This window comes from Cavia porcellus, unplaced genomic scaffold (genome assembly GCF_034190915.1).
Source record: "Cavia porcellus strain 051 isolate PalLab524CR breed Dunkin Hartley unplaced genomic scaffold, mCavPor4.1 scaffold_32, whole genome shotgun sequence".
Taxonomy (NCBI): Eukaryota; Metazoa; Chordata; class Mammalia; order Rodentia; family Caviidae; genus Cavia; species Cavia porcellus.
This window is the reverse complement of record NW_026947515.1, coordinates 12823210-12967388: the sequence shown is the minus strand read 5'-3', so window position 1 is coordinate 12967388 and position 144179 is coordinate 12823210. Positions and strand designations below refer to the sequence as shown.

General features: G+C 36.7%; 1 protein-coding gene and 2 long non-coding RNA genes across 7 annotated transcripts; all 3 read right to left on the bottom strand.

Moving 5' to 3' along the window:
- Window positions 1-27254: 27254 nt before the first annotated feature.
- On the bottom strand, window positions 27255-33837 carry LOC101788661 (uncharacterized). Its single transcript, XR_010045334.1, has 3 exons — window positions 33730-33837; window positions 27661-27779; window positions 27255-27529 (listed from the first exon to the last, which is right to left on the bottom strand). It is a non-coding gene; the product is annotated as an uncharacterized LOC101788661 (long non-coding RNA).
- Window positions 33838-58430: 24593 nt separating this feature from the next.
- On the bottom strand, window positions 58431-68312 carry LOC111755521 (uncharacterized). Its single transcript, XR_002790075.2, has 4 exons — window positions 68164-68312; window positions 64879-64996; window positions 64045-64144; window positions 58431-61786 (listed from the first exon to the last, which is right to left on the bottom strand). It is a non-coding gene; the product is annotated as an uncharacterized LOC111755521 (long non-coding RNA).
- Window positions 68313-74410: 6098 nt separating this feature from the next.
- Abca9 (ATP binding cassette subfamily A member 9) lies at window positions 74411-132830 on the bottom strand. Of its 5 annotated transcripts, XM_023563085.2 has the most exons (41): window positions 132720-132830; window positions 131258-131315; window positions 130032-130196; window positions 129224-129325; window positions 126887-127094; window positions 124753-124917; window positions 124117-124220; window positions 123194-123420; window positions 120657-120798; window positions 119863-120048; window positions 118792-118939; window positions 117868-118036; window positions 115022-115080; window positions 114401-114511; window positions 113737-113912; window positions 113427-113546; window positions 113080-113218; window positions 112508-112598; window positions 111021-111160; window positions 108879-108998; window positions 107778-107988; window positions 105382-105548; window positions 104602-104735; window positions 103344-103481; window positions 99460-99567; window positions 95532-95705; window positions 95247-95360; window positions 91353-91472; window positions 89270-89338; window positions 88097-88188; window positions 86819-86939; window positions 85977-86094; window positions 85008-85099; window positions 82506-82666; window positions 81667-81742; window positions 81501-81595; window positions 80670-80789; window positions 80378-80518; window positions 77603-77682; window positions 75433-75488; window positions 74411-75302 (listed from the first exon to the last, which is right to left on the bottom strand). In XM_023563085.2, the coding sequence occupies exons 3-41, from the start codon at window positions 130032-130034 to the stop codon at window positions 75204-75206; spliced, it is 4896 nt and encodes a 1631-aa protein (XP_023418853.1). In that variant the 5' UTR covers window positions 130035-130196; window positions 131258-131315; window positions 132720-132830; the 3' UTR covers window positions 74411-75203. The 5 variants fall into 5 exon arrangements, with proteins under 5 accessions (XP_023418853.1, XP_003465281.2, XP_063098661.1 ...); XM_003465233.4 differs by lacking the exon at window positions 132720-132830 and having other exon boundaries at window positions 131258-131538; XM_063242591.1 differs by lacking the exon at window positions 132720-132830 and having other exon boundaries at window positions 126887-127069; window positions 131258-131537.
- Window positions 132831-144179: the final 11349 nt, after the last annotated feature.

Genomic DNA, 144179 nt, shown 5'->3' with positions numbered 1-144179 from the left:
ATAGCACGAAATAAGGGGTGAAGTTATGTGCATAGATTTGGAATTATAATCGGTCCACACTCAGCTTATAACCAGATCTGTGACAATATTTGATATATGGACAAAAGAGTGCTTTCATTAATAAGACCAAGGAAATGCAGCTTTTATTGTGTTATAGTTTGGATGGGAATAACCCCAAAAGGCTCGTACGGTGAAGGCTCAGTCCCTAGTTAGTGGTGATGTTGGGAAGCATGGAAACTGTAGGCTGCGAAACCCAGCTGGAGGAAGTGGGTCACTGGGTCCGTGTCTGAAAGGTGCATCTTATTCTAGCCCTCTGCAGTCTCTCTCTCCTTTTGCTTGCTGATGACCTTGAGATCAGTAACCTTCTCCATTATGTGCTCTGCTGCCTCACCTCAAATCATCACTATGAAGCCAAGTGAATGTGGACTGAAGCTCCTAAAACTGACAGCTACAATAAATCTGTCTTTCCTTAAGTTGTTTAGCTAATCTATTTTGCCTCAGTCCTTGGATGGTGGCTAATACAAATTCTGATTTATTTTGTAATGATTAAAATCTGAATTATAGTGTAACTCATATCTGTTACATCCTAATTTAATTGGTAAAAGTAGCCTGATTTTAACTACATCTATGAAAATGCACATGTCAGTGATCAAACTGAATTAGAGGAGACGGAAGAGGACTGAATTGGAACCTGCTGAAGAGTTCTTTTGATGGAAGACAACGGGCTAGAGGAGGAGGAATGAACTTAGTTAATAATCAGTTAAAGCGTTGATTTGGTCTAATGCTACCTTTTATAAACTTCAGAGTTTCACTGATGGGTGGAGGCAAAGAAATCAAACTTGTGCAAAACCATGAACAATGTATTTTTTTTCTGAAATGTTCATTAGATTAAAATGTTTTTTTAAATTAACAATCAACAAAATTCTTCTCAGATCAAAGTAAATCAGATAGATCAGATGGTAAATATTTTAGGCTTTGTGGGCCACATACAGTCTTTGTTGCATGTCATTTTCTGTTTCATTACTGTTATTGTCTGTTCAGCCACTTTTTCAAAAGGTAAAAATATTCCTAAGTTTTTGGCTATACAAAACTAGATCCTATAGTTTACGTACACTGCATCAAAGCAACATTTTCTGTTCATTAAATGATATCAATATTTAGGGCTTTGAGGCTGGTCCTTTTGTTTCTTCTGTTTTATATAATCTGAAAATCATGCAGGAAAATTAACTATAGTTAAGTGACTTATAATTAAAGAAGCTTGGCCAAAATCCACGTAGGTGGATGGTATAAAGGAATGTAATTTTTCTCTGAGACTGAGAGAACTCTGTGCTGGGAGTCTGATATGAACTTCTGACCAAGATAACAGTAATATGAACATGATAGTGTCTTATGATGTGCTTTGTAGATCTGTAAACTCTGTGTATGGTATCCAGTGTGGCTGGTCTGCATTAGGGAGGTTTTAGGTTTTATAGACCAGCTTAACTACATGAGGAGTTGAGTACAGAAGGTATTTCGGGGAACTTTAACCCACACTTTCTTCATGTTGAGTCTTTTTTTTTTTTTTTTGACACTTTTCTTACATGTTTTTTGCAGTATTTCATGTAAACAAGAAATACATTCTGTGTAATTTTTTTTTTTTTGTCTTTTTCGTTTTTATCGGTACCAGGGATCGAACTCACGACTGCCTGCTTGCAAGGCAGGTGCTTATGCCGCTGAGCTAAGTCCCCAGCCTCCATTCTGTGTAATTTTAAAAGCTCCCTCAGGAACTAGCTATTCTAAAGAGTCTCAGTGCTTGCTTGTGCATTCATTCTGCTTTTCATCCTGATCTCCATTAAAGGTTATATAAGGTCCAGAGAGTGTTTTAAAATAGGCGAACCTCTGCTATCCTTTCAGCTCCCCAGCTTGTTTTGTGAGGTCACCTCTAAAGTGAGATTAACTGTGAGTATAGCTCAGTGCTAGAGCTTTTGTGCCACGTGTGGGAGACCTATGCTCAGTCTCCAGCACTGGAAAACCTAAAAATTATCAGAGGAGAATCTTCTTAACTTTTGGATAAGCACAATTTTTTAAAAAGGATAAAACAGGAGTGACCATAAATTCTCTTCATTAAAAGGAGCAATTAAAAAAATCAACTCAAAAACCACAAAGTAAAAGGAGACATTTGCAGCATGTATCCGTTGTAGCTTTATTCAACAAAGCACTTACATTCACAGTGCCTCCATAAATGAACCTCCATAAATTTCCATAAGCAAAAAGCGTATAACATAAATTTTTAAAAATATGGCTAAGATAACTCAATTGTTATGTAATTCAAAAGTATCCAAATTGTGAGTCATCTCCTGAAATCATTTTTAATACTGTTATTTATCAGCAAAATGTGAATTAAAATAACAGTGAGAAAGCCTGACCGTCACATCTGTGATATTATTCAAGTAGGTGATAATACTGAATCCTTTGAATTTTCACAAACTAATAATATGCCTGTAAATTTATACTATTACCTCATATAAACATTTGAGAGATCTACTGCAAGTGAACAAATACCTACTCTATAATCTAACAGTCAGATGCTTAAGTATAGATACAACAGAAATGTTCTACTTAGTTCTACTTAGTTCTACTGTGGTGATTAATTTTACAGGTTAATTGGGTGAAGGGATATCCAGCTCACAAAACATAGTGTAGGGATGTATCGAGGATGGTTCAGGAAGAGATTATTATTTAAATCAGTAGATGAAGTAAGGGTGATCATCATCGTTACACGTGGGCAACATCCAGTTCATTGAGGGTCTGAATGAAAGAAAAAGGGGAAACTTACAAATTCGCCCTCTGCTGAAACTGGAATATCCATTCCTGCTCCTGGACTTCAGCATCTGGTTCTTGGGCATTAGACTTTAGCTGGAATTTATGGTTTGCTCCCTTGTTCTCAGGCCTTCAGAGTTGGACTGGACCAACTGTACTGGCTTCTCTTGGCATATCGCAAGCTATGGGTTTCATTATCCCATTTAGTTGCATAAACCGATCCACATAATAAATCTCTATTATATTTCTTATCTGTCTACTATCTGATACCTATCTTTTTTCTCCTATTGCTTGTTTCTTTAGAGAACTCTGACAAATACTACACCAAAAATGAGTAAAGAGATGATTATAGCAGATATTGTGGCTTGTGTCTAATAAATGTTTCCCCAAATCCTCTTGTATTCATAAATGGGGCATTTGGGAGGTGGCTGGCTTATGGGTGTGAGATATTGGGATTAAGGTTGTAAATCGGTTTAGAAGTTCTGGGTGTGGCTCATGGATGCCTTACTCAGAGTCTGGGTGGTACTGAAAGGTATGAAAGGGAAAGATGGAAGGCAGGCACGGACTGCTCCTCTTCTGTGATGATCCTGGGCAATGCTGTGCTGCCTTGGAGCCACTTGACTATGGAAGGAAACCTCTACAAGCTGTGAACTGAAATAGACCTTTCCTCCTTTAACTTGTGGGTGCTCGATATTCTGTCCCAACAATGAGAAAAGTAATTCAGACAGAAACTTTATTTGTAACATCCAGAATGAATAAATAAATTGCACTTAAGTATTGTTTCCAGGTGGAGAAAATTTTGGGACCACACAACATTGAAGTTGTGGCACAGGTACTGCTGGATGCTTTCAGCCAGCTTTACAGTGAAAATCAGGGTAAAATAAGCAGAGAAAAAAGATTAAAAAACTTAGAGTCCAGCCAGAAAACACACACACATTAAATTGCACCCAGGGCCAATGTGGAAGAGATAAGAGCTATGAGAAAGAAGTTAAATACTTTTCACCAGGACAATGGAAATGATGACTTGAGGGCATCACATGAATAGGCAAGACACATTTCAAGCTGAAGAGTAGAAGAAGTAGTCTTCTGAAAGACTTTGCTTTGGAAAGAATACTCTAGAAATCCAACTACCACAGGGGCCTTATTTACCTGAAGTTCATTTTACCGCACTTAATCATCTAGGCCAGTGGTGGCAAACCTTTTAGACCTTCAGTGATATAAACAGCTGTCTGCCACACATGTACCATAAGTTTGTAAGAATCTAAACTAAGAACTCAGAGGCCGCTGCGGCTGTGATATGAGGTGGCCCAGATACTGCTTACACTGGTAATAGACTCTAGTGTCATCTGCATGATGCTGGTTTTGCATGTGCCTAATGTAAGGGTTGTGGGTCATGGAGGCTTTTACTTATATTTCAAAGGAAGGCCTGGAAGTCTGGTAATGTTTGACAGAGGAAATAATGTGTAACGATCTGGGAATGAAGCTGAAGTTGCACTGGAGATATACGGGAGGTGGAGACTTCATGAACACGGAACTTGTGCTGAGGAAATCCACAAGAAGTAAAAAACAGAGCTCATGTGGACGCCAACTAACAAGGCTATAGTGGTAGGATATAAACCTCTTTGGAACTCATACTGGGCTACCACGTGCTTTGCATGCAAAATATTGAACTACAGAACATAAAGATTGCCCTGCTAGGTTTTGGTTTTTTCCCTATGGGTTGATTTTTTTCTATTTCCCTATTCCTTCCTTTTTGGAATATGAATGTTCACTCTATGGTAGTGTAGTTTTGGAGAATGTTAACTGCTGTTTTAATTTGATAGGAGTTCATAAATAAGAGTTTGCCTTGAGTCTCACAGGAAAATTTAGACTTAGACTTTGGAGCAATGCTGGAAATGTCCAAGTTTTGGAGATGAAATTAGTGCAATTTTGATTGTCCACAGCATAGTCACATTAAATTGTGCGGAATCATAATCTTATTATTGTTTCCATTAGGAGAATAAGTATAGTTTAAGGATCTATGTTTGGCTGTCAAGTAGACAAGGGATGTAGTTGTGAAAGTTAATGTTGATTGTCAATTTGATTGGCTTGAGATATACATTTGGGTATGTGTGTGTGAGCATGGCTTTGGGATATATCTTGTCCATGGCTTCTCTTGTAGTTCTTTGTTTCTCTGTTTCCTGGTTCTTTATTATTAGTGGCTGACCCTGGTCATTTCCTTTGACTATGATGTTTCCACATTGGAACCAGAAGATCATGGATTGCAACCTCTGAAACTATGAGCAAAAGTAAATATTTCCTCCTCTAAATTGTTTTTCCCCCTTTAGTACTTCCTGATTGTGAAAAAGCTGTCTTATTATATGCCATATATTGAGGCATTCCAAATTTTTCTATAGTTACACTTTCTTTTATCTTCACAAAACTAATATTTTATACAAATTTAGGGTTAAATGCCTTTTTACTCATAAAAGTCTTCCCTAATAGCCTGTGATCAAAATGAATCTTTTATGGACAGTACCTCTGTTGATAACATGAGATTGTGTTATATATATTATTCTGTTTCTTTGTTTTTAATTCAATAGGTATGATTACACTTCTGACTAAATTGCAACACATCAAAAATATTTGTATGTACTGTGTCTTACTGGGTACCAGGTGCTGGGGACTTGACTTCTGTTGCTATTTTTCTTTCTGGTCTCTGGTTTATTTTCTCTGCTGTCAATTTCCAGTGCTCATCCATGTTCACTGATCCCCAGAAGCAATCACTCCTTGTTTTGGTTACATTCTGTGGTTGAACATACCAGAGCTGACTTTCCCTAAAGCACTAACCTCCTATGTATGATTTTTAAGACTTTGTTTTTAGGTTATCAGTATTAAATCTTCCAAAACTCTTTCAGAACACTGAGATGGTTCTTAGTGTGATGGAAAGCAGGGGTAAGTGCTGGGTAGATTTAGTGATAGCATTTACAGAGACATCTGATTGAGTTATTAACCCTTCATATTCTCTGTATCTCTATGAGCCACACTGACTCTATTTTTCTGAACAACTAGGAATGAACACTTTTACTGTTATATGATTAAATTTTTGACTATCAGAAATTTCATTTAAATTTTAAAAAATCTAATCTGAAAACATACTTTTCTAACTTAGAGTGAAAAGTCTACAAATTCTTATTCTGAAAGTTTGATACTTTGTAAATTTGATATTACACTAAGAATTCAAAAGGATCATAGTTTTGAAATAGACTTGAGTTTTTTCCAGCCCCAAATATAAGTACCTCATTGGCCTTAATGTTTTCATATCAATGTTTTATAACATAGCTATGTTGTGATACAACCACAATCCAAGAAATGTATTATTAGGAATTGAGGGAATATGTCTGACACAAATCTGCTGAAAGTTTTAAGCTGTAAGGAGAGTAGGTGGCAGCAGGGAAAGGAGTGAAGGGCACTGTCCTTTGGACTCAGAAGTTTATTGAATTTGCTGTCTGTCTGTTGGAGTGACACCAGTCATTTATGGTTTCATGTGGAGGCCAGATCAAAAGACACTGAAATCTAGAGTAGAGAATTGCTTGGTTCCTGCAACCTCCCCACCCCAAGAGATGAACTCTGTGGTTTGGTTGTTATCTTTGCCTTTAGCAGCAGCCATGCTCCAGGGATCCCAACAGAATGTCTTAAAGAGAGAATATACTGCTTGAGTGGCCCGCTTTCCACTCAGATGCCATTGGCAAGAAGATCACATCTTGACTCTGACGTTTGCTATGAGCCTAGGTATGCCAAAAAATCTCTGAAAGGAATATACTCCTGGGGACCAGTTGGTGGGGGGAGGGTGGCATGGTGGGAGGATGGAGAAATAGAGATAAAAGTTAGAATACAGAAAGCAGAGGTCAGGTGGAGCCCTCTCTCTGAATGGAAAGAAAGGAGCTGCTCAGCCACTGAGTGGGTTTATTTATGCATTTGGCATCTTGGAGCTGGAGCAGCTTGTTCAGGTGTCTTGCCTCTGGTGCTCTTGGTTCTCAGGCCCAGCCTTGCTCCAGCCCCTCATCTGTGATGGATCTCCAGCTTCAGCTGCTCCCCACAGCAGCCTGCCTTCTTTCCCTACTTGTTTGGCCAGAGCTGAAAGAAATTTCAATAAACCAAAACTATGACCCCCTATTCCTATATACCTAGGGGATTCTAACCTTAAAAGATCAGGAGAGAAGATTAGATTGGCATAGCCTCTGATAATCTTCCCTTGCTTGTATCTCTAAGCACCTTAGATAGTGCCTTAGATAGGTAGGATATTTTACTTTTCCCTTTATTTACTCTATCATTTAATTTTTCTTTTCTTTTTAATTTAATTTTTTCTCTTCTTATTTTGTTATTTATTTTTGTTTCTATTTTGATTTATTGATCTTTTAAATTTTTATGTGTTTCTATTTTAATTTTGTAAATTTCTTTCCTTTATCTCTTTCTTTCTTTCTTTCTTTCTTTCTTTCTTTCTTTCTTTCTTTCTTTCTTTCTCTTTCTTTCTCTTTCTATCTTCTTCTACTCTACCAGTCAATCTCAGTCAGAGTTTTTTGCACCCTGGAGGCAGCTCTGCATCTGAACTGTGCTGTGAGGTCTTCTGAAAGGAATTAAATCCTGTTTTGGCTACATTCTAGTTCTGCTTGAACCAGGGTGGACATTTCTACTAAAAGAAAAGGTGAGACATAATCTCCCCGTTGCTGGCCCATCCCCAGGAAGGCATGACGAGTAGGAGGCTCCATCTTACTCCTGGGAAGAGAGCCCTACAGTAGCAGCAGAGGGCAAGAACACAATGGTTGCTGTTATCATATTTATGCAGCTCCCTTACCCTTACTGCAGACGCAGTTGGTGAGATTGTGTGGGGCTAACAATATTAAAGGTGAGTCCCACAGAGAAGGAGTTATGATTCTATTTCCTGGCCTTCCCTCAGAAGAAGCCTGAATTACATTAAACTCCAATCAAAGGACAAGAGCTTCAGATCCTTCAGTGTGATTGGAGGAACCAACATCAGTCAATATCAAGCAGCAGAGCTACTATTAACAATACCTGCGAAAATCCTTGTCTTGGTTACTTTTCTCTTATTGTGGAGACTAAATATCTGATGCCCAAAATGAAGGAAGGCCTTATTTATGTTACAGTTTTTGGGGTTTTCAGTCCATACTCAGCTGGCTCCAAGGCAAGGTGGCATGGCTGAGGGGCAGCCATTCATGGAAGCTGCAAGCAACATGAGCTAAAGGGCAAAAGGGGTAAAGTGCACCTCCTTCCCTCCCTTATATTGTATGCTGGCTACAAGCCCGTGGGTGGGCACAGCACTCACACCACCAATCCCAGTGCTAGAGAATGAACCAATCACAAACACTAGACTCAGCCTCCTCCCTGACTACATGAAGCTTTGGGAGACATTTAAACAAACCACAACAATCCCCAACTTGTGGTAGAGACTAAGACTCTCATAGTAGGAGTACATCTCAGATACTCTACTACTTAAGCATAGTTGCCTAAAGTATGAGTATACCTACTCTTACAAAACTTGTGCAGAGTGTCTTCAGCTCTAAATGGTACACCTTGTATCCAAACAGGTAACTCACAACCAAAAAGCTATAGGGAGATTATAATATGGAGTTCAGTTCGAAATAAACTCAACTGGAAAATATGTTTTTAGAAGAAAGCCATATGCCAAAAAGAAATAGTGGTGAGTACAGGCCAAAACATGCCTATCATTTATGGACCTAAAACCATTCTCTCATCAATCTTTAAGAGTCCTGGTCCTGCGTGAAGACCCTCCTCTATAACTGCCAAGCAACAGCCATAGAAGAAAGAGTATTCCACAAATTACTTCATGGATAAATCTCTAACCCAAGCACTGGTACAGAAACAGCTCAGTGTTCAAAAGTAACCTTTCACCATAGTCAAATTCATTAACTACTCATCCTTATGAGTTGTAGCTCATTGATACAATTTTAAGATGGTGGATTAAGGGAAAGGACATGTGCAATTAACACCAAGGACATGACCCAGTGTGAATTGACTCAGCATAATCTGTTTCCTAGAGGACAGTCTTCTAGGAAAGATTTATATTCTTGACCATAAAGAAAGACTGTTTTCTCTTATTCTTGGAGACTCTATGAGACTTTCTATGGGTCACCTGTCTATCATCTGAGCATACTTCTTTTCTGGCTTCAGTACTTGCATTTTCAGTATCTTTTCTGTGTGTTTTGTCCAATTCTTTGTTTGGGACACCTAGAACCTAGAAAGAAGCCTAATGGGGCCCTCTATCTGGTAACAAAGTCATCACATATAAGCAGCAGAGATATCCACCCCAAAGGGGATACAAATTTTGATGAAGAAATACAAGAAATATAAAGAAATTAGGAGGTAAGAAGTCACCTCCTAATCTATATCTCTCTAGTGCTAAAGCCAAATATAGATTGCTCTATAGCAATAAATTTCAAAGACTTTAGGATTGATGAAATTCTGGACAAAGAACACAAAAGACTGATTTTTTTAAAAAGTTCCAACGAAATCTAAGAGAATACAAATGAATGAACTAAGGAAGACAATTTAGGTTATGGATGAGCAATTCAATAAATAGGTAAGGTTTTGTAAAACAAAAGAAATATCTTGAAAATTATTAATACATCAGATGAAAATCAGTTGTTTTGGTGAAAGGCAAGTATGCATTCACAAATGTGGAGTCATTAAATGATTCTATGCATTTCACAACCACAGAAGGCAGTGATGAAAAATCCTTGATAAATTTTAGGAAATACATACAATTTAGTGGAAACAATGAGAAGAAACATTCCTGCAAAGTCAGAATAAAAGAATAAACAAAATAATGATCTCAACCAAGCCAACCACAGACAGTTGTGTAATGGAGATAATTTTTTTGTTTGGTTAACTTTCTAATTTCTCCATGTCATTCAGTGCATACTGTTTGAGACACACTGAACACAAACTTTCAACAGTCTTCTTCATTCCAATGGCTTTTTCATGGTTGGAGTTGACTTCTCTCTAGTGCTAAAGCCAGAGCATACACTGGATTCCAAAGCACATCAAAGGCCTAAGTGTGGGCTGTGACCAGGAGCTTACTTGATGCAATACTGTGTTTGATTTTGCTGCCTGTATATGTGTAGGAGACAGTTATGAGGCACTGATCATGTAGTAATAATCAATATAATGATTAAGTCCCAAGACTTTAGGTTGGTAACTCAAGAAGAGCAGAGACATTAAAAGCAAACAAAACCAAAGCAGAGAGTTAAGGTACTCTCCTGGATTTGATAGGGATCAGGCCTAGAAACCTCTAAACTATAAATAATCACCTTTCTATTTTAACTTCTAAAACAGTTGACTTTAAAATAATACCCACTGAATACATATTCAGTAAATCATTGTTTAGATAACAAATGCTACCTAGATATTCTGATATTTAAATGGTAGGATTTAAGAAATAATGGAAAATGTTCTCCACATTTTATGTATTTTTCAAAGTCTATTTTCTTCAGAAATCAAATGGTCTTTTTGTTTTAAAGGAAAACATAACCAAAAGCTAAAATTTCTACCTGTTGGTAAATCTGCTTTCCATTCCTTCAAATTAGTATTTCTTCATACAATCTAAGTATTAATAACTACAAAATGCTTTCTTAAATTTTTAAAATATTTAAAAAATATTTTTAAAATTCTTGATTGTTGTCCTGCTTTATTATATTTCATTCTTAAGTTTTGGTGTCTTAGGTAACCAGAATGGCCTGGGGAAAGAAGTAATCACCCCATCCCCACATGTCCATCAGCCATCAGGGAAGCCTCCTCAGTGCAGCCGCTTGGGTCTGGAGAAGCCAGTCTCACACCCCACCACCTGCCTAGGAAACTGGGATCAGAGGAACCCAGGTGCCTAGCCATTTTCATACAGCACAGATGAGCAGCCAATGTGGGAAGCACCTGGGAACCAGCCTGTCTGGGGAAACTCAGGAAAATGTTAAGACATAGGAGTAAAGGGTAGTCTCTGGCCTCCATCCCACACGGAGCAAGTGCAGGAGACAAGGACATGGAAGAAAGCAGAAGTCACACACCAGAAATTTCTGAGATGATGGCAAATGAAGTAAAACCAACTTTATGAGGCTGTAAAAGAAACCAGATCAGAAATAATATCTCAGATAAAAGAAGAAATGACAAACATAATAAAGGTGTTGCTGAGTGTATCTAAAGAAGATAGATAAAAAGAACATAGGAAAATGAGGGAAATATTGGATAAACAATATAGGGAAGAATTGGAATGCATAAAACAAGTCCAAAAAGTTACCAGGAAATTAAAAACTCCATTAAAAGCTGGAAAAACTGCTTGAAAGAGGCTGAAGACAGTTTCAGACCTTGAAGACAGGATTGCATGATCATGATTAGTGATCATGAAAGAAAGGTAACAAGGAACCAGGAAACAACAATTCCTGTATAACAATTCCATGTTACAACTGTAACATGGCACAATGAAATTAGTTATAGGATGTTAGCAAAAAAGAAGGAGTCAACACAAATGACATAAAAAGACTATTTGCAAAAATAATAGCTGAAAACTTTCCAAGCATGGGAACAGGACCTGACATACAGATAAGTGAAGCATATCGAACTCCAACTAGCCAAAACCAAAAATCTACACCCAAACATAATCAAAATCCCAGAAATTCAGCACAAGTACAGAGTATTAAAAGTTGTTAGAGAAAAGAAACAGATTACCTGTTTCTGAAGGAAAATGCATCAGAATCAAGACACACTTCTCAACACAATTCATCAAGTCAAAAGAGATGGGAGTGAAATATTTCAAGTCCTGAAAGAAAACAGCTTTCAATCCAGATTGATGTACTCTGCCAAACTATATTTCAGAATTAATAGAGAAATAACATACTCACATGATGAAGAATAACTGAAGGAACTCATGATCATCAAACCTCCTCTAAAAAGAGTGCTGAAGAATATTCTAGAGACAGATGAAGACGACCATGGTTTCAGGTGAGTTTAGATTTGGAACTCCATGAAAGGAGCCCTGTTCAGGAAACTGAAGTACAGTGTGGGTAAGTCCCTTCCTGGGGTAGAAAGAGCAAGTTACACTCTTAATACTTCTCAATTGTAGCAAAAGTGTTTGCAGACACATAGATATGGGACTTTTTAGTAGTTGGTGCATGTGTGTTAGTGTTCTCCACAGAAACAGATCCAAAGGATGTATCTACATCTACATCTAGTTAGATATAGAGACAGATATAGACATAGATATAAATAGATGATACAGATACATATCTGATACAGAGATACATATCTGATACATATACAGAGATAAATATTAATGTAAGAGTTAGATTAATTGCTTTAAAGGAATCAGGCTCAAGCAATTGTGGAGACTAACCATTAACCATACTGAAATATGGATGTCAAGAGAGCAGGTTTGAAATTGAGGAAAGAGTAGACTGTACATCCTTAAATTTAACTTTTGCAAGGCAACAAGATGAAGACTCACTCCTGGCTTTTAAGGTTGCAATCTTGAAAAGAATTCCATACTCTTTGGTAACCTTCCCTTTATGTTCTACAAGCTTTGAGATGATTAATGAAATCTGTTTATATCTTAGAAGGGACTCTGCTTTCTTAAAGTGTGTGCTTTAAATGTTAATCACACCTAAAAATTACCTTCACTGCAACATTAAAAACTGACCAGAAAAATAAAGTTCTATAAATAAGTCAAGTTGACACATGATATTAATAGTCAAATGGTGGGAATTTGTTCATATATTGTAATACAGCATAAGTTCAAAATATCTCCCAAAAGAAAAGATTCAGTGCAGAACTGAATATTACATTTTTCTAAAGCATCCCTTGACAAATCTCATATAAGTATAATTTACTAGGTTTTTCCTGAAAACTGTATCCATAAAGAAAAAAGCAATTGTTCATTAGGTGTTCATAAAATGTCTTAATATAAGAAAAGAGATTGCTTATATGTACTTATAAAAAGGATTTTAAGGAGAGCATTAGTTTTGTGGGAAGCATAATAAGCCTCACCTTGAAATGATGAGACCTTAAAGCACAAAACGTTCAGCTCCGTCTTGACCTAGACCAATTGGCTTTTAGGTCTGATACATGATGGAAGTGACCTTCTTCTATCCACCACGCTGAACAGGAATGGTCTACAGAGTTGTCATAGAATCTTGTCCTGGAGATAATTCATTAGGGCAAATCACTAATGAATCTCTTTGCACCCGCTCTTCATAATGCACAATGTATTGCCCACTGAGATGCAAGTGTTTTCTTTTTCAAAACACATATCTGATAACTTATCTTCCCTTTGGAACACCTTCCAGTGCTTTTATACTGAACTTACTTGAAAATGCATGGGGACCACTCCCTGTTTATCCAGGCCCTTCCTCAATATGCTGACATCATTTTTTGAAAACACTTGATTCTAACTTATGCCATTGCATACATTCTTCTCATAGCCTCTCCACTTCCCTCCCATTTCCAGATCACTGCATTCTTGTTAAGTCTGCAGCCAATTGCTATACCTCCAAGAGGCCTTTTATGATTAAATTTCTCAATACTGCCTTTGGTCTTTTTGTTGCCTGATCACAGTTTTATTTTTAGAATAGTATTTACCTCTATGAGGATTTCTCAGTGTGAATGCTATTGATATTTTGGGCTATGCAATTCTTTCATGTGTTAGAGCAGCTGGAAGGGAGTGACAAAAGTGAAATAAAGGAAGAGCTTTTCTCCAAAATAGATGACACACTAGCCCATACAACATGCTAAAGTTAATAAAAAGGAATAAAAATTACCCCTTGCATATTATCAGATAATAGTGCAATGAAATTAGAAGTCAACAGCAAAATACACCACAGAAACCATGCACACAGATGAACATCAAATACTCTCTTGAGTAATCAATGAGTGATTAATAATCAATAATCAATGAGCAGTTGAATAATCAATGAGTGAGTAATAATGCCAGTATGACATACTGGGAGCCATGGTACACAATGAAAGCAGTGCTAAGTGCAAAGTTTAGAGCTGTGAGTTCTCATATCAGAGGAAGCTCAAATAAATAACTAGTGATGTACTTCAAGGTTCTAGAGAAATGGGAACAATCCAAACCCAAAGCAGAAAAAAAGAACAGAAATTAATGCAAATGAGACTAAAAAACAGTACAAAGAATCACTGGATTGAAGAGCTGGTTCTTTGAAAGGTTAAAAAAATAGAAAAATTCCTAGCCAACATTATCAAAACAAGAAAAGGCTCAGATTTGTGCAATTTGAATTGAAAATAGTAAAATTACAAAGGATTCTGCAGAAATCTAGAGGATCATGGATAATACCTATGAGAACTTGTGAAGTTCACAACGGATAGATTGTCCGACACATGTGAACTACATGTGAAACTAAATCAAGAATATATGAAATACTGTGTAATCCAATCTCAGTCTGTGAAATTGAAGAAGAAATAATTAAAAAAAAGTAACAACTTAGAAAAGCCTAGGTCTGATGGATTCACCACCGAATTCTGTAAGAACTTTAAGATGCTCTAAGGTGGTACTCCTCAAACTCTTTAATGAAATTGAAAAGGAAGCAATACTCTCAAACTCATTTTTGGAAGCAGGCATTACTCTGACTTCAGAATCAGAAAGGACTCAACCAAAAGAGAGATCTACAAGAATCTTCTTAATGAAGATATATGCAAAAATTCTTAATGAGACAATAAAAAACAGAATTCAGCAAATCATCAGAAATCAAGTAGGATTCATTTCAGGATGCAAGGGTGATTCAATATATGTAAATTAATAAATGTAATACACCTGACAGAAGCAAGGAAAAAACCCACGTGATCCTCTCAATAGATGTAGAAACATCACCTGACAAATCCAACATCCATTCATGATAAAACCCTGAAGAAAATAGAAATATGGGGTTGGTTTCTCAATCTGATAAAAGGAATTTGTAGCAAACCAATGGCCAGCATCATATTAAAAAGAGAAAAGCTAAAAATTTTCTTTCTAAAAGGAACAAGACATCCTTATGCCCACTATCACTAATCTTGTTGATTATAGTTCTTAAAACATTAGCCAGATAAATTAGTCGAGACAAAGATAAAAAAAGTATGGATAGGAAAGAAAGAAGTTAATTACCATTATTTCCCATGACATGATCCTCCACATAGAAGACTCCAAAACCTCCACCAAAAGACCTCTATAATAATCATTTGATAATGTAGCAGGATACAAAGTCAACACTCAAAATCAACATCATTCCTATATACCAATAGCAAACTCATCGAGTGAGAAATTAGGGAAACAATATCTTCCACAACGGCATCAAGAAAAATGAGACATTTAGGAATTAACCTAATGAAGGAAGTGAAAGACCTCTACAGTGCAAACCACAGTACTCTGAAATAAGGATATGGAAGAGGCTATCAGTTGCTGCAGAGGCAGAACCAATATAATAAAAATGGTCACACTTCCAAAACTGTTACACAGACCTAATACAATCTCAATCAAAATACTAATAGCATTCTTCAAAGAAATCAAGAAAAATAATTCTAAAATTCATATGGAATAGGAAAAGACCTAAAGTAATAAGCAATTCTGGGCAATGAGGCTTAGGAAGAGACATCATGATTTTGAAATTCAAGTTATACTACAGGGATAAAAAAGTATGATATTGGAAAAAGACCAAAAACAAACACACAAACAAATAAAACAGACTCATGGATCAGTGGAACAGAATAGAGGATGTAGAGAATACTCCAGGCACACTCATTATTTATCTGATCTTCAAGATAGGGGCCACATATCTTGCTGAGGTAAGATAGCCTCTTTAAAAAAGGGTGCTCAGAAACTCATTATACATATGCCATACACTGAACCTGTACCCATATCTCTCATCATTCACTAAACTAAAATTAAAATAGATCAAAGATCTAAATATTAAATCAAAAAACACTAAATCTGCTGGATGATAAAATAGGCAAAACTCTTGAAGACATACACGGAATCTTTGTGAACAAGACCCTACTTGCACAAGAATTATTACAAAAAATTAAACGAACAGGTTCATATCAAATTAGAAATTTTCTGTACAGCACAGAAAACCACCACCAGAATGACAAGACAACCACACAGCCACTCAGACAGAGGACTAATATATAGGATATATATGGAACATTAAAAATTAGACACTGATTTTTAAAGACTCAATCCAGAAATGGGCATCTGTAATCAAGATGCTTCCCAGATGAAGTACAAATGGCCAAAAAATACAAGAAAAATGTTCATTGGCCATTCAAAAAATGCAAATTAAAAGAACACTGAGATTCCATCTTACTCCAAAAAGAAAGCATAGCAACAAGAAGTGAACCAATAACAAATGCTGTTGAGCCTGCTGAGGGAAAAGGAAGCCTTTCTACGTCGTTGGTGGAAGTCTAAACTGGTTCAGCCACCATGGAAATCAGTATAGATATTCCTCAAGAAACTATATCTAGAGTTTCCATTTGACCCAGCCTTTCCCCTTTTAGGTATCTTCCTGGAAGAATTTAGGTCTCAGTGATACATGCATACCATGTTTATAACAGCACAATCCATACCAGCTGATCTTAAAAACAGTTCATATAAGCATCAACAGGTGAATAAAGAAAATGTATTTATATAAAGCAGAATATTATTCTATGGAATATTATATTAAAGAAAGTGTATTTATAGATTAAGTAATGCACCTCAAGACCATAATCCTAGGTGAAATAAATCATACATGTAAGTTTAAATATCACATTGTTTTTCTTGTGTGAGAAATCCAAAGTATAAATAAGGATCAAGGTAGAAGACATATATTAGGAAGTGGGAAGAACTTTTGCAAATGGGAAAGGGAAAAAGAGATGAGGAAAAGGGGGAGGGAAGGAAGGGAAAAGGGGTTTTAAAAAATTAAAGGAAAAACATGGAAATAGAGCTTTTGCAAATAAAGAGTAGGAGGAGTTGGAAAGAGAGAAGATTAAGAAAAAAATATTAATGTGTGTTATATACATGTACAAATTCCCCATGATGAATGAAATCATTATGTTCTACAAACATGTACTAGTAAAAATATTTAAAATATAAAAAACTAAAAATCAAAAGATTATTAGGAATGAGAAATCCAAAGAAACAAGATGTCAAAATATTACCAGGTTCTGGGGCTTAGGGAGCCCTTTAGAGATTTTTTTTTTCTAGGTTCTTCTTGTCTTGACCAACAGACCGGTCAATTCAAGCACAAAAGATAGTGAGGTTTTACATTTATTATAGGTAAGAAAAGAAACATACTCTTCAGGGTGAGTGTTAAAAGTAGGAAAAGAAGTACAGTCTGCTAGGTGAGACAGGACTACTGTGAAAGAGAGAGAGAGCACAGTGACCCAGAGTTTACTGGTGGCCATCTTTTGTACCTCCCATTCCTTGGACTGACATCAGGTCTAAAGCACCCTACCAAAAACTCATCTGAGTTCTCATGAGAAGAACTGAAGTTAACACTTTCTGACTGGAACTGTTTATCTGCACATGTCCTGACATGCCCACTTGCTCAACTGGTTTGCCACAGCCTCATCTCCTGCCTCAAGAGAATGCTGTGGAATATTGAATCATCTAGGTGGCGTTAAAGCATCCAAAACTGATGTTAAGCATATTGGTAAAGACAGTGCTTGATTTCTGTGCATGTACTTACTCCCCAAGAATATTAATTTCACACTGTATCATGCATGCAAATTATAGACACATACATCCAGTTTTATCGCCTTGGGAAGCATGAGAAATGCCTTTCTCTGGTAATATTCAGCCTCCCAAGTAGAAGAGTGGATAATTTCAGGATGCTGGTTTGGAAGCTTGGGACAAATGTAGTGGAAAATAATAGTTTGAAACTAAAAGTCTCACCAGTCAGCAAGTTTAAGTGACTAAAACCAACCAACTAAACAAACAAACGGAGTGAAGTTAGCATGGTTTAGAGGGCAGATCAGTTATGGACTTTAGATTCTAAATTCTCTCTTGATAATGTGATTGAATGATGGAATGATTTGCTAAGAGTTTGAAAATAGTAAGAAAAGAGTCAAATGTTGAGCAAGCCGTGCCACTCAAAATATCAATGTCACAAGTGTCATTGTTGAAAAAGCTCACATATCTTATGGGACTAAAGTATCACCAAAATTATTTATTCATAATAATTCTATTTTTATTTATTAAGACCTCATAAAATTATTCTTACTTTCTCATCCAAATATTCACATAAATATAACTTTTTATAATAATTTAGAACATTTGTTTCTAAGATTTTATAATACAATGAAGCATAGACCCATCTGAAGGCATGATTTATTGGTTTGGATTGGATTCAAAGAAGGGTTTTGAAGAGACATTAAAATATTTTCTCCAATTTGCAACAAGTGTTCCGTTTTAAGAGCAATTTTAACTCCTTTTTGTTTTGAAACTGCAGTGATTATAACTCAAACATTTAAATTTATACCAGTAATAGGTAAGTTATTGTCTTGCTAGACACTTTGGGGATGATGTAGTGCAGAGAGACAACAACAAAAGATGTATGACTAGCCGAAGATAACATAGACAAACACACTGGAAGACAACATTTGCTATACCTGTAACGTTCTTATACATGCAAGTGCAGAGGCAACCAACTTGGCAGTAAAATGTTTGCTGAGTCTAATACAAGGTTAATAGTTGAACCACCTCTTAGAAAGTCGTGTATGATTTAGCAGGTGAGCCTTCTAATACAACAATAATTGCAGGTTTTTTTTTTTTTCGCATTTGACTCATTGCAAAGAAATCTTATTGTAGTATTAATACAAGTAATGTGAAATATTGTCTTTATTGTGCTGATTTGTATCTACTCATTTGTAACTCATAAACATTAAATAGAATCACTGTCAGTGTCTCTTAAAAATAATAAACTGGGCCCTATTGCTCAAGCTTTCTTAGGTTGAAGTCAGTGAATTATTTCATTAGAATCAAAGTACAGTGTGTGTGTGTGTGTGTGTGTGTGTGTGTGTGTGTGTGTGTGCATAACTGCCTTCAAATGTTCAATCAGCTGATAACAATAATGGTGATAATGACAACAAAAACTCCCCTGCACTTAAGTGCACATTTATTGTGCAGGTTTAAATGTGTTTCAGGGTTACCAGTTGGACAGGTCATAATGTATAGCAATATAGTAAATTAGAATTATGACATTTAATGCCTTAAAAAGTACTACTCTATAAGCAAAAACATACAGAATCAGAGGCATGTCTATTTTTAATATATTAATAGTATATGTGTGAGACACATGATAAATATTTTCATTGCAGGGATCTGGTAAGAGACATAGCCCATCTTGATGCTTTTTATTTCCCAGCTTTCTGTACTCCCATCTCACCCAGCCCCAGAACCCCTCCGCATTCCACAAAGTCTGTCTCCATGTCCTATTATCTACTGTTTTCCTCTTGAAATTAATTGTATGTTGGGTTTCTCCTATTAGGAAAATCATTTGATATTTTATTTGTATAAAATACATATTATAAAATGTCCATCAACTTGATCATTAAAATTCTTATTGCAAGTATTTACCTTAACATGTTTTGAATTTCCTCTAAAGAATCAGGGAATTGAGTGTGGGTTTGAACAATGAATTACAAGACACAAGGACCATGCTGCTGGGTAATCAATTGATTCTCTTTCATCTAAAGTTAATATTATATCTTTATTTTACCTAATCAAAATGATAAGAAAACATTCAATATTATGAAGTTCAGAGAAAGAAGACTAAGTAGACTCTGTATCATCCTCAGCCACAGAAGCAAATCATCATCAATGCACTTTTAATTCTGAATGAAATGGGATGTGTTTGTGGGTACATTGGCCGTGTGGTCTGGCCTAATTTCAGTCTCCGTCACTGGTCTCACTGACTGTACCCACCTGCCACACTATTAGTAGTAACACTGTGGAGTCAAGTTACAATGTGAGTGTCAAAAGCCTTCTGTTATACCTGAGGTAAGGCATATTATTGCTATAGGAAAAGCACAAACAAAAGCATATTTGGAGTGTCGCACCTCCTCCTGTTGGAGAAACTTCCACTTCCTAGAGGGATGCAGTTCCTCATCAAAATCATCCAGCTCCTGCTAGTTGGAGAGCTCCAGGAAAACCTGAAGTCAAGGGAAGGAGAAAAGGAGAGAGATGGACGTCACATGTCTTTCTGCAACTCCAAGTGAGTACAAAGCACATGTATATAACAGAATCTATTTATGTCTCTTGGACGAAATAAAATGATAGAAACTCCCCACCTGCTCCAGGGGGTACTGTGAGATGCTGTACTCCTGCAGGTCGAAGCTCGGTTTTACTGCACGGGGTGAATATACGTCAGGGGTTTATATAATTGAAATGTGTGTGGCTAAGAAAATCATTGTCTGGCACAAGTAGTAAAAAGGTAACAGTGTTAAGTCACAAAGCTTCCTAGGCTGGGCACATGGCTTGGTTTACACGCACAAACATGTTGCTTAGGTTAGGAGGGGCACAGCTGATGCCAAGCCTGCAGGAGGTTGTGTGGTTTCAGAGATTCGCTTTATGAAACAATCCCAAGTCTTCCTTCTTTGCTTCTGAGCTGTAAGTTAGCAGCCTTTGGCACAGAAACAGACTGTGAAAGTCAGAGGTTTCGAAAATAAAAGCACGAGCATCCTAAAGAGAAGACGTGTGTTTCTTTAGGAAGCAGACAGTTTCATTGGTCTTTTCTAGAAGCTACAGAGCTCTGTTCCTACCGGGCTGGATATTCTCTGGTTGACCAAGTTAGACTGGGAAGGACACTTAGGGGCTTCATAAAAGCCTAGCATATTGGTGGTGGAAATATGAACCCCCACAATGTCCCAGGTTAATAATGACACCGATTTCAATCTAAGGACCACTGTGAATGATCACACAGCCTGGAGAGCTGAGGTGCTCACTGAGGAATGGATAAAACATATATTAGGATGACCTTGGGTGCTGTCAGTAGGGCTCAGAGATGCTTCTAGAGTCAGGTGATCAGAATTTCTTCCTTAAATCAGGTAACAAGCAAGCAAAGGTATCACTTGATATCAAACAATGAAATGAAGGGACTATGCCAGCACACTGAAATTGAAAGTGAACCACCAGTGGAGATCATGGGTTATTAGAGATTATGCAGTAGGTCTATTTCTTCATCTATAGCCTTAAGTCCATGACAGGGTTGCAAGGGTTACACCTTAAAATGGTGCAGTCCATGTGTATCTACATCTAAAAAATGTAACCGCCATCACTGTATAGTGAACTTTGTGTAATTTTGTATTACCTTATGTGTCAAAAACACAACAAATTCTAAATGAAAGTGAAAAACCACCTATCATGCCCTTTCACGTACAACTATACTTAGAGAACCCATTCACCTCATTCGTTTCCTGTTTCTAGAATTCAAATTTAAATTTTAACATCAATAGCTAGCACAGTTATAGCCCTGTTTGATCGGTCATTTATATAGGTATTTTGTTTGGGAATTATCTGCTTCTGAGTCTCACTCAAACTGGTCTCTTTTATCCATTTCTAATTTGAAGAAGGCTTATGATAAAGGTTTTACATCCTCCACTGGCAGTTTATAGACCATCAGAGAAGAGTACCTGGAAGGAGAGGAAAGGCAGTTTGTCTTTGAGTTATGCAGGCTGTCACCTCTGACTGACCACGTCTGTGAAAAAATATTCTGTAGTTTTACACTTTCATCAGTAGAAGTGTTTGTCATGGTCGAAATTCCTAGAGTGAATTTATAATTTAAAAGGCAGCTGACAGGGAAGCCACATTAAGATTGAGAGCACACCGCATACCAACCTCCAGTTTAGTGTCTCAGGTTTCTTGGTAGGAATAACGTAGATTCAGTCTCGCTGGCATTTTAAATCTTGCCCTTGCATCCACCCTCAACTGGAAATTTAGGGTTTTCACATCATCAGAAAAGTTTCCAAGTACAGTAGATTCATTCTGTGCAGAGTCAACCATTCATTCACTCCCTTCCTCTCTCAGATAAAGCTGTGTTCCTCATGTGGGAAAAGCAAAAGTGTCTCTGTGAAAGCAAGAATCTTTAGGAATCAGGCACCAGCTATTCAAGATTATCTATCTATCTATCTATCTATCTATCTATCTGTCTACTTACTACTCAGAAACAATCAGAATATGATTCCATTTCAAAGGATTTACTGTCTTATTTATGGAGCAGTCAACCCTATCCATAGAGCTTATTAATTATTATGACTTTGGGAAGCAAATTTAGAAATACACTGCACAGGTTTTGTATAATCCATTGAGGACTAGACAGTTCTTGCTGTTCTGAATTATTTCTTTCATTGGTCTGATTTTTCCATGTAATTCATAATTTGTACGTCTTATATGGAAAATTCTAGGGGAAAATATCTATGACTTTTCCAAGGAGGGTGTCACCCATATACTTTTATATAAAATCAGGGTATAAACTATAAATATAGAATAAAATTAAGGGCGCCAGTCTAGTTCTGCTATCAGCAATCTCCAATCTCTGACCTCATCTGTTTTAGTGTGGTGCTTTATTGATAATGAACTTATTACATCTGCTTATTGGGCCATCATCGTGACCAACTTGGTGGCAGCAGTGAGGGAGACTCTGATACAGGCACGGAGGAAAGCAAGGGGAGAACAAAAATTCAAATTTGGATCAGAGTTTGAGCATGTGGCTCCAGGGCTGCAAAACTGGGCAGTGTCTGAGAGTAGTAGGACTCTGAGAGGAGAAGTGACCAGATGGACTCAGAAATAATTGCTCACCCCAGCCATCCCCCTACACTAAGAGTATTACGTTTACGGGACTTCTTGTGTACTGCCTGAACCCACTCACAGGGGAGTCCCTGTTACTCTCTGCCAGGGACTGTGGAAAGCATGGAATCATAGGGCTCTCTCAAAGTTACAGCTTGGAGAATGACATTCTGGGGAAGTGGCCTGCAAAAGGACTACAGGTGGAAACCCAGAGTGCTGTCTGTGTCTGGAGGTGTCTGAGATGATCAAGGTGGGAGACTGGGGACTCCTGGAGAGAAAGCAGAGGAGAACATGGGATTTGCTGTGCAGAAAAAGGAAGAGGAAGCAAAAAGGTTCTGTCAGAAGTTAGGAGATGAGGAAGCAACTTGGACACCTACAGTTGAACTCAAAATGCAATATAAATGAATGTGTGGGTGCTTTGACTTGGTGCTTTTGCAAATGCACGAGTTTTAAAATTTTATTTTCTTCTACAATTTTCTTTTATATTACCATTTTCATTTTCTCTTTCCCTTCTCTTTATCTTGTCCTCTTTATCCTGTCCTTTTATCTTTTCTCCCTTTCCTGCTCTCATCTGACATAGATATAGATATGTAGGCAGATATAGATGTATATAGAAGAAGTGGCTATGAACGTAGATATAGATGATAGAGATAAAGATATGATATCTGCAAGAATTAACTGGAGCTTTAATTTAAATAGCACGTGTCATAGCCATGTCAGGATACCCCTCACCAAAATTGTGTGCAGATGATCCAATCATAAACTAATTGCCCAAAATTAAGTTATTCTGATAATCTCACAGCTTCCCTCAGTCTTTAAGAACACCTTCTTCTCTTTGAAACACTTCTCTTGATCTTACAAATCTTCTCTCAAGTCTCATCAACACTAACTCTATGTCAAAGTATAAAAATGATTCTAACAGTGTCTGATCTCCTATTTTTCACATACTGACATTTCTTTCATTCTCTTTTTACTCACTTGTTTCTTTGATTTTCTTCTTTCTTTTTCTCCTCACTACTTTCCTCATCTTACTTGGCTGGTACTAGTTTAATTCAGTCAATAAGGGACATTATTAAAAGAATGAAGTTGGTACAGTAAGTTCTAGTGTACATGACTGGTGTATATTGAATCTGTTTACATTGTTATACCAACAGAAATTCTGTCTTTGCAAAATTGTGACCAGACCTGATTTCAATAAGTAGAGTAGTTCAAAGACATAGATAAACATCGAAGAAAGAAAGCCAAGAACACATCACTGGAAAGTAGACACTAACTAGTGACCTCCATAATAGTAACAAAATCATTCTAATTGGTACTCAACCCTCAACATACACATGTGCGCACACACACATGCACACATGCGCACACACACTCACATACACATAAAATTATGAGAAAACAAATTGATAAAATTGTTCTCAACTCCCTTAAAAGATATCCAAGGGGCATCAATGATGATGAAAAAAAAAAACCAAGTTGATACAACTAAGAAGATAATAGATTTAATAAACAAAATGGTCAGAGAGCTTAAAGAAGATACTGTTAAAAAGCTATCTCTGAGGGAGGAAAATAAAAAGAGCTCTAACGGATATAACAGCAAGTGTGTTTAGGGGTGTTAAATAGCTGACTATATTAATGTTTTTGGATCATTGAACACAGCTGTTTGCAGTCTCTCTGTTTGAATGTCTACTTTGTATTCTTTGATACTGTGATTTGAGCAACTATTTCCAAGATGATAATATGTAATCTATTAACAGGTGATTTCTTACTGTTATGTTTTTTTTTTGTAGTTCTGTATCATGTGTAACCTTACACTGCTTTGTTTTGTTTTGTGTTTTTCTCTTTTTCCTCTTAAATAAAATAAAATAAAAAAATAAAAAAAACCAAAAAGCTATCTCTGCTAACTAAAATGATTCAAAACATGAATGATCAACTCAACAAAGAGTTACAGTCCATGAAAATGTGGCAAACAGGAATATGAGAGAGAAAAATTTCTAAAGAAAGTGAGGGGAAACAAGTGAGCAATGTGAGAAAAAACTTCAGAATGAGAAGTTAGGTCTGTGCATTTTACTATATACTCAGACATATCTTTAAAAGGTACACAGGAGATCAGGAGAAAAGAATTCAGCAGCTACCAGGTGACCCAAGAAAAGGATTAACCTAAGATTAGTTGGAATTGCAGAAATGTAAGAGGGCAACACAAATGGCTTAAGGAATATTTACAGAAGTCAGCAAAAAAAAAAAAAATTTACATGTAAAGAGAAAGAATTCAACATAGAGACAAATAAGGAATGTAGAACTCCAAATAATCATAATCAGAAAAAGAGTTTTTCATGATGCTTCATAGTTAAAATTCCAGAAGTCCAACACAAAGATAGAATTTTAAAAGTTATCAGAGAAAAACAGTGCATCACTTATAAAGTGATGATTTATAAAGGTAAAGGCTTTAGAATTACAGCAGACTTTTCAAGACAAACCTCAAAGACAAACAGAATTTGAAGTGATGTGTTTCAAACACTAAAAGAAAGTTTCGGCCCAGACAAATACGTCCTGCAAAACTGTGTTTTAAACACTTTCTATGACAAAGAACATGTTAAAAAAATTCCTGACCACAAACCAGTACCTCATAGAATTCTCAAGGATACCCCAGACAGAGAATATGAAGTGAGCAAAGCCAAAGTGTCTGATAGAATGAAAAAATAAGCAAGCAAGTTGAGTGAGCAGTTAGGCAAAGGGGGAAAAATAAAGGGATAAGCAATAGGAGAAAAAGAAAAACAAAATGTCAGAATAAATCAATACCTTTAAATAATTACTCTCAATGTAAATGGTCCCAATTACCTAATCTAAAGACACAGATTGACATATTTGATTTTTAAAAATATCCATTGGTAATGTCATGTACAAGAGACACATTTGATCCAAAAATTAACTCATACACTAAAAATTAAAGGCTGAAAAATAATGCTCCATGCAACAGGAACCCAAAAGCAAGCAGGAAATAAAATTACAAATATTAACAAGGCTGCAGGGAAAGAAGTTTCCTTCTACATTGTTTCTTGGAATGTAAAGCAGTTTATCACTATGGATGTCATAGCGAGATTCTTCAATAAACTTAAAGCAGAAATTCTGTTTGACACAGCTATTCTCCCTCTAGGCATCTTCCACAAACAGTAAAAGCTGTCAGGTATATAAGAGCATAAATACATATAGCCATTATGTAGGAGCAAAAATCGTAAGAGCTAAATCTTGGAAATGGCGAATATCCATCAACTGAAGAAGGTTATAAAGAATTATAAATTTGAGTCATTTATTGAAAAATTCATGCACTTGAAATTAGGTTAAGTGAAGGAAATCAGACATAAAAGCATAAATATTACATTATTTCTCTTACACAAGAAACACAAGTATAAATAATTTAAGAACCAAAAAAATGAAAAATATTATGAAACAGGAAGATAGATCTTTTGCAAATGGGAAGAGCAGCTAAAGATGGAGGAACAAAGAAGGGAACGGAGAACAAGAAGTTAAAAACATTAAGATGTACTGTGGACGGGTACCAAATCCCCACAATGAATGTCATCATTATGGGCACTAAAATATGGGACAATTTTTAAAAAGGAGAACAACTGAATGCAAAATGTGAGCTTGCATTTGATTGGCTCTTGATGAGTTTAAATACAAAGCACATTGGTGATTTAAATGGGATTTTTTCATAACTTTATTTGAAAAGCTTATTATCTAATATTATTGTGTCATTCTTAAATTTCTTGGGCATAAAACTATCTTGCTTATATAGAATGTCCTCATTTTTAGGAGATACATGTTACCACATGGAAGAATGAAGTGTCATGGTATCTGCAATTTATCTTCAAATGGTTGAAAAATTTTAAAAATATATTCTAAATGCAATGTGTGATCCCAGATAGGATTCTGTAAATGTAAAAAGACATTAGTAGGAAAAATGGTGAAATTTGATGAACCTGTAATTTAGCTAACAGTAACATAGCTCTGTTCATTACTTAGCTTGGAAACTTGAACCAAATTTATACAAGACGTTAACAGACAAAACTGGATGAAGGGTGCACAGGGGTCTGTACTACAGAGGTGACTCTTCTGTACATTGATAACTGCTGCAACAAAGTTTGCTAAAAAAATAAAATTCACTTAGTGAGTTCCCTGTAAACAGTAGCGTGTTACCAAAGTTATTCGCTGGAATAACAGCATCTACTTTTTTTTTAATTTTGAAGAGAATAAAACCAAATAAGACAAAACAGAATAGAGTCAATCAAAACAAAAGGCTGACCATGGTACATGATTTTAAAAAAGTATGAGGAGATCTACAATGGCTACCATAATGCCTCTTCACAAAAATTATCCATACCATGAAGCGTAATAAAATTGAATGAAACAGTACAGAATAAATCCAATAAAAACAAAACAATGGAGATAATATAGGACCACCAACCAGTATCCCATACAATTCTCAGGGATACTCCAGACAGCTTCTACTTTTAAAGATCTGGATGCTGATCAGATAACAGACCAGGAGCAGAACCTGACACATTGGAAGGCCACAATACTTGTGCCATTGGCTTCTTAATCAGCCCTCTATGTATTCTGCCTCTTGAAATGTCCCACAAATACAGTATTTTTGTCTTGTTTTTTGTTTTCTTTTGTGCTAAATATATGTGGGCCCCAGTGATAGCAAAGCAAACAACTCTTAGGAAAAAGAGGATATTTGGTACCAGATCTAAAAGTGGAACAAGCCTTCCCTTTCCTGCCGAGCAGCCTGGGGGGAAGAGCCTCAGGATCTCTGCGTGGAAGGCCTCCGCGTGTGCTGGGGTCTTCACCTTTATCTCCAGCAGATCATCTTTTCCAAATTTGCTTTTCAGTTGTTGGATGAAGCCAACACATCTGGAGCAGAAGCAGGAATGAAAAGTGGACAAGTGGAAAGGGAAGCATGTCTAAAACTATGCTCAAAACTGCTCAGTTAACCTCTGTCCTGTAGCTTTGGTTCCGCAGGTGGGTCACGTGCAGGCACTCACCTCAGGTGTCCCGACACCATGATGGCCACGTGGTCACACACAGCCTTGGCCTCTGCCATGTGGTGGTCAGGAGGTCCCCCCTCTGTGTTTCTAAAGGTGGCCTGGATTGCTTTCCTATACTGTCAAGGGAATATTTAATGATTAATGGAAGTCTTCTGATTCATTTGGAAATAGTGTAAAGGAAATTTCACAAGGCACAAAAGGAGAAATAACAAATCTAGAGGAAAAAGGAATCAGCAGGGATGAGCACATGCAATTCAGTTTAGACAGGACTATGGGGAACAAGTTTTTACTTTTATTTAGTTTGTAGTGATGGAGATCAAACTCAGGGCCAAGCACTTGTTAGCCAAGAGCTGTCTCACTGTGTCACATGCTCAACGCTAAATCAAAGACTTTAACTTAAGGAGAGATGTGGGGAAAATCTTGATGGAAGGGTACATGAAGAGAAAGTTTGAGCAAAAAGATGTGTGCATGAGAAGACTTATTAAAGTGAGCAGCACTTTAGAAGTGCCAGGATCTGGGTGGCTGAGAAATAAGACAGAATATGTCTAAATGAAAGTATTCAGAACCCCCAAACTCCAAGGCCAGCTAGGTGCCCCAGCTGTGAGTCACTAGTTACCATACAAACAGAACACTTTTATACAAAACAAGGTCACACAAATAGGTTAAATACCGAAAGAGTACTAAATTCTGAAAAGCTTATTTTTTTCCTTTCTGTGACAACTGGTATAAAGTATCACAAAAAGATTTTTTGAACCAAATATTAATTCCTAATTACATGGATAATTGTTGGGAGCCGCAGCCCCGAGCCCGGTCGCCTCACTTGGCGGACGTGAGGCCTGTAGTAAAGAGTAAAGCCTGAGGTAGATTACCCCTCCCATCGAGCACGTTAGTTTCCTGCTTACCGCGTAAGCAACCCGCTCAACAATATAGTCTGCCTGGCAACTGATGATGTTAGCCAATCAGCTTGCCTTGCTCACTTTAACATGATTGGACACTGTATCCGTATATATACTGGTGCCACCCCTGGGGGGAAGAAGAAGCCCGGAAGTAGAAGCCCGAAAGGAGCCGCGGGGAGCGGACCAGAGGAGGCTTCGGCTGGGAGCGATCCCAGGGCAGGCTGTACGGAGAAGAAAAATAAAAAGAAAAGGTTGTCCACTGCCAGACTTTGTCGTGTGTCCTTCCTGCCGGCCGGGAGCGGACATCGACATTTGGAGGTCCGCACGGGGACTGATCACCCCCGAGACGTGACAGCGGACAACGCTCCAGTACAGAGCTGCGAGACAGGTGAGTTGGGGATAAGCCTGGGCTCTGGGTGGCGCGCACCTACAGGGCTTTTAGACTCCCCTCAGGCTCACGCGTAAGTGGCGGATTCCTTGGGCCTCACGCGGTGAGTAACATATTAAAAGATGGGAAACATGCTAGGTAGCAACACTAAGAGCGAGGGTGGTTGTGGAGAAAGCTCTCAAGAGCTTACAAAAGTACGCAGGGTATTTGAGCAGGCCCAGTCGGGGAGCTCCCGAGAGGGGCCCGTCAAGGGGAACAAAGATGCTAAGGAGAAGGACGGGGCTCTAGCCTCGGAGTCGTCTGACTCCGAGGACGAGGGAAAGTTGAATGGCAAGGAGGCCAAAGAGACCAGCTGTCAGGAGCCTAAGTCGCTCGATAAGGAGTCGCAGGGTTCTTTACCTTGGGGGCTGTTCCCGGAAGCGATCCCTCGCCACGAGGCGGCCGCGTGGGAGCTCCCTCCCCTTTCGCCAGAACAGGAAGTGATGCACGGGCCCCCATTTTCCGCCCAATCACGGCCGCCGTCTTATGCTCCGCCGCCGGCGGGTCGGTATTTTTACAGGCGGCTTTGGCAGGGGGGACGCTTGTCTCATGAGGTACATCCACTTGGGATAGATAGTGGCCCCTACGGGATATTTCCTGTACAAGTAGCTATGGGCCAGGGACACAATGCATGGGAGCCTTTTGAGATAAAGCAGATTAGAGAACTTAAAAATGCAGTTACAACCTTTGGGCCGACTGCGCCTTACACCATTGCCATGCTGGAGAATCTGTCTTCTGGGCCCCTCACCCCCGCGGACTGGATTCAGCTGGCAAAGGCGTGTCTGCCCTCGGGCAGTTACCTGGATTGGCGAGCCTGGTACGCAGAGTTCTCTGCAGAGCAGGCTGAGAGAAACGCCAATCGGGGAAACCGGGGGTGGAACAAGGAAATGCTTATGGGAGAAGGTCGGCACGCTGATGATCAGACTCAATTCCCCGGCGCTGTCTATGAACAAATCAATGCCATAGGGCTCCGCGCCTGGAAGCAAGTAAGTGGTGCCGGAACAGCCTCCTTGTGTCTTTCAAAAATAATTCAGGGTACCACAGAGCCATTTGTTGACTTTGTGGCCCGAATGCAAGATGCTGCCGATAAGATATTCTCTGATCCGGGAGTGGCTCGACCGCTGGTAAGGCAGCTGATTTTCGAGCAATGTACAAAGGAGTGCAAGGCAGCGATAGCTCCTCATAAGAACAAGGACCTCAACGCCTGGATTAAAATATACAGAGAGATAGGGGGGCCGCTCTCCAACTCGGGAGTGGCTGCTCTCCTGGCCGCGGCTGTACAGCAGAGGGGACCTCGCGGGTTAGAAGGGAAATGTAAGGCTAAAGGGTGTTTTGCCTGCGGGGAGCCAGGACACATTAAACGTCATTGCCCAAACAATACAGATGCTAGGCCTCGCCCTAGGAATGAAAAACCATATGTTTGTGGGCGATGCAAGAAGGGATCACACAAAGCTGAGGAGTGTAGGTCGGTCTTTGATGCTCAGGACAACCGTATTTGTGGACGAGATGCTAGAGGGCCAAAAAACGGCCAGAGGGGGCCCCCTTCACAGGCGGGCCCCCGCCCCAGAGACAGGACAGCTCAGGATGGCAGCCTTCAACAAGGGCCACCCCTGGGTCAGCAGGTGTGGACCTCAGTGTCGCCTCCAGACTTATACAGAAGGTCACCATTAGGACGGATGGCGTTAGGACCCTAAATGACATGCAAAAGCTATTGGGAGACATTAATTAGATTAGGCCATATTTACATATACCAAATTCAGATCTCAAACCTCTGTTCGACCTTCTGAAGGGAGACCCAGATATAGCCTCCCACAGGAGGCTCACTCCTGAGGCAAGAGCTGCCTTACAGAGAGTAAAAAAAGCCTTAGGTGGGGCTACCTTACACAGAATTGAACCAGGGCGACCCTTTGATGTCTGTTTGCTACAGACTAGTCTACAGCCCACAGCGGTGATTTGGCAGAAAGGACCACTACTGTGGATACACCCTAAGGTCTCACCTACAAAAGTCATAGAGCATTACCCGGAGGCAGTCGCTTCATTGGCCCTTGAAGCGCATGATAGAGCTGTCCAACATTTTGGCTCAGGACCACAAGCCATCCGAGTACCCTATACCGCCAGCCAGATCAAGACCCTGGCTGCCTGCATAGATACATGGGCCATTCTGAGATGTGTTTTCCATGGAGATATAAACAATCAATACCCTAAAGACCCTATCTTGTCATTTGTCACTCAGCACCCTATAATTTTTCCAAAGGTTACTGCCTCTGAGCCATTAGTCCCAACAACTACAATATACACAGATGGCTCCAAGACGGGGATAGGCGCCTATGTGATCCTAGGCAAGCCCCCGGTTACCATACAATTTAAACCAGATCAGCCTCAGGTGGTAAAACTGCAGATCGTTAAAATGATTCTTAAACGGTTCTCAAAACCCATTAATATTGTCTCCGATTCTAGGTATGTGGTCAATGCTATGCAAGTGCTTGAGACTGCCGGTTTAATTAGATCCACTTCCACAGTGGCTGGGCTGTTCCTGTCTATCCAGACATTGCTTCAAAACAGACACCATAAGGTCTTCACCACCCACATAAGAGCACATACATCCCTGCCAGGGCCTATGGCACAGGGGAATGCGGCTGCTGACACTGCCACTCGCCCGTTATGGATTTTTACCTTACTAACACCAATCGAGCGAGCCCGTGCCTTCCATGATAAGTTTCATGTCAATGCCAGGACACTAGCAAACCATTTCCATGTTTCCAGAGCAGATGCACGAGATATCGTGCGACTATGTGACTCCTGTGCCACATACAAACCTGCCATACCGATGGGAGTAAACCCTCGAGGTTTGATCCCTGGTGATGTTTGGCAGATGGACATCACACATATACAGGAGTTTGGGACTCTTAAATATGTTCATGTTTCCACAGACACCTGTTCTCACGTCATATTTGCAACAGCAGAAACAGGTAAAAAAGTGTCTAATGTGATCAATCATTGCCTGGCGGCTTGGGCCGCATGGGGCAAACCAAAAATATTAAAAACTGATAATGGACCAGCCTATATAGGCAAAGCCTTCAATGAGTTCTGCAAAATGATAGAGGTTCAATTAAAACATGGTATCCCATACAATCCCCAAAGTCAAGGAATCATTAAAAGGGCTCATAGAAGCCTCAAAAAAATTTTACAAAAACAAAAAGGGGGAGTAGGCCAAGGCCTGGCCCCAAAGGCACGATTATCCATGGCACTATTCACACACAATTTTTTAAATTTAAATAATGATAATTGCTCCCCAGCTGTGGAGCACTGCAACCCTTCCCCCAACCATAAAGGGTGGGTGAAGTGGAAAGATGTCCTGACAGGACAATGGATGGGCCCGGATCCAGTGGTCAGCTGGAACCGAGGCGCGGTTTGTGTTTTCCCACAGGAATCGGGACGAGAACCACTGTGGGTACCGGAGAGACTGACACGGGCAACAAAGCCCTCGACTGAAGATCAGACCTGCCCTACCGGAGATCCATCACGGACCAACCAACAAGATAAATAAAAATAGCGGTAGCCCAAAATGGACAAGAAGATCCTCAGGCATATACATGGCTCGCTCGCCTAGCCTACGACCGAGTCTAGGGACGGTGAGCTTCCCACACTCCTCCTCTAAAAAATTATGACATAGCTGGGTAGGAGAGTCAATGACGGGTAAGAGCGTACTCCCCCGGTGCGACTCAACCTAAGCCAGGCCCTACCCCATCCTGCACGTAAGCCGCTGGACTGTTAGATGCTGCCCAGGTCTAAATTTCTCTCCGAGGGGATTTCTTTACGGAGAGGAAATGAGTGCAAGCTTGTGTGCATCCAGGTTCCGTCCAGTTTGTGCCTGGCCCTAGAAAAAGGACGAGGGCCTCAGGGCCTTGACAGACCATGGGACGGCCGACCAGGGTCTAAGCCAAGGACCTACGGTGGGCCTACACATAGGGCATAAGCCTCTGCACCCAGTCCAGAAAGGGCTACGATGCACACATTCATAAAAAATAAAAAAGGGGGAGATGTTGGGAGCCGCAGCCCCGAGCCCGGTCGCCTCACTTGGCGGACGTGAGGCCTGTAGTAAAGAGTAAAGCCTGAGGTAGATTACCCCTCCCATCGAGCACGTTAGTTTCCTGCTTACCGCGTAAGCAACCTGCTCAACAATATAGTCTGCCTGGCAACTGATGATGTTAGCCAATCAGCTTGCCTTGCTCACTTTAACATGATTGGACACTGTATCCGTATATATACTGGTGCCACCCCTGGGGGGAAGAAGAAGCCCGGAAGTAGAAGCCCAAAAGGAGCCGCGGGGAGCGGACCAGAGGAGGCTTCGGCTGGGAGCGATCCCAGGGCAGGCTGTACGGAGAAGAAAAATAAAAAGAAAAGGTTGTCCACTGCCAGACTTTGTCGTGTGTCCTTCCTGCCGGCCGGGAGCGGACATCGACAGATAATATTTGCTATTCTAAAAAAAAACAGTTTGAAAGAAAGTTTTTGTTTTGTTTCTTTGGTGTGTGTTTAATAATATTAACAAAATCTAAACATCTCTCATAGTTATCAGCACTGGCAGCCCGGCTCCTCACCATATCTGCTGCTGGCCCTTGGGCTCCATCTCTCTGGAGGGCCCATCCAGAAGCACCACTGATGGGGCAAAGCACAGCTGGAAGGAGAAGGACGGTGGTTGGCACTGGCTGCTGAACACGGGGACCACACCAAACCTTTGCCTACCTTTCTCTGTATTCCCTCCGGCAGGGTCTTCAATGGCGCCTGCAGCTTGAGCGCCTTCCACCAACCTGAAGGGAACACAGCAGAGCTTCACAGTCTGCTCCACAAGGGAGGTGCAGGAGGACAGACTGAGAGAGAGAGAGAGAGAGAGAGAGAGAGAGAGAGAGAAAGAGAGAAAGAGAGAGAGAGAGGATTTGGGAACAGAATCTAGAATGCAGTTCAGGAAACACTGCTCTGATTCTGGCAACTGATTTGATCCCCCAGGGAGATACAAATTGCATCTTTTAAAACTGTAAGCACATCTCATGGTGTCCAAATAATTCTTGTGCACTCCCTACCTCGTACCTAAATTCTAAATGCATTCAGCAAGTTTGATCATCGGATATGTACTTTTATCTTCAAATGAGACAAGGGGTGGGGGAGAAACTGTGTAAGTCAGCTGAACTCCAAGTGGATCAGTACTTAGAGTTGCCCATCCTAAGCTTCAGAGACCATCATCACCCCCAGGGCAGTTGACGGTCCCTGGGTGCAGAGCAGGACAGGCATGGCTCCCTGTGTATCGTGAAATGGCCACCAGAGTGTCGGCCTTGCTCAGCCCCCTCATAGCAGCAAACACCTCCAGGTGTTCCCTCACTGTCAGGTTGGGCCACAGCACATTCTCCTGAGGACAGTACCCCAGGAACCCCAGGGGGTCAGTCTCACTGTTCCTCCCAGTCGCACCTATGGACAGATGGACAGCGGGCACTGTCAGAGCCTGCATCTGCAGCGCTCCCCTTAGTATTTCTGTGGTGCATTTCTCTTTATTAGTTCTGGCTATAAGCTAGCAAGGGAGAATGAATGCATTCAGAGGATGAACACACAGACCCAAGTGCATGCAAAGATGTCACATTAGTCCGTGTTGAAAAATGCATTTAGATGCAAATTAAAACCACAATATAATATCACCCACTACCTGTTAATAGTAGCTGTTATCAAAAAGACAGTGACCAAGATGAATTTGTACCTTTAGGCCAACAGGACTATGGACTTTTCTGGGGAGGGAACTTTATGTTTTAATTTTTAAAATTTAAGTATTCTGATTTCAAAGTGCATATTTCTCAACTAAGGACAAAGCTTTCCTTAATGGTCACATATTTCAGACACTTGAGCAAATATTGGCATTCCTTACATCAGACTGCAGAAATGTACAGCCAACCAAGGTGGAAGGCAGGTGGACTAAAATACTGATCCAAAACTGAGATATAGCTCTAAAGAAATCAATCATAAGAACCATGGAAACCAGAGTGAACTAAAAGAAAAATAAATATCTACGTTATGTTACTCTTTGAGTCAGTATATTTTCAAATTTGAGATCATGAGCAGATTTTATGAGTTTGACATCTGTTTCATAAACCAAGATAAAATCAATATTATCATTATCATTTCCTCCGAGGCTTCAGTTTCTTTGATTCAACTATGTTAAAAGTGGACATACTTCAGGATCTGATGTATAGATTAAGATGTTTTACTTTCTGTTTTAATTACAGAAAGACAAAACTAAAGTTGGAATGAGTGTCTTTAGTGACAAAACTTTAGTAAGATACAGGCAATCATTAAAGGGAAATAGTTTTGAAATCGAATGAGAACAAAAATGAAAAATTAGAGAGGACTATTTTCTTAGGTGTATAAACAAGAGAAATATAAGCATATAATGAACCTTTAAGTGACATGGGTACAAATATTATAGTACAGAGTTCAAAGATGAGATACAGGCACATGACAGACACATGTTGACTGCTTCCAAACTACTGTACTGACCCCTGAGAAGTCCTGTGCTGTCTCTTATTTTAAATAGTCATTTTCATGGTGGTCACATGACAGTTCCTAAAACTGGATCTCTGATTATATTCCTATTATAAAAGCTTTCACCTTTTCCCATAAAAAAGACAAATGCCTTCAGAATAAACTGGTGAGTATATCACTTAAGATTAGCTTTGGATCAACCTACACATCCATTGTAGCTAGGACACTTGGGTTTTGCCTTGTGTCGTATGCATATGCCACCATGTCTTTACCATTTCTTAGGGTCAGCCTGACTTGTTTTTCCTTCTTGTTTTTTTCTCACCCATTATTTTCTATTTACATCATACTTCTCTACCAATTGAAATGTTTTTCTTCTTTAGGAAATCTTCTTAGCATGCAATTTATTTTCAGAAATTAGCCTTGCACCAATGTCTGAATTTCATAGTTTTTTAAATCACTGTATAGATGTTCTACTTCAGTATAGTATCATACTGTATAAATAATTATGTGTTTATCTATTTGTCTGTAAGGACTCTTTGAAGGTAGATACTGTGGATTTTATAGCTCGTATGACTCATTAGTCTCAAAGCCTGGCACACAGGGGAAGTCAACAAATATTTGTTAAATGATAATTTATTTGGGATATTTAAAAAACACTGAAAGTTAGAAAATATGTATATAATTTATACATATTTTGCCTCCTAATTTTATGGGGGTAATTATGATCTTTATCAAAGGGTTCTTTTTTTTTTTTTTTCTTTTGTACCAAGGATCAAACACACAACCTCGTGTTTACCAGGCAAGTGCTTAAACCATTGAGTTAAATCTTTGGCTCTCAATTTGACTCTCAATTGGCTCAGATTTTAAATGAGAAACTGGAGAATGAGTTTTAAATTTTATCCCTTTTACTAATACTGTTTGTAATTTTCTGAATCTTCCTAAGGTCCTTTAGACCCCTTTTCCCTAAGAAGAATATTAAAATAATTTTCAGGTTTCCTTCAAACTTCAAATTTTATGGTTTAATAATCAATTTGAATGTTTAAAAAAGAACAAGGTAGATATGGAGAAAAAAAGCATACTTAAAATATAAGTACCCACAATTATGCCGTGCAATACCACAATGATAACCAGAAAAATAGTAGAGGTATTTTTAAGTTTGATACTAATTTATTTTATGTGTATCAAAATTGATAAAGTGTTAGCTCTTAATGTCATCATAAAAATAAACACATAGTAGAGATGCTTACAAGATAGAGGCAAAATGACCAGATGCCACTATTTTTTCTTCCACTATGAAAAATGAATGAAATCACATATGTCATGAAGAAATATAAAAAAACATACCTGGCAGGACCAACTTTGTCAGAACTTAGTACATGAGTCAAAGCTTCATGGCAAATTCTGAATCAATAAAAAGTCCATTTCAAGATGCTAGGAATTCTTTCCCATGTTCTGATTTTGCTTTTGCATCACTCCCTGACCAGCCTGGAATAGTCTAGAAGATGGCACCTTGTATTTTCAATGTAGGATGTTGGTTCAGACAGAACACAGCTAACCTTATTTTCAAATTTCTGTAAAAATTTGACCTAATCTGTTTCAGAATTATCTGAAGGACAGGTTCAAGCATCTGTTCCTGCTTCAGCTAATGTAAATTCATTCAGGGTAGAAAAGTGAGAAACATTGCTCAAGAAGAATATAAAGCTAAGAAATCTTCTGTAGCAGTCTAAAGCAAAAACAGAATAGTTGAGCCATAAAACAGATCATTCTGAGTCTATGAAAGAATTTTAAGGAGCATTTTATTGAGAAATAAGAGTGCTGAAAAGCTTCTATATGTACCAAGATATTTAGAAAGTCACACACATACTCAGGCACCATGTGTACCCATGAAAAAATATGAGAATGGGGGCTGGGGATTTGTCAGCAGCATAAAATTCTTGGTTTGCATGGCTGGCTAATCTTTAGACTTCATGCAAGCTCGCCTAGGTGTTGGAGAAGTTCCAGCACAGAGCTTATCTGTGTAGGAGAGAAGATGTTTTTTGGGGGGCAGGGGATTTAGCTCAGAGGCATAAGCACCAGTCTTGCAAGCTCGTGGTCATGAGTTAAAAAAAAAAAAAGATTTTTTGAGTCTCTGCTTCTCAAGGAAATCTCTTGCAAAAACACTAGTTGAACTTGATAAAGGAACAGAGATTTCAGTTACCACATACAACTGAGTATACAATCTGTAATGATGTTTTGGAAAAATATTCTAACCCAAAGGTGAAACAGCATGCAATAACTAAAACTAAAAAAAGTCTAAACAAAGGAGGGAACCTGTTATCTAGACTTACCATATTAGATATTCATATGTCCGTATTTTCCCCCCAAATCTAAAACAGAAATAGAAAAATGCGTCCTGTATTCAAAGGAAGAAAATAACAAAAATAGTATCTGAAGAAGTCTAGATATCGAACTTACAAAATAACAACTTTAACATAATTATATTATATGATTTCAAAAACTCTGAAGGAAAACATAGGAAAGAACTAAAGGAAATGAAACAAACTATATGTAAAAAATAAAGTACCAATAAAGAAATATAAATTATAAGAATGAACAGAAACAGAAGTTTAAGAATATATACTGAAGTTAAATATATACTGATACAAACATTTCACTGAAGATGTCATCAGTATATTTGATCTGGAAGCAAAAAACCCCAACAAACTTGAACAAAACACCTTTAAAATTGTTCAGCCTGGAGAGTAGGAGAAAAAGAAAATACAGAAAAATACATGAAGCTTAAGAGATCTGTGAAATGCCAATATATACATCTAGAAAGTTCCAGAAAAAGTAGGATGAAGAAACAATAGCTGAAACTTGTCCATAGTTCATGAAACACATGAATGTATACATGTAATAGGAACTCCAAATAGAAAAACAAAACTCTCATGCCGGAACAGCTCAGTCTCAACTCTGTATCCCAACTATTGTCATATAAAGACACAAAGAGAATCTTGAAAGTAGCAGAGGTAAAGGACTCATTATATATGATGGACCATTAATACAACTGATAGTTTCTCATCAGATATGATAGAGACCAAATGACATATTTAAAAGACTGAAAATATAACCATTTTAAGCAACAATTTTAAATTGTCATTGCCTTAAAAAAGGAAATGAGAATAGGAGGAAATACTTAATGCTTTATGCTTAATGAGCACAAAGTCTTCGCAAATTTAAATATATAGTTTTCACTTTTCACCAGTTGAACATATTTTCTAATTTTCAATGTGATTTCTTTTCTGATCTATCATTATTGAGAGTGTAGTGTTTAATATTCAGATATTTCATAATTTTCTAAGCATTTATTATTTCTCAATTTAATCACATTGGATAGAGATCATATTCTATACAATGTAAATCTTTTAGATGTTATTGCTTTAATCACTGAATTTTATCATTTTCCAATTAATTACTAATTAATTACTAATTAATTAATTAGTAATTAATAACTAATAGAAGTATATTTTAAATGATTTCTAAGGGAAAAATATTATCTTTTACATTTACCCACATAGTTATCATATTTTTGTTTGTTTGTGGTATATGGATTTGAATCATGATTCTCATGTTTGCTCAGCAAGCACTTTACCAGTGAGCTACATCTACAGTCTTTGTTTTTTATTTTTTAATTTTTCTTTATAACTTTTAGAGAGTGTCTCTTACAGTTGCCCAAGTTGGGCTCAAACCTGTGTTATTCCTGTGTTAATTAATCTCTTGGGTAGCTAAGTTTCTAAGGCTACTTCTTTGTACTCATCTGAATTTGCCATTTCCAGTGTTCTTCATTATGTATATCTCAATTTTTGTCTAGTATTATTGTCCTTCCAGCTGAAAGATTGCCTTTAATAATTTTAAAGCATATCAGCAGTTATTTCTCTTAATTTTCATTTTCATTGAATGTATTAGTTCTTTTATTTTTGAAGTATGTTTTTCTGAAGATAGATATAAGTATTTAGCTTGACGATTTTATTCTGTCAACATTTTAAGGGTATTATTTCCTTATCTTCCGCCTTATGTTCTTCTTAAAACTGTTTTATCATCGCCATTTGTATTTTTGTAATATGTCACTTTATTTTGGAGACGTGTGAGTTTTTTTATCACTAGTTTAAACAATTTGATTGTGATATGAACTTCCTGAATTTATAGTTTTCATAAAATTTTGAAAGTTGTTTTGAAATACATTTTCTGTCACTTGACTTTTGTACTTTAGGGAATTTAATTGGTATACTGATTATAACAAGGCTCTGTTTGATTTCTCAGCTCAGAATTTTTTCTCTCTGTGTTTCAATTTATATACTTTCTACAGCTATAAATAACATTAATTTATTTTTTCATCATGTGGATATTCTTTGTCTATGAAAGGCTCATCTGATTTGTTCTGATAATTTTCTTCTGTTTCTCTTCTCACATTAATTCTGAAGCAGATTAATATTTTTTTCAATGTTATTTCTGTTAATATTTTCAATATTATTTGTTTATTTTTGTTATTATTGGGTGTCTTTTTAGTTGATTTCCATGCAGTTTCTGTTTGTATTTTCTTCCTCCTTTGAATATCTAGTAATTTTTCTTGGGTTGGCTCACGTGACTTTTACATGATGGATACATAGTTTTGGATTCTTCTTTCAGAAAGTTCAGTTTTATCCTGGCAATCCACTTGCTTTAAACCTTGATTTTAAATTTTTGAGACACAATTAGAGTAAGCTATGTTATATTATAGGGCTAAATTAATCCTAATACTATGTCATACCTCTTCTGGGTTGAATCTCTTCATAAATCCTTTAATAATTGACTGGAAATCAATTATTTTCTAGTTGGGGGCTGTTTGAATTACGCACCTTATAACTATCATTCATCTTGCATTCATGGAGTTTCACTATACATAACTGGCTTAATGATACCAACAAATTCAAAGTAACCTTAATGCAGAGTTCTGTGGCTTTTTCTCTGTGTAGCTCTATCTTTTGCATGACCTTCCTGTACAAATTCCACCCATTTTGACCTCCTTGAACTCTGACTTTCTGTCTCTTCCGTTTAATAAGAACTCTGTATATTACTTAGTGTCTTTCACAAAATACTTCCAGGAAGAAAACAGATGAATGGCGAGTGAATATTGCTTGTTTTCTTCTCTGAGATATCCTACTCTGTTATCGTGCATTTTCCTAGATCTGAAAACAGATATTCTGTTTTTTAACAAAAAATGTTCTTGGTAAGAGACATAACTCATTCTAATTTCTCTACTAGCCAGAAATGAAATATTATAAACTTTTATTTATCTTTTGTCTTCATTCTTCTCTTTCTTTGTTCTTTCTTTTTATTGCTGTTACCTACAAATGTAAACACATTGTTCCATATGTGAACGTGCATACTGTCCTAAAGAAAACCTTATAATCTGCTATAATGAATTTCTAATTAATCAAATGAAATACAATTTCCATTGTTTCACATCACCTTACAGTCATCAATGCCGGTCATGGAACTATAAGGAGAAAGAAAGGACATGAAGCTGGTCCATGATATGAGGTAGGCTATATTATTAAACTGAGAGTGGATGTCATCCTGGAAATGTGGGAAGCACAAAGAATTTCAGGCATAAGTTGCAGTTAATTTTCTGGTTGCATTTCTCAAAATATAATTAGCCTGATAATCTGAAATCTTGCTTTGGTATAGTTTTGAGGTTGCCATTTCCTTTCATTCATTATCAGAGTGTATTAATGTGTTTAGTAAGATTTTTTCAAATACTTTTAAATCTGCAAAAGCAGAGCCCATTATCTGGCACAGTCGACAGTATAAGTAAGTTGTGCCACTTAGCATCAGATTCATTGTGCGACTACAGAATGATCTTGTGGAAGAAGCCTCAATTCTTGCTTACTGACTTCAGGTTCCAGGAAGAGAAACTAACAAGACTGTTGATTAATAAACCATGTACAGGGTTAGAGATTTACTCAGCAGTTTAAGTGCTTGCCTGGTAAGTGCGAAGTCATGAGTTTGATCCCCAATACAAAACAAAAACCACATATATGAAAAAAATAGTATTTAACATGACTTTTAGCAGTGCTTATTGAAAACTAAATTTATATTATCATCTTACTGAAGGAAGTTCATATCTTTGAGCACACAATAAGATGTCATACAAAACAGAAATTTAAGATTACACTGCAAAATATAAAAGTAATGTTACATATGTGGGTTGTTTTATATGGAGATATATTGATGGTATTTGTTCTTCTAGTGAAGTCTAGTGAATAGGGCATGATATATACTGCTGCCCTGACTTACTTGTTAACTTAGCAAACATGTTCTTAATGTTTACCCTATTTCTGTTCTTATCCCTAGGACAGGGCATAATATGTCTATATAAAATACATTGTCCCTTTTCCAGATATCTCATTGGTAGATTAAAACGTATTTTCAGAACTAATACAAATAGCAATTACAAATGATCCATACATTTTTTGACTCTCCATAACACAATATTCAAATCACATGAGATATGTTGTATAAAAACAAAATTTCTTATCTCATGTATGAAGACTGCTTTAGTGGCTCTGGGTAGACATACGGGTTGGGGTTATTTGAAAGAATCTGAATCATGGTTACCATGATCCCTAGCAAGTCTGCTGTTGCAGCCTCAAGTAATTCTGTTCTACTGAGTTACGAATTATGATAAAAATGATGGCAATTGCACCCACTGAATCAGATCAAATCAAGTCTAATTTTTCTTTACATTTTAAAAACTTTAATTTCCTCATATTAAAAACATATGGTTTTTAACGTTAATCAGCATTGCAAAAATGGATCTTTAAAAGTTTGAATTTTTCTTTTAGAGATAAACAACTTCTCCACACTTCCTCCTGCTGAGCACAAAGCCAACACCTCCTCCTTCCCTAGACACAAAGAACAGACAAAATACTCAAGTGCCAGCACCAGGAGGCCAGAAGCTTGTTTCCCACAGGAGAAGGAGGAGGCTGGCAGTGACAAAGCAAGTGTGGAGATCTGAACTGTATCTCTATTTTCCTCCCCTCCTCTGATCCTTATGATAAAAACCTTTGTCCAGCTGTAAGTGGAGAAAAGGTGATTTGAAGGAAATGGGCCCCTCCATCTCTGTGGGGCCAGCTTTGAAGAAATCCTTTTCTCTTTTACCCAAATGTGTGCCCTCCTTTGATTTGGCCAGCTATGAACACATGAACATGAGCATATGTGCCTAAGAGGCTGGAATGTTCTGACTACTGTGTCCGTGGTGTCATGTTCTTTGTCCTATCAGTCCCCTAAAAATATCCCACACATCTTCTTAGCTGTTTTGCATTTAGGAAAGTAAAGCTCTGTAAGTGCATTGATTTTTTTTTTAAGAGCCAGAGACCAGGAAGCATTGAAACACTGCTGTATCCTCTGGACCTCTACTCAGTCACATTCAGACCCATTAAGATTATTCTGAATGGAAAGAGCTGGAAAATCCCGACAGAGTAGAATTGTGAGATGATTCGGCTACCACCCCAGGATATGTGCTCCTGTCATTTTGAATGCTCTCTGATCCTGTAAATATTCCAAGAAGTCTATTACTAACAATACCCACAAGAACTGGGAAGCAATTCAGTCTCCTGGTATTGCATGCCAATGAAAAATGGTAAGTCTGAAATATAGCAAAGGGTTATAAGATCTGAAAGAAGAAATATAACATTACAGAGTAATGTGTGCAAACAGTGTTTTCACATACAACATTATAGTAAATGCTGAAACTGGCTAATGCATCCCTAAGTCCTCAATTTTGTTTTCATGGAAGAAGCACAAATTTTAATACTGTAACTTAACAATGTCTGCTATTTTAGTTTTGGCATATCATTAAAATTATAACAAATTCACAGAAGGCCAAATTCCTCATAAATATACAATATATTTGATTCAAAGATAAACTTTGAGCCCTCTGACCTAAGATTTCATGAGCCAGAAATAAAAGAATATTATTTTTAAATAAAACAAAACTTTCGGACTATGCATTCCATACAATTTCTGTGAAGATTATAAGAGTTCTGTAGACTCACTTCTTATTTAAAATGCACTTTAGATGATAAAAACTTTGCTGAAAACCATTGCTTATGCTAATACCATTTGAGACTGTTATTACTATAGCTATCCGTACCATTTACTAAATAACAAATAAATTGTAGTTCTTACATTCTTGTAAGGAAGTCCAGAAATTTAAGTGATATAATAGCCCAAATTCTCTCCCAAATCTCTCTCAAAATGTGAATTGTCTGCTTCTAAGCATATAAATCATTTTTAACCAGAAAAAGTATGTATGGTGGAGCAGATTGCTTCTCTGAGCCACAGTGATATTATGCCATGGTCATACTTTGGAGTAAAATCACTAACTTGATACCCACAGAACCTCTCTAGCACCTGACACTAGTAGCCCCATTGTAAGATGGTTCCTCTGTGCCATTTCTAGATCCAAAGGAATCCACTTCCAAAGCTATGTTTTGCTTCTCCAATGAGTGTATAAAATCATCATTGTTTGCTCCTTATTGGCTGTGAAATGTAAGAGGCAATTAAAAACGAAGGGAATATGTTTAGTTATGTATCAAAATGAGCCTGTACTGTCGACACCCACAACATGAAATAATATAGACTATAAAGCTGTTTGTCCACATTTATTTTGTGAACAAAAATATTTTACAGATTTGATAAATATGTTTTCATGATTTTTCATTTACTTATTTTTTTATTTATTTAAAGAGAAAAAAGAAAGGAAATAAAAAAACAAAGCAGTAACAGGGTACAAATAATACAGAATTTCAAGAAAAAATATACAGCAAGAAAGCACTAGTTAATAGGTTACACATTGTCATCTTAGAAACAGTTGTCCAAATTATAAAATTAAAGCATATAAAGTGGACATTCATACAGTGAGATTGCAGACAGTTCCGTTCAATGATCCAACAAAAGCTCAGTAATATGGTTTTCCATCCTACACACTCAAACATACATGCAGTTATATCCCTTAGACCACCTTCCTTTCCTCTCTTTTTTACAATAACAATTACACTTTTTGGGTTTTTTTACTCCCACAGTTCTTACTACTTTTTTTGAAGAGAATAAAACATAACGTGATTAAACAGAACAGAGTCGGTTAGAACAGAAGGATGCGCGTAGTACATGATGTAAAAATAGAATACCAGGTGACCAAAAATGGTTACCATTGTGCCTCTTGCTATTTTTAAAAAGAGTTGCCTATATCATCAGGTATAATAGAATTGATTAAAACAGTACAGAACAAGACTAATAAAACCTACACTGGAGACCTTACAGGACTTCAAAAGAAGATAATACGATTTCTGATTAAAAACTAATTTTTGTTAATGTTCTATATTTTTGGATTGGAATTTTCCAGATTCATATAAGTTGCCTTACCAATACCAAAATGACCATATTCTCCAGATGGCTTTAAACACACAAATTGATGAATTATTTGATTTGGAAAATCTCCTTATATTATTATTTTATAAAAGTAAATTTTGAAACATTTTATATACATCCTCTCATTTTTCAATATGAATCCATGTAATACATTTGCTCTTTGCTAACCTGTTTCAGCATTTGTCTTCCAATTTAGGATTATTTTCCTTATCTTTCAACTTCATGATATGTCTGTAAAACATGTTCATTTTTTTCTTAAAGCTTTTGTTTTCTTTCTTTTTTTTTTCTTTTGTCTTTTTCGCTTTTTACCGGTACCAGGGATCGAACTCATCATGACTGCCTGCTTGCAAGGCAGGTGCTTATGCCGCTGAGCTAAATTCCCAGCCCCCAATGCTTGTGTTTTCTAAGGAATGTTTTAACAGCGTGAAAATTTGGAAACTGACAGCAGCAGCGTTTTCACCTGCCTTATTGATGATCAGTAAGTTAGAGAGAGGGTCCCGTGGCTCTTGGTGAGGGGTGAGGAAGTACATTTGTGGAGACAGCTCTCAACAGTGGTCATCTTGATAGAATAGACTGCGAGCATTTGCTGCCAAAATATGCAGAAGTCCAACTCCAAAAACCAGTATCCTATGTAGAATAAAATTAATAGTATGCATCCACAGCTATTTTCCAGTCTTTCAAAAATGTTTATGCAGCCATGATTATCCTGTTAAAAATAGACACAAGCTATCTGCGATTCTCTCATTTCCTTCCCCTGTCCCCTGGCTAACAAGAAATGATAACCATGGGCTTAGCCTTGGTCCATTTCTCTTCTTACTCTCTGGCTATGGTTCCACCCTTGCAATTGTGGGATATGAATTCCTGACCCTAATCCCAGCTCTAGGCTCGTTTTCTGCTCTTCTGTCCTACACTGTCTTTTTCTGTATTATTAATAATACATCCGACTCAACTTGCTCTCTTGCTTTGATTTTTGTTCCTCATTCTATTCATGGAAACATGTAATTCCAGCCTCTCCAACTGGAAAACATTGTTACATTTTTCTTGTTTTCTTGCCTTTAATTCTCATTTGAAAACAGTTATCTTAAATTTGCATTATCTGGGTAATCCCAAAACTGCACTCGTTTCTACTTCCCAAGTTTGGGACATTTCTCTACTCCTTGCTTTGCTGCAGAGCTGGCATCCGTCTATTCTTCAGTCTCCTCAGTCTGTCTCACAAAGCTGTTCTAGATTATTTTTAAAGATTTCTTTGGACCTTTATTTTGTCAATCTCAAAAGCCTTAGCAATTCTAATTACCCATTTAATCAACAAGTGTTGACTAAAATATTACTATTGCCATGCTTGGTATCTGCGTGTTGAATGATACAGCACTGGGGGACTATTAGTAGTGATGGATGCTGAGCACTAATGTGACTTGAAAAAGTCTTTAAAACCAGGCTTGTTACGGCTTGTGCTGAGCTGCTTCACCCCCACCCAGTCTCCTGCAGTCATAGGTAGGGCTTTTTCAGAGTTGGCTGGATCTGGAACGTGTGATGCTAGAATTAAGGGTGTGTGACTACTAAGTTAGCCCACTGATTGTTTTGGCACCTGCCCTAAGCTGGGTAGCCTAGATAAACTATAAAAGGGGCTGAAGAAGCTGCCATTGTCACTTGTAGCTTGATACCTTTTCCCTTCTGTCTTCTGTCCATGATCCTTTTCTCCTCTGTAATGCCATCCTGCCATGCCACCCTGCCGTGGAGCCAGCTAGTTATGCACTGAAACCTCTGCAAACTGTGAGCCAAAATAAGCTTTTCCTCCTTTAACTTTGGATGTTGTGTACTTTGTCTGATCAATGAGAAAAATAACTAAGGAAAGGCTGTTTTTTCATGCACTGCTGCTGAAAGTGCCTGACCTGAGGATGGTGGGAGCATGAAGCAGCCTGCATGTGAGAGGAAGGGGATAAGGGGCAGCTTGAGGTGCTGCAGCTTGACGGCCACACAGTGGAGAACGCTGTAAGAGCCATGAATCAGTACAGCACAAGCATACATGTGTACGCACACACACACACACACACAGCCATGCTCCAACATGGCTGCTACTTCCACTGGGGAGACTTGAAGGAAAACTGATATGACTGAATTTTTTGCCTCACGCTCTCTTTGATCAATTATGAATTCAGTGTCTTAGTATAATAGCCTATAAATACCAAAACTGTTAACTGAAATAACAAGTGTGAGCAGAGTTTTAGGTGTTGAAATTGGTTTTTATCTGCTTTTTAAAACTGCTTTTCCATTATATATGTTCTAACACAGGGATTGAATGAAGTGCACTGTAGTACTTCAAGATTCATGGCGCAGTAGTGATATGCCACACTTTGAAGTGGTAGCCTAAAAGAACACAAAGCCACAACTTTGGTGGTAAGCGGAGAAAGGGAGAAGGTAAATCAGGCTGTTCATGAAATGAGCCAGCTGTTTTAGTCCAGAAATATGAAGCTCAAACGGGCAGACAAACAGGATGAGGCTGGTGCAACGTAAGATGGCGATGCTGCTGAGAAAGAGCTCACCCCACACTTCAGCTTACCTTCATTATAAAGTATTACTGTAGTAAGTGTCCACCCAGAGGAAGACCACAATGCATTTTTAAGCACATGTTGGGCTGCACTCCAACTCACGCCACACATGAACTAACCTCCATCCTGCCTGGAAACCTTCCCCTATTTTCAGGGAAAAATATATATAAATGATTTTAAACATTTCTTTGAGACTTCATGCATTGAAATCCATCCTTTGTCATCCCTCCCAATTCTCTGCCTTTCTCTGGAGTTTCCTGGGGTTGCCAGGGAACAGCCAGCTTTGTTTCTTTTTCTACAATAAATTTCCAGTTTATTTTACTGTAAAATTACTCCAAGTTTAGTTTCCAGCTAACATCTTTCCGAGCTACACTGGTCACTCTTCATTCTAAAATCCTTTCTTATTTTCTTTCCAGTTAAAGCTTTTTATGGTCATGGCCTGTTTCCATGTCCAAATCTCCATTATAGCTAAAGAAAGGACCCACATTAGCCAGTGACACTCACAGGACGAAGAGAGCTTTCCTCAAACCCTGGCAATGCACACACTTGCTGCCACCAGAGAGCCATGCCAGCCTTTGCCTTACTCAGTCTGTCAAGGGAGGAGATGATTTCTTCCATTTAGAGAAGCCTCCCTGTCTTTCCTGTCTCCTCAGCTTGTACATCTTCCTAAGTACTATTATCTGCATGTAAGCAATGCCTAATAAGTGCCATCTCAGGGGCGTCTGTTTGAACTTTTTCTAAGAGCACTCTTTGACCCAGAGACTCAAAACAATCTATGTAAATAGGAGCAGAAATTTCTGGAAAAATAATTCGTATAAGTAACAACTTGTATATAGATATTTATAACAATTCATAATACATTAAAAATAGAAACAGTTTCTAAGTATGTTTACTGTAAAAGAAATAATTATAGAAAGTAACCTGACAATAAAAGGGAAAAACTTCTGATACAGTAATGACACAGTCCAATCACAAGAAAATGAAGCTAGAGAGTTTGACATATTATTCTGCTTGTAAATGGTTCCAGAACAGGGAAATACAAACTTTGGAATAGCTAGGTTACACAGAGTCACTTGGGGCAAAGCTTAGGAAGCATATAAAGAAGGGGATGAAGAAAATCTTTTAAATCTTATTTTATGTGATTATTTAAGGGAAGTCAGATTATTCAATATGAAAAATTAGTAGATGGGCATTTTATTTTATGTAAATTACAGTTCATTAACCAAGTAATATAACTGACTCACAGTGAACTGTGAACATAAATTATCTTTTATTATGTGTTTCTACAACAATAAACTGAAATGATAGTAGAGAATCAAATCCATAAGCGTATTAGTTTTGAGCTCAGTCATACAAATTAAATAAATTTTAAATACTAAACTAGTAGAAATGTTTTTTTAAAAAAAGATTTCATTTAAAAGAGTCAAAATATAGCAACAAATGAACAAAAAAATCTACAAAGTACTGTATGATATTTAGGAATTAATTATTTAACAAAATGCATGTAAGAACTTTTTTGAAAGACAAGCATTCAAATTTTGCAGAAGGATGTAAAGAAAATAAAAAATATGGACATGCCAACCCATATTCATGAATAGGAATGCATTCATCAAAATACTGTTTTTCAGATATAATCCATAAATTCAGTGCCTAAAAATGATTGATAGTCTAGTCCTGTTCACTTCCTGGGGTTGTTGTGTCCCAACCTTGGGTCAGCTGGACAACGCCTTTGAGCAAGCAGGGTCTTAAGGACAGGCTTGTGCCTCCTTGGTGACACCTAGCCCATCTTGGATGAGCTGCTGAGCCTGGACGGTGTTGCAATGGTCACAGAATGATCTGAGTGAGTAACTAGTGTCAGGCCATCACCACCACAACTGGATGTGAGGCCAGTAGTTTCAGGAAAGAAAACAGGTAAACTCAGACAAGCTGCTTCATTTTTCTAGTCCATTCCAGAAAACTCTGGAATAAAAAGGGGAAGGAGGTTTAGAGCAATAAGTTCAAGTCCCCATAAAGGTGTTTTGAGTAGATTAGAAATGCATTTTTATTTCTCTAGCGTCTCAGGACCATCTTGAATCTAGACGCATGTGAAAAGATTAGAAGAAAAAAACCCTAAAAAGTTAATAAAGTTCTCATAAGAGAGCAAGTCTTACCTTATTTTTCTGATGAAACTATAGAATTATTTTAATTAAGAAAATAACAAGAACCATCAAAACATTGTATGTCATAAATTTACTGATCTTACTTTTAAGTGTCTAAAATACTTCTATTAAAAATATATTTCAATATATCAAAAAACAAATGTCTGTGTTTAAATGTTAGGAATCACTCTTTTATAAGTTTTCCGAGTAATTAATGATGTCATAGAAGCTCACAAAAATGATATGACATTGTTGAAGCAAAGTGTTTTCAAAATGTACACTACACAGGATACTAGACACTAAACACTGTTTATGTAATAGTTTTCTTTAATTTTATTTATCTGGCTGGTCAACATTAGATTTCCCTTCTAATTTCAGGGACACTTCATTCAGTGTTGTCATGGAAACACCATAATTCTCAATTCCCAGATCAGAACAGTTTTCAAGATCCCTATAAAGATCTAAAGAATGAACAAATATTAAAAATCACATGCGAGATAATGAAATTTTTCTAATTCTACAGGTGAAGGTCTAAAATGGAGGCTCCAGTCATATAAGTGATTTTAGGAACATTAGCTTTAAATTATTGAAAGAAAGCCAAAGACTATCCGCTTGAAATTCTATGTTCAGTGAATCTATGCCTTTTAAAAATGAAGGCAAAATAAACAGTAGGGGAAAATGAGATATTCAGGCAGGCATACGTCAACATTTAACAAAAAGTATGTTAATAGAAAAATTACATATTAGATTTTTTTCAAATTTTATACTGAGGCATGAGAAAAGATAAACTGTATCTTTGCAAGGTCAGTATCCAAAGAAAAGAATTCATAAATATACACTGGATTTTTAGGGAAATCTCTTGCCTCAAATGACACTGCTTAGGGAGTACAGTGAATGGTAAGCTGAGGGTGCTGCTTGCTACAACACTTGAGAAAAAATCAAATAAAGAATAAAAAACCTGATGGGGAAACCAAGTAGTATCTTCCAAGAGGAAGAAAAAGATTGAAAAATCAGCAATCTTAGGTTGCTTGAAATAATAGTATACTATGGATAAAAACTAAAATTTGAACACGAAAGCAAACATCTTTGCGGTTTAACAGGAGAGACAAAAACACAGCAGTAAAATATAGAAAGATACTTTGTTCAGGAGACCTCAGCTGTTAACGAGATTGTTGGCCACCCTTTCCCCACACCAGGATGACTTCAGCAATTAAGAGGAGCCTCGGTTGCCCTTCCTCTGTACCCAGAAAACCTCAACAGCTGATGGGATCATTGGCTGCCTGTTCCCTGCACCTGAAAGACCTCAGCCAACACAGACTGTCCACTTGCAGTATATTGGTGGGCTAGTGGGGGCCTCAGCAACCCCTCTTTCTCACACAGAGGACCTTGGCCACCCAGCAATGGTGCAATGATTTTCCCTCAATATAGGACCTTAGTAGGTCAATAAGAGCCTCAGTGAACTCTCCTCTGAGCTGGAGGACCTTGGCAAGCCAGCAACAATGTGAGTGAGTCCTTCTTCTATACCAAGAATGCCAGGTGGATTGACAAGAATGCTGATTAAGCCTCTCCCCATCTGGAGGAACCTAAAAGGGCTTACAAGAACCTTAGTGACACGACACAGTAGGGTACCAGCTGGGGTGCACATTACAGATAGGTGGATCTGGTGACCGGGAAGAGCCTGAAGCCACAGTAACAATAGTAGCTAAGGGTTGGCTTACATCAATATTCCTCGGCTGGTCAGTCTAGGAAGAATGCAGGACTCACCCAACAGACCCTGCAAGAAATATCCAGGTATCTGGCCTCTCCTCTATATTGTAGGACTCTGCAACTGGGTGAATGTCAGCCACACAGTAGGACCCTAAGATACGCATGATGGTTGAGACTAAAGGGATTGAAAAGACCAAAATATTAACCCAAGAGGTGAAAATGACAAAATGGAAAATCAAACTGCAATGTCAAACTCCCAGTCTATCAGGAACAAGTATTGGAGACAGAAATAGAGGACATTGGAAGTCATACCCCTGACATTTCTGTAAAGATAGCAGGTGAAATAAAGAAACAAATCCATGAGGTTATAGAGGAAATCAGATTAGAAATAATCTTTCAGTTAAAGAAACAAATGAAAAGTTTGATGAAGGAGTTGCTCAGCATAGCTAGAAAACACATAGATAAAAAAGTACAGGAACATGGGAAGATGATGGAAACCTTGAATGAACAATATACAAAAGAAATAGAATGCATGAAACAAATTCAGAGATATTCAGGAAATAAAAAATTCCATTGAAAGCTGGCAAAACTGCTTTACAAAGACTAAAGACAGACATTCAGATCTTGAAGCCAGGACCATAGTTAGTTATCATGAAAGGAAAGAACTTTTAAAATAACAAGGGATCATGAAATAACAACTCAACAGATTCAAGACAATGCAAAGAGAAACATTGTAACCTGATAGATGTCAATGAAAATGCAGGAGTCAAAGCAAATGACATTTAAAAAAAACTATTTGCAAAAGTAATTGCAGAAAACCAGTATGGGGGAAAACCTTGATTTACACATAAGTGAGGCATATAGAACCCCCAAAAGTCATAAGCAAAATACATCTAAACCCAGACACAAAATAGTCAAGATCCCAGAAGTTCAGCATACAGACAGAATACTGAAAACTGTTAGATAAAAGACACAGCTCACCCATCAAGGAAAGCGCATTAGAATCATGGCCAACTTCTCAACACAATCCCTGAAGTCAAGATGAGCTTGGGGTGAAATATTTCAAGCCCTGAAAGAAAACAACTTTCAACTCAGATCGATGAACCCTACAAAACTTTATATTCTTTCATGACAGCTGAAGAAGTTCATGTCCACCAAACCAATCCTAGAAACAGTACTGGAAGACATACTGTATAGAGACAAAAATGACCCCAGTTCCCAGAAAACTAAAAGAAAGAAACAAACAGGCAGGGCAAGCAATTAAAGGGTAAAGAAAGTAACCAAAAACAGGAAAAGAACACAACAAAGATAGCCCAGTATATATTAGTTATAACCATCAATGCAAATGACCTCAATTTACCAGTTAAAACAAACAGATTGGCAGAATGGATCAACAAACAGGATCCAACAATATGCTTCATGTGAGAAACACATCTGACTCAAAAGTAAACTCATAGACTAAAAGTCAAAGGATGGAAAACAATATTCCATGCGATAGGAACATAGAAAAAAGCAGGGATAGCTATTATTGTTTACAGACAATATGAGGTTAAACCAAAAATGATCAAAAGAGATAAAGAAGGTCACTACATACTCGTTAGGGTAAAAAATCAAGAGGAAGAGATAACAATCATAAATATATATGCACCAAACACAGACACACCCAACTATATAAGACAAATACTAATAGACATGAAAAACCAAATACTCAATAACATAGTTGTAACAGAAGACCTTACTACCCCATTATCACAAAGATAGATCTACTAGACAAAAAGTCAACAAAGAAAAAATAGAACTGAATCAAACTGTAAACAAATGGACTTACTAGATGTTTACACACTGTTCCACGCTACAGTATCAGAATACACATTCTTGTCAGCTGCACATGGGACATTCTCCAAAATAGACCACATATTAGCCCATAGAACATGATTAAGTAAACTCAAAGGTACTGAAATTATCCCATGTATATTATATGATGATAGTGCACTAAAATTAAAAATTACTGGCAAAAGAAACTGCAAAACCTATATAAACACATGAAAATTAATTAACATCCTCATAAACAACTAATGGGTTACAAATGAAATTAAAGAAGAAATTAACATTTACAATTCAGTGAAAATGCAGATACAGCATACTGGAACCTGTGGGATGCAATGAAAACAGTCATAGGAGGGAAATATAGAGCAATGAATTATTATATCAGGAAAACAGAATGAGCACAAATAAACAATCTAATGCTGCACCTCAAACTTTTAGAAAAAGAAGAGCAAGTCAAGCCCAAAGCTCATAGAAGGGAGGAAATTATAAAGATCAGAGCAGAAATTAATGCAATTGAGACTAAGAAAACAAAACAAAGAATTAATGTATCAGAGTGGGTTCTTTGAAAGATAAACAAAATTGATAAATCCCTAGATCAATATATCAAGAAAACGAAAGAAAAGTCTAAAATTCATGCAATGAGTAATAAAAAGAGTGGAATTACTACAGACCCCATGGACATTCAGATCATAAATACCTACTTTGAAAATCTTCATTCATAAAGGCTAGAAAACTCAGAGGGAATGGATAGAGGAAAGGATGTCCACCATCACCACTCCTATTCAATATAGTTCTGGAAACATTAGCCACAGCAGTTAGACAAGAGAGAGAAAAGGAATAGGGATAGGAAAGGAAGCAGTTAAATTATCATTACTTGTAGATGACATGATACTCTACATAGAATACCCCAAAAACAGACTTCTACACTTAATACGCAAATTCAGCAGTGTAGGTGGATACAAAGTCAGCACTCAAAAAACAATAGCATTGGGGCTGGGGATTTAGCTCAGTGGCATAAGCGCCTGCATGGCAAACAGGCAGTCGTGAGTTCGGTCCCCGGTACAGATAAAAAGGAAAAAGACAACAAAAACAAAAACAATAGCATACATGTACACAATAAACAAACTCACTGAGAGAGAAATTATGGAAATAATACTTTTCACAATAGCATTCAAAATGTGAAATACTTAGGAATCAACCTAATAAAGGATGTAAAATACCTATATATTGAAAACTATAGTATTCTAAAAAAAAAAAAAGAAATAGAATAAGATGTCAGAAAATGGAAAAATATGCCTTGCTCTTGGATAGGAAGAACCAACACAGATTTAATGCAATCCCAATCAAAATCCCAATCAGCATACTTCACAGTTCTCAAAAAAAAAAAAAAAAACCACAAAACATTCCTAAGATTCATTTGGAAACCAGAGACCTAGAATAGCAATAGCAATCCTGGGCAGCAAAGGCAAGGCAGGGGGTTTCACAATCTATGACTTAAAAGTATACTACAATGCTACTGTGATAAAATCAGCATGACACTGTTAAAAAAAAAAAAAAAAAAGACCTGAGGATCAATGGAACAGTTTAGAGGATGCAGACACAACTACAAAGACATTCAGACACCTTATCCTTGACAAAGGGGCTAACTAAACATGTTCAATGGGAGAAAGATAGCCTCTTTAATAAATGATGCTGGAAATACTGGCTTTCCACATGCCAAAGACTAAAACTAGATCCATGTCTATCATTAGGCACTAAAGTCAAAATGCATCAAAGATCTAAACATCAAAATAGAAGCACTAATTCCACTGGAAGACAGGTAGAAGACATAGAGTTAGGCAAAGAATTCATGAGCAAAATGCAAACTGCACAAAAAGTACTTCAAAGAATTAAGAGCTGGGATCTCATCTTATTAAAAAGTTTTGCACATCAAAAGAAATCCCAACATAGTGGGAAGAATTGGAAAGAATTTTAACCAGCTGTCCCTCAGACAAACGACTTACATCTAGAACATATAAGAACTGAAAAACATCAGGCCTCCCAAATTCTAAAATCCAATCCAAAAATGGGCATCTGAGGTTAACATGCACTACTCAGATGAAGAAATACAAATGGCACACAAATACATGAAGAAAGGTTCAACATCATTGGTCATTCGAGAAATGCAAATTAAAACAACACTGAGATTCTATCTCACTCCAGAAAGAATGGCTGCCATCAAGAAACCAACTGATGTTGGCAAGATTGTGGGGAAAAAGGAATGTTTCTCCACTGTTGATAGAAGTGTAGACTGATACAAACACTGTGGAAATCAGTGTGGAGATTTCTCAAATAAGTAGCATTGAAAGTCCCATTTAATCCAGCCATTCCCCTTCTGGGTATTTCCCCAGAAAAACTGAAGATGTCTTGCAGTAATATATGTGCACCCAAGTTTATAGCAACACAATTTGTAATAGATAAATCTTAGAAACAACCCAAACGTTCATCTGTCCTGAATGGATAAAAGTAACGTGGCTTTTTTTTGTACAAAGAAGGATGATCTTGAGGTAAATGGAGGCGACTTGAGGCCATACTCATAAGTAAAATAAATCAAACTCACAATTGTAAATATTGTATTGTCTCTTTAGTGTACTAAAACAACTGACAGAGTTATAAGACTAAAAATGTAGACTAGATAGTGATAATCCAAGGACAAGAAAGTGCTCAAAAGGAAAAGAGAAAGGGAAGAAGAGAAAAGATATATATATAGGTATACATATACATACAGTGTGTAGATACTTAACTATACTACTGATCTCTGTTAGTTCATCAGAAAGAACAGTGTGTGCCTTCATTGTTTAATTGCTTGATCATTGTTCTCAAATCTAAATCTTGTGACCTGAACAACTAATTCTAAGATAACAATATGCAATGTCTTAACTGGTGTTAATATCCTACTATTGTTTAAAAATTCTGCATTGTTTCTATTCTTTTTTCTGTTTTACTTTTTAAAATAACAATAAAAAAGAAAGTTGTCCTACTTAGACAAATATTATTGGACCATTTACAATGAGTAAGTAAAGATTTTTTTCCTTTATGTTGTACCAGTTTTTGTCAGTGGTAGGCAAAATGAAAGGTGAAAATATATCATTTAAATGCTATACACACAAAGACAAATTCAAATGTATATGCTTGAGTATATAACAAGCTACTTATTTCGTATCATTATCATAAATATACTGTCAAAACATGGGAAATTAAGTGCAATGTTGTTTTCTGAACATTTCAGTAAAGCAGGCACAATCATCCTGTATTGTTTTTCTCTCAAATCAACATGGTCAGTTAACTAAAACAAGAAATTCCTCTGCTCTCCTCCTCTCATTTATTTGCCTCTCTCCCTTTCTCCCTGTGTTTATTTATGGCCTCTTGGGGGAGAGTTCTTGTTACTTCATTTGCTTGGGAAACAAAGGCAGACCAGACAAATGTCTGTCCTTGAGCATGGACGGTACCCTAGATAACTGTAAAAATATTTACTGATCACCTAGGATGTATCAGATACTCTGAGGAAAAAAAAAATGAGGAGCTTCTATATTAGAGACACATTGATAAATTTTTGGGACAAAAAAATTATAAATATTTGATTGGATCCCTTCTCACTGTAGTCTGGCTGCCCATCCTAATCATTTTGAGAGCTATTTGAAAGCGCAGATGGCTTGGTGCTGCTCTCGAAGGATGGGATAAAAACGTCTGGGATTGAACTGATTTTGGTTTTTCCTTAAACTCCTTAAAACAACGTGAATCAAACTGGCCGACATTATAAGAAAAATACCAAATGAAATGATTCCTCATGGGTAAAGGCTGAAATAATAGAAGCATATAGTACAATGGAGACTACCAGAGACTGAGAGGCCAGAGGAGAATTGGTTAAAAGATAAAAAGTCTCAGTCAGTTGGGACGAATACTTTCATGAGATCTTAACCCATGGTGACTGTACTGAGTGGTAATGTGTCACAGTGAAAATTGCTAAGAGTATATTTTAAATCTTCTCACAACAAAAACAAAAGTAAATGAGGTAATGCATATGTTGATTAGCTTGGCTTAGCCATTCCACAGTTAAAAATGTTTGATAATTTCCTATCAGGCAGGATAAATATATACATTGTTGTTTAAATAAAAACATAAGCAAAGCTCCTGAGTGGTTCTTGTATGCAATCAAAAGTTAGAACTAGTGAGTTTTAAGTAGTTACAAATTTTTATTGTTAAGAACAAAAGTCAGGAAGCATTTAGGAATCAAATATCCTAAATATATAAAGGAGAGACAGAGGAAAAGCTAATCATACACTTAATTAAACTAAAGGACAACAACTTTATATTTCAATCCTGAGCATTTGGATTGTAAAAGAGAATAAAAGAAATAATTTTGCTGTGCTGGTGGCTATGCTCATCTCCTCCCTATTAATACCCAAATTCTTGAAATATAGGTAACATATTTGCAGAAGATAATTTACAAGAAGTGTAATTGTAAAAATAATGTCAAGTTTTATTGTGCTACTACTTACTTGGCAAAATTTTTTTCAAAATAAAATGTCAGCGCCAGATAAAAGAAACTATCAAAGAACAGCATGAAAATTGTAGCTATAATTAGATGTGGGTCACCCATTGAGTCTGCATTAGAATTCACATCAAAATCCAAGTGCAGGAGCTGAAAATTAAAAATCAACCAATAAATGAAAGGGAAATAATTCTTTCAATTCTCTTAAAATGTGGCTATAATGTAGACTGTAATTATTACCTTCTGCCAGACCATGAACATACAAAATTAAACTATTTGGCTGTTTATAGTTTCCTGTTGGAAAATAGGGACATGTCTAAACCATACTGTAATTTAGTAATAGGCACAGTAGACCTATGTTCCACATGGAGAGGGAGGACTTAGTAAATATAGGAAAATCAGAGACGATGCAATATTTAAGTCAGCACTTGCACAGAATTTTACTAAATTCGGAGTGGGGATGAAGTTTCAGAAAATGGCTGCATTAGAGCTAAAAATATTATGAAATTGCATTGTTCCTTTAAGGTCAATATAAAAACATTGGCTGGTTCATATTTCTCAAGAAAAGGAGTACTATGCAGTTAACGTCTTATAAGTGCAAGACAGTGGTGATTAACTAGTAGTCTCACTGTGTACTGGAGAGGCACAGATGGACTCTTTAGCATAAGAAAATGGGGAAAGAGAAGATATTTTAGTAATGAAAAAATACTCCTTAGACAATACTTGACTAAGATACATTATTTTTAATTTCTTTTGTGTTTTAGTTTTGAGAATTGCATCATGTAACAGTTTTGTAACATTAAGTGAAATGAGTATGGAATAAGTTAAAATTCAATTTACAATACAAATTCCATTTTGGGAGCAGATGAAACACATTGATACTGATTGTGAGTCTCCTCTTCATTTTTCTCTTGTTACTTACAAAAGAACATATTTTCTAGAAGAAAATGTCTCGTGGCTTTTCCAACTCATCTTTGTAACCCCACAAGCATTTTGTTCAGTAGAGGCAAAAGGATTCTAAATGTAAATATGGGACATTGACTACACACTGTTAAGTTTGTTTGTTTGTTTGTTTGTTTCTTTCTTTTGTACTGGGAACTGAACTCAGGACCTTATGCTTGCCAGGCAGGTGCTGTGCCTCTGATCTATATCCCTGGCCCCAGACTATTAAATTTCTGAGAGTAATGATGTTTGGGAAATGTCACTAGTAGAGATAAATGCTCACCTGACCCATTCCGAGTGTAAAGGCAAAAGGGCTAAATAAACTTAAAATCCACTCCAAAGGCACAAGAAGGTATCTGTACAATGCCATGTACCCCAGGTCCCCCAACAACAGTGAAAAGAAAACAACCAAGCAGGTGAGGAAAGGCTTCTTTAACAACACACTCATCAGGAAAGCTAAAATGATCTACAATGAGAGAAGATTCAGTTGGTTTATATTATTCTGATAATTATTAGTGAAACAAAGTATTTAATATATAAAAGTATGCTTTACACTACACATTGGCACCATGAAGCACTCCAAGTCAAATAGTGCCCATCCACAGATAGCTCATGCCAGCTGAAAAGGAACATGTGAGAAAATCAAGCTTGTTTCTTCGAGGGAAAGAGGGACAGAGAGAAATTTTATTCCTCAACTCATCCAAGAGAGCCCATAGAAGAAAAAGAGGCTGAAGACCATCATGAAGCCAGTTGAGATGATAAATTGGACTGATATTGTAATAAATGCCAAGAAAAGGGCCAGAATGAAGACAAAGCCTGCATAAAGCAAACCCCAGGAGAACCTGATGTGGAAACAAAGGGCTACTTCAGCATTTGATGATAGATACAAGTGAGTACCCGACGTGGAGACTAGTATTAACCATTCCTTCATTCACTGTCTCCCTCACGCACCAGTTCTACATTGAACCTTCTGCGATATATAAACAGAGCCTGATTATGTGGAACAGAAGGAAGATGTGCCTTTTCTTAGGATTAAAACAAATGGAGCACGTAAACTTCAGGAAGCATGGAGAGAAAGAAGCCTTACAGGATTGGTTAGGAACTGTGTCCACCGCATTCTAGCTCTGGCCATCTACAAAACTGCTTTATCCTGCTTTTCTCTGCTGGAAAATGAGAGAAACAGGAGTTTGGATTCAGTGAGGGAAGGAATACATAGAGCCCTGCCTCTGTACGTCAATGCTAGGCTCTTTTCACCATAGGCAAAAGGTCTCGGATGTAAAAATAATTTCATAAATATTTATGAAAATAGGAAATTATTCCTTATCTTTATTATACTACTTCTGCTTTTCCAGAGTACTAACAATGAGGTTCTTCTCTCTCCTTATATGGACACCTAATATTCTGCATATTTTGAAAGTTGTGTTCTAGTCAGATAGAATAACTTGTAGCCTCTTACTATTGCAAAATTATCTCCCCTAGTCCTTGTAAGATACTTATTTTTGATTCCTTGTTAATATTTTCTCTGGAAATCTAGTTTTTTTTTCTGTACTCTCAAAACTGCTTAATAATCAAATAATACTACTGCAAATGACACTATTAATATAAATATATTATTAAACAATTAAGAAGTTAGTGACTCTATATTATGGTTAATAGGTAACTTGCGTAGCGTTTCCTACTTTCCATACAGATACTTATTACTTTACATAATACTTATAAATCTTAGTCATTTGCTAATTTACATCTCACAATATGCTACAGAATAGGCACTGCTATTCCTTCTATGTTGCAGAAGAGAAACCTAAAAAACTAAGAAGCTGACTCATTTCCTTTCATCTAAGAGGCAGAAGTTAACTTGCAGAAAATTGATAGTAAAACTACTCTGAACTGTAATTTTTCATGCAATTCCCAGGCATGCAATGCAAATTAGTTTTTCAGGTACAGAATGTAAAACTCTTTAAGCAAATCCCCTTTCATCTGATTCTACAATGTTGCAGGCTAATTTAAAAGTGGGCTAGTATGATTCTATAATCTTATGGTCTAGTCTGAATATTGTATGATTTCAATGTTATAATACTTCAGAATAGGCATAATGGTAAAGAGAGTAAAAAGTGATTTTTGGGATTTCAAGAGGAGTAGAGAGTATCACAGATGGAACATGTAGCAACTTTAGGACAGTGAAATTATACTGTAGGACACTGTAATGGTGCATAAGTGATACTGCATGTTTGTTCAAACTGAACTGTGCAACACAGAGTGAGCTCCTATCTACTGTAGTTTTCACTTATAATGATGACTCAGATTAGTTTATAAATTGATTCACGGATCATAGATTAAGGTAAGATAAATATTAATAGCAGACATTGTCAGGAGCTGGGAAGCATTGACTCTAAAAAAATAAAATCGATGATTTAAAATACAAATTTAAAAATGTTCCTAGTATGATTTGAACATACTACAAAACACTGTGGATCTCAGCAGAACATCTGTGAAAGACAGGATGAGCCCAAACATGTCTCAGTACAGGGTGAATGTGGACTTTTCATGGACATTCATATCAGGGCATGAACTTGAATCAGAAGTGGATTCAGCATTGGGAGGTGAGAGGCACAGTGTAGAGATGCAGATTTAGCTGTAAGGGAGAGGTCTGATGTTGGATGAGGTGCCACAGGAAAGTGAGTTTGGGATCGTTCACATCCACTGGCTGGCAGCATACACCGAAGCACTGGCCTGGAGGAGAGCCCAGCATCATCTGGGAACTGGCCACAGAATCTCTCTATGGTAGGCGCCTGCACTCATCCACAGGGAAGGGGAACTTCTGAATACAGGCTCTGTTTCTGGTGGGGGGGGGTCAGAATTCAAGGCAAATTTAATGTTTACATGGTCCAATGTGGGCAGAAGTTGTCTAAAAATAGAAGAGTGGTTTATAGATTTCCAGCAACTTGTATGGAAGTCTACAGGTCACCTAAGAACAGTGCTCTTAAATTTTTGCTATTCCAAGGTAATGTTAATGTCCCTCTGTGATGTTTTCATAACGAAATCTAAATCGTATTTATGGAATAATCTCCATGGATGATTTTAAGGTTTTTTTTTTCCTTTTTTTATGTTAAAGGATAGTATCAGGTATACATATGTGCCTGTAAAAAGAAAGAAAAAGCTGTCAGTTTTATTCTCCTAACTTCCTTCTTCCTTCTATTAGGCCTTTCGAGATTTAGCAGTGACACCACACCTCCTCTTTTCTTAGCACTAAGTGGTTTGGAGGTTCACACCAGTGGTGGGAGGGGCAGAAACCGCGAACCTATGAGCTGGAATATTGTGAAAGAGCTACTTTTCTTTCACAGGTGTTTCTCATTTCGGTTAGAACTAAAGTCTTGAAACTGTGCTAAGAAGTTTAGAATAAGTATGGTTGGTAATTACATTTTTGCTTAAAACTACATGTGTCAGGACTGTCTGTCCGTCACTTAGCAATGAAAGATTCACAATAAATAACAGCTATTTCAAGTCCAAAGCTATTTTAAAAAGAAATAAAATGATTGTCAAGTTCTATTTACAACTATAGTGCTCATCTTACATTCTTATGAGAGCTGCCTAACTGTAGCAAGGACAGAAGTTTTTAGTGTTTCTTTAGTTTTTATGTTTTTTTGAGGCAGTACCTTGCTCTGTAATTTAGATTGGTCTTGAACTTATTATTTAGCCCAGGCTGGCCCATAGCAATCCTCCTGCCTCAGTTTCTTAAGTACACATAATACATGTAGATGGGATGCTCACATTTGAAGAGGAAAAATCTTTTTTGAGTGTTAAGAGGGGATTTGATTGGAAAATCCAAGAAACAGCATTGATAAATGCTTGTTGGCCAAGAACAGAGCCAACCCGTTAAGACTTCTGAAAGTTACTTGAACAGCAGGGCCTCATATCAGTATCAACACTCCAGAGTTTGAAAAGTCCACAGTCTTGTGTTTCCAAAATCTGTATATAATTTAGTTATTTCTTTTGTTTAGAGAATGAACACTATAAGCACTCTTTTCCCATGCTTAATTTTATTTTCAGATAATGATTTGAGGCCTTTTATTTAATAATGGAATTTATATTAACATTTTATATTATTTGGAAATTTTGATGGCAAACAATTTATTAACTACAAATTAACTGCTTTTGTTTGTGAAGGAGGCAGAAGAGACTTTATTCATTATCTCTTGGGCTGTTTTGCTGAATGGTGTGTATGCAATCACAAATGTGGAATCATCGAATGAATCTGTACATCCCAGCTCCACAGAAGTCATTGGTGAAAAATCATTCACTTTATGAATTTTGGAAAATGTGAACAAGGTCACTTATAAAATCACTGAGTATACCACTCCTACATACTCAGAGAGAAAATATCAAGAAAATAATAATGTCAAATAAGTCAGTCAAAATTGTTTTGTCATATAGCTGTGCTTTTGTCTGGCTAAATTTCTAATTCATCTATTGTCATATGCACTTGTGTTAAAATATGCAAACCCCAGAAGTTTAGCTGGAACATAATTCCAATGAATTTTTCATAGACGTGAAGTTGACTGCTCTCTAACCTAGCAGCAGTATATTGGATTCTAATGCACATCAGAGGCACCCAGCATTGTGCTATGATTAGGGGTATAACTTGGTCCACCAACATGTTTGACTTTATTGCAAGCATGTATGGCAGGAGACAGTTCTGAGGCATTGTTTCTATAGAAATATTGAATATGTTGGTTACATTTTAAGACAGCAAGACTGAAAACTTAAAAACAGCAGGGATCTTACAATACTGGCCTGGTATGCTACACAAACTACAAATAACAAATCACTTTTCAGTTTTTAAATTCCCAAAATTCTTTGCCTGACAAAGGAATTCACTGAATATATGCTTAGCACAATCACAATTTAAAAGCAAATTCTACCTACCTATACCGGTCTGATACTTACATGACTATAAGAAATAATGATGATTTTTTTTCTCTATCATATTATGTCAACACTGAAATCTCTCTTTTCTTAAGAAACCGAGTGATCATTTAGGAAAAAGCACAGATCCCGAACTAAGTCCCTGTTCCCTGAGACTGTGTCTGTTGGGTTACAGGTTCATCATGCCTTCAATTTACTATGATTTTAGTCTTAATTCATGGCCATCTTAATCTTGGCATTAGTGAGTATAACACTAATTACTTTTTAAAAATGTTTTCTTAAATTTTTACAATATTTGTTGAATCTCAATTGCTGTCTTCTTTATTATACTTAGCCTTTAAGTTTTTGTCTCTGCACTCACTTCATAGAAGTGTGGTTTACTTTTCAGGGGCAATCTATAAAGCACATTTGCCACAGAGTGAAGCATGTCTTAATAGCACACATGCGAAGTAACATAAACATTGAGTCTTACCATCAAAGTATCCCTTTTTAGTCTCCATTTTTTAAGCAAATGCTTGCAAAATAGTGTCCATGCTTATTGACATACATTTATCTTTCTTCTCACCATTTTGCTGTTTAATTAAAGAAGGAGAAATAGAGGTTAAAACCTTCATATGAAGAGATTATATGAAAATAATTCATATCCTTATTACCTTACATTTCCAAAAAGATGCTTAGATTCTGTGTATGCTTAATCATTAGATATCTCTCTGAAGCCTTCTGTCTCTCCTTCCACATCCAGGATTTTTCAACAGTGTATTTTGCTAAATGTGTATACATCTATTAATTCTATGGACACATACTAATGCAACTGTGTTCTTAGATTTTGTACAATACAAATCTTTTGAAGCTGATACATCTGAAACCAATTTCAGATTTCAATTTTTGTGAACTTTCAACAGAAGTCATTTTACTTATATTAACAGGACATGAAGATATGACAGAATGTCATTTTACCTGGGAAATCTTAATCTTTATATTTCTTCTAAGAAAACATTATACTGTTAAAAGAGAAAAAATACTAGATTTGTGGACCTAAATTATTCTGAACTTTTTGAAAATGTAAATAGAATTATAGCATAAATATAATGACTCTCTGTCACATGTGACAAGGTATCTGGGTGATGAACCTAGAAAAGGAATTGCAGTTACTAGCTATGGAATTATCAATCACTATTATCCTTACCATTGTACAGAAATTTAGTTCCATTTTCTCTACTAAAATATCTACTCTTTTTTATAATACACAAGTAGATATTTTATGACCATCATAATTTGAATCAAACATATTGACTTCACAAGTTACCATGGAAAGACCACAGTATGCGATGTGCTGGAACTGGTGGAAAGTGTTTCCTTCAGATGAATTCAGAGTCTTGAGCTGGTTAGGAACCCATTAACTTTGACCTGTCTTCTTCAGCTTCCTGTCATTGACCAGCAAAAAGAATTAGAATGACATGGATTACAAAAAAGAATTGGTTATTGTTATTGTTATCTGGGGGTTGGTATGTTGTTATTGTTATTGGTATGGTATTGTTATTGTTATCTGGGGGTTGGTATGTTAAATGTGCTTTATGAATGTACTTTATTTGGAGAATTTGGGAATGGAGACAAATAGTATTTTCTACTTTAAAGCCTTAGACTGAGGAAGCAGATAGTGGAATGTGAGTCAAACTTGAGTACTCACTCTCTTGAATAGGTTTGCCGGATGAAGGGTGCTTATTACCAGGAGTGTCAGCTGTCATTCTATGTTGGTACTATTAACTCACGCTTAGTTTTTGGTAGGCAAAACAAATTAAGATAAAGAAAAGTTTGCTTTAACAACTTTTATAACAATGTAACATTTCTGGGATGTTATACTATGTGTTGAGTGTTTGTATAAATATTATTTTGCAAATTGGAAATAAAGTAATCCTTTACAACATGTGTTGAAGCATGGTACTGTGCATTGTCCTCAGAAAAAGGATGCTTCCTAAGTTGGAAGCTACAGAAAGTTGAGCTGCAGCCTGCTGAAAACAGAAGGCCAAGACCTCTGTGGAAGTCCATATTGTGAATGTCAGTGGGCTCAAAGCTTGGCAGGTCCAGTCGTCACGACCCTGAGAGGCAGAGTAAAGCAGTTATAATTTCCAAGAAGTGAACCAATGGCACTTCTGCTCTGTGTGTGTGCGTGTGTATACATGTGTGTATACATATGTGTGTGTGCCTGTGCACATGTGGTTCGAGTGGTAAATGGTATTGGTAAGGTAGACAGTACAAAGACTTAGAGATAAAGCAAATTAGATCTGGAGCATCTTGAAAGGAACCCGGATAATGAGTAATCAGGAAGTAGAGGTACAGTGTAGATCAGTTCCCTCCTATGGCAGAAACAGCAAATGATATTCAGCAATTTACACTTGAATGAATGTGGTGCTAAGGGGAGGAGGGGGCCTCAAAAGTTGGTGCACTTGTTAGTCAAAGATCTCCACAGAAACATACCCAAGAGGGGATATCCATATCTAGCCATCTATTGATAAGGATGTACATTAAATATAGTAGAAAAGAGATTAATTGACTTTTAAAAATTGGGCTCATTCAACTGTAGGGATAGCAACTTAAAAATCTGTGGAGAAGGCCAGCAGTCTAGAATTTAAGGGAAGCATTGGTGTTGCATTCTTGTCCAGTTTCTGCAAGGCTGCAAGCTGGAAACTCAGGCAGGACTTGTAGGATGAAATCTTGAAAAGAATGCCATTTTCTTTGGGGGAAAGTATGTGTTTTCTGGGCCTTTAATTGAGTAAGTAGAATCCAATCACACTTTGGATAGTAATTTGCTTTCTCAAAATCTATCGTCTTAAATGTTAACCTAAGAAAAATACCACTTGGCAACATTTAGACTAATACTTGAGCAAACAACTGGTCACAACTTGGCCAAGTTGACAAACAAAACTAACCATTGAAATGTGGGACTTTATGTTGATTTTATTGCAGACAGTGTATATATTATCTACCGAGAGGAAAGGTGTCAGTGCATGGTTGAATTTTACATGTAATAAGCCCAATCAACAAACCCTATGCAAGTACAATGTGCTTGGCATTTCCTAAAAACTTTATCTATAAAGGAGAGTAACTGTTCATCATATATTCATAAAAGGTTGCACTTGCATTAGAAAATAAATTTCTTACTCTGAATTACAAAAAACCGTTATTTTATAAAGAACATTAGTTTTATGTGAAACATTACACGATGGCTTATATAAGTGGAACGGAATTTTAAGGCACAAAACTTGCAGATCCATGCTGGCCTAGCCTGTGTCCATCGGCTTCTAGATCCTGAAATTTGCCAGAAGTAATCTCTTTCTGGTTTCCATGTTGTTACAGAACGGGTAGCAATTTTTCTGCAATATTTTCACAGACATAGGAGTAGTGTGTCCCTGCCCAAAGCCCTCATCCCATTCATGAGATATAACCACACACTGGAGGTGCTACTTCCTAGAGTCAAAAGTCAGGCAAAAAATGCAGGGACAATTTTCAGTGGAAAGCACTTGGTCACTGCATACTCAGAGGCTACTGCCAGACCAGAAACCTGCACATGGCTGGTTAGCAAGCCTGAGAGGCTAGTCTAGTAGAAACAGATGTTGGAGACAACCATACAGAAAGCCCACAGAACAACAACTACATAGAGAATCCAAGGGGAAAAATAAAGCTTCAGATCAGGGTTCCAGGATTCCCATGGGTTGCTTCTGACAGTGAGGGTACTTTTGAAGAGATTGTTGGGCACAGAGAATCTGTGGTTTCCTGACTATGAAAGCAGTGGTAACATAAACGAGTGCCTTAAACTGTCTCTCCCATGCTCACTTTTCTTCCCTAGTGCATTTATACTCTCTAGTGCATTCTAACAAACAACAAGGCATGGCCTTGTCATGATGAATTTCATAGTTCACCTCTAACTATAAAGATTCTGGATTTTCTCCTGTCACACTAATGTTAAAACTGGAACAAACTCTTTTGCTTCACCCTAAGAAAGGAAGATAGTTAATTACAAACAACTCAGAGTGGCAAAGGAAGTGGGTTTGAGATTGTACAGTTGTAATAAAAAGTACACATTTCTCAATCTGATTTAGCACACTTATATGCCAAGAGTAGAAGATGCAAGAATGTGTCTTCCATTTGAAAACTGTCAGTCTGAGACTAAGAGGCAGAAACCATAAAAACATTTCTCTAAATGTTAACAGTAAAATGTCTCACAGAGTTAGTGGACACAAAAGCCTGAAAATCGCTGTGTGATAAAATCGTATACTGTATATATTTGCAAATGCATTTACATTCAGAGTTATATTTCAAACATACCCAAAAGCTCTAAGCTTTTCATGATCTACACACCAGCAAATTTGCAGCTGTCAAATTTCCTCATATGTATACAATCATCATGATATAATAGTCATAATTTTTAACAAGATATTTATTTTTAAGAGTCCTTTCTGTGCAGGTATGCCAGCTGATATTTGGAAATATTAAATCATAATTTTTAAAAAGTTTCCACAGATATTTAATATTTGGTATATGGAAACATATTTTTAATTTTATAGTACAAACACAAAAATTAAGGTAAACTTACTTTGGTGTATCTGAAGAAAGTGACCTACAAACTCAGTTCAGTCTGGGTTTTGTAACTTCCGAGAAAATGGTTCACATTTCTTACTGGTGTGTTTTTTTTTCTTATACTTGAACTTTTTTGCCTGCTCTGAAAACTCCCAGTAAGTTTGTGTTTTGGAGACAGCACTGTTGCAATTTTCCTGGCCTACTGAACACTGAATTCCTGAGATCACCCTTGAACTATTTCCTTTTATTAACTTCCAGCCAGTTTCTGCAGCAGAGACCAGCCCACTGTACTCGGCTGTTACAGAATTGTAACTGTTGCTGCTGGCTAGCTTGGGTTCCTGCCTTTAGTAATAGTGAAAATTAAAACTAAAGCACAAATCTACAAGGGTGAAACTATTTAACTGGAAAGTTAGAGAGAAGATAAAGAACTGTAGCTTAGGTAGCTGGAAGGGGCACACTCTGATACAGGGATTCAGACAGGTCTACCCACAATGTAAGATAGCCAGCTTTAGACAATGAGTCTGTGAGTGTGTGTGGGGGGTCTCACTGAGTGTTTTTTTAAATATATTTTTTAATTTTAAAGATAGTAAAATCCAACAAAACAAGACAGAACAAAGCCAATCAGAACAATGCAACAAATTGGTACAGAGCTTCAAAGCAGGATACCGGGAAAACAATAATAGCTACCATAGTCTATTTTGTTATCTTCACAATAGTTGTCCATTCCATCAGGTATACCAAAATCAAACCAAAAACAAGACACCAAAAACCAATCAAGTCAGAACACTGAATAAAGCAAAACTATTAAAACAAAGCAAAACAGTGAAAACAATATTGAATTTCAAAATAGAAGGAAATCCCCCATATTTGCTATATTGCATACTGTCATCCTCCCAAGAGATACTCAGACCCCTGGCCCCAGGCTTGCATAATCAACCAAACCATAGAAGCATTTAGTTGCTTTATGTACCTTAGTTGCTATCAACTCAGGCTGTCTTCACAACCACGGGTTACAAAAGGGTGGGAGGTGGGGGATATGGATGGTGTTTGATTCTCAGCCTGCATGTCAGCAGGCTCAACGGGAGGTACTGTCGTTTCTCTTCCTGGAATGCACACAGCTTGCACAGCGTACCAGGAAGGATGGCTGGTTGATTTCTTGGTTGGTCCCCTAAGTCCCAGCATGGCTGATTTTCAGGAGACGCTGACTTTCCTCTCCCTGGCCTATGTGTGGTTTCCTGATGTCATAGTTCAGGAATCTTTTTGGCTCAGGAGTGGTTTCATTTTTAGGTGATGAATTTATATTCATATCAATAGAAACTTGAGGGCAAAACTGAAGATCCTGAAAGTCCTCGAACCTGGTGGCCTCAATCTTGAACAGGGTAAGAATATATAAATTCAGAGCTAACCAGGCTTGTTTTGCCAACTGTTAGACCCATACTCCCTAAATGATTAACGTATTTACATACAGAACTGAGAAGAGACTTGACTCAAGATTTATAGTAACAAAGTATTAAAAAATTTAAGCCAAACTTTGTTTTGCATGTAACCTATTGGCTATCCATAGGTCCAAGTGAAGAGTCAAGGTTCATACAAAAAATGACTTTTAAATTCCTAGCTATTCAGGGTTTACAAATTATGCCTTTAATAAGTAGCAGGTGAAGACCCAGGAAGCTGCCTGTTTCTCTTACTTTTATGAGTCTCTAATTATGCTGTGATTGCATCAGTTGCACTCAAAGAGGGATTTTGAGGAGACATTAAAATATATTTTGCAATTTACATTGAGTCTTATTTCATTTTTTTTATTTAAAGAGAGAAGAAAAAAAGAAAGGACATAAAAAACAATGTAGTAAAAGGGTACAAATAATACAGTATTTCAAGAAAAAAATATATATATAGTACGAAATCACCAGTTAATAGGTTACATATTATCTTCCCAGAAACAGTTGTCCATATCACTAAATTAAAGCATATAAAGTGGGCATTCATACAGTGAAATTGGAGACAGTTCTGTTCAATGATACAACAAAAGCTCAGTTATATGGTTTTCCATCCTACACACTCGAACATAGCTGCGGTTATATCCCTTAGTCCACCTTACTTTCCTCTCTTTTTTACAGTAACAATTAGACTTTTAGGGTTTATTATTCTCACGGTTCTTATTACCATTGAGTCTTATTTCAAGGTAGTGATTTAAATGAACGATTTTATTTTAACTCTCTTGCCTTGAAATTTCCACAGATATAAAGCAAGAGAAAATTTATATGAGCACCTTAATGGGTAAGTTACTTTCTCTGGGGTAGACACTTAGGAGATGGTTATAGTACAGACTGGGAATGAAGATGCTATCAACAAGCAGAGTCAACACAGATAAACATGCAGGAAAATTGTGGTGGCCGCAGACAATATAATCTTTGAAAATGGGCACAATAGAAATAAGATGGGGCCAAATATTGCCAGCACATGTATTCTTGCTTTATTGGAATGAAGAGGAAGAGGAATGCTTTATTGGAGTAGGAGGGAAGCTTGAAATGAACAAGGATTAAACCCGAAGGAAGTCAGCATTAGGTAAAGAAGAGGCCAAGCTGTTCACAGCACAAAACAGCAACAAGATTTTATGACCTTACTGTGGTAGGAGAAGGCTCAGATGGAGCCACCATTCTAAAAGGTGTTTCCTCTTGTGACCACCCAGTGTTCACTGTGGTCACAATGAACTTGTTGTAAGGCTTGCAAGTTACTCGTCAGGCTTTTGTGCAAACCTTCTGGCTTTGTGGTTTGGTCCAGGCCTTACGATAGGGTTGAAGGTGCTTAAGCTATTGCACCTGCTGAAGAAGCACAAGGGATAGAAGGGAAAAAGAGGACAGGAGGGAAACTAAGACGCACCAGCTCCATTAGATAATAGGACAAGTTCATTCTGCAGTATAGTCATTTTTGAAATTTAAATCTATTTTTACTTTTTATTATTTTTTTTTTTATTTTGAAGGTAGTAAAATACAACAGAACAAGACAGAACAAAGCCAGTGGAGACAGTGCAGTGAAATTGGTACAGAACTTCACAGTAGGATACCAGGGTAACAGTAATAGGTACTGTAGAATATCTCATTATCTTCTCAATAGTTGTCCATTCAATCAGGTATAGCAAAATCAAACCAAAAATAGAACATTATAAAACCTATCAAAACAGAATATTGAATAGAGAAAAACAATTAATCAGAACAAAACAGTGGAAACAATATTTTCCTTCAAAGAGATGATAGAAGAATCACCCCCCCCCCCATATTTGCTATATTGCATATGGTCATCCTGCCAAGAGATGCTCAGACCTCAGGCTCCCAGTTGCTAATGGTGGGATGTTTGATTCTCAGCCCGTGCACCATAGGCTCATGGGAGACGCTGACTGGTTTTCTTCCTGGATCACCCACCGCTTGTTTGGGACATGGCTGTTTACCAGTAAGGTGGGTGGGTTGCTTTCTTCATTTTTATTGATATGTTTGCAGTACATACAGAATGACTACATTCATCATGGCGAGTTGGAACATAACACAACTTAGTTCTTTTTATTTCCCCTTCTGCTCTCCCCCGCCCCACTTCTCTAGATCCTCTATTTGCAAAAGATCCATCTCCCTCTTTCCTATTGTGTATCTTTTATTATGCCTTTAAGTTATTTTCATGCTTTTGTGTTTTTAATGTAAGAGAAAGTATGTGATATTTGCAGTGGTATATCTGATTTATTTCACTTAATATTATGGCCTCAAGGAGCACTATAGGGTGAAACATTTTTAAGTGATCAATAGATCTTCATGCAGAAGTAAGTAGAATTTGTCACAAGATGTTGATAGTTAACTGATTTGTTAATTTAAGTAAGTAAACCCTACTCAACTGTATCAGCATAGTTCTAGGCATGAAATCATCCCTGATATAACTCAATAATGGCATATAGTTTAATAAAGGGATTTAATGAAGACAGAACACCTTCTGTGGGTAGGCTTGTCATCTGAATGGAATGAAAGGGAAACAAAGGAAGAAGGCTGGCTTCTGTTTCTTTGGAGGAGCTCCAGTCTTTACCACCAGCTTGGGTGTTGTCTCCTGGCTTCCACTGCAGACCCTTCAGCCTCCTGATACAGATTTGCCCAGGACTCCACAGTGAGCTCCAGGCCTTCGACCTTCTACCGGATCCTTCATATCTCCATCACGCCGACAGCACTTTTCCACACCTGTCTCTGTGAGTGGCCATTATAAGCCTACCCTGCAAGCCCTTTTATTTATATATCTTGCATTAAATTTATTTCTGTAGTGATCACTGACTGATACACAAGGGCTAAGGTCCTAAAATGTAGACAGAGACATCAAACCTTTTTTCCCATTGGTAGTCACCAATATTTGCATAGGCTCATGTGAGAAGTCAGTGTTTCAGCAAAGCAATCTTTAGGGTCCCGAGAAATAATCTAGGCAACTGTTATCGACACCTATATATCACCTATATATACAATGAATGATCTTTACGTATAGTAAGAGCAAGTGAAGCCAGAGGATTTTAAAGGTTTTTTTTTTGGTGGTGGTGGGGTAACAGTTCACTTGTTTTGTTAAACATTTTGCTTCTGTGGTTCTATTATGGTCTCATGACAGTTTATGGAGCAATGTACAAGGGAAGAGAAGTAAAATATCGTGCTAGAAAAGGTAACAGTTTATGGTGTCCAGGGGTTGTTTTGCTGTCTTTCAGTCCCAGCCTGGTGTCTCTAAGTGTCTCATTGGGAATGGTCACCCTTGTAACACCGGGAACAGACAGCTTGGCTTAGCACAGTGATTCTGGTAATTGAATCAGCACCCTTCAGAAGAACCACTTCTTCCAGGGTTTTCATGTCACCTTTTTCTTGGCATCAACTACTGCGATAGTCAGTGCACTGCTGTCTGATGTAAAACACAGCAAATAGCCAACAATTGCAGTAGCTTCGTGACACCAAGTAGTTAATGACAGATCCATTTTTCTCCTTCTATTTGTTACCTCTCAACTAGGAGGACTCTCACATTCCTTCCCCTGTGCCTCTACCTCATCTTTAAAGACAGACAGAGCCTCAAATCCTTCTCTTACTTTGAATTTCCATGACTCCCCTTGCTATCCAGAGAAAACTCCATTTTTAAGTGACCAGGAAACTAAGTCACATCAGCTAATCTATCCAGGCCCACCCTAATAGCCTTCTCCATGTTCATACAAGGTGTTTCACACATCATAGCAGACATAGTCAGGGCAATAGCACATCATATCCACAGGATTCAGAGACTGGGGGTCCACAGACAGTGGATCATTTTAGAAATTCCGCCTTCCAAATAAATTAAAAGTAAAATAATTATTTCAATGTTATTATGAAGCTTCTACAAAATAGTCAATATAGATACAAAATCTAACAACAGTGTATTCTTAGTCTTCTTATAAGTTATTATAACATTGTCATTATTTTATTATGCTTCCCCAAGTGTCACATTTCTGGAATTCTGTGATCTAAATTTAAGATTTTAGTTCCTTTTAGGGATTGATAGAGATAGATACTTTTCTCACTCAAATTATTGGTGTCGCTTTGCTTTGATTTTGGCCTAAAGAATATGCCCACAGGGTGTCAAAATGATATACTGCACATTCCTTTGTCATCTCTCATATTATGGTGTATCTACACTTTGTCACTTTAAAAGAAAATTCTTCAGGGACAGAGATTTAGCTCAGTAGTGTAAAGACCTGCCTGGCCAGAGTGAGGTCGTGAGTTCAATCTCCAGTACCAAAAGAAAAAATTAAAAAGAAGAAAAGAAAAAAATAATCAAAAGAAAAAAAATCTTCACTAAAATGCTTCCCACTTGTAACAGAATTTTTATGGTACAACTGAACCAAGTCTTAGTAAGTTGTGATTTATTTAGGGGGAAATACTTTTGATACAATAATTGTACAATTTTGGCTTATTGTAAGGAACATTGATTCTAGTGTCAATATAAATAAAGTGAACTGTAGTTTTCAACAGATTCACATGCATCAACTAATTTCTAATTCATAAAAATCAAGAGTGTTGGTAGAGCTAGTGTTAATGTCCTTTCTTTAAAATAAGAAATCTGAGTCACTTTGTTAAACTTTCCCATGAGTAAATTGATGGCCATGTATTATTTTCATGTACTAAAAATATGAAAGAAAGATTAGAATAAGAGTAAAGATTTTTCCCATAACTGTCTTTGAATGTTCAGTTAGTAACAGTAAGAGTGGTAATAACAACAGAAATGCTACTAAATTGAATGTACAAGTTTATTTATTGATTTTAAAGTGTTACATGGTGACTAGTTTTATAGGCCATAATATAACTAGCTAGCTAGCTAGCTAGGTAGATAAATATGGTAAAATCAGACCAATGAAATAATGAATTTTTAGTGCTTTACATGAGTACAACATTCTCATATATATATGAGAATTTTGCATGTAAAAATTTATCATAATATATTTCATTAACTTGAATATTAGCTTGAATATTCAGATCCATATTGCAAGTATGCATCTTAACAGGATTTGAATTCATTTAGTCACAGTAGATAACAGAATTCTACAAACTAAAATTTGAAAATGATTTTAAATAAAGAACCAAGGAATTACGAACCTGTTACGGGAAGAAAATTACAAAAAGCAAAATATGTGCTATAGGGTAATATCTTTCCCATGATGTCAATATTATGTCTGATTTTGTTCCTCACCTAATCAAAAAGATAAGACATTATTCAATATTTTTACATTCATGGAAAGGAAAACAAGTCTTTGTACCCTTCTCAGACACGTAAACAAATCTATCACAAATGCTATTTTAAATTTAACCTGTGAAATAGGACGCACTCACTGGTAACTTGACTGGGGCGTATGGTCTAATCTCAGGCTTCATCATTGATGTTGCTAACTTTACCCACCAGTCTAGCTATACTGTTGAAAAAAATTATGACATGAGTTTCAAAAGTAATTTATACCATATGCGATAAGGCCTAGTAGCACTTTACAACACTGTCTCAAAAAACTTGAAGAGAAGCAGAACATCTGAAGCTCTAAGGCTCCTCCTGTGGGAGGAGTTTCCACTTTACAGAGGGATCCAGGTCCTCATCAAAATCGTCCAGCTCCTGCTCCTTGGAGAGCTCCAGGAAAACCTGTAATGGGAGAAAAAAACTTGAGAGGAAAGGGATGACAGGCTGCCTCCGACAGCTCCAAACATGTGCAAAAGATAGCCCACTTTGACATTTGAATTTCCTGGGTGATAGATCACTGAAATGGACCCACCTGCTCCAGGGTGGACTGCGAGAGGCTGTACTCCTCCAGGTCAAAGTCCTGTTTAACTGCGCAAAGATGAATATTCATTACCACACACACATACATAGACACACACACACACACACACACACACACACATATATATATATACACAAAGAGAGACATTTTTGAGAATTTTACTTTGCCATGGTTTAAAAAAAAACCCTTAAAAATAACGTTGAATAAAAAATAACCTTGAGTATAAACTATAAGGTAACAAATATTTCTGTACTAAATATGGGAATGCAAATGAACTAACAATAGTTCAGCAGGATGGAAATGCTGTCCCACTTTCTTAGAGTTTTGATGGAAGCACCAGAAGACTGGAAAAGACCATTAGAAGCTCCAGAACTTTCAAGGAGGTGTACTAAGGGACGGTTTCCACTGCTTTGGGAAACTGCTATGTGTGTGTCTATGCCTGCCCTTGTTCCTCCCAGAGGCTGGCTAGGAGATGTCTTCTACCAGATTCTACCAATGGAAAGCCTGGCAGGAGGGACAGGGGCCAATGGAGCTCAAGGCATTTATTCTTTCACTATCTCCCTGACACCAAGTGTATACCTGGACAGAAGGTCACTATTTGTGTCAAGGTGGCAAATTCTGCATGAGTCCATCCGCGGGTTCCACTCGCTGTTTCTGTACCTTCAAACCTAATGTAGTGATAGTTCTGTTGTTTCTAGCTATGAGATCTTGCATTGTAACTTCACTTTTACGCAGGAGACCCTGATGTCTGTCACATTACAGCTCTGACAGTCAACCTTTGCTGATAGTTATCACTTCTCCTTTTTCCTTTCATTCTGTGCTGAAGAGGCTCAGAACATCAGCCTATCAGTCAAGAAAGGAAAAGAGTAATAAGAGAGACACACTGAGCCAGGCCACCTTTCCAGCTGCGGATCTCCAAAGTGGAGGAAAGTTTGACCTGAGAGAGGCATGTAACACAAGTTTTGCTAGAGTTTGCACTGCGTAAATGCGATCAGGTGTGGAAGAAGGACCAGTGCACCCAGAAAAAGGAAGTGGCATAGGATGGGCATTTTGCTTCCATGGCATTGGGCTTAGTTCATACTATGAATGTACACATTGCAATGTATATAATGATGCCTAGTAACAGTTCGAGAAAAAAATGTAGCTCATGTTTCTGTTTGTGCATTTTTTTATGTTGTGTCATATTCATATAACAGAGTGAGAAATTATCATTAAAAATTTTTCCCCTCAAATGAAAACCTGAGTTGTAGTAAAGTAAGCAGATGAGCAATCTGGAACAGGAGAGAATATTTTGGAAAGCAAAAATATAAGGAGGCTTTTGAAGAAAGTTTCAATTGTATTCTAGGGAGCGGTCTTTCTCAATCTCCCTGATACTAATTCATTACAAACTACATGAGATACCACTGTGGAAATCCTTCCCACTGGAGTGACGCAAAGGTGACAATGAAGGGAAAATGATCAATATGGAAAACATGGCCTTGTGGTAGAAGCCTCTCTTTAGGATCCCGGAAGCCTGCGGTTTGTATGCTTTTGCAAACATATGTGAAGTCAGAAAGCATAGCTCAAGAAGAGCCGCGGGGGAAGAATGTGACTCATTAGGGCCTGTGCACCTGACATGACAGTCAAAAACCAAGCCCACTGAGATCAGTGCAGTGAGTGAAGATCAAATGCAAATGCCTAAAAAGAGTCACTGATTCACTTACTGCAAGACAGAAGAGCCATCTCATCAGTATAAGATGCTATCCAAGAATACCTTGAAACAAAAACAAATTTATACTTTTCTGTTTGCACAAATTTGTGGACTCTCCAGCTCTGAATGTCAAAGGTCTCTTTCCTCTAGAACTTTGCTGAGCCAGGGCAAAGTCTCTGACCCTCAGCTCTCATGGCAATTGGTTCAGGTCATTCTTGCCTGTGGGGATTGTAGGTGTCTAACATCATCTCTGGTCCCTATCCATTTCATGCCTGCTGGGCTCTGTCTCTATTCTTTAGTGGTGAGGATGGATTATTCCCATGATTTGTCAAATCATCCTTTTTTGAGAACCACTATGTTGAAAGTCTTATTTGTGGAAAAAAGAATCACAATTCTATGTTTATGAATTTTTTAATGTTGGTTTGGGTTTTTTCCTATTTCTTAGAGTCTGATCTCTAAACAATCACTTACCAATCTCTAACTTGGAGAAAGTCTGTGATAAAGGCTGTACATCTTCAATAGGTAGCTTATAGACCATCAGGGAGGAGTACCTGCAAAGGGAATAGGGAGGCTGAAGTCCAGGTTGGAGGTCACAGCTCTGCTGCTGAATGTCTTAAAAGGAGAATAATTTTTTTATGGAAAAAAGAACAAAATTTTAAGACAAAAGAGAAAAATAACAGTCATTAGTATGTTACATATTGTTTTCTTCAAAGTAGATACTCAAGAGTACAAGATATGGGCATAAAAAATTCTGCAAATGGTATTAGCACAAACATTCCTTTTCAATCAACTAAAAGAAACTAGTAGAATAACTTTCTTGTGGTTTTAGTCCCTTCCCTTCCTTCCTTTCCCCACCCTCCCTTTTGAACAGTTTTTTCCCCAGTATCCAGTGTATGCTTTGGACTTTATTTACTCTTTCAGTTTCCCATGTCAGGGGGATAATATGATGTTTACATTCAGATCTCTGATTTACTTCAGTTATGAGCATGATCTACAGTTGGGTCAGTTTATCTATAAAAGTCTCAAGTTTATTCTTCTTTATGGCTGAGTAGTACTCCGTTGTAGAAAAAGACCACATCTTTGTTTTTATTCATTCTTCACTTGATGGGCATTTGGGTTTTTTCCAAGATTTACCTTTTAAAGGTGTGTAGCTATAAACGTGGGTGCACATATTTCACTGTTGTATGTTTTTAATTCTTCTGGGAAGATACCCAGAAGAGGAATAGCTGGGTTGAATGGAACCTCTAATCCACTTCTTCGAGGAATTGCCATACTGATTTCCACAGTAAATGTACCAGTCTACACTCATACCAACAATGGAAAAGCATTTCTCTTTCCCCAAAGCCCTTCCAGCATTTGTTATTGGTTGATTTCTTGATGACAGCCATTCCTTCTGGAGTGAGATGGAATCTTAATGTTGCTTAATTTGCATCTTGCAATAATTCTGAACATGTTTTCATATATTTGCTGTTTGTATTTCTTCATCTCAAAAATGTGTATTCATCTCAGATGCCCAGTTTTGAATTGAGTCTTTGAATTTCGGGGATCTGATAGTTTTTAAATTCTTTATTTGGTCTAGATGTAAGACCTTTGTCTGAGGAACAACTAGATAAAACATTTTCCCACTCTATGAGTTGTCTTTTCACTCCATTGATGATTTATTTTATTGTGCAAAAGCTTTTTAACAAGATGAGATCCCATTGTTGACTCCCACTGTTGAATCTTTCCAGGTGATCTGGGTTTTGTTCATGAAGCCCCTACATACACTTAAGTCTTTAAGATTTCTACCTATTTCTCTTGCAGTAGCTTGACAATAATTTGTTTAAATATACACATATGTGTGGCCTTGGAGACAATCATAGTGGTATAAATACACTTTGATCAACTAGAGGTCAGTCTACTAAAGATTAGGAGACAGGGAAAGAAATCAACAGCAGTAAGGTTTAAGAAAGAAACTGTTATGGATTAAGAACTGGTGGTCAACTTAGTGCCAGCTGGATTATATCAGCATGGCACTGAGCGTAGATGCTCCACCTGAGGAAAGTTACCAGTGTAAATAGGTGGAGAAGGAGAAGGAGGGCGTTGATGGTATTAATGCATTATTGTTTTGTGGTATTGTGGGTTCTCCTACATGTTGCCGTTTGAGCCATTGGTTCTCCTGGAAAAGCTCTGGTTCTCACATCGAGCATTGCTTCCTGGCTCTGGAGGGGAAGACATGTGCTGCTTGGTCTCCAGGATGAACTCGTCACGCTGGCTTCCTGGCAGGTACCTGACTGTGTTTGTCGTCGGAGGAGCTCTGGGCCTTCTGTGTCGTTGAGGATGGCTGTGGTGCCTTTCAGGACAGCCCTGGTCTTTGTTGTGAGTGTGACTTCTCAGCTCTAGCGTAGAACCCTCAACAGCACAGTTCCTTCACCCCACTGGCATGGACTTTCTGGCTTCCACCACTGATCTTTGGGCCTTGCCAGCATGGATCCATAAGAGACTGGCATGAGTCCTTCTTGTGGGCTCTGGACCTTCAGTTGGACTCGTGGGAGGCATTGTCATGAGCTCTGGGTTTTCACCTGGACTCATGTGGGACATTGCTGTGGGATTTAGGCCCTTTGACTAAATGTTCTATGTCTTTGGCACTGTAGATAGATTTCCTGCAGTTTCTTGTGTTAACTTCCGGAGTTTATAAAATATTATAAACTCCATGTCCTGATTCTAATCGTTCTCCGCACAACTCCTGACTACAACAGAAGGAAAGAAGATTACTTTTCCATGAGTACTTTAACGTGAAGAAAAGAACATATAGGTAAAAATTACTTAACCTACTGCCCTACCTGAGCCTCAACTGCTGTTACTGGTGAAGATGCAGTTTCTGAGAGACACAACACACTGCACTTTGATGCAGTTTCTGTGGTACAGGCTTTATACAGGGAATCTCCACTAACGGGATTGTTTTGCAATCTAGAAAGCCACTGAGGTGACATAAGCCAACACACACACTAGGCCCCGGCCCGTCACGTCACTGAGTTCTCACGAATGCTCCTTCCCTTGTAAGACAGTGCTCAGTCTCCGAGGCAGCACTTTGCCATCTCATTCTTCTCCCATCATAGCCTCTGGAATGAAACCTTTCTCTAGTTATTCGAGCACAAAAATAAAAAAAAAGCAAACAGAAAAAGGAATGGAGGAAAAAGCTTTTATTCCTCATCACTAAAACCGAAAGTCAAACGAAGACCAAGAAGAAGCAGCAGGTGCATTTACCTTTCCTGCCGAGCAGCCTGGGGGAAGAGCCTCAGGATCTCTGCGTGGAGAGGTTGCACCTGCGCCAGGCTCCTCACCTTCATCTCCAGCAGGTAGTCCTTGCCGAATTTGCTCTTTAGGTGTTGGATAGAACCAATACACCTGGAAGTCAGAAGTGGCGGTGAAGCAAGAGAGGATACCTTGGCCAGTGCTGTCCAGGTCAAGGCTGCAGCCCCCAAAGCCAGAAATAGCCTCTCCACAGAGGAGATACCCTGTGACCTGTGGGTCCAGGGCTGGACTGAGGAGCACTCACCTCAGCCTTCCGGAGACCATGATGGCTAGGCGGTCACACACAGCCTCAGCCTCTGCCATATAATGCGTTGTCAGGAGGGCACCCCTGTCCATGTGCCTAAAGGTGGCCCGGATTGCCTGCCTAGAATTAGGTTGAAGGAAAATAAACATAAGTACTGTCCAAGGAAATGTGGAAATTTAAAAAAAGAAATTTCCCTCCTCGCAAATATGGAACAATTAGTGAATTGGGACTGGACCCCAATCAGAATGTGGCGGGGGTAATAAGCAGGGAAATAACCAAATTGCTGCTTATAATTTGACCATAGGTTTGGGTTGAACATATAATATAGCAAATTGAGTAAAAGTTACTTAGCAATTGTACAAGTTTCAAGAGTGTTTATCAGTAGATGGACAGAACACAGAAAGCAGAACTTACTAAAATGTAGGATAATCACAACTTGTACTGTGAAGGTAAAAAATAGCAGAAATTTCCTAAAATAATTAATGAATATGTATTGAGAATTTGGACTGTTTCTTTTATTCTCCACAGAAATGTATGTTAGATAATGTTGCAGAAAGAACTAACATTTAGCAATTGATTGATTTTAATATGCCCCATTCACACCCAGAAGACTTAACAAAGAAAATAAAATTCTTAGAATGGATAGTTAATCGAAGGAGTACACCTTTTTCTCCTTAACAAAAACTGGTGGTAGGGTTATTTTCCCCTTAAAGTTACTTTTTCTTATAGTGGATGAGGGGCTTATGCTTTTTCAGTAAACAGTGACTTTGAAGGCATTTATTTGTTACAGGGGTCATTAGTCCACACGGGACTACACATGTATCTCCTCACCAAATCTGCTGCTGGCCCTCGGGGTCCATCCCGGTGGATGGCTCATCCAGGAGCACCACCGACGGGCTCCCCAGGATGCTTAGTGCAAAGCACAGCTGGAAGGAAAGAGACAGGCTGTCAGCACCGGGGCTGTGGGTACCAAGAGCGACACCAAACCTTCACATACCTTTCTCTTTATTCCTTCTGACAGCGTTTTCACTGGGGTCTTCAGATGGTCCTGCAGCTTGAGGGCTTCCACCAACCTAAAGGAGGCGGTGTGAGTTATTCAGGAACAACGGGCATTGGCTATAAAAGAACAAGCAACTCAAGATGGTACAGTAGAGAAAATAAGAGTTACTAGGGGAGCCATAACTGTGAAGCCATTGAGAATGTGCTGTGGTTTAATTGTAGTTTGCCTCCTAGAGGGTCATGCATTGGGACATTGGTGATGTGGTGACCTTAGGAGGTGATATGAACCTTTAAAGCCTAGTGGGAGGTCCTGAGGTTGTCTACGTCATTGGGTGTGCCTTAAGAAGGGATGGTGGGATCCCCATCTGTCTCTGGTTTCCTGTCTTATTCCTACTCCCACGTACTTCCTCTGTGATGATGTCAGGGCTGGGTCCCCATCAGAGGCTGAACCAAGGAGGCCACCCAATCTTGTAATATCACCTTTCAGACCATGAGGCAAACTTCTCTTCTTCATGAATAATTAGCCTTAAAAATTTCATTATGGTAACACAGCATGGACTAATATAGACACTTTATGAATCTGTCTTGGATATCACTCTCGTATTTTCAATAGCTTCTCCCTACATTGAGAATAATCTACAAACTTTTTTTTCCTGCAAGCTTGGAGCTACAGAAAATAATATTGAACTGGGTACTAGATGGCCACAGTACTTTTCTTACAAGCAAGGTATCCTTTATTAGAAAGCCTTTTCTTGAACTTTGTGTTCTTAAATTTTGTTTGAAATTCCATTAACATCATATCTCCCAAGACAGATTGCATGTGGGTCACTCACGTACTGGGCAGTGGTGACCATGGCGTCCCTTTTCTTCAGCCCCTTCACAGACATGTATACCTCCAGGTGTTGCTTCACAGTCAGGTTGGGCCACAGCACATCCTCCTGAGGACAGTACCCCAGGAACCCCAGATCGTCCCCTTCGCTGTTCCTTTTCAAAATCACCTAGACAAAATAAGTTCATTCTCCAGTTCTGTTCAGAGTTGTGCATGTATGCACATGTGAGTGTATACATCAGAGAGTTCTCTTTAGGTACTTACATGAATGCTAAGGATATATAAGTACATAAGTACAAAAGTTAAAAAGCTACCGAATATAGTTCTTGAAAAATGGAAAAACACTCAGCAATTTAAAAGCCAGTATTCCATATTCTTATATTCTTCCATTATAGTTTAGATTTAATTACCAATTCCATTACTAAGGTTGAATTCAGGGTGGCTTATTTGGTTGTTCATCACCTGAATTTATTTACTGATCCCAAAATTCAAAAGAATAGAAGATGAATTCTGATTCTCCAATCATAAATAGTTATAATTATAGGATCTGATTCACAATGAGGCAGTGATTCTTAGTCAGGGACAGTCCTCTTCCCAGAGTACGTTTATCAATGTCTGTATCTGTGTTTCACTGTCACAATTTGTATGTATAACTGTGGTGGGATGGGTACCATGGGCATCTAGTGGGTTGAGGCCAGGAACACTGCTAAGTATCCTATTACAAGTGAAAATTATCCAGCCCAAAGGTCATTAATTTCAAGGTTGAAAAATTCTGAGCTAAAATGATATATGAAAAATCTTTAGTGCTGTGTTAAAAAGGAACTCAGTTGATTTATGCCAGCATTTTCATTTTTTATGAGCCAGGCTCTGTGCTATCCAATAACTTGAATAGCTAATGTGTCCTCAGTGCTTGCCATATGCCAGAATCTGAGCGTTTTATATATTTTGAACTATATTGTCTTTACAGAAACCCTATATGTGTCCTGTGTTAACTTTATCATTCCTGTTTAACAGATGAGATAACTCACCCACACATGGATTAAGAAATTTTCAGATAATATGGTAACTGAAATTGTTATCAACCTCCAGGACTCATGCCCTTAACCTCCATGCTATATTGTCCCTTCCTAGTATGAGGCAGAAAAAAAAGTTGTTTGCCTCATAGAACTTTCATTCTAGAGAGAGACCCAGAGAATTAACAAGTAAATACATAAGTGGACTAATTAGGGCCTCTTCTTAATCCTTTCAAGGAAGGAAATATGCCTAATAATAATATGGAGGGTTTAATGTAGTAAATAGTGCAGGCAGGAAGAGGTCTTTTGGGGAGGTAGATGTTCAAGAGATAAATAAGCGTGTCAAGAGCTGAGCACAGGGCACAGGAGTAGATCAAACCCAAGGATACCCCAGTCAGAAGGTGACTGAAGGTCAGTCTGGCAAGACGCAGAGGATGTGAAAGGCTGTCAGCAGAGCCCGTGTCATGCCAAGCCATGGTCAAAATTTTGGATCAATTTTAGGTCAGAGATTATAATCTGGAGCAATCTGGATCTCTGGAAGGTCATCATTGTTTAAGGACTGCTCAAACTGCCGTGTGAGGCAAAAATGGAAAGGGAAAGGCAATTTAGAGAATGCTTGTAACAATCAGCACCATATTGCAACTTCCCTTCCAAACGTCGCCTGTGGCTTGGACCTCGTGTCAAGTGTCAGAAGCCATTTTCCCTGTGAAGCTGTACTTCTTTGGCCTCCCACCCTCGTTTTACCCAAATTGGTTTAGACAAGTAAAATCCATATATTATTCTGTGTTTGTTTTGGAATTTTGATAATTATTAAAGTTTTTCTTACTTTTGTCTATGTTCTTAATAGATACTGGGCCTTTTAACCCCAGACCAACATAATCATTGTGCTTCAAGAAACTTCAGCAGACTCACAGTAATATCTTCTGTTAGAACCTTCTCTCCTCTTTCTGGTCACATCCTTACATCTGCTGGGCCAGGATGTGCCCCAACAGCTACCAGAAAGTCTGCTTCATATGCACTTTTAAAGACTTACGCAGTTCTTCTTGCTAATGAACTCATTGTTACAAAACGTCTCACAGAATCTTTAATTATAGCATATAAACAGAAAGATTATTAAATATGAAGATTCATTACTATAACCACATGGCCAGGCCTTATTCTTACAGTAGTTTCTGGTATGATGCTGCAGTAGATAATTAAATTTAACAAGTTCTTGGAATAGATAATTCAGCAAAGCAAAGATGTCTGATCTCAGTGGTCTGTATTTCCCTTTAATAGCTCTGTCTTTTTTCACTCAGTATAAAAAACAATAGTCTTTCTCATCAGTCAAGTATTTTTGGAAAATTAAGGGGAAAATTTTTTTTATCAATTCTTTTCCTTCAATGCATAAGTCACACAAATCACTCACAGACTATCCGATTGGTTTATAATTGCCGTCAGTATTTATTGGTCATTCAAGGAAGCATCAATGACCATATTCATGGGTGTTTTACTGACCTGTCCTGCATTTGGTCTTATGTCTCCAGTTATCATTTTAATCACTGTACTTTTGCCAGCTCCATTGTGTCCCAACAACCCTACAACTTCACCTGAAAGAAATACAAATGCTCAGAAATACACAGATAATTATATCAAAAATATAAACAAGCCGAGCATAATGCCACATTTAAAAATGGCTGGGAATGTAGCTTATTTTGAAGGTCCTGAGTTCAATCTCTAATAACATAATCTATGAGTCAATCAACAGCAAATATCATTTGTGGACTCTAACTGTTGAGCACTATGTGAAATGTGTTATATGTATCATTTCACTTATTCTCCCCTCCACACACACACAACTACTGTTTTTTACGTAGTTCATATTTTCTTTCTCAGATGAGGAAACTGAGACTTAAACAGCATGAATAACTTGCGTAAGTTCATACAGTATTTAAGAGACTAAGCTAAAATTCAAAACAAAATTTGATTCCGAAGCTTGTACTTAACCATAACATTAACATGATATTTTTAGAAATGAAAAATGTGTTACTTTGCCTAGTCAGTTCCCTTAGGTCATGAAATTACATCACTTTAAAGTCTTTACAGTGTAATTCAGTGGTAGAGTACTTCCCTAACATGTGAGGTTCTGAGTTCAATCCCCAGCACCATAAAAATGTCAAGATTAATGTAGATTTTTAAAATATATATAAAACCTATGTTATTGTTTTTAACAGAAAAGCTGTCTGTTTGTTGTTATTGTTCTGCTTGTTTGTTTTAACAGAACAGACACAGTATCTTCCTGAGCAAAGAAAACCTGTAAGTGTAACTGTAGTTTGTCAGCAGGACGGAGCAACCATGTACAGTGAAGAGCTGGCTTCCTTTCCTGTCATCATTAGCTACCTCCAGATTTGGATACTGTTCTTGCCTTAGAAAGAACGAATCTTTAGAGATCCAGATTGGTTTAATAGCAGGATTGTTGTTGCCAACCTTTTTTAACACAGAAAGAGACGTTTCTTGTGGCAATTTTTTTCTTCCTTCTGGAAAAGCAATTTTTCTTTTTGCCTGCATATTCCTTCCGGAGACAGCTGGCAGTGATAACTGGTTTCTGTAAAGTCAAGCCAATAGCAGTGGGGCATTATTTTCTCTGTACATTAAGACTATTCCATGCTCCTTTCCAGAAAATGTGTCCTTATACAAGATCAGGAAGCAAACCGATCCTTCCCCTAGAAATTGCTGTTGTCAAGTGAATTCTCTCAAGTTTATATTCCTGTAGGAAAAGGGTATTTGCACCATATTTATGTGATTTTTGCTTCTTCTTCAGAGAGAAGGAATAAGAGCATTCACTAAATCAATAGATTTAAGGTACTTACTCTTGGGGCTGGGGATTTAGTTCAGCCGGCATTAGCGCCTGCCTTGCAAGTGTGTGGTAGTGAGTTCCATCCCTGGTGTCAATTTAAAAAAAAAAATTTACTCTCATACATACATATGCGTATAAGCACATGTACAGCTCAGATAAGCTGTCTCTTCGTAATTTCTTGTAGTAAGCTTTATAGAGTTGTAAAACTCACAAAATCTTACTTAAGTTTGATAACATTTAGCTGTATTTCTCAACATTATGAATTTGAAAAATAAATTAACAAATTAATCTCAGTGTGTGTTTATGTTTCCCCTACTCTCTTAGCTCTGTGGGCCCTGAATACCTTCTGAAGTCCAATGAGCTTTAAAGGGTAAAAGAACCTCAAGTGCTTTTCAAAAATTACAATTGTAAAGTCGCTCACTTTATCCAACAGGTAAAATGGTTTGATGAAGAATCTTTTTGTAGCTTTTACCTCTTCTTCATCCAGGGACGTCACAGCATTTGTTGTTCTTATTCTTTCCATTCGAACATCTTCATCTTCTCCTTCAGGTTCTTCTGGGTTTGGGAAAACATCACTGCTTCTTGGAGAAATTCTAAAATCCAAATGGCATAAGAGTGACAGGTTTCCAGTTGAAAAGCTTTGCAAAAGTAATGAATTCTCTGTGTACTACAATCAATCATTTGGCTAGATTAACAAGGAGCACAACAGAATTTTCATTCTTAAGCTCTCTGTTCTTTGCCTTAAAAATAGCCTAATTACTATCAAAGAATCAAGTGGTGTTGCGCATATCATCTTGGATTTTTACCTATGTTTCATTGTCCTTGATGGTTATGACTACTTTTTTCCCCCACATAATGAATTAGCACACCCTCTCCTACAAAATAATTTTGAGATAAGGTTTCATGAGAATGGTGGGTCAAAACACTTGGAGTCAGGGATGGCCCCGGAAACCTTAGGACATCTAATTATCATTTCAATGTTTGCTCAGATATGAACAGGATCATTTCTTGGGAATTTGTGTCAGAATCACACTTCTCTCACTAATTCTAATTTTTAGTCATCCTCCCCTACCCCACCATTGAGTCCTGCTAGTGCCTACATCTCTCCATTGAGCCACCACAAATAAATGTAATCATTTGGTTTTTTAAAACATGGCTTCATGTTTTAGTTTACCATCAACATTAGATTTGAGCCCGATATTCATTTTGGGTGGTGGGCTAAGTGTCCAAGGCATACATGGTTTGATTTTGTATTGTGTGACTTGTTAAAACCTTGTTACTCTTTCCTGTTCCAATACTCTGATATCTAGCTTGTGATTCACTTTATTATCCTACAACGTACACCTTCAAGTTCATTTCAGCGGCCTCCTCTCACTGACAGGAAGAAGGTTTATATCACAACCTTTGTCTTAACTGTTCACACTGTGCTTTTATTCTGGATTGGTTACACTTGTATCATTGCTTGTCTGAACTTGCTCATTATTTTAAAGATTCTACCCTTTACACATGACTCTTCTCACCATAAAATCACAGTTTGCTTTGATTTTTCAGTCTGTTATCTGTGCTAATATGATCTCTCACTAGATTTTTATATATACAATCATTATAATTCATGTTGCATTTACTGAGTTTACAAATTCTCTTAAAATAATCTTGAACAGGTGATGGTTTAAAAAAATTAAAATTAATGTAGAGATGTTTAAATTCTTTAAAGAGTGAATATTAAAATAAAACATTGATTTTTATCAACCTGAATACAGGGTCCTTTCGCAACAATTTCTTCCTAAAGTGTCCTTCCAGACATCGCAGAACAAAAAGGAAAATGAAAAACTGGAGGTAAGGCTAAAGGAAAAGAATGTCAATCAAAATTAACAACATCACAAAAACAACTATTTCAATACTGGAACTGTTACAGGAGCTGGATGATTTGTTACAACTGTAACCATACATAAAATTGTAACAGAAAATGCCCCCCACCCCACCCGAGCCAGTATACCTCAGTTTCTTAATTGCTCAGATAATAGGTCCTTTTGCAGTTGCAGTTGCTTGTGTACCTTAGAAATACTTAGTCCCTAGGATACCCATTGTAAAAACCAATCAAGGACAACCAGGTGCCTTTGTACTTCCTCTGGCAGACCCTATAAAAACTTCCCTCCCTGAGCTTTTAGGGGCTGATACTTTGGGAATGATCCTGATCAGTGCCCGCTGATGTAAAATAAATCTGCCTCCAAATCCTGGGTATTACTTCAATGTTTCTGCTTGCCATTGCAAAACTACACTTCATAACATCTCCCACAGCACAAAGCAATCTACTTAATATTGTATGAAACTCTCAAAGTTATTCTCTCTGCTATTTAGCGAGGCCAATGAATGGATTAAAAAGGTGTGTTTTTTAAATGTATAATGGAGTGCTACCCTACTGCTAAATAGAAGGACCTTGAGATCATACCCATAAGTGAAGTAAATTGGACACACATGTATAAATAATTGCATTGTCTTACTGGTACAAGAAACAAAGTGTAAATAAGAACTAAACTGTACAAGAGTTACAGTAAAATGGGAAGGAACTGAAGAAAAGGGGAACTAAGGAGGAAAGAGGAGGAAAAGAAAGAAGGGAATAGAAAAAATGAGACAAGAATGATAAAACTGAAACAAAGCTTTGTAAATAAGGAGAAGAGGGGTTCAAGGGAGGGAAGGAAGGTATATTACATACAGATACAAATTCCCTATGATGAATGTGATCATTGTATATCTCTACATTGTATCAATAAATTTAATTAAATTTTTAAAAAGTCATTTCATGGATGTGTTTTACTTTGTATGCTAGAAATGTCATTTTTAATTTGACACAATTCAGAGAACGGAAACCATACAAAGGCTGTGTCCCCTCATGCATAACATTGAAAAGAAAATATCTTCTTACTATTAGCAATGCCAGAAATACAATTTGAGATTCAGAAGCTCCTAAGTAATCCACGGAGTCATAAGAAATCTGTAAAACAGAAGAAAGCTTTTTATATAGACCTTCCCTTTAAACGGCCCTGCCACCATTTTAACATTTATCAGGTAAAGTCAATTTCTGGCTGTGCAATGTGTCTTCTTTTCTTTCAAGGCATCTCTGTCATCTTGTCAACACACTAGAGGTGCTGTTACATGTAATACCATAAACTGGCAGGATTCTGGGGAATGTTGCCAAGACCCACTGAAGCCATGGGCAACGCTGTCTTAAAACAAACCCTCTCCTTCAATTTCTGTCTTTTTCCTCCTGTTTGTGCTCTTCTATATTCTTCCATAAAAAACCCTGTAATCATATTTTTTATTGTTCTCCTACATCTGCTTTTTAGAACAATCAGAACAATCCTTTGAACCAAATCCATCACCAACAATTTCAAAGACGTGTATAAATGTATCTTTTTAACACTCTCCATGAAAGGATATTTTATTTCATTATGAGTAAAAGGTAAAGGAGTCAACTGTATTTATTGATCTGTATTCACCAAGACTTTTTTCTGAGAAAAATGTAGATCTCTTGCAATAAATTTCTAAGCATTACAGTCATGCATCATCTACAACAGATTTTTTCACATTGGTTGTGACTGTAATATCATTTCAATTGATCTTTTTGTCTTGCACAGATGACCACTCTCTGTAAAGCTATCCCATTCTAAAATGAGTTTAGTGCTTCCTGATTTCTGCCCTATCCACCATCAAATTTTATTTTTCCAGCTTTTTGAGATTCTAGAATCTTTACTCCAAAATTTGAAATTGGTGAACCTCCACTCCACAAAACTTTTGCCACTGTCCATCACCCCTTAACTTATATATTTCCTGGTTCAGAGTTGTTCAAGTCCTCCTTGTGTAGAACTATACCTTCTATCCTTTTCTTTGTCAGACTCACCTGGCAACTTTTCATCCCTGATTGAACCAAACTCTGTACTTGCCATAAACTGTCTTACAAGTATAAGATAAACTCAGCATTTGGCTGACCTTTCTTGAAGAGTAGACTGTCTTTTAGTAGATCAATCCTACTGACTTTGAACCCTTAAATATTTTTTCATGTCCTTTCTTTTATGGTCAAACTCACAAATTCTTTTTGACTACCTTACTCTTGTATGATGACTATTTACCTAATAAAGGCATATCTAGCTCATCTTTCCACCAGCAAAGCCACTAAGCAACTTATCTCTGTATTATATACTCTGACAATGACCTTGTTAAATAGATGGAGCATTTCTGGTTTTTAGTGGAGCAATCCTTTACTTGTGTGCACTTCACTGTATATCTGACTGTCTCCTTGACGTTTTCCTTCGAGTGTCTGTGAGGAACGATAAAACTAACATACCCAAATCTTAGCAGAAAAGCACCTCTCACTAAGTGTCCTGGTTTATGTTGGTGGCCCTCAAGCCTCATGCATTTGCATTGTGCATTTGTAATTGGTTCATTGTCTAGTGCTTGGATTGATGGTGTCGGTTCTACACACATCTAGGGGTGGAGCCAAGATGTGATATAATGGCAGGAAGAAGGTGTGTCATTCTCTCTCTCTCTTGCCAGTTTCTGCCTTGCTGCAGCCCCATCATGCTACCCATGAAATGCAGCCCCATCATGCTACTCTGCCTTGGAGCCAACTAGTATGGACTGAAACCTCCAAAAGCTGTAAGAAATAAACCTTTCCGGTCGAAATTTGGGCATCAGGTGTTTTGTCTCAGCGACGAGTAAATCTCAGCGACGAGTAAAAAGTAACTAAGACACTAGGGTTCCCAGAGTGAGAGTTATCATATCTATAAAATATCCCATGCCTAGTATTGCCTTTGACCTTCATGAAACAAAGCCCAGTTTCCTACTGACCAAGAGCATGTCCCTTGTGTATGGTAAGACAATTGACTTTCTGAAAACAAACACTTCAGACTTTGTATGGCTAAGGACTCTGCTCATATTTTTGCAATATCTAAGGCTTTCTCTTCTGGTAATACATTTTATGATGTAAGGCTAGGACTGGATTTACTTACCTCAGAAAAAATGGATAGAGAGCCAATCAGTGTGAAGGGTGGTACTAATATGGTGCAGAATAGTATCCCCAGAAATGTGTATTCGCTTACATCAGCAGCCACTATTGTGAAGATAGTGACCTAAAACAAAAGCACATGACAGTGTCATCGAAGTTTAACAAGACCATAAACTTAAGTAAAATGAGTCAGATAAAAAAGCTAATTATCAGATTATTTCTCTTGTGAGGGGCAAAATGGAAACTAAGATTTTGTAAATAGGAAAGAGTGTAAGGGCTGAAGGGAGGGAAGGAGAATGGGATAAAAGAATTCAGATGCATTATGTATAAGTACAAATTCCCCATGATCATTATGAATGATAAATATGTACTAATAGAAATAGTTAATTAAAAAACCAATCTGAATTGTAGGCTATTTTCAAAGAGGATAATAATTCACCCCACTAATGTTCTTATTTTCAATTACCATAATAATTACCATTTTCAATTACTTTTTTGTGACACAGACACAGGTTACTCTTCTATTAGAATGGGTATTAATTTTTGATAGAAATAACACTACTTTCAAACTCTATGCATATACAAATCAGCTGAAGTTCTTCTTAAAATTCAGATTTTGATGAAAGAGTTAATATACTATTCCTGCATTTTTCACAGGAAAATGTATCATAGATATCCTTTTAGGTGAAACACATCAGCTATTCCTTTCCATAAGTGCATATTTCCCTGAATGGATATCCAAGAATTGACAATTTTATCTTCAGAAAATGTGTTACTTACAAATTCTCTGGCCTATTAAGGATAGTCTACATTAATCCTTCTATATTGATACTTGTAGTTTTGTAGGAAGAATTCTTAAAAAGTATAATTGCAGGTTAAGATTTATGAAAATTTACAATTCAATGGTCACTAACACTTTTCAAAAGGATGGTGACAGTCTGTATCTCTGAAAGCCCTGAATTAGACTATACATCACTAAAAAGACAGAATCTTATTATTGTAGTTATTCTTTTCCTATTGCTGACATGATGTGAATAATTTCTAACTACTATGTAATATGATATTTGTCATTGGTTTTTGGTAGTCTGTCCTTGTGTTTATGTTTTCTTTTTGTTGGGCACTTTTTAAGAAATTGTATGATGTTTCTTCAACTCCTGGTTTTCCTTGAATATAACTACTAATACTGAATAATTGTAACCTGAACTCAGTCAGACTACACTGTCTTTATTACTATCCTGTTAACTTCTAAGTTTGTTTTGCTATTTTTTAAATTAGAGTTGTTCTTAATTGTTCTAAGCAAACTTATCAATGTTCCTCTTTCTTGGGTGTTGCTGATAAAATTATCCGTGTTTTATAAAAGAAAATATTCAACTTTGTGGATGCTTTTTATTCAAATATGTTCCAAGTATGCTTCCCATAATTATTTAAACATAAATATTTAACTAATTTAGTGGCCACTGATGGTACTTTTATAGCAATTTTTCTTTTCCTGAATTCATGTTTTATTTTTTAATTGAGATAATTTTAACCTGAAATTATATATATTTGATATGGGTATGATTTGTTCCTGAATAACTTTGCTTTTCTTTCCTTTAGTAGACTATTTCTAGAGCAATTTTGGCTACAGCATACAATTGAGAAGGTGTAGTAGAGATTTCTCATTTAAACTGTAACCCCATGTGTGTGTCTCTCTTATGATCAACATCTCCCATTACAATGGTACAGTGGTTACACTTCATGAATCTGTACTGTCACATCAGCATAATTCAGAGCTCACATTTTACACTAAATTTTGCTCTTAGTTTTATATATTCTGTGGATTTGGACAAATTTGCAATGGTATGCATACAGTATCAGATATGATGTTATACTGTCATAAAGAGTGGTAATTTGACTAAATGAAAATACACTTGCTACCTGTTCATACTTCCCCTTAACTCTCAGCAATCTCTGATTTCCTAGCTCCACAGTTTTGTCATTTCCAAAGTGTAATGTGAATGGAATTACATAGTATCTACTATTTTCAAATCCATATCTAGTGATATGCATTCAATTTTCTTCTGCGTCTTTTCATGGCTTGTTAGCACATTTCTTTTTTGGCACTAAGTGGTATCCTACTGTGTGTATGTAACACAGTTTATCCATCCACCATTCTGGAATACTGGTTGAAATAACAGTGGTATAAACATCCGCGTATGTTGTGCAGGTTTTTGTGTGGCCTAAGGATTTTATTTCAAAAAGCACATTTAATAGTTCATTCTTTGAGATCACATTGAGTAGGTCAAATCTTTCCTAGAGTTATGAGTTGGGTATATAAAATTTGGGGGAAAATAAATTTCATTTACGTTTCATCAAAAGTATGAAAACTGAAAAAAGATTTATGGGAAATAAATTTGGAGGTAGCTTGAATTTTGCTTTTGTATAGTTGATTTCTATATACTTCTTGGGTGCTTTTTCTTTGAGGATTCATACACTAAAGAGTTTTGATCATTTCATAGTAATTCTTTCTTAGTTTAGAGGGTATTTTCTCATTTTATAACCATATGTTATAAAAGGAGGTTATTTTATAAAGTCTCTATAAAGTAATCAAAATGATCTCCTAGTAATTGAATTTAATTGAAAAGCACAATTTACATTCATATGGAGATGAACTTCCTTTCCTTCCACAATCTAGAAAACTGTTTTCTTTACTTTTTAAAAATAATTTGTGTATCCTCATGCATTTTATTTTTATTTTCTTCCAAAAGGCAAATATGGGACATTCTTCTCATCATCCCCTAGATTTTCTTTCCCTTTCTGGCAGTATAGACAATTTGGAAAGCTAGTTGGTACAACTTATTGAACTGATAATTCCACTATTATGTTTATATCTCAAATTACTTATACACACGAGCCAGAAGAAATACAAAAAAGCTCACAACAGAGTTTTTCCTAACAATCTAACACAAATAACTTGAATGTTCATCAGTAGATAGATAAATAATAATGTATCTAATAGAATCCTGCAGCAATAGAAAGAAGTGAACAATTTCGGTAACTATCAGACACAATAGCATTCGACTCTCAAATATATTGTCAATTAAGTGTACACAATGAGCAATGCATTCTGGGTGATTCTATTTTGTTAATTTCATAACTGGTTAATTTATATTATTATAACTAAAGATAATGATTTTCTATAAGGAGGGAGTAACATTTGAATGAGGGAAGAGCTAGCCCCTTAGTAATAATACTTCTTGATGTGTGGTGGAAGTGCTTATATTAACTTTTTATTGTGCTTAAAATACTGTACTTTCTGAATGTAAATTATGCTTTTCAATTAAAATGAATCTTTGTAGAGAAGAATTTGTGGGATACAAAAGTAGAAACAGAGAGACAGTTATAGATCTGTTGCAAGACTTCAGGTGAGACATAGAGTACAGATGTTCATAAGATAGATGCAGCAGTGGTGGTGGAAGGAACACCAAGCAAGTGAGGATGACTCTGAGTCTGAAGGACATGCACATGGATTGAATATGAGCAGAGAAAAAGAGAGGGAAGCAAGATTTTAGGTATGAGCAACTAATTTGTGAATTCTGTAGAAGTAATGTAACCTGCTGAGAGACGAGGAAGCGTAGAGTTGAGTAGAGAGATATATTTCAGATATGGTGTCACTGAAATCCTTTTGAAATATTCAAGGGATGTTTAAGTGAACTATGAAGGGTAGAAGTCCATCTCTAGAGATACGTGGAAATCACTGTTTGTAACTGGTATACTGCTGCACACACACAATACATTTTAGATGTGTCTATAGTTATCTTAGAGTAAGCAGAAATTTTAATTTGCCACTCTTACACATTCTTACATGTATTCAAGAAGAGTTTAAAAATAAAACAATGAGATCTATATACAGACTTACAGTTAAGAAGAAAAATGACCAAATGCCACTATTTTTCCTGCCATTGCGAAAAATGAATGAAATCACATACGTCAAGAAAACAAGAGATGAGACATAGCCAATACTACACAGGATCTGAAAAGAAGAATAAATTAAACACTAATTGGGAAAGTATCCATATTCTTCTCTCAACTTTGCAGAACTATAGGACAGATAACTTTATGTTCTGTAGTTTAAGATGAATGATACTACTGCATTGATGAAAAACTGGTCTAATGAAACCATTCCTTCATCTTTTCCACTTACCTGAATTAAAAGATTTTGAATTATGAATATAATCTCTTCTGGACTAAAGACATAATCCATTATTTGTATAAGAAGGAGAATCAAGAAGTAGAGAGGAATATCCACCAGTGCCTGTCCAAACCAGTAAGCTGAAGGATAGAGGCCTGAAATCCATAGCTGGGAATGAACTTTTTTCTGATGAAGAAAGAGAAAAATCATTAAAAAACCCAGAAAACTTGAGGTTTGGGAAATTTTAAATACATAAATGCAAGAGCACTGATATTTGCAATATTCCCTTAATATTTATTATTCTGGTGTAGCAAAATGTTAAATACTACTTGCCACAGGCCTACCTCAGAGACATTAAAAATACTGCAAACTACATTCATGGCTTCATTGTCTAAAAGGACACTGTACTAAGATAATGGTCTCATCTTCCAACAGAAAGTGTGCATTTCTGTTCTTTTCTTTCCAAGAATACTTTCTCCTTTGACAAGCACACTTGGAAATTGCACAAAGGAAAAAAATATGAGGTTTATAGCTGCTTCTAAGACTCTTGAAATTTACTGTGAATATGAACAATTGGCATTTTATTTAGGGTAGAAGCACTGGTTGTCTGTTTAATCAATTTAATTTAAAAACTTTTTAGGGGTCAACATGAGCAAGACACCTATAAAATATTGTAACTTTCTTACTATCTTACTGTGAAGGCAATTTTTTATTATTACATTTTGAATACTAGAGAGTAGATTTTGGTATCACCCATTGAAAGCACATTGTTACAATGAGTGTCATAGCACAAAGTCTTATAACTTTATCATGGACTGTTTAAACAATAAAGCATATAAGCAATTAATATTTTTAAGTTAAATTAAGCCTGTATAACGGTATTTATTAGAAAAAATGTTGAGTGGAAATAAATGCTATTCTTTTTTTTTTTTTTTTGTCTTTTTCTTTTTTATCGGTACCAGGAATCAAACTCACGACTGCCTGCTTGCAAGGCAGGTGCTTATGCCGCTAAGCTAAATCCCCAGCCACAATAAATGCTATTCTAAGAAGGAAAATGTGTCTGAAAAAGAATTGGAAAGAGAATAACATTGAGCACATATTAGAGAACTTGATGTTTCTTGTTTGTTAGTTTTCCTAAAATATATTTGCAGAGTATTACCAAGTGAATGGCTTTACGTTGGCTATGGTACTCTCATGAAATTTAAGCTGCAGGGGAAGCAGGGGATAAAGGCAGTGCATATAAAGTATAGCTATAGCTACATTATAAAATTATGATTGTATTAAAAATTCTGGAGTAAAGTCTGAAGGGAGCAACTTTGGGATCTAACACTTGAGTTAGGGCCTAGGCAATAAATGGGAGCTATTTAGGTGACAGGTTGAAATCATTTGGAGAAGAGAGAATAGCAGGAGAGATGACTCTGCAATAGGAAAATGTTGATACTTTAGGGAAACTGGAAGGAAGTTAATATGGCTGGAACACTGTACTCAAGGCGATAGTGACATAGGACAGAGAGCAAAAGATACAACTGGTTCCAGGGCAGTCCAAGATATGGTATTTCACTGTTGTTCCTCAGCACAATGAGAAACCACTACAGGGATTTAGACAGGAAACTAACATGATGAGCTTTGTGTTTCAACAGTGTTATACTGCCATGCCCTGTGCAAAATGGAAAAGGAGAAGACTAATTTGTGCCCACAGCAGAGACTGAGAAGTAACAGTGCTCACACAAAAAAGAAACAGTAGTGATTTTCACTAGAGTGTTGTAAGAAAGATGGAGAAAGACACAGATACTATGTATATTGCAGAAGTAAATTCCATGACTCTCAATTCACTGTCTATGGAGAGCGGGAGAGGACATAGAGGGAGAAATAAAGAAATATATGTCACTTAAATTTGAACTTTACATAAAGATACTGTGATTATAAGTGTAATTCAGGAAATATTTGTAATGTACTTATACCAAAAAATTCATTATTTATCTGATATTGAAGTTTAACTGGGTGTCTGTAGTTTATTTGTTTAACCTGGCAACCTTAGCAAGAGTGGTTCCTAGGTTTCAGTCAAGAGTAAGAAAAAGTAGCTCCATTATTTATGGAGATGAACAAAAATGGAGTAGGTAGAATTGAGGACACAATGAATTTTTAAAAAACAACTTAGGTAGCAGTGCTATGCATAGATTTTTAAAGTGAGCTCAGATACACTATCCATTTTAAACTATTTTAAACTCGGTAAGAAAGTAAGAAAACTTGGCTGAAATTATTTCTGTGCTGAGATCTCAGTGACAAGAAGTCAACTGTACTAAGAATAGGGGGAAGAACACTGTATTGACGAAGAACAGCCCAGGGACAATGGTACATGAAAGAACAAGAGAAGAGTGGGGTAGACACAACAGGAGACAATGATGAGAGGTAGAAAAACATACAAGAGATGGGTGATGCAGACAGCGCAAAGCATTATGATTAATTCAAGGGAAGCCATTGGAGGTCATTAAGCAAGGTAATCAGACGATCTTATTTAAACTTCTGAAACTGCATTCTGGTTGGGTGAAAGGAATTAATTACAAACAAGGAGACCAATGGATGATATTAAAGTGGCCCAGACAAGAAAAGTTGATGACTTAGAGTAGGATGAAAATAGTACAGATGGAAACAAGTGGATGAATTAACATTTGCAGTGGTAGCTAAAGGAACTGCTGATTAACTGGATAAATAAGATAAAAGAGAGAAACTAAGGTTAACTCCAAACTTTCAGGAAAGAGATACTATAGAGGATACTACCATTATTGACATGGGAACATTGGGAGAAAAGCCGATCTGGCAAAGAAAATGAAAGGTATACTTTTTCTCAAGCTTGAAACGCCTATTTCTGGAGATGCCAAGTAGGCTGTTGTATAAATGGAAGATGAGCACTCTGGAGATAGTTAGAGGCCCAGGATGAAATCCTAGATATTTAGCCATCAAGCTGTAACGTGTTCTTAGTGATACTTAGGTATTATTTCACAGTATCATCATATGTGGTAGATATAAGTACATCACATTTTATAAATGACAAAGTGAAGTGGAGAATTATTGAATGGCTTTCAAAATTTCATATAGCTTGACAACAAGAATCAGGATTTGAACTCAGGGAGGTTTAACCCAGAAGAAGGAGGAAGAGATGGAAGATAAAAGGAGGAGGAAAAAGAGGGATAAGGTAGAGAAGAAAAGATAAAGATTGACAAGAACAGTGAAAACAGTGAATAAAATGACAAAAAATAGTATTTTGTTTGCAATGGACAAAGTTCCTAAAGATAAGGATGTCTTTAGAAACAAAATAAATGAAAATTAATTCAAGCCCATCAGAGACATTATCTAAACTTTCAGAAGGTACTACAACATCACAAAGCAAGCATGAGGTGATGATGTCAAGACACAGAAAAAAGGACAAAGGTCCTTCAGAGGGACGTAACTATCATAGAGAAGCAGGAAGATTTTTTTATAGGCGTTTTGAATTTTAAATGAAAACATCACAAAAATGAAGCTTCAAAGGAACGACGTTTTCCAACACTAAGTCAAAGTGCTGTAGTGAGTTGGTCAGGCCTGTTCAATTGAATAACTTTACCAATTCAAAGTTAGATACCACTAAGAGAGAGGAAACAGTATTGTGTCTGTCAGGCATGTGGGTGTCAGTAGTCTCTGTAACTAACCCTAAGTGACACAGCTAAAAGTTGGCATTCCCTGCTAGTCAGTGATATTTCCCAGGAGGCTCCTCCTGAGGTCCCATGCTTGTTTTAAAATTTTAGTTTTACTTTTCATCTTTTCAAAAACTCTTAACAAAATGCTCGATTGTAGTAAGCACATAAATTAGGTGAAACACCTGGATGTTAATTTATAGCCCAAAGGTCCAAAGAGAAATCTCTAGACACTCAAAATCTTTGAGAACTTGCTTAACTCTTCTTACTTTAGTATCGTCAATGCTGCTCATGGCAATGTAAGGAGTGAAACAGCCGGCCAGTGGTATCCAGAAGAACGCGCTGCCCAGGGACCCATAGTTATAAGACGCATGTTCCTGAAATCATGCAGAACACGGTAAACACAGTAAGCACGGTAATGCTCACCTGGCTTATTTGAGCTGTCTTAGCTAAATTAGCCAAGTAAAGGAGCAAGGCTAACCACTCAGGACCCTTCCAAGGTGCTGCTTGCAGTTTCTTACCTGTATTTATTTTCAAACCTGTGTCGCAGTATCTTGGGCATTTCAACATGTATTCTGATAGACTTGTGAAGAATACACTCAAGCAGATGGTAGGAATTAGATAAGGTCCTTGTGAGGTAGGCATGAAACATCTGTTCTTTGTCTTTTTGGTTACAGAGTTACGTACAATGATTACGTATACAAGAACAACACTGACACCACAATAGAAAATACACCGTGAACCATGAATGGAGGTGCTATCTTGCTACTCTCAGTAACCGGTGACAAATCAGTTCAACATTTATGAAGGATTCATCTCAAGTTCAGCGTAATACCCAAGTTGCAACTCTAAATGCCTTTAGAAACCTGATAGAGATTAAGAAGTAGGTGGGCATTTGAAAAAAAGTGTTGAGCCCAGGAGAAAAGCAATTAGCATGCATCCTATACAAAGACACTGTGGTATTTTTTCAAAAGTTAAAATCCCACGCAGGTTAAAGAGAATCTTGGATTTTGTTACCAGCCTGGATTTATCTTTTATTACTTGCCTCACTATAATTCATGTATCCTTGCCAAGGATTTAGCTCTGTGGTGGAAGCACCAGCTTGGTAGGTGTGAGGTTGTGAGTTCAATCCCCGGTACCCACCTCTGAAAAAAAAGTTTAAGTATCCCAAATTTTGTGGTCTCTTTATTTTCTACCTCCTCCTAAAACTCAGTGTCTTGCTGCATATAAAAACTGTTCAAATGTACCTTGTACCATGTTGGTGCATGCCTATAATCCCATCACTCAAAGAGGGTGAGATAGGAGTTTGCTGTGAATTCAAGGCCAACCCAAATGACATAGAAAGACAACAGCTTCTCAAAAAAAAAAAAAAAAATCAAACAATAGTTCAAGTAAAATTGCATATGTGACAGTAAGGCCCTGAAAAGAGAAATAAACACACAAAAGACTACATCACTCAATCTGTATCTGTGTCTCTGGACACCATCATTTATCTTTCTAATTTGGAAGTTCTATGTGGAAGGGCAAATCAAATTAGTCTCAACAACCAGGCCCCTTGCTCATGACTTAGTTCTTAGACAATGTATTATGTCCACCCATAGTCACAGTTTGGTGGGGCTTAACCTGACGAGGACCAACAGAAAGATGCTCATAAATAATGGGTAGATTGCTCAGGCAGGGGCTCAGTAAGCGGCTGATTCGTAGCATTTCAGGAAATTCTAATAGATGATGAAGGCCATTGAGTGGTGTCAGAAGCAAGGCCTGACTACAGTGAACATTGTGCTTTAGGAGAATGTGCTGGCAGAATTGTAGGAAAAAGTCAGTGTCGGGTTGGCAGAGCAACAGTGGCAAATGAAAAAGAGCAAATTTATATATAAAATCAATGTCATCAGGGCATTTGGGTAGAAAATACTTTGGAGTTAAGACATCTTTTTAAAGGCAGACCCTCAAGGCACTTGATCCTTTTTTGGGGACACCCTACTCTTGATTACCTATAAAACTGACTAATCTACTTGAAATGCAATGAAATACACTGGCCCCGCTGTGAAGTGTAGTTTTGTCAATTGTGTGATAATAATAATGTCTCAAAATCTTGGTATAGTATTGATATATGTTTGTGCAAGGATATCACATGGTAAATACTCTTTTTGTCCTGGAATGAAGAAAAATGATGATGTATTTTGAAATAACACCCACCCCATTCCCAATCTCTATGGCTTTCAAATGGCATGCAAAATGCACTCAACGGTCCTCATGGCTTTTTCTAAAGCACAGAGGGTACAACAGGGGCAGAATTGTCGGACCATCTGAAAGATGGCCACATCACGCAATGAACGACATGAGAGAGAAGGCTCAACTGCATGGATTTCCTGCAGCAGCGTGAGGAAACACTGCTTTTCAAATTAAAGTGAGTCCCACAGAGTGAACAGGGACCAAGCTAAATGGACCACCCAAGACAATCAAACAGGCCACCCGGTCTGTGGGGACCCCATAAGTAGAAGCTAGCAGCCCAGCACTATTTCTGTAGGAAAATCATTTCTTCACCCTTGTTTCTGCTTCTTCAGAAGAGCAAAGATAGATGAGCTGCTCTCTCCTTTGTACTACAAACTGTTAGACTGAAAAAGAGCAAAATCACATCACCTCCCATTCATGTCCCCAAGACCGTAAGCTGAACTTGCAGGCCTTCAACTGGATAGCAAACTGAAATTTTGGACTTCGATGGAGTAATTGAGAACGAAAAATGACCAAGAGACTGTGCAATATGTTCAAAGTGTCATTTAGAGAAGGAAAAAGGAAATTCAGCACAGAAAGCTGAAAGCAGTGTCTTGAAGCTGTAGACTTACACATCCTCCTCCTCTAACCTAATTCTAACGGTGAGGATCTGAGCAGGCCTGGAAACTACGTTTTCAAAATGACAGTCAAACACTGAATGTTTAGTATCACTGAAAACCTATATTTAGTTGTGATAGTGGGTTTTTTTTGAATATTTTAAGAGTTCTTTAAGAGAGTGTGTGTACTAAAATATTTAAAAATAAAGTGATATGGTTTTTGAGATTTATTTCAAAATAATCTTGAAACCACATGTTTATGATTAATTGAGATTGGCTTTTGGTGCATTAGGATATTATATATTCTAATATACACCTCTGTATATACATATATACGTTTGAAACCTTAAATAATAAAAATAATTACCTTAAAAAACAAAAGGGAAACAACTATTCCTATGTTCTTAGTTCTATTTTGGCCAGTTCTCTAATTGGTTGCAAGTTAAACATATTCTGTTTCAAGTAGAAGTTTCCTTTCTGTCTTACTGGGAATTGAATTTAATTCTTTTATACTGAGCTGTATCCCCAGAACTTTTTATTATTTTTCTTTGAGATATGGTATCACTCAATCTCTGCGTTGCCCAGACTGGGCTCAGACTTGTAATCTTCCTGTTTCAGCTTCCCCAAGTGCTAGGAAAGTTTCTTTTACAGACTCACAAGGAAAATAATAATAATGACAATAGTAATAATAATGAAATAATGAATAATAAAATCATGAAATAATTAATAATGAAATCTTGAATATAAATAATAAAATAATGACAATGAAAAAATAATGACAATATGATAAGTATAATTTACTGGGCACTTAGGGTTTTCTGTGTTTACATGCTGTTCCTTGTTATTATATTGATTATAATATGGGAATCATTATAATAGTTCTGATAGTAATATGTACTTTATGTTCATATTGCCTCACTTATTTCAGGAGAAATTTTTGTGATGAAGCTATTATCTGATTTTTTCTGAAGTTTAGTACACTACAGCCTACAGAATTCAAACAGTTTAAGGTTCCACAGTTTGACTTTGAGGACTTTGCCTGCTTCTACTATGTTCTAGTATGTAGGGCTGTAGGAGTAAAAGGTCTAAGTCCAGAGGTGGAATTTTTGCCAAATATTTGTACTTCCTGTTGCTGTCCTGACTCTAGGTCAACTAAACAAATATTTATAATCATTTCCATATCCATATCAACATATGGTGCCATACAGAAAGCACAAACCTTTTTAAGGGCAGGTTCCTAAGAATCAACATATTATTTATGTATTTCAAAGTAATTTTTGAGATCTTCTAATGGTTCAGTGTAAAAGAGATAATATTATACTTACTTCAAAAAATGTGCTTCTACCGGTCTGAATGTGTTCTGTAGAATTAAAAATTCCAAGTAAGCCATTGCTAATAATATCTATGAGGACGGGAAAGCAATTCAGTCTCTTGGTGTTACAGGCTATTGAAAATCTGGGATCCTAAAATAAAATGAACATTTTTAAATTTGCAAAAAGCAAAGAGAAATTTGAGGAATGAGTTGATAGAAAAGCATTCAGACTACTGATAAGTAGTAAAGTCAAAGCACAAATATGATTAATATCACCAGGCCCGATATACCATTTGACTTATCTCCGGTATATTTAAAAGAATCAGGAACAGTGATTTTTATCTACCAGAATATCAGCTACATGGTTACCTATGCTTAAAATCCTATAAAAAATGTACCTCAAATGAATTTTAGCTGCTTTGTTTCCAAATGTGTTATATTTGTTTTATAAATAAAGAATGTGCAGATAATTGGGGAGGAGGAAGCAGGCAGGCAGTTGTAAAGAAAGCATTTGTTTTAACAAGTACTAAGCTTTTATGTAAAATCTGTCTTAAAATGACATATAACCTTTATACATACATATGTAGGTAAGTACATACATTTTGTATATGCCTGTGTATTTTTTGCCTATGTCTCCCTTAGGAAAAAATATTTACATTGCAGAAAATACGGGTATCAATGATATATTTTTGCAATCATAAATAAATCAAAATATATTGTATCTCACCCATTTACCTAAAGCAAAATTTCTGGAAAGCTATTTTTGTTGGCACACTTGGAACTAACTCCACTGGGACTGATAATTAGTTTGGATGAAGGCAATTTCTTAGTTTATTTTTGGCATGGAAATGTTTTCCTAAAAATTAACTTTGATGAACTACAAATGGTCCAGTGGAAATTTACTCAATTAAATTAACTATCTAATCTTTTCCATTAGTCTACTTTTGTGTTCTGTAACTCAAATTGCTGCAGGATCTAAGTGACACACATCAGCGAAGCAAGCCCAGCTTACATTGGGCAGTTGTTCTCAGTTGTTAAGTGAGAGTAGGACTTAAATTAACTACTGGAGTGGGGTCCTATTATATAGTTAAATAAATCATTATCATTGCAGTTAAATGGTTACTGCTACCCTGAATGCTGCAGGCAAATTATTGTAGCCCAACTTCTCCTCTCATTTGTGTCAAACTGGCCTTTTACATCAGTTTACTAGAATTATTCAGCTTGCACATTCACAACCCATCTTCGGGGAACAGTAGCAGAGGCTAACAGACCTGTTTATCACCTGACACAGTGATGGCGCCATTGTAAGATAGCTCCTCTGTGCCGTTTCTAGTTCCAAAAGCGTCCACTTCCAAAGCTATGTTCTGCCGTCTTAGTGAATGCAAAAAATTCTCAATGCTGGCCCCTACCATGGGGGTAAAGATCAAATAACATAAAAATAAAGCACTGTTTTTAAAAAAAGAAACAACAAAAAATTCAATGGTGTCACTCTAGATCTACCATCATGACTGTCTATGGATTTACGAGCTATGGTACTGCTCTTTTACCGTGCTCATGACAAACTTTCCTGGCATTTACTTACAATTTCTATGAGTATAAAAAGAGTTAAGGTTTAGTGATGTAGTTCTATACTAGAGCATAAGGACCATGGGTTTTAATCAGCAACAAAGGAAGCAACAATAATCATAACCAATTAACACTGCAATCCTTGGCACGAATAATCTTCTCTGTTCTTATCAACTTGGAACAAATATTTTTCCAGGGCCCAGCAATTCAAAGACTTACAAAATGTACCAGAAAGACTTCAAAAGTGAGTACATGATTTACATGTTTACATTTCCTTTGGTTACTTTGTGCCATAGCCTTTGGGTTCAAGTACACTTTGAATTTGTTTCTAAAACAAACTCTTTAATGTTGAGCTTTTTATTTTTTTTAATTAGCTTTGCATTTTGCCTCCAAAGATTTCTCTAAAACATTCAAAATTGTTTTTCTCTATGTTTTATAGGAATCTGTCAAAAACAGCTACAAGGTGCGTCTTCGCCGGTGTTCACCTGTTTTATTGATGACCAGCAGATGAGTCAGAGGACCTGCTGCGGCTTGTCCAGGTGAAAGGAAGTACATATCTGGAGAGAGTCCCCAGGAGTAACTTTTCTGGTATATTTCATAGAATAGGTATTCCAACAGCTGAGGGACAAAGCCAACCCCTAAAAGCAACAACCTATGTGGAGAAGATAGAAAAGAAACACTCATCTATAGCAACTTTCTAGGTTATTAGTTTTGAGCGAACAATGGATGGGTATCATAATGGAAATAAACAGCAAGTACTAAAATATTTTCATCATGCTCTTCCCTCTCTCTGAAACTAACACGTTCTTGTGCATCTATCTTTTGTCTTTTCTTCTTCCTAGCTGTTTAGTTCTGCCTGGGACATTTCATTTCGTCCTGTGAAGTCTGCTTATTATGACGTTTAAACCTCTTTCCAAGGCTTTTCTTAGCTCCGTTTCAGTCCTGCAGACCTGCCTTTAACTGCACCACAGCCACCTGGTGTGTCCCCACACTCTGAATATTTTCCCCATCTTGTTTCCTATTTATGCAAGTTGCATTATCTTTTCGCTCATTTAATATTCAAAGTTCAGTAATTTGTCATTTGTTTTTGTCCATGAAGTCTCCTTTCCAATGGCTGAAAATTTCTGTGTAAAATTTTTGGGTTTTAATTGTACACAGTTACAAGCTATTGTTTAAAAGACCACCTCTCCTCCAAAATATTCTTCTCATTTCTACTTTTCAAGTTAGAGATTATTGTCTCTTTTCTAACATCACTATTACTTTAATGATTATTTTCGTTTAACCAATTCCTACTATTCCCAAACAATTTTGCAGCATTGTTCATTAATCATCTTGTATTTTATTCTAACAAAATGATATTTTAATAGGTCCTTAAAAACCAAACCCCTTGTCACTATATACCATATTCTTAAAATAATATTTGTTCTAGGTAGTAATGAACTAGGATTAGAACAGTTGCCATGTGTATGCATGCTCCCTATGACTACCTGTCCGAAAGTCTATCTCTGCTTAGTTCAACAACTTCCATTCTCCTGGACCAAAGTCAAACACTCCATGAGCCCTTTTTTCTGTATTTGAAATAATGTCTTTTCTATTAAATACCATAGGTCACAGGATTGTTAATTTTTTTACTGTACTTCTTTAGTCTATATATAATCAACGTTTTGGAAACAGTGCTGCTATAGTTTGTGGGTCAAATATCACCCAGTGTCCGTATGGTAAAGGTTTAGTACCCAGAGTGCACTACTGAGAGACAGTGAACTGTCAGGTAGGCTGTATGCTGTATCATTAGGCTGCTGAGCTGTGCCCTGGAAGGGAACTGTGAGATTTTGGTCTCTCCCTCTTTGCTTCCTGGCTCATGATGTACACGATGTGTTTCACCACGCCTTCCTTCAGTGATGTGTCATCCTCACCAGATTATGGAACCTTGATCTGGAGCTAGAACCTCCAGAACTGTGAACAAAAATAAACCTTTTCTCTTTATGAGTTGTCACAGGTGTTTACTTATAGTGATGAAAAGCCAACTAATACAACTTTCTTGGCTGATTTATTTTACTATATGTATAAACACTTGACAATAGAGTTCCATATAAGTGTGCTCAAAATAAAAATACTTTGGATGAGTGAATAACTTCTGTAGAGCTAGGCTTAGGCACAAATTAAGCATTTACTGAGGCTGTAGGCATATGTATGAACCTTGCAGTGGGTTCCAGATGTAGCTGTGACACTAAAATAGAAATTCATAGAGCCTCAAAACTGTAACATTGTGTATTCTATCTGCGTGTGCAGCCTGAGAACTATGATATCAAGTCTAACGTAAGTTTCCAGCCACCTGGTCTGCTTTATGGATTTCAGATGTGCCAGTCCCTGTGGCAGTATGACTCAATATCTTAAAATGAATTGTACATACCTATGTCTAGTTATAATAATCTAATTATAATGTAATTATATAATCTAATTATAATATAGTTAGATTTATATGTACACTTTATATATTACTTATGTTATATATAATTAGATATATCTGTCTACATATATTTCTAAATATCTATATCTGTATCTGTCTGCCCTACTGGTTGCATTTCTCTGGAAAATACATAGAAATAAGGATTTGATACACTTGGATAAAGAGAGAAAAGAATCTTTGGGATGGGATGGGATTTTACTGAAGCTCATTTGAAAGAAAAAACTTGTATGAAATTAAAATAATCTCAGTCTTTATAGGTTTTAATTATACACAAGTAAACAATTAAGAGCTATTGTTTAAAAGACCACCTGCAATTACTGGACTTCATTTTATCTGAGTGTTCTTTTTATGTTTTACCCTCTTGCGTTTAATTTGAGAGCCCAGATCAAACAAATCAGAAATATTCAGACTCACATGGCCAAAAGGCTTTTTCTCTCATTCCTTAACTTCAGGAAGCGAACTTTTGCTATTGCACAGAGCTGATGCCTCCACAATGTCATGCCACCTGCTATTCTGCTGGTTACATGGAGAGAAGACAAATCTCCATCCAGATTTGTCTCCATCTCAACAGGGCTTGCCGTGTCTTTTGTCCCATCATTTTGTAATTGTCCCCAAACTGCAATATCTAAAACATAAAATCTGTCATTTAAAAAATGCCATTTCAGGTGTGCTTTATTTAACTTTTCCTATGATCATCTTTCCAACCAAAGATTCCTGATTTAGTATCTTGGAAAAAAATACAAGTAATCTAATTCATGGCATTATTAGACCAACTACTGAGGAAGTTGCAGGGGAGCAAAAAGAATTGCTGCAATAAAAGGAAATCTTGTGGCTTGTAGCTGAGTGGTAGAGTGCTTCTTTAGCATCACAAAGACTCTGGGAGTCAGCTCCAGCACAGGGACACAACAAAGTTAAGTAAAACTGCCAAAAATTGTACCAAACATATGACATTAAAAGGGGAGTCAAGAGGAAAGGAGGGACTATAAGTGAATTTGAAGTATACTTGATCAGTTTTGTAAGAACGACAAAACAAACAATGAAGACAGTAAACCAAACTCAAGAAAATGCCTTAGCAGTAATCAGATAACAACAACAATGACAACACCATAACACTTTTTAAGGAATGACAAACTGACCAGAGACCTTTCTACAGCAACAACTGAACCCTGAAATCACTGGAATAATAATTTTAAAATATTACAAGAAAAGTAACTGTCAACATAAATTCTAATTTTCTTTTCTTTATATTACTAATATTCAGGTAACATGATATTTTATACTTATTTTCTGCTTCCTGAAGATATAGTGTGATATAATGCTGTATTCAATAAAATTTTTTTCTGCTTTGAGTTTTCCCAAGACCAATACCAATAAGGGTATAGAACTGCACTACTCAAAATAGATTTTTCAAGATAAAAAATAAAATTCAACTTTCCTGCCTCTCACCCTCCCCTTCCCTTTCATCTTCTTGCTTCATGCTTTCTTGATTTTTTTCTTTCCATCCATATTTCTTACCTGATTCATCCATAGTTGATTTTCCTTCTAACTTCAGGAACACTTCATTCAAAGTTGTCATTGAGATACCGTAACTCTCAATGCCTTTGTTAGGATATCTATCAAGATCTCTGTAAAGATCTAAAAGATCAGAAAACATACTTTATGATATTGATAATTATATTTGTCAAAAAAGAACATATTAGTGATAAACTGCACTTTTCAACAGAAACAAACTGTGATATAGATGATCCCTGATTTCTAAAATATACCTATAGTGCATTAACTTCCATGTCCTCTTGAGTATAAAGTTCTAATCTAAAAATTCATTTTGTATTCTTAGAAAATAACAAAAGATTTTCCAAAAAATATTTTATAAACATACTTTTTAATTTTGTAATATCAAAGGAAGTATTTAATTCTTATTTTTTAATTAATTAATTACTATTGAGACAGGATCTTGCTATGTTACCCAGCTTGGTTTTGAACTCACATCAATCCTTCTGCCTCAGCTTCCCAAGTGCTGGGATTATGGGTGTGTTCCACCATTCCTCTACAAAGGAATGTTTAATCCTAAACTCCAAGTAATTTAGAGAATTTTCAGAGAATAGAAATTCATACTGTCATGCTAAGATTGTTAAGAAAGTGTAGTAACAATAAACATAAAAGAAATAATGTTTACAGAATTGCCACTAATCTCCCCTAGTTTTAAAAAATATATGAATTAAAAGAAGGACAAAATATGTACTATGGTAAGTAAAGCTTCTATTTAAATTATGTTCTACATAAACTGGAGAATCAATCATGATTTTTAGCAAAGTTCTGACATCCACCTGTAGGACGCTCCTTTTCCAGTCTTTGTCTAAATTGCTCATTCCCTCTACAAAGTATTTAATAAATGATTAGGTAAAAATGTGCTGTGTGGTCTTTTTTATTCTGAGTTTTTCTTCCTGTAATTATACATCTATATCAAAAATATTATGAATGTCTCTAAGATTATCCTTATTTCAAAATGAGCACTTTTGAGCATTTTTCAACATATCTAAGATGAAGACGGATCACAAATTATTATAAATGGCAGTGTTACTTTTATTCTATTTCTTGCTTCCTGGTACATCATAGTTCAGGGTATCTTAACCTTATGAAATATAGGTATTGCATGTTAGGCATTATTCTAGGTAGTTTCTTTATATTTAATATTTTAACAATACATTTAAATGTATTAAATAATTCAACCAGCACAATAGCTTGATAAAGATTATCACTATCACTCCCATTTTACAAATGAGGAAACTGAAGTGCAGAAAAATAGTATACCATACTCAGGACCGTATGGCTGATAAAGGCACAGGTAGGCTTTGAAGCTAGGTCTTCTGGTCCTGGCACTTGTGCTGCATTGAAAGATGGTTTAAGGGATTCATATGTAATATGTAGATTTATGAACATCTCTGTGAGACACCTGTGTTTTGTTGCCTGGTGTTATTTCTTTACAGACCATGAGTATGGCTTATTCAAGTCTGCCACAGTGGTTCCAGCATCCTCCAGTAAGAGTTGACCTTGAATTCAGTTATTAAAATACATTTTTATAAACTATCTATTTGAAACTCTTGGGAGCACATTGGCAAACAACCTACTGGGAGATGCAATGGAAAAGTGGTAAATTCAGTAACCCTTCAGGCTTTTATATGTAGAGCAAAAGTATAAATTTTAGAATGTTTACTAACATGCCAGTCACAGTTCTGTTTGATACTTAGATAACCTTACATTATGCTGTTTATAAATCTACATATTGTACATGAAACTCCTTAACTCTCTTTCAGTAACTACCCTGTTTTCACATATACGTCCTGCCCTAACCAACCACTTTTTCCCATCCATTCCTGAAACAACTTTCCCAAATAATTCTTTAGCTTGATTCTGCCTTGTGTCACTAAATTGCACCGTTTGAAGCATATTCGCCTTTGTGTTTTAGTTCACACCTGAGGAACACGGGAATAATGTCAGGAACTGAAATGAGAAGTGACTTGGCATGGGGAGTACTAATGAGTTAACGCACAGAGCTCTAGCCTTAGAAGGCATCAAATCCAGACATCATTCTTATCAGCACTGCTATTGCTAATAACTCCATTCCCAAGTCATTCTGTGGTCTCTACACATTGTTACCTGGAAATTTGTTTGTCCTTTCCAAAGGCAAAACATAAACAAGCTTTTCTTCACTTTGCTCTGTTAGTTTTGCATCAGGGATGTGCTCTTTAACCAGTGACGTCACACTTTCTGGATCACACATTTCATTCAGATGTAAACTAATATTTAAATAAGAGTGAGTTAATATTATTTTTATTTAATACTCTCTAAAGACAAATTCTTTACTATGTATTGTATGCTTGTCACTTCACTAATTATGAGACTGAACATGTATAATTTACTGTAAGAAAAGATGTACTAATAACAATATAGTCTGATTATCTTTATTCAACATGGTAGATGAACTAATAAAAGAGACAAGTATAGTCAGATAAGCTAACTCAAAGACTGTAATTTGGAGTAAGGGATATTCATCAAAATCCTGGCTGGAGTAAGATAGAGGTTAATGCTTGATTTTGTCTCTATTCAAAAACACAAACTTGAATTTTCCCTATGCAGTACTGTACATACAAGTGCTGTCAGAATTTATGGACATCAGCACCATAAAGCAAAAAGGGACATAATTTGAACAGTCATTAAGAACATGGTTCTTACTTAGTGAAATTATACTGTTGTATAATTTCATCATTTTTGTATAAAGAATTTCTAGCAAAAGCTAGTGTGCCACTAATGAGAAAACACTTGGCAATAACCTTCAAGAGCAGGTAAGATTTGAACATGGTTAAATGATCTAGAGGAGAACATTTTAGATAGATATCTCCCCTTCAAGCATAAAGAAGAGACATTCTGGAGAACAATTGCAAATACTCCTGTTTAGCTGAGAGTGTAAAATAATTCAACAGTGGCAAGCCATAATGATGGGATATAGATCTGATCAGGTTAAGCACTCAGCATAAATATGAGGTCCAGCTAGCCACTGGGGAGAGTGACTTAAATTGCTTCAAAAGTCAGCGGTTTAGTAGGAAATACAGTAATTTTTATTTTGATCTAAAGACTCTACCACTTGCAAACAATATGCAATTGGTGGATTACTAAAACTCCAGCAAGTTCTAGTTTTATTTGTCAAAGAAGGGTAATAACAGCATCTTCTTAAATTTATTTGTAGAATTTAATAGGGTAATATGAGCATTCTGCATTTAGATATCATAGCAAGTATCTAAAATATAGTCAACATATAATAAGTAGTAGATTATACTTATGATGATAATTATTAACAGGGTAAAAGGACACAGAAAATAATGGTCCCCCCAAAAAACTGAAGTCAGAAAGACTAAAGAGAGACTACTGCAACTGTCATGATGAACAAAAATGTACTTCTGACATATAGCAAGAGAAAATGTTCAAATCTCCATAAATTACTCTTAACAAAGAGCATGTTATGAAAGTTTTTGCCCAACATTTATTTAAAACTAGATTAACCAGCCTTATATCTTCAGTGCCCACAATCTCACTACCCCTGGCATTTTCAACATAGCTCAATATGTCACCAGAACTACAAACCATACCTCAAATGGTAGCCAATGCCCCATCTCCTCTTCAGAAACAGAGAAGAACCAGCACACTTCAGCCTGCCATGGGATATAAACACCTTCCTATCTAGTTATAAGAACCAAAATGGAAATTGTATTAAGGAATTATTTCATCACTATTTATGTGAATCCATGAAGAAATACTGTATTTTAGAAGTATGATATACTAAAACAGATATTCTAATTTTGCCATATGTAAAACACTTCCCTTGTCATCCAAAATTGTAATGATAAATTATGTTTATTGATTTTCTAGCATATTTAGAAAAGTTATCAACCATGTAGACAATGTGTTTCAAGCCAACTGACATCTCCACTGAGTAAAAAAAGCAATGTGTTTCTGAAGTTGTACTGGATATTTTGCAACTTCTACTGTTGTGCTGTTGAACTAGAATATGTTCATGGGACAAAGTACTCAGGGATACTAACATGCAAAATCCTCACTAGTAAAGTGACGAGTGAGATAGGCATTATGGAGCATATCTAGTTACATTCGGTACGTGTTCCTAATTTCTCACTAAGGCAGTTGTATGAAAACCAAAACTTACCAGCTAGGATATCGGCCTCATCCATGAACTGGGTGCTGAAGAGAATTACTCTGTCTGATTTCCTCTCCTTCAGGAGATTCCATATGTGGTGCTTTGAAAGAGGGTCCAATCCAGCAGTTGGTTCATCCAATAGCAAAACCTGAACAGTAGAAAGAACATAAAATAATTTTTTCCTGTCCTGTAAGATTCCCCTAAAAAGCACTGTACTTGTAATAGTACTGAGGAGAAGCGACTTAGTACTTAATATTTCACTGAAAAATTCTCTTATTGTCTGTAAATTGTCTGATCTAATACGATAGTTCCATACTCTTAAATTTGATTTCACCAATAGTTTTACTTCAACTCACCTGAGGATCTCCTAAAATGGCAATCCCAAAAGTTAGTTTCCTTTTTTGACCACCACTTAAATTTTGAGCAAGAAAGTCCTGAATATTTTCCATCTCTAAGTCCCGTAGAATTTGCTGTACCTAACCAAATAAAGAGCATTTAGTCCAAAATCTAAAGTGTTCATTTGGAAAACAATATTATTTTTTCTGTCCTTAAAGAAGGTCTTTTTGTCTAGGCTTCAGATGAGGAATTCTTTACAGAGAACACAGTACATTTAGAATTTTCTAGCTAAGCCATTTCATTTTCATGGCTGTGCGACAGCTCATATACCTTTTGTTCCACTTCATGTGACAGAATCCCTTTGATTTTAGCAAACAGCCTGAGATTTTCTCTCACAGTGAGAAAGCCAAATTGTACGTTGGATTGAGGACAGACTCCAGTGAGTTTGCTGAGAGTTTCAAAGTCAGCCATTTCTGAAAGCTTGTGACCATAGATGGTGACAGAACCTGTAATTGCGAAGTAGAGAGTTGCCATCAGAGCAACGCAATGCTGCACTGAAGGTATTTTAAAGTGGGAAATTATATATGTAAATTACTAGGTCCGCTTAAACATATTCTACCTGTAAGCAATATACCATTGACTGACTAAAAATTTAATGTTCAGAAGAACCTCTGATCCAGCAGGAATGCCAGTCAGGAACTGAATATCATAAAACCATTAACAAAATATTTAAAAGGCAACAGTCTCTTAAACAAATGCAATAGAATTCCATAAAAATAACTTGAAGGAACACCTGGAATTATTTTTTAAACTGATAAATATAAGCACCAAATTATACATACTAAAAAAGTACCATATAATGTATATATTGTATAATATTTAAAGAAATTTCTAAAATTTTTCTCTTAACTACTTGATATAACAAACAGCTAATGAGACTATTTAAGATAATTCATTTGCTCTTGAACTTATCCTTAGATAATTGTCCTCCTACCTGATGTTGGGGCCGACAGTCCACTAAGTACGTTTAACAAAGTGGTTTTTCCAGCTCCGCTGTGACCAAGGAGGGCAGTGATCTGACCTTCATATATGTCAAGTAGCAGACCTGGCATGATTTCAGAAAAATTACACTCAGAGCCTATATGGTAAGTTTACAGTCTCTGAAATGTGTGTGCTTCTTACAGAATAAATACTCAAAATACAATCAATCTTAAGATTTCTCCTTTTTAAATTGTATCTCATATGATAAATATTTTCAAGTTATAGTATCTTCTAAGATATGCCACTAAGTGATTAACAATTTTTTTGATGACAGGATTTTTGTTCTTAAAAAGAGGCTGACAATAGGAAAGACAGTTTCAAAACAAAAGCATATGATTAATTGAAAATAAAGAAGTCTATGATGCTCTCATCTATCTGTCAAATCCATAAGATTCTAAATAGTACATCCTACTTTTAAAAGTAACTATGATTTTTCATTTACTTTCAAATAATATTTTTAATAAAATTGAGTCATAATATTTAGAATATCTGTCCTTCATTACTATCAAAGTGGTACAAAAGTGAGGTATAGTCACCCAGCCAAAAAGCCATATTAAGTAAATATGTTTATTACCTTTCAAAGCTTCTACTTTTTCACGCTGTCCTTTGTATTCTTTTTTAAGGTTTTTGATTCTGCAAAAGAAGGAAAGCATCTGAGGAAACTGTGAGTCAACACTTTGAAGCTGCAAGAAAATATGAGGATGCTTTTGGTTTACACAGGCAATGACTGAAGAAGAAGCACCCTCCATCACTGTAGCCTCCATTCGAGTGGGCTACAAGTGGAGAAGGTAGCTAGTTTGCAGAAACATATAGCTGTGAACGTTATGACAGATGAATGGAGAATCCAGAAGCTGGAAAGGAAACCAATGGTTAGGAGATGCTATGGTGGAAAAAAAAATGCAGCCCCGACATCAAAGGAGAAAAATTAAGATTTTGGAATTAAATTACTCTGTATTTAATACTAACTGTGTCACTTGGTAGCTCTATTATAAACACTAGATTCTCAGAAGTTAGTGTTTTTAGTTCTTCAGCAGTCAAGCCAGGATAACAGCTTTAACTATCACAGAGGGATAATTTGTAGAGCAAATAAGATAATACATGCAAGCTGCTTGAGACATAGTAAAACTCTCTCCACCAAACAATGAAAGTAGAATTCAACAAGAAGGAAGGTTTAGAGCAAAAAGGTTTAAAATGGATGTGGTGGCTCACGCCTGTAACCCCAGATCTCCAGGAGGTTTAGGCAGGAGAAAGGAAGTTTGAACCCAACCCAGGCAACACAACTATTTAGCAAGAGCCTGACTTAAAATTTTAAAAAGCATAAAAAATAAAAACGGCTGGGATGTAGCTCAGTGCAAAAGCCTTTGGTTCAACCAAAATCGTGCGTGTGTGCACGCGCGCGGACACACACACACACACACACACACACACACACACACAGAGAAGACAGGTTTTTAGAAAAGAGCACATAGAAGAGATTTGGAGTGAGTCTAAGGTCTACTTTAAGCCAGATTTAGTGCATTTTATTTGCTTTACTTTCTTACATTATCACAGCAATTAGTACTTAGGCGGTATTATTTTTGCTTAGTCTGTTCTAATGAAGTATCAGAGACTCAGTAGCTTAAATGGCAGAGTTTATTGCTCATGGCTTCTGAGGAAGGCTTTCTTCCTGACTTGTAGAAGCTACTTTTTTGTTGTGCCCTCTCTTGATGGTCATATGCCTCTCTTGTGTCTCTTCTTATAAACAGAGTAATGCTATCATGAAGATCCCTCATTTCATGAGCTTGTCTACCCCTAATTACTTCCCAAAGACCTCATCTGCAAATTCCATTACAAGGTTTCAATGCATGCATTTTGAAAGGACACAACTGGATCCACAGGGGAGGTAACATCCACTTTGGTATGGAAGAGACTATGGAGAAGGTGGTCCTTGAGTTGCCGTAACCTTGAAGTGGGTACATGCAGTTTGGATGTCTATCTTCCTAAGCTCTGTGAATTTGGGTAAGTTGCTTGGGTTTTCCTGATCTCTCTTTCCTGATATTTTCTTTTACAGGCAATCATATGTGTCTGTTTGCATTATCCCTTCATTTTGTCTAAACAATAAGAATGTAGGGCTTTTTCCATAAGTTTTGGTGGAACTCAGTGTTTGGGGTATTAGATTCTAGGTTAAGTAGATGCTACTCTGTGGTTAGTACAGGACTGCATTTCAATTGACAGTTCATTCTTCTGCTTTCTATGTTAAGAGCTGATAGTGAACCAGAGTGAAGGACAAAGGATAGATAGACATGAAGCTTTGCAACAATCAACTGCTTTGTGGAAGTTGAACACACCACTGCAAATGAAGCAGGCAGACCGCCTTGGGTTCTCAAGTATAGACAAAAACTTCTTCTCTAGCCTGACAGTCAATATGTGAGACTCTGCTTCCAATGATTCCACTCATTGCTAGCGATCACCTTTTGGAGCACAGGACTAGTCTTGTTACCTGAAGTGCACGAAACTTCACTACCCTTTTCTTTACCTACAGAGTAAATACAAATGCCTTCTCTCCATATTTAAGGCTATTACTGCTCTGATACAGTCTGATTCCTTCCTTGACATAGAAGAGAACTAAAAATGTAACGGTCCATTTGGAGGGAGATCACAGTCACTGAGAACACAATACCAGCTCGTGAGGAATGAGAGAGTACACCTCTTTGTTGTCTGTTCATATTATACCTGTGGTTGTAGAAATTAAATATTTAGACTATTAAGTTTTGTAAACCTTCAGTGCCCAAACATAAGAGAGGTAGATGTAGATCAGAAAGGTTCTGATGAGGAGTGAGATGAGCACAACACTGAATGATGAATGAAATCTGAGCAGAGATCTAAGATCTTAGGGATTGCTCACTGTTTGGAAGTCAAAGCACTCAACTTTGAGCAAAGCATGTACACTGTCTCTGAGAGAAAGGCACTAGCACTCCTAATTCTCCTGTTCCTTCCTATCTCTCTGGAATGTCTCTCTCCCCTTTTTTGCAATATCTTTTTGTTTTCACTGTATCAGCTATGAAGGGAAGAGCCCAAGGGAGTCACAGAGAAAAAGGGGTAAAAATAACAAATGAGACATGGCCTTGTCATCACAGAAGGAGTAGCAGAGGGAGGGAGAAAAAACCATAAAAAGGAGAAACAGGAGAGACAGCAAGAAAAACAAATGCACATATTACTTATTTGTTGGTGGTATTGCTGTTTTACAGATATTAATGACTGTAAGTGCTGAGAGTGTGGAAAAGCAGTGTGATTAAGAGTGACAGCAGCCTTTCTCGAGTGCACTGGACTGGTTAGAGGTTGGGGAAAAGGGGACAGATGGCAGAACATGGACAGAAGAGCTTTGTTAATGAATCCCTGGCCCCTGGTTTGCTTTCCATTGCCTCTCTGGGGGTGTGTTACCTGATGGCTTCTTTTCCATGGAATTCTGCAGACACTGGCTCAAAAGAGTCAGTGGGTGAAGGATCAGAATCTATTTCATTCTCAAGTGCCACGTGATTAGCTTTTCGATGTTGACACCAAAAGGAGGACTTCAGGAAAAACATGGCAGAATGTCGACGTCCATATTTGGCTACATGGCAAGAGGCAATTGAACATTAGGTTATTCACCACTTGAAGAACTTCAAGTCACCTTAGGGAAGCATATCCAGGCAATCCTTTTGCTTTTAAACCTGAACCCACATTACTACCTTATAGTACAGCTGTTATAGCATGCTTTGCTCATACTCAAAACAGGAAAAAATAACTGAGATGTCACCATCGGATATGGTGCTTCTAACTTGAGTGGGGTGCAGCATTACAAATTAAATAAAAATATCTTCAAAGCAGACTGAGATGCTTTAGGAGGACTTTAAATCTAATACTTCAATTTGTTCAGACACATTAACATTTATCTGGTATGAACCCAGAAATGAACTCCAAGGATGCACAAGTGGAGAATCTCTTTCTCTATAAGAGAGATTATATGTTCAATATTTAGTTACTTTTCATTAACAAGCACCAATGTCTGTGTTGTGTGTTCAGTGGGGAAACCCGTAAAAACTTCTGAGTATCAAGAACCATAATTCTTCATCTAATTCCTACATCTAGCATTAGCAACATAAATTATACATAATCTCTTAAGTGCCTCTTTTAAAAGGAAACAATCAAAATGTCATAATGAAGTCTTTGACAGTGACTCTATAAACTAAGTACAGAATGTTTTCAGATTTGTTTTAGAAATTTTTGATGGAAATTTTAGTTAAGTTATAGTCTAAACATTGCAGACACTTATTTTAAATAAATTCACTCACTGAAATTGTGTTGAATTACAGTTGTATTACTTACTGGGAAAAATTCTGTCAAAATATAATGTCAATAACAAATAGAGGAAAGTATCAAAAACCAGCATAAAAAGAGTAGCTATTATTATATATGAGTTGTTTGAAGCATCCAAATGGGCATTAGAATTCACATCATAGTCCAAATGTATAAGCTGTAAAAAAGAATTAATAAAGGATTAGCATACATTGAGAATTATTGTCTCATTTCTGTTAGACACTGGGATAGCAAAGATGAATAAATCACAAATGTATTTTTACAGAGCTCAGATCTACAATAATGCATATCAATCAACTTATCTAGCTACAAAACACAGGCAACAGTACATAAAAATTCTAGGAGAAGGTAAACACACAAAGAAAGTAGTATTTAAACTGGACCTACTAGACTCATCAGGATTAGAACTGGGAGTAAAGAGAGATTATTCTAGAGACGAGTGTTCATTTCAGAGTGAAAACACAGAAAAGTGAAAATACTTTAGTTCTTACACAGAAGAAAAAAGGATAATTTTTTATTGGACTATGCTAACGTTACTTACAAGTAATGTAACTAACCTTCGTAACCTTTCCTTTGGCTTTTTTTTTCTTGTACTTAGGATCAAATTTACAACCTTGCTCTCACTAGGTAGACACCATGCCACTGAGCTATACCCCTGACTCCTCCTTTGACATTTTATAGTTATGATGACATAACTAAAATTAACTTTTATGAGAAGAGTTTGTTTCAGTTAGAAATGACTAAGTAAAAGATTATTTATTCCAAATTTTTGGTTTTTAGATATTTGTAATGATGTTAAGTATTATGCTTCCTGAATTCAAATCATACAAATGTTCATTGGGACAATCAATTAGGAATAGAAGCTGAATCACATCAACCATAGAATACCACCCCATAATTAATAACTTTACAAGCAAACGATTATGCTGAGAAAGAAAAATGAAAGCTTGTAGACCTTAAGTGTTTATTTTTATGAAAGCATCAGGGGAAATGTTAATTCTTTGTACATGTCGCATGTATTACTGAAGGTATATGTTTATAAAGGTTCATAATAAGTAAAACAGTTACCTTAACTCTTACCTGGGCCATTCCAGTGGTGAAAGCAAATGGACTAAGAAGACATAAAGTCCATTCCACAGTTGCTGGAAGATGTCTGTACAATGCTGTGAATCCCAGGCTGCCCCAAAAAATGATAAGGAGAAAGATGGCCAAACCAGTGAGGTAAGGCTTCTTTATCAACACACTCATCAAAAAAGCCAAAGTTATCTGAGAGGAGAAAAAAAATTAGCTGGTCTAATGCTTGGAGAACTATTGGTAGCACAATAAAAGGCATTTCATGCTGGCTATGTTTGGGTAATTATCTTTGAAAGACCCTTATGGTGAAGGTTTGTTCCCCTGCCCAATAGAGGTAGAATCTAGTGGGAGGTCTTCTGCTCACTGAGGAAGATGCTTAAACAGGATTGTAGGGCCTGAATCCCTTTCCCTTTCTCTATTTTTCACATCCACACCATGAAGTGAGCAGTTCTGATCTGCCATGTGCTGCCGCACTTTAGGCCCAGAAATCACCAAAACTGGAACCCCAAAGAGAGCTTTCTTTCTTACAAACTATTTCAGACATTTGTTACAGTGACCGAAAGCTGATTAATACAATATATAAATGTGTATTTGTGTTGCATGTCCCAGACCCCAAGTTTGATCCTTTGCATTGCCAAAACCGAAACAAAGCAATATAAAACAAAAGTATATTTTATCTACTATAGATTAGAAACTGTTCATAAACAGGTCTTGTGTAGATGCTGCAAACACAACACAGCAGATGAAAACAAAATCACTGCCACATAATTGGAGAGAAGCGAAAAAATTCACCAACTTACCAAAGACAAGCCGTAGAGGAAAAAGAGAAAGAAGACCACTGTGAAGCCAGTTAGCACAACCATTTGGGTAGATTTTACAATGAGAGCCATCAAAATAGCCATGACAAGGATGAAGCCAGCATACATGAAGCCCCATGAAAGCCTAACAGAGAAACACAGACTCAGCTCAGAATGAGGCTACACTGTCACTGCATTTACTCACTTGGGTATTCAGCAAAAGATTTGCAACCCTCATCATTTATCAGGGATGAAAAGAATGCGATGCTTAACAACTCAGAAGCTCATATATTATGGGGGAAGGTAAGCAATAAGCAGATAAACAGATAACATAAATAGCTAAATAAAAATTAACAAAAAATAAACAGGATGATACCACAGGAGCAATCTCTAGGAGGAGTTTTTCAAGAAAGATATCTATGACTATTTGTCAGTTCTGGATACCTTCTTTTGGTAAAGTAATTGTAGAAACCTAGAGAAAAAATAGATGTTGAAGCAAGAGGCAGAAAGCCTTTTCTTTCCTTTTCTACAGTACTGGGATTGAACCCAAAATTTTAACACTGAGTCAAATTTCCAAATCCAATTGTTTATTTTGTGGCAGGGTCTTAGTAGGTGGTTAAATTGCCCAGACTGGGATTAAACATGGGATTCTCTTGCTTCAGATCCTGAGTAGCTGGGATTATAGGCATGCACTTCCACATACTGCTAACATTACTACTCTTTTATTTTTTACCATAATTATGAAAATTCACTTCTAGTTTGGAGATTGTACAGATATAGGCCATAATTGCCAACCTTTGATATAAATGATTACATATAGATGCAGATATACAAAGGGGATATAAATGGACACATATAAATACATGGATATCAAGATGTGGTATTTTCCTCCTATTATTAATGTGAAAAAAGAGAAATAAAATTTTGTATAGGGGAAAGACTATAAGCCTTTAATCGCACAGACCTGGATTCAAGTTTTTTCTGCTACCTCTAATTAGATAAAACTGAGAGGTAGTTAGTTAATCTCTTCGAACATCAGTTTTCCTTATTGGAAATTAATAGTGAAATGAAATTAGGTATCTTGTGGATTTGATGTTGCAACTGGTTTATAGGGGTCCACATTGAACCCTTTTAGTTAAAATAGAAAATTCCAGCATGTTTTAGAAAGTCTGGTTTTGTCATTTTTATTTTATTCTCTTTTTCATTGTATATGAATCCAAGTCTGGCCTCTAGCTAGACAACTGGTCTACCACCAGAGTTAAACTATACTTTTGTGCTATTTCTTTGTTTTTTGAGACAGTGTCTCACTAAATTGTCCTGGCCAGGCTCCAATTTATGATTCTCTTGCTTCAACTTTCGGAATAACTGGAATTACAGATGTGAGCTCTCTCACCTGTCCCTGAAGTATAATTATTAATGCTCAGTTGTAATGTTTTCATTTTTGTAATATACTTTATTCTCTGGAAATTATTCATGTATGTGCTTTTGTAAGCCTCCTCCTAATATCATGCAAATGCTGTACAAATAAAACAACTAAGCCTTTTATCATGGGAAGGAATAAAAGCCCTGACTTTTTAATCCTTTGTTATTTGCATTTTGGGTTATATTATTATTTGGATTTTTCTTAAATCATATTAGTTACTTTCCCCCCAATTCTTCGTAGATTTTCATTATCTTTTAGAATATAATGACGACAATTTCCTTCAATATAGAGACACAACACTTTAAGACAGGAAAGAAAGACAATAGGAAAAACTCCCATTGTAGAGCAGATTAACAATCTGTCTTCTCTATTTCTGCACTCAGAATATTTCACACTCACTGATCAGACCTTAGTGTCCTAGCTTGCATCTGCAATCTTCTCAGGACTTACTGTATCCCAAAGTTTTATGGAATAACATTTCCTAAGCATTCTGTGAAGAAGTTGAAATACATTTCTTTCTTTAATCTTCAGGACCAGCGAGAAATAAATAACGTGGTCAATATTTTAGAAAACAAAAAATTGAAGTTGCAAGAGTGGAAGTAATTTGTGCAAGGCAGGACCTACTAACGCTGAGGAGGAGACACCCCGGCTTCTTTTCGCCAAGGCCTGTCTTCTTAGCACTCAGCGGCACTCTTTTACCCAGGGCAGCTCAATGCTAGAAAAGCATGATGCTTTCTTTTCTCAGTGTTATAAAATTGATGATCCGTTCAACCTGGAGTGGAAACTAGGCACCACTTTTAAATGATATCTGAAATATATATTTCATTGCACACTGGAAACCTTAACTTCTTCTGTGTTTACTCGTAACTGAAAACTCCATGTCTGGTCAGTACCCTGAGGATCAGAAGACATCTACAAGGCACATACATTTCTTTAGATTCCGAGAAATAAGAAGGTTCTACTTAACAAATGAATAGACCCATCCATCTCACTCATCTATCACACACCACTTTATGAAAGCATCTAACCTAAATACGCTATATTATAGATCCTAGGAGACTATTTGGCAGAGCCAGTCTGTCTTTGCTGAACAATGGATTGTAGGCGTATGATTTACCAGAATGCTGACTCTCGAAGGCCCATCATTGTCATCAGTGATTTAAGGTATTTTCTTTCTTTTGAAACACTGACTGATAAGTAATATATAAGTGAAGAAAAAGAAATAATGCAGAAGAAAATGAAAAAATCCGTTGCAATTCCTCCTTGAGCAATAAAAGGAGGTATCTTCATGTTCACCCCAGTAACTGACATCAGTGCTTCCATTACTGAATGATTCACCGCGAGCTGAAGAAAGATATTAATGAAAAATGATCGCAATCTAGTTAACAACTTCATGGTCTTTCTTACTGATTGTAAATATCATGTACATATCACAGGTAAATATATAGGCTAATTATACCTTCATATATTGGCCCCTAGAACTCCTTTGCTTACTATATTCCTTGGAAAAAAAGTTCAACTTCATTGTTTGATCATTTTTTATGCTTAGGTCTTGTAACCTGAACAACTTCTTCTAGGATAACAATATGTAATTTATTAATTCATGTTAATTTCTTACAACTTCTTGAAATTCTGTATTTTTTTCCTTTTTTCTGTTTTGCTTTTTAAAATAAAATTTAAAAACAAATTTAAAAATTCATTACACTTTGAGACTGGTTGAAATGACACTTAAATAGAAAATCTTTGCTGATATTTCTAAAATATGTAAATTTGCTTCATTGTTTGCCTAGAACATCATTTAAAATCTCATTACAGAGCCCTTGTTATGGCTACATATCGTATTTCCACCTCCCTCATCACAGTATCTCTGGATAAAAGTATCTGCCCTGTGCTTATTTTCCATTCTTCAACACTTTGCACAATGGTTTGAGTATAAAAATTGCTTGTTGTATTGTGCCTAATTTATGAGGTGAATAAACTATAGAACAATCTGTGATTTTATTATAATGAAATTATTTTTCCTTAAATGTTGGTACTCACTTCTATGATAGCAGCATTAATGGCAGCTTGAAAAGCTACAAAACCTCTCTCCCAAAACACAGAACTTTCACAGGTGATTTTTTCATCCACTGCTTGACAGTGAGCTATAAGAAAAGTTGAACACATCCTTTATGATAGTATGGGATGCTCTTGGTTATTTGAAGTCAAAACTTCAAGTGTTCCTAAAAGCATTTAAGATTCACAGAAATGTAGTATATGGCAAAACTCCACTGAGGTCTGTAGACTGCAACCAAGAAAGAATGCACCAGAATTTCTTTCTTAATATGTATAAGACGAACTAACAGTGACTTTTCACTCAATTTTATAATTCTCCTCATCAGAATGCTTTTGTTGAGGTATGCTCTTTTTATTGTATACCCCTAAAAAATCCACTAATTTTTTTTAAATTTGGGAATTACTACAGAAGAGCCTTTTATTAAGGCTGGTTTAGCAGTAATATAGAAGTAATAGAAAATTAAAAGTCTTAATGAAAAATGTATTTAGAAATATAGGTTCAACTAAGAATGGAAATACATTGTGGGTTTGCATGGTTCATTTCACTTCTCCTATCATATACACATGTAACTAATGTTGAATTAGCAAAAGAAAAAGGATATTTTCTATGAGGAATATTACCTGAGTGGTCTTTGTGTTCCTTAATCTTAGGGATTCTACGTCCCCAAGAAAATTTCAAATGGTACGAGAACATATCATTAAAGATGACCCTCACTGCATCTATTGAATAATTTAAATCCAGTTCAGTCATGCTCTTTTCATCAGGCCATCCCATGATTGTCCTTCCTGCCATGTGAAGAAAGAAAATGGGTAAGTAAGATTTCTATGTGGCCCAAAGACAGCATGCAAGTTCAATTATTGTGAAGTTTTTTTTTCTTAGAGATATTTCTCCCCCAAATGCAGCCCTGAATTTGAGAGGCAGACAGTTTCTACTGTTATGAAGAAAATCAGAAGTGTGATATGGCAAATACTTTTATATTTATTTTTATGATAATACTTTTATTGCAAATATCACCTTTCCAAAATGAAGTGTTTAGCCAACAATTTAAAGTATTATGAATCTGAAATAATAGCAATTCTGTGTCACCCACTAAAATTCAGACCTATGTATTTTGGTTTGACTATAATATAGAGGTCAGACTTTTAAGATGTCCTAAAATTGTAAAATATGATAAAATTTTCTTGAGAAATTGTTTATTCTAAGATACATAATGTAAAAGGTTGTTACTAATGAAACTTAAACCATTTAACCAACATAATTTCATGTTTCAATTTCATTTACTGCATATTCCCTATCCTATACAATATGTTCCCTTGTCCTCTGTATTTCCTGTAATCCATTATCTGTGTTCAGGAACTTAATCAGAGTCAGGTTTAACCCTTGTGTCAGATTATAGGTGGTGATAAATTATCAGGAGGTCATAATATCTGATTGTTTCTCTTTTGAGATTTAACAGATGTTAATGCTGAGTGCCAAGATCCATTGTTAATGGAAGCTTCAAAATGACAATGCTGTATTCCTGTCACTTATTTTTCCATTTATTAATAAAAAGCTATTTATAAAATAGCACTTTTCCATTGTATATATGGCTTTTGAATAATATAATCCAGATAGGATACACGCTGTAATTTTTCCCATTATTTAAAAATTTTCATCATAAGAACTCATTTGCTATCATCTTTTAATGTAAACAAGAAATTATACTTTCATTTTAATCTCATTCTGAATACTATGATTTTTCTTCAGGTTGTATAAATCTTTTGCCTCTTACTAACCTCATTCTGAAAGCTGAGTTAAAATTGTTTACAAGTTTCAAATTATACTTATTTCATTTATTGAATCTCAACATTAGACAAGTTATTTCCTGAACATAACCAATAAGTTCTCGAGGTTATCCTAAGATCTCTGGAATTACAAGAGTCCTCATTCTATAAGTTCCTGTTCCAGACCTCTACCTCTTTTTTTTCCCCAGTACTGGGATTGAACCTAGACTATTGCATTTCCAAGACAGCTGGATTATACAGGTCTACACCATCACTTTTAGGCTTACATCTCCTTTCTTCATACATGGGTCTGATTTTCAAGGACATAGGGTCAAATAGTGAAATAGTTTCAGAATTTCCTATTTGGTCTATCCCACTTCAAACACATGCTCACAATAGCAATCTAATCTGTACTCCCAGTATAGTTAGTAACAATGGCTTTAGTTGCTTTTCACAAACTGGCTGTGTCTGCTTTCCAGTCTGTATTTAGATACTCCATTGCTTCCCTTGTTCTCCAACTACCACAGAGAGAAATACTATGACACTCTTGTAGTTGTCAGTGCTTCTTCCTTAATCTCTATTTTGGTATACAAGGAAATAGTTTGTATCTCATTTTTTATAAATATTGTCCATGCATATTTGGCATTGCTAGTCAATATATCTTTAGACTGTACATATCTGATGATATTGAAAAACCATTATGTTGCTTCCATCGAATCTTTCCACACCTTATCTAAAACATCTTTTAAATAATCTTGAACTTACTTCATTTTAATATATACTATGAAGCATAACAATCCTTTAACATGGAATTGTCTAAACAGGACACTGGTCAGAAGTAAGAAAACCTTGATACTGGAAATGAATATACATTAGTGCTCTTAATAAACACCTCAAACATCAAAATTTACCACAAAGCATCAAGGAAATTCCAAAATGAATTTGCATATTTTCCAAATAAAAAAATTATCATGAACTTCCAGAAACATACCTTTCATGAATGGGGCTGAAGCTACTTTGCTCATTATCTTTTCAGTGGTTTTGGATTCAGGTGCAAATGCAATGATATAATTAGTATCGTTAAAATTATCTGCACGTCCCAGATCCATTGCAGGCATTTGAGAATAGTCACTGACTTGATGTAAATTGGAAGAAAATAGGAATGCAAACAAAACTAGGAGAAATGAGAAAAACCATTCCTATGTAGCAATGAGAGAAAGATGCAATAAATCAGTAAACGTTCTACAACAAACAGCTGAAACCACTTAATTCTATTACAAGGCTTCCATTCCATTTTCTTTTTCTCCCATTTTTAAATGTTTTGATTTACTTTTCTACTTTAATCTGCACACTTTGAATTAAGCACGTTGTCTAAGGCAGACATAACATCAGTGTCAATTAGCTTTGAGAATCTTAGGTTCATCATTCTTTAAGGCAAAGCCAAATTCTTCCATGAATGTCCAAATGGTTAAAAGTCATCTGGAAAAGTAGATAGTATAAAACAGATAAATAGAATCCATCAACAGGAGCAGGGCTGGAGATTTAGCTCAGTTGGCTCAAGCACTTGCCTGGTAAGTGTGAGGTCATGAGTTCAATCCCTGGTACCAAAATAAAATAAAATAAAAACAGGAGCAAATTCTTGCTTATAAAAATAATTTTTTTTGGTACCAAGGATCAAACTCACCGCCTTCCACTTACCAGGCAGTAGCTTGTGCTGCTGTGTTAAATCCCTGTTCCTAAAAGTAATTTTTCAATTGTTATTGTGACTTCATTTTGGAGTTGGAAGTGTAACAGAATGCACTTGAAGTGATTAAAAAGCCACGTTATTATTTTAGATATAATTTTAAACACAAGCCTTTACAAAGAGGTATATATCATACTCATTACATAGAATTTTATCTATGTTTGTGGATCTATAACTGTATCTAAATAGACAAAAAGGTAGATATACTGCTTATTTAAAAGGATTTAAAAGTTTGGGACTAAAACATCTATATACAGTATGATCTCAACTTTTATGCCTATATTTATATATTCTTTGCTCCATGCAGAGAGTTTTTTGTGTACTTCATTCACCGACAATCAAAGCATTTAATGCACTCCTATTGAATGAACACACACACACACACACACACACACACACACACACACACACAAGGTTTAATACATCAACTCTTCAACTATGGTGAACTCTTCAACTATGGCACTTTATGATTTGACCTTATTATGCTTTTCTACATTTATTTAATTTTCTATGCAAAGCAATCTAACCATTGTTACAATAAAAATAATGGAATTACTCTTTAATGGAAGTAAATTACTTCCATTACTTTAATGGAATCCAAATTACTCTTTAATGGAAGTAAAAGATCAAGATATTGTTTTGTTTCTTATTCATTTAAATTCCCATTATTTTTTTCAAACTGGAATTTTCTGTCACATTGTCTATGTCCATAGTTCAATTGTTTCAAATCACTATAATATGTATTTCTATTTTTGTTGATTGACATAATATTTGTACTATTTATGATGTACACTGTGTTATTTTGATTCACCTACATATTGATTAATAGGATAATTTCCAGGCCCATCACCATATATTTTATGGTAAGAATATTATTTTTGGAGCTGGGGATTTAGCTCAGTGGCATAAGTGCCTTCCTTGCAAGTGTGCGGTTGTGAGTTCGATCCCTAGTACCAATAAAAACGAAAAAGACAAAAAAAGAAGAATATTATTTCTATTTTTTAAAAATTTGGACCAATTCTGAATTAATCTGGATTAAATTCTGCCTCTTTCTTTGCCTTTGGCCTTGAAAAACTTCGTAAAAGTTTCCATTAAGTTCAAATGAGGATGCAACTAGGGACCAAACTCATAAGTGAAGTAAGACTCAAAGTTTTGTGCTATATTGGAGAATTTTTTACACTCATATTTTGTACTCTGAGTAACTACTTTAAAGATAACAATATTTGATGTATTACATATTGTTATTCTCCTATTATTTTGTTATGAAATTTTTACTTTTTTCCATGAAATAAAAATGCAAATGAGCTCATACATGAAGAATTCTCTCTATGGGATAGAGACACAGCTTCATCTTTTAAGCAGTTTCTGAACAGGAGTGCTTTTAAAAGTATCTGCAGTAAGACATAATAATTACGTATTTTAAATTCAATTTAAAAAATAGCAGAGTCAAGAATTTGGAAAATGCCTGCCTGCTAATTAGGATTAGGACCCCCTGAAAACATCGAATGATCAGTAAAAAGTGTTGGTGCTGCTGAGGAAATACTTTTCCCCTCTAATTATGAGGGCACAGACTCTGAACCATACCAACAAGGTCTCTCTTTTCATTCTCCACTTTTTAAGGCAGTTCTTGAGGAGAAGAGTCCACATTTGTTGACCCACGCTTATGTGCCTGTTGCTCATTTTGACCTGTTTAGTTTTAAAGTGAGGAAATAAAGGAGTAAATATGAATATCTCAAACGGCAAACACTGTGCAGTCTAACAGCAGAGAAACATTTTAACAGCTGTTTCCAATTGCATACTTAGAGGCAAAGAACGCTCAAAGATTTTTTTTAAGAACAAAAGAGAGACAGAAAAAAGAAATGCTCACATTCAGGCTTAAAAAAAAATAAAAATTACAACAGTTGCAATAGTATATATTTTGCATAGTACTGAGAGAAATTAGAGAGTTTAATAGTATTGAGAGCTGTTGTCCCCACAGCTCTTGTCAATTAAATCATCTAAGAGGGATAAAAGAATTTTATATACTAATGGCAGAAGTATACACTCAGTCATTTAGGTGACTTGCTATAGTTTCATTACCATTAAGCAAAATCATATATATCCCAATAAAATTCTCCTATGGGTTCACCAAGATGAACATGGATGTTTTTCAAACTGTAAATTATTGTGGCCTGGTGTTGTAAAGCACATTTTAAAGCATACCATTTAAATAGTAGTATGTAGGAACTAACAGCAAAGGCTCCTCTCTACCCATTCACATAAAGCAATCTTGAAAAAATAATGATAATTTAAAAATAAGAAATAAAAGTTTCAGTTATATTATATCACTTATATGAATTGGTACTATATGCAATATATATTTTCAAAAAATATCCAGGAACTAAAGGCTCACCATCAAGTGCAAAAAAAGGGTCACTTACGACTGTAAGAAAAAGAAATGGAGGCCAGGAACTAGAAGTTAAAGGAAATAAATAATCAAAACAAGACAGGTTCTTTGTGTGCCACGGCCTCACGAGTATAATGAACTAAATCCTTCATTTTCCTTCTATATGGAAGCCTGAAAAAGATTCAAGAAAAACACACACAAGCACAAATCAAAATCCATAAACAAGTACACTGAAAATTACAATGATTTTCTGCTACTCATGACAGCTGCATTCCCTGCAGCACAGGTGAGCTCCCTGCACAGATGTGTGCAGAGGTCCTGAGAGCTAGAACCCCCAAGTGACACCAAACTACACATTTCCACTGAGAAATCAATACTGTAACAGATCTCAGATCTGTAAGTGTTTGATATGTTGCCCAAGTGACTACTCTCCTTTCTTTCTATAAATTAATATATGTACTAGAAAATATAAAAAGAAAAATTGTATGATCTAATTGTCACAAATGTGGTTGTTTCAGTGAAGACCAATATTTCCCACCGCCTATACTGATACAAATATCAGGAAGAAAACAGTAATGCTTACTATGGTAGCACAAACATCTAGTTAACTTACATTGTACCAAAGAAGAAAAATTATGTAACTTAAAAATAGTAAAATGGTCATGAAAGCCAGTTTTTTCCCAGTCAGATAGAATTCTTGATGTTCAGGGAATAAATGCATTACACAACAAATTAGATAAAAATTCTTATTTATTTACTAAGACAACAGAGTGTGATAACATTAATAAAAGTATCTAAGTTTTGTAAATGGAAATATTCTCAATTCAGTTAAAATAGTTTGAAACTCAGACAATCTTGTATACTCTAATGCCGATAATTCCTCTGACAGTAAAACTAAAGACGAACAATAAAGAATAAATAGTTCTAACTTTGGAAATAGTTCATACTTGCAAAGAGGCAGCATAAAATCACATTCCTTTCAGTGTGTCTAATAGCCTATTCTATTAGACGTGCTATTTGTCCAAACATCCTTTGGCCATGGAGTAAAATAAAATATCTTCCAGCTGATTATTTAGTCATGCAATATAAAATACTTCATATTCTTCGAAAAATCAAAACGAGTAGTAATTCACTGCATTTAATGATTTTCACAGACATGTTTTGGCATTTCTACTTCTAGTCTTACTTTATATTTACAAATGTAAAAATAAACAATTTAGAGGTTAACTTACTTTCAGGAAAGCTGAAGCAAAAATCTAGAAACACAGTTCATCCACGGGTCTTTGTGTTCTGGAGAAGAATTCACATTCCTTTTGGGTCACTACTACATCAGAGTATTAGTTTCATGTTTATTATGAATAGTTCTGTCTTAGACTGATTTCCGGAGAGGATTATGGTCTCAGTTCGGACAAGCTGCCAAAATCTCTGCGCTCACACAAGTGATTCCTGTACTGTTCTCTATTTCTTTGTCTCCTGCCAGTTCAGCAGCAGGGAGTTTGTGGTTGCAGATGGTTTGCTGCAAAAGCCAAACTTTGGAAACTATTAAACTAAAGGGAATCCAGTTTTTCTCATTTGGGATGTTTTCATTTTAGGCTGCAATGGGAGAGCTGATCCTCCCACACACAAACTTATAGATTAAATAAGAAATCATAATTGAAGGGAGAACAAAACTCACTTAGAATTTTGAAATCAGACCTTTGTCTGTGCCTCACTGATCATGCTAATCATATGAAATCTACTTTACCCTTCAACGTTTATTTATCTTTACTCTTTGCTAACTATCTGAGATCAAAAATTGTTCAGTAAGCAAAGTTTATAGAGGCAGGCTGAACTCATTAATCCAAGAGACACCAAAAGAGACTTCTGATTGTTTCTGTATGTCTACCTCTCTGCAGAAGATATGAGGTTATTGTATTTAATAGTATTAATAATATTTTGTACACCAAGAATATAACTAAGGAAGTTTATAGTTCCCTAGAATAATATGTAAAGTTATCACGTTAATAATATTACTAATATTTTGTACACTGAGAATATAATTCTGGAAGTTTGTACCTTCCAAGAATTATATAAGTTTAATTTCTGGCCCTCATTAACTTTCTCTCCTGAATTCTATTGTTTCCCTTCAATATGTTGACTTTTTGTTGATATAGTCCATACTACATAATTTCTGTAAGATTGTAATGAAGCAAACTCATTATCAACCTCATCAATATTTTACAATTTACAACATGCATTAATTACGCTTCTGAATAAGCTTTAGACTCAGCTTTCTAATTAATTTTATACAGTTTAAAAAATTGCATGGTTTTGTTGTTTGTTTGAGTACCAAGAATACAAGTCAGGGGCACTGTAGCACTGAGCTACATCCTCCAGCCTATTTTGTTCTTTATTCTGAGGCAAGGTACTACTATGTTGCCCCCATGTTGACCTCAAACTTGTGATTTTTTCTCATCAACTTCCCAAGTAACTGAAATTATAGACCTGTGCTATTACGCCCAGGTGAATGGCACCAAGGATGAAACCCAAAGCCTTCAGCAAGCCAGGCGAGCTCTCTGCCACTAAATTACAACCACAGCCTCACACTTAAATACTAGAGTAAAAACACAATAAAGTGCTCACAATTATAATCAACTTCACCTTACAGATGACAAAAGTTGAGGGTTTAGATGTTACACAGAAATAACTCCCAACCTGTTAGATGTGCCAAATTCACGTCTCAGGATGCTAAAGAACGGAGCTGAGGTCAAAGGTGGTTAAAGGCAGGAAATGTGTTACTAAGAGAAAGCTCCTGAGAGACAGGAGAGGTCCCAAAAGTAGGTGTCACTGAGCCTCTTTGTCAAGGGGTTTTTGTAGCGTAAATTCACATCAGAGGCTACCTTGGGTCAAACTACAGTCAACCTATTGGATTATAAGTACATTTACTTAGCTAGTATTGACCTAACAGGTCATACAGAGTACACAGCATGAAGTACAAAGGTACTTCTTGAAGGGGTAGGAGAGCTGGTCAGAATGTTCTGATGATCTGCCTATGTGTTTGTTTTATTGATTAGGCTTATTAGATAAAATGTGCCAGGTGCAGGACAACTCCGAGGTAAGCTTAGCTAACAAGCCTCTATTTTAGGGTCTAGTTTACATCCACTCAGCCCTTGCCCACAGGCACTTTGCCTCATCTCTGTTGTATCTTGGGGCTTGTTACTTTCTGTTTCTATCAGCCACTACCTAATTTGATTCTGTGTAATATAAGGTTTATATAACTTGCCCAAAATCAATTGATGAGTTGCAGGACCTAAATTAAATCCCAGAATATCTCCAGAGTTTATGATTTTAAATTACAAATGCTATGCTTGTTTTCATTTGTATGTGTCTCTGTTCATTCAAATAGTATCAATTGGGTACTCACATTTTTCAATTTCTGTGACCTTCTCCTTCACTTAATTTGCAGCAGTACTCTCCAGTGCCAGAAGCTGTGTAAGTTTTCCATGATATGCAATGATTAAGACTGGCATGTGTTCTGGGGGATCTTTACTAGCTATTTATGCAGAATACTTGTTACCCTGGGACTTGAGTGGTGCTCTTCTTAACACTGTGGGCAAAATCTGCAAAGTTTAATTGACAAGGAAATGTAGGGGAAGGAATAAAATAGGCATCTCATTAGGCTTTCTCTCTCATCTTGACCAGAAGGGATCAAAACTTTACTGGATGAAGCAGTAAACAGAAGGGAGAATTGATAAGCTGAGCACAGGAGGAAGCCAGAAGCATGAAACAAACAAACCAAACCAACCAACAAACAACAAATAAACAAGACCCAGAAGCACAGCGGCCCCTCCACCCAATAAAATACAAACGATACAAAAGGCAGATTGGCCCCAAACTCTTACTTAGAATATGACAATATACACACCTGTATGTAAGGAACACGAATGGCACAGAGGCCCCTTGATAAGATTTTCTGAACAGACAAAGGTTTAATAGCTGGGTGCAGGCAGTCACAGGATGCTATGACCATCTGTAGGGAACAAAGAGAAGCAGGCCTTTTTTAATAGGAATTGAAAGAGGCAAGAGACATTAGGCAGGAAGAGGTTAATAAATATCTGTGGTCAAAGTTCCTTCAGTGGGCAGGGTTCTTGAGCCATATGGTATAAATTTTCAGGGCTCCAGATGTCGGAGGCTCTATAAGATTCCTTATTTATCTTATCTCTTTTACAACATCCTGTATTTGTAGATGGATGACAGCCTCAGTGCTGAATAGTCCTTGCTGAAAACAGTGTCTGTGCTGGCAAACAAGTTGGGTGCTGGAGAGCCATGAGCCCTACATTATTCATTTATATGTGTGTGTATATATATATATTTTTTTTTCCTTACTGTAGGGTCACTATCTTACTGCACTAGATACACATGTATCCCCTTACTTAATCACCAACCTTAAACTGCCTTCTTACTAAGTGCCACCAACTTATGCATCACAAAAGGGCAGAGAGGAATCACACAAAGCCCATCAGAAGGATTGTGCTCATAGGCAAGTGTATCTATGGAAAAGTCAAAGGTAGCCAAACAGCCAAGCACACTCTGACAAGTTCCAGACCCCCACATGGAGGAGTCACTAAAAGAAGCCCAGGGCAGAAACTCAGGAAATCCACCTTCTCAGAACACACTGGCCCCTCTTTGGGGGCATCTTTCTATCTTCTGTTTTTTCTTCCTTACAAATACTGTCTTCCTTTCATAAACTCCATCACACTAATTCTTCGTGGGTGATCAGTTTCCGGTCACAGTTGGCTGCTCATTCCAGTGGAGCAGCAATTCTCACCCTGGATGCAACAGGAAAAAGAACGGAAAGGAGACGGAATGCCTGTTTGTTTCCCAGAGGCTTTTGCAGTCTTGGTTTTCGTCTTTCCTGAGTCCAAGCTACATTGCCTGCATATGGGTTTTATCAGATGCACTCCAAAAATCTGTCTTTGTTTATAAATATTTAATTAAAAAATTCTATGCAGTTCTGTTTCATGCATATTTTTGCATTGAAGCATCCTTCGTAAAATATATTCCTGGCTTTCATTTTTATGGGTATTTAAAATTATCAGGTACATTTTGACCAATCTCTATTACTTGCCTGCTAGTTACTTCTTAACACAGCATAATTTAATTTTTCCTTTTAATTACTCTTGCAAGTGTTTTATTTTCCATGGAGAAAGAAGAGAGTTGCTACAGGATGAGCAACTACTTTCCTATTTGATAGTTTATTTAAATTAAATTATTCTTGGCCAAAGGTTGTGGCATAGGACTGTAGAACCAGCAACGTGGGAGGCTGAGACTGTCACTGCATGGAGTTTAACCTTCTCTGTACCATTAAGCTGTAGTTTCCCGGACTCCCTTCCCAGAGCAAGAAGTGCAGGTTTTCAAGATGGGTGATCTGGGGTGTGTATTCCTACTGTCTATGGGGATACTGAGTTGACAGAGCATATCTGAATGCTAACTCTTTACTGAGTCTGAAGTTGAGATATGCTACCTGCCAACATGGAAACTTCCTTGAGGACTGGGAAAGTATAATTAACAGGTAAAGGAGGTGGGCTATTAATGAATTAAAAAAAAACAATTTGCAGGTGTAACGGAATTGCCTTGGCTTATTGTAACTTTTGTGTCCTAAAGTTATAAGGTATTTTTAAAGTATATTTTTAAAATTCTGATTCTCCTTTTTTACTTATCTTTATTTCTATTCTGCTTCATAACAGGAGGATTACTTGAGCCCACACATGCTAGAGCAGCCTAGGCTGTATGATAAGGTACTTTTTTTGGTGGGGGCACTTTGCAAACTGAACTTTCCTATTTTCCATTTCTCCAATTCCATATTAATCTTCCTCTCTTTGTTCCTTTGTTTAAATTCTTTACTCCACTTCTTGTTTAGAAAGTTCTGAATCTATGGTTTGATCTACTAGTGATTGTCTTTAAATGTTACCATACTTCAAACTGTATCACTCTTCTGTTTAAAAAGCCAAGTTTTATCTCTACATAATTTTCTTTCATCCTTCTTGTCTCTTATAGGATAATGTTTAACATATTTGAGCTTGAAAGGAAAAAAATTCTTTTTCTCTGCATTTTATTTATGAAAGTTTGTGTGGTTTCTATAGTGAGTGGTTTTGGTTTTTTGTTTTGTTACTAAATTTTAAAAAGGAAGTGAAAAGGGAAATACTGAGAATTCAGGAGAAATCAAATAACACATGGAGGGCTGCTTTTGAGAAGGAAGTAGATAAAAAGGAATTGGATTGGGGAATAACACGAGAAACCTTGAAAAAAAAAGAATGGATGGTTTGTTCTCTGTAACAAAAATAAAGTTCTATTAAAACATGGATGACTGTTTAAATATGACAATACAAAATAAAGTACCTAGGAAAACCTTTTCTCAGAAGTTGGGAGTAAATTTAAAAATAGTGTTCTAAGCAATTGGGATCCTAGATATAGGCATCCTGGAAAAATATTTTAGCCACGCTGTTACTGGGCTGGGTGTGAGAGTCCTCTAAGCTGAAAATAGGGAATTTAACCTACTCTATTTGTAAAATAAGCTTGTAGGTTTACTGAATCATGTTACAGAAAAAGAATTTTTAGTATGTATTGTGAAAGACATGAGAAGGTTTTATTAGAGATTTTTAGGATACACTCAAAAGTGCATTGTGTCTGTTCAGAGGAAAAATGAGACATATTAGGAGTCAGAGTTGGGTAGACTTAAAGGAGGGTCTTCAAGATGTGTGGCCTAGGATGTGTGTGATCACTGTCAGCTCACAATGCAAGCCGTGTGCCTGTGTTTGAAGTTGGGAAATGCTACCCAGCAATACTGCTACTCCTGGAGTTTGAAGAAAGCACAATTTACAAGTGAGAGTGACATGTGAAGAACCCAGGTTTTATAGGTTGATTACAAAAGAGCTTTTAGGAAAAAGTTTTGTTTTGTTTTATTTTGTTTTTAATTTGAGTGAATTTCTTGGAATGGAAAAAGTTTGAGTAACTTTGGGGTCTTAAAGCTGTCACTTTTTTAAAGGTACAATTTTAACATCTCAATTTCCTTTCTCTATTCTACCTCACTTTTAATTTTCTCTATCCTACTTCAATGTTAGGAACTTTTAATGTCTTCTGAAAAGACTTGCTGTCACTTAAATCAACAGAAAAATTAGCTTCTGAACTCATTGCCCCAAAGAATGTATTTTAAAAGTTGTTCATCATTGAATGAAACTAATAGTGGATTAAGAAACACTTCAGTGCTCCCGAAAATAAAAGAAAGTCTTGTCAGGAAAAATGCTTGATACCGATATACAACCTCCAAATGATATAGGGAAAATAAATGCAACTCCCAACTTCCCTGATGTCTGATATGATGAGTTTGTGTCCTCCCAAAATTAAAGAATGAATTCTATGAAAAAACTGAGGTTAAGAGCAGGAAATTTTATTGAGAGAGACAGGAAGGAGTCCAGAAAATGGATTTCTCTGGATTCTACTTTACAGAGTAGGTTTCATAGGTGGGTACAATGTGGAACAAAATTAAAATGAATCAATAAGATTACAGGCATAGTTGCTTAAGTAATGTGGACCCAATAGGGAAGAAAGTCACACAGAAAACATACACGGAAAAAACAAGGACCTTTTTAAGGATAGATATGCCAGGAAGTCCTGGTAACCCACTTAGGTGACTGGTACCTATGTAGAATATTGATCATACAAATTGTTTTTATAACATATGTAACATACTGGGGAGGGAGGAGCAGAGACTACCAGGCTTGTGTATAGGCAACATTGTGTGGAATTTATTGTGACTGGGTGCAGGAAGGCAGAGAGGAATAAGACTATCTGCAGCAAACAGAAAAGTGTGACCCTTTTATAGGGTTGAAAAGAAGATAGGGGACATTAGCAGGGAAGATTTTAATAAAAATCTGTGATCAAAGTTTTTAGCAAATCTCAGTGCACAGGATTCATGAAGGTCCAGTGTAAATATTTTCAGGTGTCCAGATGTCCCCAGATGTCCCAGGACCTGCAAAATTCCTAGTCCTATCTTATCTCCTCCACAACATACTGTGCTTGCTGGTGACAACTTAGGTACTGAGATGAGTTCCCTGTAGAGAGTAACACATCTTCTGACAAGCGGGCTGGGGACTGGGAGAGTCATGTCTGGTGAGAGACTTACAGTGTATCCCTCCAGGAGGAATGTGGGTCTAGTCTTTCCATCATTATCTTGAGGCCTAGCCTTCCATGAATCTTCCTCCAGCCCCAGTTGCAATGTATTCTTATCCTCTGCACTAACTCCTTCAAATGCTTATTCCTGTCTGAATGCCATTTCGACCTAACTTAGCTACCTATAATAATAGGAGCAAGGGAAAATAACATAGCTCTCAAACAAGCTGAGTCACACCAGTATGAGTACAAACAGCAAGGCAAGAAAGCACATGAATCTGAGGTCAGAGATTAGGGCTGGGGCAAACTGGTTAGCCAACTGGCAAAAGTCTGCCAAATTCATGTAGACCCGAGACACACGTGCGAAACACAGGATCCATGAAGGCTCAGCAGCTCCTGAGCACAGTATACAGAACCAATCAGAAAAGTGTTATTTTCAATGTTTTATGGACACCTGGCGTTTTAATGTCTTCTGAAATTAAAACCAAGCACATCTTTCCACATGGCAGTTTAAATCTGATAATAGGTCAAGTAAGTTTTTGATAGGGTACCCATCCCACTGCCTTGTTTGCACAAGAGAGAAGCCAACCAACAATTTCAGGTACAAAAGATTCCTTTTCCTTATCCTCCTTGTGATTGCAAATCTGCTCAACAGCCTGCCCTCACTCTGATCAGAGACTCAAAAAGTGTACATCCTCATTACCTTTTCCAGTTTTTTTTTGTTGTTGTTTAGGACACCAAGAACCATGGAAGAATTCCTTGGGGACCTATCATCTGACAACAAATTCAGTTTCATTATATTTCTTCTATTTTGTTCATTTTACTAATGGTTATGTGTGTAGTGCTTGAATATGGTTTTGTGTTTTCTACTTATACTTATAAGCTTTGAACTTACAAAAGGAAATCATTGGACAGGGTATGACAATGGTCTCCAAAAAGGAATTGTGCACTACAGCTCACCTCACCCAGAGGTAAGTTATAATGCTGCTGAAATGTCACAGAAACAGAATATTCAGGATGTGTCATTGATAGGCATAGAGAGGCTTACTAAGCAGAATCTTAAAAGCATATACTCAGAGAAAATAGTGTACAAGCTCCTGAAAGGTATGTTAGGGTCTGGAGCTAGGAACATGTGGTCCTAGGGTATCATCAAGATGAAGGTCTAAGATGTATACTTTCACAGCCAAGCTACTCAATGCAAGCCACATTAGAATACAAATCACTTACATGCATTTTAGGATAAGATGTGCTGTCGACTAACATTGCTGCTTCCTTGAAGATGGAGATCTGTAAAAGGATGGGCAATTTACAGGTAAAAATTATGGACCTAGAGCACAATTTGCAGGTTTATTGTGTCCTTAAGACCCTCAGGATTTATTTTATATTTCCTGGAAGCGGAAAATGCTAGAGCAACTTTCTTTCCTGAAGTTATAGTTTTCTTAAAATTATCATTTGAAAATCACAATTTCCTTTTTTTCTACTTATTTTTATTTCTTCTCTTCTATTTCAGATCAAGTTTAATGCCCAAGTCTCTCTTCTTGCCTTATTTAACATCACCATCGATTATAATTATATATCATCACAAGCACAGATTACTGGTTTGAGAGAATTAGATACTGCTCTCATAGAATTTCTTCTCAGCTTTAGCAGGAGTCAAATGTCAAGAGTGGCGGCTTGTAATAATAGATGCCAATTTCTGTGTCTGTGCAGAAAGTTCAAATAGGAATGCTGGGAAATCTCAGCTCCTTCCTTACTCCAGTATTTCTGGCCACTAATCTTTTTTATTGTATATTTTTCAGATGTTTAATTGGACCAATATATGTTATATTTTTGTGGGCTTTTTTCCTTCATAGAAATTAACTACTGATTATCAATATAAATAACTTGAGTGCTCAGCCTTTTGGTAAACATTGAAAGAAAATTTCAAACAAAAATGTATTCAGACATCTGAAAGTATTGTTTATAATGCACAATCATTACCTTTTACATATTTTTGTAGTTTTCTAGTGCACTCAATATAAAATTTAAAAAGTTGAAATTATTGGAAATTATTCTCAAAATAATATAGTGTGGGGGAATCCTGCCAGCAACATGCGCGGGGCCACATTAGACCTGGGACCCTCCCAGGCCTCCTGCTGTCCCAGCAGATGACCTCACAGGACCCAGGTTCTCCAGCCAGTGGTGTGCACTGGGCGTGGCTAGACCCAGGCCCCTCCTGCAACCCCTAACATCTGGGCAGAACACCTCACAGGGCCCAGGAACTCCTGCCAGTGGCATGGGCAAGCTGGGCCAGAACTGGGCCCCTCCCATGTCCTTGCAGTCCTGGCCACCCACCTAGGACCTAGGAACTCCAGCCTGTGACACATGCCACTGCAGCCCCACCACTGTCACTGGGGATGCCCCAACCTCCTGGACCTAGAATTGTTGTTGATCTTTGGCTCCCACACCTCCCCCCAGAACCTTGGACTGCAGTGGATTAACCATGTAGAGGAGACTGAGTAAGAAGAACTCAGCAGGCTTCCATCAGTGAGGTGAGGTTGCCCCTAAAATAGGAATAGAGTTTTCCACCTTCAGTGGGTAAACAGGAGCAATAGAGAAGCCCCCTCCAGAAGTAGGCCATAGGTGAGCTTCGAAAGTGGGTGGGTGAGTCCTTCATCCACACAGGGAATACCAGGTAGGGTTAGGGGGGTGCCAATAAGACCTCCCTCAACCTGGAGAAAATTAAGGGGGCTTTTGGGATACCCAGGGACACAGCAGGGTCCCAGGCGAGACATACACTATAAACAGGGAGATTTGGTGACTGAACAAGCTGAAGACATAATAATAGCAAGAACTAGGGGTTGATCTCCATTAGTACTCCTAGGCTTGTCAGCTTAGGAAGAATGTAGGACTTACCCAACAGGCCCTGCAGTAGGAAGTCAGGTGACTGGCCCACCTCTTCATTGTGGGACCCAGCAATTTGACCAACATCAACCTTACAGTAGGGCCCCAAGATACACACTACCAACAACTGACACTAGTGGGACTGAAGGACCAAATATTAACTTGAAAAGGGAAAATGGCAAAAAAGCAAAATGCAATCTCAAACATCTGGTCCACCAGGAGCAAGTATAGGAGACATTGAAATAGAGGACTTCAAAAGTACAACACCAGAAATTTCTGACAAGATAGCAAGTGAAAAAAAAAAAAAAAAAAAAAAAAACCTCCATGAGGCTATATAAGAAATCAAATTAGAAGTAATCTCTGATATAAAAACAGAAATAGCAACCTTAGTAAAGGAGTTGCTCATTGCAGCTAAAGAAGAAATAGACAAAAAAAAAAGTACAGGAGCCTAGGAAACTGATTGAAACCATGAATTCATGAAACAAGCGCAAAGAGACATCCAAGAAACAAAAATTCTGTTGAATGCTGGCAAAATCGTTTAAATGAAGCTGAGGATAGAATTTTAGACCTTGAGGACAGGATCACAATTAGTGATCATGAAAGGATAGAACTTTGAAAATTAACAAAGCAGCATGAAATGACATTTCAGCAACTTCAAGATGATGCCAAGAGAAACAGTATAAGACTAATAGGCATCAGTGAAGATGCAGGAGCCAATGCAAATGACATAACTAAAATATTCACAGAACTAATAGCAGGAAATTTCCCAAACATGGGAGGGGGGAGGAAATCTGATATGTAGGTAAGTGAGGCATACAGAACTCCAAACAACATAAACCCACACACAGACATTAATAATTAAGATCCCAGACATGCAGCATAAAAACAGAATACTCAATGCTGTTAGAGAAAAGACACAATTCACCCATCAAGGAAAGCCCATTAGAATCACAGCCGATTTTTTAGCACAAATCCTCAAGTCAAGATGAGCTTGGAGTGAGGTATTTCAAGCCCTGAAAGAAAACAACTTTCAATTCAGACTGATGTACCCAGCAAAATTTTCATTCAAATTTAATGGAGAAACAAGATACCTCCATGACAAAGGACAACTGAAGAAATTCATGCCCACCAAACCAATCCTAGAAAGAGTATTGAAAGACATACTAGATAGAGATAAAAATGACCACCATCTCCAGAACAGCAACAGAAAGAAACCATCAGGTAGGACAAGCAATTAAACAAGGGGAAAAGCAGAAAGCAAACAACTGGAACATAACATGGCAAAGTCAAGCCAGTACATATCAGTTATATCCGCAAATATAAATGGCTTCAATTCACCTTTCAAAAGAAATAGGTTGACAGAATGGATCAAGAAACATGATCCCACAATATGCTGTATACAAGAAACACATATGACCCAAAAGGAAATCATAGATTAAAAGTTAAATGATGGAAAACAGTATTCCATGCAACAGGAACCCAGAAAAAAAGCAGGGGTAATTATTCTATTTGCAGATAGTGTTAACTTCAAACCTAAAATGATTAAAAGAGATAAAAAGGTCACTACATACTCATTAGTGGAAAAATTCAAAAGGAAGAACTAATTGTATATTCACCAAATACAGGAGCACCCAACAATGTAAGACAAACACTAATGGACATGATAAACCAAATACACAAGAACACAATTAGTAACAGGGACCTTAACAGCCCATTGTCACAAAGAGATAGATCAACTAGACAAAAAGTCAGCAAATAATAGAACTGAATCATACCTGTGAGCAATTGGACTTAGTAGATGTTTACAGAGTATTCCACCCAACCACATCATAATACATATTCTTCTCAGCTGCACATGGGACAATCTCCAAAATAGACCGTATATTATCCAATAAAAAATTCTTCAGTAAATGCAAAGGTGTTGAAATTATCCCTTGCATAATATCTGACCATAGTGCACTAAAATTTGAAATTAATGGCAAAAGAAACTGCAAAACTGCATAAATATATGGAACTTAAATAACAACTTTTGGAGCAACCAGTGGGCAACAGATGAAATTAAAGAAGAAATAAATTAATACCTACAATTCAATGAAAACGTGAAACAGCACACTGTAATCTGTAGGGTGCAATGAAAGCAGTCTTAAGAAGGAAATAGAGAGCAATAAACTGTCTTATTAAGAAAACAGAATGAACACAAATAAACAACCTAATGCTTCATCTCAAGCTTCCAGAAAAAGAAGAGCAAGTTAAACCCAAAGCTCATAGAACAGAGGAAACTGTAAAGATTAGAGCAGAAAGCAATGCAATTGAAGCTAAAAAAAAAAATACAAAGAATGAATGAACCAAAAAGCTATTTTTTGAGACCATAAACAAATTTGACAATCCTCTAGCTAAACTTCTAAAGAAAAACCCAAATTCATGCAATAAGGACTGAAAAGGGGGAAATTACTACAGATTCCATGGAAATTCAAAAGTTCATTAATACCTACTTTGAAAATCTCTGCTCACATAGAGGGGAAAACACAAAGGAAATGGACAGATTTTTAGAAACATATGAACTATCAAAGCTCAACTAGGAAGATATATAACAATTTTGAATAACCCAATATCAGTTATTGAAATTGAAAATGTAGTTTAAAAATTACCAACAAAGAAAAGCCCAAGTCCTGATGAATTCATGGCTGAATTCTACAAGAAATTTAGAGAAGATTTGATACCAATACTCCTTAAACTCTTCAATTAAATTGAAAAGGAAGCAATCCTCCCTAAATCATTCCTGGAGGTAAGTATTATTCTCATACCAAAACCAGAGAAAGACCCAACCAAAAAGGAGAACTATCGGCTAGTCTCACTAAAATACCAGCAAATGGAATGCAGCAAATCATCAAGAAGATTATACATCATGACCAAGTGGAATTCATTTCAGGAATGCAGGGATGGTTTAACATATGCAAATCAATAAATGCAATACACCACATCAACAGAGCCAAAAACAAAAACCACGTGGTCATCTCAATAGATGCAAAAAAGCTTTTGATAATGGCCAACACATGTTCATGATAAAAACTCTTCAGAAACTCAGAATACACAGTATCTACCTCAATCACATAAAGGTCATCT

Bases quoted from the DNA above. Each gene is read 5' to 3' on its own strand.
- Abca9 (XM_023563085.2), bottom strand. The intron at 114,512-115,021 runs GTAATAAACATA...AAATCATGCCAG, and splicing joins AAAAGTAGAAGCTTTGAAAG to GTCTGCTACTTGACATATAT. The intron at 80,790-81,500 runs GTGAGGAGATAC...ACCTAATTCTAG, and splicing joins GAGGGCCAGCAGCAGATTTG to GCAGGCAATCCGGGCCACCT.